The sequence below is a fragment of the Loxodonta africana genome, chromosome 4 (assembly GCF_030014295.1).
Source record: "Loxodonta africana isolate mLoxAfr1 chromosome 4, mLoxAfr1.hap2, whole genome shotgun sequence".
NCBI lineage: Eukaryota > Metazoa > Chordata > Mammalia > Proboscidea > Elephantidae > Loxodonta > Loxodonta africana.
Genome location: NC_087345.1, coordinates 138,680,208 through 138,805,666, shown reverse-complemented (window position 1 = coordinate 138,805,666; position 125,459 = coordinate 138,680,208). Strand labels below are relative to the sequence as shown.

At 44.1% G+C, this 125,459-nt stretch overlaps 2 protein-coding genes across 8 annotated transcripts; both read left to right on the top strand.

Annotated features, from left to right (window-relative positions):
* The first annotated feature begins 18,190 nt into the window (after positions 1-18,190).
* SLC6A13 (solute carrier family 6 member 13) lies at positions 18,191-76,551 on the top strand. 2 transcript variants are annotated; one of them, XM_064284753.1, is made up of 14 exons: positions 18,191-18,392; positions 44,933-45,067; positions 48,584-48,724; positions 57,427-57,511; positions 58,163-58,295; positions 59,169-59,303; positions 66,083-66,186; positions 67,086-67,210; positions 69,822-69,934; positions 70,234-70,371; positions 71,130-71,232; positions 73,896-73,996; positions 75,003-75,173; positions 76,059-76,551. In XM_064284753.1, exons 1-14 carry the CDS (start codon positions 18,191-18,193, stop codon positions 76,179-76,181), a joined length of 1,809 nt encoding a protein of 602 aa, XP_064140823.1. In that variant the 3' UTR covers positions 76,182-76,551. The 2 variants fall into 2 exon arrangements, with proteins under 2 accessions (XP_064140823.1, XP_064140824.1); XM_064284754.1 differs by lacking the exons at positions 44,933-45,067; positions 48,584-48,724.
* Positions 76,552-80,003: 3,452 nt separating this feature from the next.
* On the top strand, positions 80,004-118,168 carry SLC6A12 (solute carrier family 6 member 12). 6 transcript variants are annotated; one of them, XM_064284748.1, is made up of 17 exons: positions 80,004-81,481; positions 82,014-82,130; positions 84,239-84,323; positions 86,248-86,526; positions 91,972-92,106; positions 99,584-99,724; positions 100,724-100,811; positions 101,964-102,096; positions 103,386-103,520; positions 106,946-107,049; positions 107,319-107,443; positions 108,043-108,155; positions 108,693-108,830; positions 109,898-110,000; positions 112,182-112,282; positions 112,764-112,934; positions 114,396-118,166. In XM_064284748.1, exons 4-17 carry the CDS (start codon positions 86,307-86,309, stop codon positions 114,537-114,539), a joined length of 1,851 nt encoding a protein of 616 aa, XP_064140818.1. In that variant the 5' UTR covers positions 80,004-81,481; positions 82,014-82,130; positions 84,239-84,323; positions 86,248-86,306; the 3' UTR covers positions 114,540-118,166. The 6 variants fall into 6 exon arrangements, with proteins under 6 accessions (XP_064140818.1, XP_064140817.1, XP_064140822.1 ...); XM_064284747.1 differs by having other exon boundaries at positions 80,004-81,504; XM_064284752.1 differs by lacking the exon at positions 80,004-81,481 and having other exon boundaries at positions 81,757-82,130; positions 107,349-107,443; positions 114,396-118,168.
* Positions 118,169-125,459: the final 7,291 nt, after the last annotated feature.

Below are 125,459 nucleotides of genomic sequence, written 5' to 3'. Positions count from 1 at the left end.
GATGGAAAACTAAAAGGGAAGAACACGCTTGGCATTTCTCAAACTGAAAGAACTGAAGAAAAAGTTCAAGCCTCGAGTTGCAATAGTCAAGGATTCTATGGGGAAAATATTAAACAACGCAGGAAGCATCAAAAGAAGATGGAAGGAATACACAGAGTCATTATACCAAAAAGAATTAGTCGATGTTCAACCATTTCAAGAGGTGGCATATGATCAGGAACTGATGGTACTGAAGGAAGAAGTCCAAGCTGCTCTGAAGGCATTGGTGAAAAACAAGGCTCCAGGAATTGATGGAATATCAATTGAGATGTTTCAACAAACAGATGCAGTGCTGGAGGTGCTCACTCATCTATGCCAAGAAATATGGAAGACAGCTTCCTGGCCAACTGACTGGAAGAGATCCATATTTATGCCTATTCCCAAGAAAGGTGATCCAACTGAATGTGGAAATTATAGAACAATATCATTAACATCACATGCAAGCAAGATTTTGCTGAAGATCATTCAAAAATGGCTGCAGCAGTATATCAACAGGGAACTGCCAGAAATTCAGGCTGGTTTCAGAAGAGGACGTGGAATCAGGGATATCACTGCTGATGTCAGATGGATCCTGGCTGAAAGCAGAGAATACCAGAAGGATGTTTACCTGTGTTTTATTGATTATGCAAAGGCATTCGACTGTGTGGATCATAACAAATTACGGATAACATGGCAAAGAATGGGATTTGCAGAACACTTAATTGTGCTCATGAGGAACCTTTACATAGATCAAGAGGCAGTTGTTCTGACAGAACAAGGGGATACTGATTGGTGTAAAGTCAGGAAAGGTGTGCGTCAGGGTTGTATTCTTTCACCATACCTATTTAATCTGTATGCTGAACAAATAATACGAGAAGCTGGACTATATGAAGAAGAACAGGGCATCACGATTGGAGGAAGACTCGTTAACAACCTGCATTATGCAGATGACACAACCTTGCTTGCTAAAAGTGAAGAGGACTTGAAACACTAACTAATGAAGATCAAAGACCACAGCCTTCGGTATGGATTGCACCTCAACATAAAGGAAACAATAATCCTCACAACTGGACCAATGAGCAAAATCATGATAAACTGAGAAAAGATTGAAGTTGTCAAGGATTTCATTTTACTTGGATCCACAATCAACAGCCATGGAAGCAGCAGTCAAGAAATCAAAAGACGCATTGCATTGGGTAAATCTGCTGCAAAGGACCTCTCAAGTGTTGAAGAGCAAAGATGTCACCCTGAAGACTAAGGTGCGCCTCACCCAAGCCATGGTATTTTCAATTACATCATATGCATGTGAAAGCTGAACAATGAATAAGGATGATTGAAGAAGAATTGATGCCTTTGAATTGTGGTGCTGGCGAAGAATACTGTATATTCCATGGACTGCCAAAAGAACAAACAAATCTGTCTTAGAAGAAGTACAGCCAGAATGCTCCTTAGAGGCAAGGATGGCGAGACTGCGTCTTACATAATTTGGACGTGTTGTCAGGAGGCATCAGTTCCTGGAGAAGGGCATCATGCTTTGCAGAGTACAGGGTCAGAGGAAAAGAGAAGACCCTCAAGGAGGTGGATTGACACAGTGGCTGCAACAATGAGCTCAAGCATAGTAACAATTGTAAGGATGGCTCAGGACCGGGCGGTGTTTCGTTCTGTTGTGCATAGGGTTGCTATGAGTCGGAACTGACTCGATGGCACCTAACAAAAACAACAACAACAATATACTAAGACAGACATTTGACTAACTGATGTTAGATATGAACTGTACCTAATTGTTCTGACATACGTACAAATTCGATTAGGACTGGAACTCATTTGTAATCCAGGACTGCCTGTACAATTAGTTTTCTGGAGTTAAAGAGAAAAGGTATGATTTTCTTCCTTTGATACTAGGGGAAAGGGCAGAGTAGTGGAGGAGGATTTTAGAACATATTAGGATAAAAAAGAGAGCTTTCTAATTAGCTTTTAAAAATATTCTTCAGGCCTGATGAAATTTTCAGGGAAAACAACGTTTTTCTTGTCATTTTCATTCCTTATCGCTTTCCTGAGAAAGTTATGTTTAATCCCATGGTCCAGCAATAGCTGAAACAAACACAGTACTAGAGTTGTACTTTTATTTTTTCTTTCTGGAGTTAAAGTGTGGAATGGTGATTATAAATAATGGACTTTAGAATGGTTGTCACTAGGACAAAATGAGACAGTGCATGTATAATATTTAGCACAGTGACTAGCAAATTTTAAGTGTTCAATAAATGTTAATTGTTGATGGTATTAATATTCATTGCCATCAGTTTTATTTCTTCAGACTTTTGGCTTATAGAATTTAGGCTAATTATCCTATCTCGAGTCAAGCTCAACACAAGAGAAGAGTCACCAAAGATTTCAGTGGCACCTAAGAGAAGAGTCACCAAAGATTTCAGTGGCACCTTTGGTTCCTGGGTGTAAACATCTTACAGTTTTTCACAGCAAGGTCAAGCAGTTGAACTGGAATAGTCAAGGAGAAAACCATAATTTTATTTAAAACTTTTTATTTTAAACTAATTTTAGACTTACAGAAAAGTTGCAAAAATAATATAGCTTCCATATATCCCTCACCCAGCCTCCCCTAATGTTAACATCTTACATAACCATAGTACAGATGTCAGAACCAGGAATTTAACATTGGTGTAGTACTATTAATCCAAAGACCTTATTCAAATAAGTACTTATTCAAATAGTAGTATAAATCCCTGGTTTTTATGTTAATGTTCTTCTTCTGTTCTAGTTTCCTATCCAGCGTTCCATGTTGTATTTAGTTGTTATTTTTCCTTAGTCTTCTAAAATAGTTGCTATGTCTTTCCTTATCTTTCATGATTTTGACAATTTTGAAGAGTAATGATCAGTTATTTGGTCAAATGTTCCTCATTTTGGGATTGTCTGATATTTTCTCCATGAGTGAATTGCATTTTTGGCAAAAAAAAAAAAGAGAAAAATTATGTTGTGTCCTTCTTACTGCATCATATCACAGGGTTCATGATATGGGTATAAACATGTCTTATTACTGGTAAGGTCTTATTACTATCTTAGTACTGGTGATGTTGACCTCGATCACTTGGTTAAGGTGGTGTTATGGATTGAATTGCATCTCCCAAAAATGTGTGTCAATTTGGCTAGGCTATGATTCCTAGTATCATGTGATTGTCCACCATTTTATCATCTGATGTGATTTTCCTATGTGTTGTATAAGTCTGACCTGTATGATGTTAATGAAGCAGGATTGGAGGCAGTTGTGTTAATGAGAAAGGACTCAATCTACAACATTCGGCTATGTCTTAAATTAATCTCTTTTGAGATATAAAAGAGAGAAGTGAGCAGAGAGACAGGGGACCTCATACCATGAGAAACAAGAGCCAGGAGAATATCGTGTACTTTCGACCTGGTGTCTCTGTGCTGAGAAGCTCCTCAACTGGGGAATGTTGATGAAAAGGACCTTCCCCCAGAACCGAGAGAGAAAGCCTTCACCTGGAGCTGGCACCCTGAATTCGGACTTCTAGCCTCCTAGACTGTGAGAGGATAAATCTTTTTGTTAAAGCCATTCACTTTGGTATTCTGTTATAGTAGCACTAGATAACTAAGACAGGTGGTTTCTTCCTGGTTTCTCTACTGCAAAGTTATTATCTTTACCTCCGTAGTAGATTTTTCTAAAGTTAATATCTTTTTAAAAAAAAATTTTATTGTGCTTTAAGTGAAAGTTTACACATCAAGTCAATCCCTCATACAAAACCTTATATACGCCTTGCTATATGCTCAATGGCAGTTGGTTTATATGCTCCTAGTTGCTCTCCCCATAATGAGAGAGCACATTCCTTCTCTCCACGCGGTTTCCATGTCCATTCAGCCAGCTTCCGTCCCCCTCAGCCTTCACATCTCCCCTCCAGACAGGTGCTGCCCAGATAGTCTCCTATTTCTACTTGATCAAAGAAGCTGACTCCTCACCAGTATCAATTTCTGTCTTGTAGTCCAGTCCAATTCTTATCTGGAGAGTTGACTTCAAGAATGGTTCCTGTCTTGGGCTAACAGAAGGTCTGGGGACCACAGCCTCGGGGATCTCTCTGGTCTAAAGTTAATATCTTTTGAGAGATACTTCAAGACTATATAAATTCTGTTCCCCCTCAAACTTTTATCCACGAATTTTAGCACTCGCTATTGGATCTTGTCTGTAGCAATTATTACCATTATTTTCAATTGATGATTTTCTATTTTTCTCTTTCCTTCTACATTTATCAGTTGAAATTACTGTAAGGAAAAGCTGTCCTTTCTCCCTGTATATTTATTTAATTGCTAATTTATGTATATCAGCATAGACTCAAGAATGTATTTTATTTTTTAGATTATAGTCAAATATTATCATTATTTATTTTGTTGCTGATATTATCCCAGCTTTAGTAAGTCATCATTTGTTGTTTAATTTATACCATTTGCTCATTCTTCCCTTACAAAGTGATGCTTAAAAAGGGACAGGACTCCGCCTATTGATTTAAAGATTTCCAGAGGAGAAGAACTAACCATTTCCTTTACCAACCCATTCCTGTGTTGAAACTGATGTTGCTCACAAATGTTCTTTTTGAAATGAATCATGGTGTTTTTAAAATTTGTTTGTTCTTGTTCTACCCCTAGTAGAAACAAAAATTGTTGGGAGAGTGTATCATGGCATCCTGGCATTTTAAAAACTCCAGAGTCAATTTATACCAAGACCTCCTAGGTTCTTGGTGCTTCTCCATGATTCACTTTGTTGCATACATCCTGTATAGGGGAGCGAAGTCTCCAGTTATCCTCACTAACTGTCTCTTGTGAGCCTTAAAACTTATGCAGCCTCTTGAGTAAAAACTCTTGAATACTGATTCTGGTATTACCTGTTTCCAGGTTTCTTGACATTGCACCCAAAGACCAAAGGATAATGACAACAAGAATAGATGTAAGGCTGGTCCTGTCTGAATTGTTCTGAATCTGACAGGAAATGTGAGGACTGTCACCAACACCCATTTACTAGTGGTTTTCAAATTTTTTTTGTGTGTGTGTGTGTTTTTTTTTTCCAAACCTTGGCCAAACTAGGCAGGGCAAAAGATCCACCGTATCCATTCCCACCTTATACAGAAAAAAGAAATTAAGGATAACAAGGATTTGCAGAGGAATAAAATAACAACTAAAATGGTAATGTTGCAGCATTTGTGTAAACTAGAAGGACTAACAAATAACACCAAACATTCCTTAATACAAGAGCACCAACTCAAAAGATCGACTCAGACATATAGTAAATCCTAAAGAATTCATAAGAAAGCTACTAGAGCTAGTAAATGAATTCGGCAAAGTTTTAGGGTACGTGGTCAACACACAAAAATCATTTGGGGTTTTACATACCAGCAATGAGCAGTCTGACAAGGAAATTAAGAAAACAATCCCATTTACAATAGCATCTAAAATAATAAAATACCTAGGAATAAATTTAACCAGGGAGGTGAAAAACTTATACACTGAAAAATATAAAACACTACTGAAAGAAAGTTAAGGAAGATCTAAATAAATGGAAAGATATTCAGTGTTCATTGATTGGAAGGCTTAATATTGTTTACATGCCAATATGATTTAAAGCAATCTTTAGGTTCAAGGCAATCTCCATAAATAAATTCCAACAACCTTCTTTACAGAAATGGGAAAGACAATTCTCAAATTTATATGGAATTGCAAGGGGGCCCTGAGTAGTCAGAGCAAACTTGAAAAAGAAGAACAAAGTAGGCAGATTCACTCTTCTTGATTTCAAAACATACTATAAAACTACAATAATCAGAACAATCTGGTACTGGCATAATGATAGACATATCCTGTTGCCATCAGGTTGATTCCAACTCATAGTGACCCTGTAAAATAGACTAGAACTGTCCCCTAAGGTTTCCAAGGCTGTAAATCTTTTACGGAAGCTGACTACCACATCTTTTTCCCACAGAGCTGCCAGTGGGTATGAACCTTCAACCTTTCTGTTAGCAGCCGAGTACTTAACCATTGCACAGCCTGGGCTCCTTGATAGGCATATAGAGCAATGGAATAGAATTTAGAGTCTAGAAATAAACCCATGCCTCTATGGTCAATTGATTTTCAACATGGATGCTAAATCCATTCAACGAGGAAAGAATTGTCTCTTCAATAAATGGTGCTTGGACAACTCACTCTCCATGTGGAAAAAAAATGAAGCTGGACTCATACTTCATATCATATACAGAAATTAACTCACAATGGATCAATGGCCTAAATGTAAGAAATAAAACGGAAACCCTGGTGGCGTAGTGGTTAAGAGCTATGGCTGCTAACCCAAAGGTTTGCAGTTCAAATCCACCAGGCGCTCCTTGGAAACCCTGTGGGGCAGTTCTACTCTGTCCTACAAGGCCGCTATGAGTCGAAATCGACTCGATGGCAGTGGGCTTTTTTTTTTTTAAGAAATAAAACTGTAAAATTCTTAGAACAAAACATAGGGGTAATGCTTTGGGACCTAATTTTCAACAAAGGATTTTTAGATATGACATCAAAAACATGAGCAACAAAAGACAAAATAGATAAATTGGACTTCATAGAAATTAAAAACTTTTGTGCATCAAAGGACTTTATCAACAAAGTGATACAGAATGGGATAAAATATTTGGGAGCCATGTATCTGATAAAGGTTTAATATCTAGAATATATATAGAACTCCTACAACTCAACAACAAAAAGATAATCAACCTAATCAAAACATAGGCAAAAGACTTGGATAGAAATTTCACCAAAGTGGATATATAAATGACCAATAAGCCCGTGAAAAGATGCTCGACATCATTGGTTATTAGGGAAATGCAAATCAAAACTATAGTGAGATATTATTTCACCTCCACTAGGATGACTATTATCAGAAAAATGGAAAACCACAAGTGTTGGAGAAGATGTGGAGAAACCAGAACTGTTATCCATTGCTGGTGGGAATGTAAAATGGTGCAGCCGCTGTGGAAAACTGGCAGTTTCTCAAAAAATGAAACATAGAATTTCCATATAACCCAGAAATTACATTACTAGGTATATACCCAAAAGACTTGAAAGCATGGACTCAACCAGATACCTGTACACCAATGCTCACTATAGCACTATTTGCAATAGTGCACTATTGTAACAATATTTGTAGAAATGGTAGAAACAACCCAAGCGTCCATCAACAGATGAATGGATAAACAAAATATGATGTATCCATAAAATGGAATATTATTCAGCAATAAAGAGAAGTGAAGTTCTGATATGCTATGACATGGATGAACCTTGAAAACATTGTGCTGAGTGAAATAAGTCAGATATAAAAGGACAAAAATTGTATAAATCCCACTTCTATGAAATCTCTAGAATAGGCAAATGGATAGAGACCAAAGTTTATTAGTGGTTACAAGAGATGGTGGGAGAAGGAAAGGGGAATTACTGCTTAAGAGGCACTGAGTATCTGGTAAGGGTGAGGAAAACATTTAGAAATGAATAATGGTAATGGTTGCAAAAGCTGGTGAACCTAATTAATGTCATTGAATTGTACAAGTAAAAATGGTCAAAATGGCCAATGTTTTGTTATGTATATTTTACCACAACTAAAAAAAAAAAAAAAAAGACAATCATAGCTTTAAAACAATAAACTTTAAAAACAAAACAAAAAAACCAACTCAGCATAACCCTGATGATGCCCTGGTAACTGAAAGTCTTTTCTGAAAACTGGGAATTTCAATTGTTTTTGTGTAAAGAACACAGGAGAAGTTGTGCAACATTGCCAAAAGCTGTATGGTGTCCCAACTTCTTACTGTTGTTAGGTGCCTTGGAGTCAGTTCTGACTCATAGCTACCCTAACCAAAAAAGCCAAACCCGTTGGTTGTCAAGTCAGTTCCAACTCACAGCAACCTTATAGGACAGATTAGAGCTGCTCCATCAGATTTCCGAGGAGTGGCTGGTGGATTCAAACTCCCAACCTTTTGGTTAGCAGCTGAGCTCTTAACTACTGTGCCACCAGGGCTCCATAGCAACCCTACGTACGACAAAAGGAAACACTGCCTGGTCCCGTGTCATCCTCATAATCGTCTTTATGCTTGAGCCCATTGTTGGAGCCACTGTGTCAATCCATCTCATTGAGGGTCTTCCTCTTTTTTGCTGACCCTTTACCAAGCATGAAGTCCTTCTCTAAGGACTCCCAACTGTTTAGAATACTGAATTTGAGTCCTCAGTAAACTCCAGTTGTCTGAAAATTTTAGATTACAAATACTGAGGTTTATAATGCTAAGTAGCTCAATTAGTAAGCTGCTAGTAAGCACCACTTGATAAGTAAAATTGGAAATCAATAGCATCACCTTTGAAGATGGACTTTTTTGCATAAGTTATAAACTTCCCAAGGACCCTTTTGGTCTATTGCTTTATGACAGTTAAGCAATCAGACAGATGGATGGTTAGAAGCGGAGAGGCAAAGGTGCAGCCTGAGACATAAGGATAGTAATTTCCATGAAGCTCCCTAGGTATTATTATGGTGTCCTTCCCTGCCCTGCTTCCATGCCCTAGAGGCTGATGAGGGATAACAGAAACAGAAATTACCTTAGAATCTCTGCTCTGTTCCTTTCTCTGAACTTTCAGGCATGTTTCTTTTGCCTCATTCAGTCATCTGACACCCCATCTCTAGCCGGCACTGTGACTCATTCTTATAGTCTGGCTGGAGCCCACCTTTGCTCAGGGGACTCTCAACCCCATCTCCCTTAGAAGACTTCCCTGCTCACTGTGAATAATTCCTTAAGAAACATTAACAGCTACACTTTGAGGGTTTGCTGTGTATTAGGCCCTTTACCCAGATTCATGATCTTCTGAAACCTCCCACAACCTTGCAAGGTAAATAATATTCTCCCCATTTTACAGGTGAGAAAACAAAGACTCAGAGGTTGAACACCTTGCTCAAGGTCACAAGCTAGATAATGATAGAAGCTGGATTAGACCGTGGACTCTCTGGCTCCCAAGCCCCCATTTTCCACTGCACTGCCCTGCACTCCAGGAAGGGGCTGGCTGAGCTGAGCTTCTGCCCAGGTTCTCTGACTCCCGAGAGGAATGAATGAGCTGCTACTCTCCACGGCTGCCTCCTGGGGCTGTTCCTGCCCCAAATTAAAGCTCTCGATATTATCTCTACCTCATCATTGCTACCTCAGCAATTTTTTTTCTTTATTGTTTAAAAAAATTAATACAAGAAATTTTAGCACATTATTTAAAAATTCAAACAATACTGAAGCTTAATAAACAGAAAGCAAAAAATCTCCTTTGCTGCCGTCTCTTAAGCCCAATCCTACTCTCCAAATGTAACTACAATTAGCCATTTGGTGAGTATTCTTTCAGACTTTTTCTATATGTGTATAAATATGTGCGTGCATGTGTGTGTGTTTAGGAAGTTTTTCTGACTTCTCAGAGTTCCGTAATCTTTGTATTTTTATTCTAAATCATTGTCCATTTTGGATCATACACTGCAAGAGTTAGATAAATGAAAGTTTTAAATGAATGTGTGCAGCACCTGACCAGAGAAACTCCTATTCTAAATGAATTTATAGGAGCATTTGAGTTGGAAAAAGGGATGGAAGGAAGGATTCCTCTAGAGAGACCCCAGATCACTAGGAGGGACAAGCAAGTGAACTTCAGAGAAGGGAGCACGCTGTCGATAAGCTCACAAGCAACTGGCCCAACCTGCCAGGGTGTGCACACACCCCAGGCTGTGAAATCACTCATGTGTGGGTTGTCTGGTGGCCGGGTGTGGGGAGGACAGGGGAGGGGGGAGGCAGGAGGGCGGAATGTGGGTTGGGCCAAGTTTAGAATTACAAGTGCAGCAGAGGCGATCTCGGACCACACTTTAAATAGCCAGCACCTTCCCCTTCCTTCCCCCTTAGATAATTCTTCTCCCTCCTGACTGGACTTCTGGCAGCGGCTTCACGAAGGTTTGTAACATTTTCTCGTCTTTTTTTCTGTTTCTGGGTCGCAGACTGCAGGTTGGTGGATCTACAGGACTTACAACCAAAGGATTGCTTGATAGTCTCCTAGGAAATATGTTTCTGACGCTTATGTGTGCATATGAAAATGCTATGTGCTGTTTTCCTGAAATCGTGCTTTCCTTGTCTCTCTGAAACTTTGGTGGCTGTTGACTTAAGAGACAATATGATTTGGAGAAAGAGAACTCCAGATTGAGAGGAAAACCATTTGAGTTTAATTCCAAGAAAATGAGAGCACCCTTCTCTGTGAAATGAGGCAATGAACAACTCTGGACAGGACTGAAAGAAAACAATTTGTGTGCCTCTTATTCTACTAAGTGCTTTCATTTAATCTTTTTTAGCTTATTTAGGTAAAATATGATATATGCTATCACTTTTGCAGATGAACAAACTAAGGCTCAGAGTCATTAATTAACTTGGGTCAAAGCTAACATTTCTACAGCTCCTGTCCTTTACACTGCACCATGCTACTTCTGAGAAGCAGCTAGAATGAGGCTAAGGAATCTAGCAAAGGGTTACTCTTCCTTCTAAGGTCTGAGAGAATGAAGAAGTGAAGGGAGATGACTTGCCTTCACTGAAAGGCATCCTTCAGATGGTAAGGGGAGCCCCAGAACCAGCAAAAGACCTTAGGCAATCTTCTCAAAAGGACCAAAGAAGCTTTTAGGAGGAGTTGCTTGGTGTCTTAGTTATCTAGTGCTACTGTAACAGAAATACCACAAGTGGATGGCTTTAACAAACTGAAATTTGTTTTCTCACAGATTAGGAAGCTAGAAGTCTGAATTCAGAGTGCTGGCTCTAGGGGAAGGCTTTCTTTTTCTATCAGCTCTGGAGGAAGGTCCTTGTCTCTTCAGCTTCTGCTTCCTTGGAGATCTCCATGTGTCTTGATATCTATCTTACCCCATCCTCCTCTGCTTGCTTGTTTAATCTCTTTTATATCTTGAAAGAAATTGACTCAAGATACACCCTACACTAATCCTGTCTCATTAACATAATAAAGACAACCCATTCCTGAATGGAATTATAACAACAAGCATAGAAGCTAGAATTTACAACAAGTATTCTGGGGGGAAAAAATTCAATCCATAACATTCTACTCTTTGGCCCACAAAAATTGATATGCTTGCCACATGCAAAACACATTAACCCCATCACATCATACCAAAAGTCTTAAATCAACAAGTTCAAAAATCTCATTTTCTGAATCATTTAAATCAAATATGGATGAGACTTTAGGTGTATTTCATCCTGGGACAAAATTCTTTATCTGTGAACCTGTGAAATCTAGGAAGCAAGTGATCTGCGTCCAAAGTACAATGGTGGAACAGGCACTAGATAGACAATCCCATTACGAATGGGAGAAATTGGAGGGAAAGAAGGGGTTATTGGCATCAGTCAAGTCCAAAACCCAGCAGAATGATTTATATTAGCTGTGGGAGCCCTGATGGTAAAGTGGTTAAGAGCTCAGACTGCTAACCAAAAGGTCAGCAGTTGAATCCACCAGCCTCTCCTTGGAAACTCTATGGGGCAGTTCTACTCTGTCCTATAGGGTTGCTATGAGTTGAAATCAACTTGACGGCAATGAGTTTTTTGGTTGGGACTTGAAAATAATCCTCTATTTTCTGAGACCATCTGGGCAAGGGCCCCACCCTCCAGACTCTGGGTGCTGGCCATGCCCACTGGATTCTGGGTGGAGGCCCCTTGGTCCTGGGCTTCAGTTCTGCCTTCCAGGCCCACTGGGACAGCAATTCTGCTCCCTTGGCTTTGGGTGGTCCCATTCTCCTAATCCATCTGAGTGGCAACCCCATTCCCTTGACCCTGGTAGACCCCATTCTTCTGCCCCTTGAGCATGCACCCCCTCCCACTCAGCTTTGAGTGACAGCTCCATCCTGCTGGCACACCTTAGAAGCAGCCCCATACTCTGGAACCAAGTTGGCAAAGATCTGACTCTTTGAAACCTAGGAGGCTGTGGCCCCACCTTTTGAGATCCAGGAGACTGTGGCCCCACCCTTTGAAACTGAGAAGACCCTGCTTCCTGTGCTCCTTCAAACAGTTATGCTGATCTCTGAGCTGCTCTGGGGATTGTCCTTTTCTTTTTTTGGTGGACAACAGATGTAGCTCCTTTGGTCTGTTTCCTGCCTGTAGAATTTCAAGAAGCAGACAGCGTTCTTTCCTTTCATTATTCCTCTTTCCCCTTCAGTTTAAGCTGATGAGTTCCTTGCCATAATAGTTGGTTAGATCCATCAGTCACAGAATTAATCTCTTTAAGAAAACATTCTAGGACACGTGTCCTTAGTTTGTACAAAAGAATTTTCCAAATTCATAAGTTCTGTTTTCATGTTGTGTAGTTCATTTTTTTTTTTTAATTAATTTTTATTGTGCTTTAAATGAAAGTTTACAAATCAGGTCAGTCTCTCATACAAAAATTTACATACACCTTGCTATACACTCCTAATTGCTCTCCTTCTAATGAGATAGCACAATTCTTCCCTCCACTCTCTCTACTTATGTCCATTTGGGTAGCTTCTGGTCCCCTCTGCCCTCTCATCTCCCCTCCAGATGCCAACCTAGTCTCATGTGTCTACTTGATTCACGAAGCTAGTTCTTCACCAGTATCATTTTCCACCCCAAATTCCGGTCCAATCCCTGTCTGAAGAGTTGGCTTTGGGAACGGTTCCTGTCTTGGGCTAACAGAAGGTCTGGGGACCATGGCCTCTGGGGTCCTTCTAATCCCAGTCTGACCATTAAGCCTGATCTTTTTATGAGAATTTGGGATCTGCATCCCACTGCTGTCCTGCCCCCTCAGGGGTTCTCTGTTGTGTTCCATGTCAGGGTAGTCATCGGTTGTGGCGGGGCACCATCTAGTTCTTCTGGTGTCAGGCTGACGTAGTCTTTGGTTTATGTGGTCCTTTCTGTCTCTTAGGCTCATAATTACCTTGTGTCTTTAGTGTTCTTCATTCTTCCTTGCTCCAGGTGGGTTGAGACCAATTGTGCATAGTTCATTTTTAAGTCCACCTCTTTCCTCTTGCATTTTACCATAAGTGGCGAGGAGAAACTACATGGCCTCTTTAAGATCTTGCTTAGAAATCTCATCAGCTTTTGATGAAATGAAAAAGTGAATACAAAGGACCAGGAAGAATAAAACGTTCTGGGAGTGCCTGGGGATTTTTCAGGAGTTGCTACCTTGGAGCATTCTGTTATTTTTGGAACATTCAAATATACAGGAACACAAGGAGGTTGCTGACTTACAGAAAAGCTCTAAACAGATATTCTCAAAAACAAAACAAAACAATTAAATTTTCAGGGACTAGTATCAAGGAAGGAAATGCTGGTGGTGTAGTGGTTAAGTGTTACAGCTGCTAACGAAAAGGTCGGCAGTTCGAATCCACCAGGTGCTCCTTGGAAACTGTCCTATAGGGTTGCTACGAGTTGGAATTGACTTGACGGCAACGGGTTTGGTTTAGCACCAGGGAAAGAAAAAAAATTCCTTAGAGCTAAGTTTCCAAAATCTCTTTTTAAAGATTTACACACACACACAAACACACACAAGAGCATAAAACAAAAGTGAAATATCTCAAAGGAGAACTTCACCATAGTCATTGATTGAAATCAGTTTTTCCACATCTCGTAGATAGTGTAGATTCTGGGAGATTCTTTTTTTTTTTTAATTGTACTTTAGATGAAAGTTTAGAGAACATACTAGTTTCTCATTAAACAATTAGTACACATATTGTCTTATGACATTGGTTAACAACCCCACAACATGTCAACCCCCTCCTTTCTCAACCTTCGGTTCCCTATTACCAGCTTTTCTGTCCCCTCCTGCCTTCTGGTCCTTGCCCCTGGGCTGGGGTGTCCCTTTAGTCTTATTTTGTTTTATGGGCCCGCCTAATCTTTGGCTCAAGGGTGAACCTCAGGAGTGACTTCATTACTGAGCTAAAATGGTGTCCGGAGGCCATACTCATAGAGTTTCCCCAGTCTGTGTCAGGCCAGTAAGTCTGGTCTTTTTTTGTGAGTTAGAATTTTGTTCTACATTTGTCTCCAGCTCTGTCCGAGACTCTCTATTGTGATTCCTGTCAGAGCAGTCCGTGGTGGTAGCTGGGCACCTCTAGTTGTATCAGACTCAGACTGGTGGAGGCTGTGGTAGTTGTGGTCCACTGGTCCTTTGGACTAATCTTTCCCTTGTGTCTTTAGTTTTCTTCATTCTTACTTGCTTCCGAAGGGGTGAGACCAGTGGAGTATCTTAGATGGCCGCTCACAGGCTTTTAAGGCCCCACATACTGCTCACCAAAGTAGAATGTAGAGCATTTTCTTTATAAACTGTGTTATGCCAATTGAGCTAGATGTTCCCCGAGACCATGATCCGGGGGGACTCTTATTTAACAAAACACAAAACAAGCAAAAAACATTTTAAAGGTATCAAGAAAAGGAGGTAGTTTTGGGTGTGGTTCACTGGTTGTTGTAAGTCTTGCGTAGTGTTGGGATGATGGTCGTATCTATTTCAAGTTAACATCATCAGTGTTTTACAACAACAAACACTTTAATAGTTCATGGTAGGGAGTAGCTTCGCATCTACAGTTCTTGTTTCTTCGTTATTGACATCTGTTTAACGTTTCTAAACATTAACTTTTCACAACTGAGTAACTCGTGTCTGCAGTGTTTGTGTTAGGAATCTAGATTTTATAACGTTAACTTTTCAACTCAGGTACTCTTGCTTTGGAAACTCTGGTGGTGTAGGGGTTAAGAGTTTGGCTACTAACCAAAAGGTCAGGAGTTTGAATCCACCAGGTGCTCCTTGGAAACCCTATGGGGCAGTTCTACTCTGTCCTGTAGAGTCGCTATGAGGTGGAATTGACTCGACAGCAAAGAGTTTGGTTTTTTTGGTTTACTCTTGCTTTGGGATTTTTTTTTCTCTTTTTTTAAGATTTCAGAAAATGAAATGTAGTGTGTTAGAGGTGTGTACAAAAATATTTTGCATGTTTTGGGGTTTTTTTGTCCATGTGAATTGTACTTTTTAGCAAAATAAAACCAAGGAAAGAATGGTCAAATATAGGAGAAAAAAAAAGTTCATCACTTACAAGTTCACTAGACGTTTACAAGTTTCACTAGACATTTGAACATAATTCAGATGAGTTCTTTGCCACTACAGAAAAATCATCACCCTTCCTCCATTGTCCAATCATGTGTTCATCATTTTCTTTTACAGCCTCACCAGAAGCGCACTTAACATCCACATTTCTAGCAATATTCTGTTGCTGGCACTGTAAGTATTCTGTAAGACAATAGAGATTTTCTCTGTAGCTCTCCTCGCTTCCTTCTGAGCCCTCACCAGAATTGCATTTGACGTCCATGACTCTACCAACAGTCTCTTCAAGGCAATCTAGGATTTTACTATTAAAAAAAAAAAAACCAAACCCACTGCCATCAAGTCAGTTCTGACTCATAGCGACCCTATAGGACAGAGTAGAACTGCCCCATATGGCTTCCAAGGAGTGGCTAGTGTGGATTCGAATTGCTGACCATTTGGTTAGCGGCTGAGCTCTTAAACACTAAGTCGCCATGGTTTCCACTTTTACTATTAGTCATCTTAAAATTCTACCCATTACCCATTACCCAATTCCAAAACTGCTTCCATATTTTCAGGTATCTATTAAATTTTTCTTTTTTTATTAAAGCAGCACCCCGCTCTCCTGGTACCAAATTCTGTCTTAGCTATCTAACCTGTTGCCATCGAGTGGATTCCAACTCATAGTGACCTTCTAAGACAGAGTAGAGTTGTCCCATAGGGTTTCCAAGGAGCAGCTGGTGGATTTGAACTGCTGACCTTTTGGTTAGCAGCCAAGCTCCTAACCAGTGCACTATCAGGGCTAGTGCTACTATAGCAGAAATATCACAAGTGGATGGCTTTACCAAACAGAAATTTATTTTCTTACAGTTTAGGAGGCCAGAAGCTCCAACTCAAAGGGCTGGCTCCAGGGGAAGGCTTTCTCTCTCTCTCGGCTCTGGAGGAACGTCCTTGTCTCTTCAGCTTCTGCTTCCTGGTTCTTTGGAGATCTCCATGTGTCTTGGCATCTCTCTTACCCTATCTTTCCTCTGCTCACTTGTTTCATCTCTTTTCTGTCTCAGTAGAGATTGACTCAAGATACACCCTACACTAATCCTATCTCATTAACATAACAAAGACAACCCATTCCCAAATGGAATTATAACCGCAAGCATAGAGGCCAGGATTTAGAACACGTGTTTTTGGGTGACATAATTCAATCCATAACACCTGGGTTTCTCCTTTAGCCTTCAAGGCATCTTTGGAGTCCATTAGGGACTAATTTACGTAATAAGCAAAGATGCCTACTGTTCCCTGACTTTCTCTCTGACTTCCTGGGTTCCTCCGTGGCCCACCTGGAATCCAGAGAAATGAGTCAAATGAAACTCTGTGGCTAGATGAGGCTGCACTGAGAAAGTTCTGTTAACATGGACTTTTCCTGAGGTAGATAAAAGTCTGTCTGCGCACTTTTCCAGAAAAGGGCCACTATGTAACATCAGAGAAGAGCTGTTAGAAGTTGCTTCTATTAGTCATGCTGGTAAACTTAGACAGCCAATGTAATGAAAATGATGTAATTGAAAAAGCAGAGACAAAGTGGGTTCAGGTTCTGGCTCTGCAACCTACTAGCTATGTGGCAGCAGTCATGTTCTTTAATTGCTCTGAGCAGCAACGTCCTTATTTGTAAAGTGGAAATAATACTGCTTACCTCTCAGGGTTGTTAGGACTAAATGAAACAAATGCATGTAAAGTGCCTGGTATACAGTCGTTGCTCGCCGAATGTGAGCCACATCCATCTTATCCTCACTTCCAGTAGGAGTCTAGAATAGAGTATTTCTGGCAGTGAAGGGTTTGGAACTGTGGCTGTTTATTCATTTTATGTTGTCTTCTTAAACTCTACCACGTTCTTGTATTTGTCATTACAAAAAAAAGAAAAAGAGCCCAGGGTCATCTCTCTCTTAATGATTTCAGAGAGAGAAGAAGGGGCTATCTGGAAAGATTAGTTTGTCTTATCCAGGTTCTCTGCTCCCACTCAACTTCATTCATTCCTTTGGAAAGACTTTTTTTAAACTGACATTTATTTTCATATTACAAATATAAAACACATTCTTTGAAGAACATGTAGCAGATAGGTAAGGAAAAGAGTCTTATAATTCAACCACTGAGAGGGAAATATTTTGGTGGCTATCCTAACCTTTCAATCATATAAAATATTTTACAAGCATGATCACATTTTATATAAGGTTTTTATAACTCACTTCATATATCGTGAACACCTTTTCATTGAATTTTCTCCTGTAGGACAAATTTTATTGATTATATAGTAGACCAGTCTATGCATGTGCCATAAATTATTAGCTTATCTACCATTTTTGAACATTTAACTCTGGTGGCATAGTGGTTAAGTGCTACAGTTGCTAACCAAAGGTCAGCAGTTTGAATCCAGCAGGTGCTCCTTGGTAACTCTATGGGGTAGTTCTACTCTATCTTACAGGGTCACTATGAGTCAGAATCAACTTGATAGCAACAGGTCTTTTTTTTTTTTTAATATTCTTTCTAATTATTTGCTGTTTTCATGAACATCCTAGTGTAAAATATTTACCCACAGTCACAATTATTTCTTTAGGGAAAATTCCTGCAAGGAAAATTATGGATTTTGAGGATATGTGAAAATGCCATCCTTTCAACTGACTTCAGCACACAGAGTGGAGAAACGAAAGCATACGCTAATGCAGACAAGGTTGCAGGATGGCAGGGAGAAGTTAGAGACAACCCAGGGGTTGCGTGAATTCTTCAGTCAGAAGCTCCCATCTAAGAGAATCTGTATAGTGGAAGCAATGTCTGTACTTCAGTATCAATACTTTCCTCCTGAAACAGGAAAGGAATATACATTCTCAGCAGCTGTTGCCCCAGCCTCTACCAATAAGAGATGCTATTGAGCCCATGGACCTGCAGACAAGGGAGTAAGAATTCACCCTCTTCCAGTGCATTTACTCCCTTGGGATTTTTTGTGGTTGAAAGGAGAGGGAGGGCTTTCCTTCCTGGGTTGCCAATACTAACAGAGCTTCTCACTTATTTTCCAGGTGGGATGGATAGCAGGGTCTTGGGCACAACCAGTAATGGAGAGACAAAACCAGTGTACCCAGTCATGGAAAAGGCGGAGGAAGATGGCACCCTGGAGCGAGGGCACTGGAACAACAAGATGGAGTTTGTGCTCTCAGTGGCCGGGGAGATAATCGGCCTAGGCAACGTCTGGAGGTTTCCCTATCTCTGCTACAAAAATGGGGGAGGTGAGAGCTGCTGCACCATCTCACCCATCCCTGGAAGGAGTGCTATCTCTCCATCTCCTGCACTCATTGCACCTTTGAGGAGTCCCATGAACACATAGAATGCTGGAGCTGGAAGGACCCCTAAGATATTAAGGAGACTCTGCAGGAGACTGAGGCCTAGAAAGATTAAGAGGCTTTCCTAGGGTTCTTTGTATTATAGCACAATACCATAGAAATATGAGTTTAGGCCTTGAAAACAGAAGGATCAGGGTTTGCATTCAGGCTGTGATACTTATTCTCTGTATGATTGTGGGCAAGTTACTTAAGTCCTTAGAATCTCAACTGCTGCTCCTGTAAATTGAGATAATAATACCTGCCTTTCAAGGATCTGGTAAGGATTAGAGATAATGTGTGTAAAGTGCTAAATAAATGGTAATGATTTTTTTTTCTTATGTTGATGATGATGTTGATACCAAACTTTTCTGTGGTCTTGAGACTCCTTAGCCGTGGCTTTGTGTCTTACTCCTACTCTGTTGGCATTCCCTAAACTCTCCATTCCCCATCCTACCAGCATAATAACCTTTTTTTTTTTATTGTGATTTAAGTGAAAGTTTACAAATCAAGTCAGACTCTCATACAAAAATTTATAAACACCTTGCTATATACTCCTAATTGCTCTCCCCATAATGAGACAGCTCACTCCTTCCCTCAACTCACTTTTCGTGTCCATTTGGCCAGCTTCTGATCACCTCTACTCTCTCTTCTCCCCTTCAGACAGGAGGTGCCAACGTAGTCTCATGTGTCTACTTGATCCACGAAGCTTATTCTTCACCAGTATAATTTTCTATCCGATAGTCCAGTCCAACCCCTGTCTGAAGAGTTGGCTTTAGGAATGGTTCCTGTCTTGGGCTAACAGAAGGTCTGGGGACCATAAACTTTGGGGTCCTTCCAGTCTCAGTCAGACCATTAAGTCTGGTCTTTTTATGAGAATTTGGGGTCTGCATCCCACTGCTCTCCTGCTCCCTAGGGGCTCTCTGTTGTGTTCCCTGTCAGGGCAGTCATCGGTTATGGCCAGGTACCATCTAGTTCTTCTGGTGTCAGACTGATGTAATCTCTGGTTTATGTGGCCCTTTCTGCCTCTTAGGCTCGTAATTACCTTGTGTCTTTGGTGTTCTTAATTCTCCTTTGGTCCAGGTGGGTTGAGACCAATTGATGCATCTTAGATGGCCCCTTGCTAGCGTTTAAGACCCCAGATGCCACTCTCCAAACTGGGATGCAGAATGTTTTCTTAATAGATTTTATTATGCCAATTGCCTTAGATGTCCCCTGAAACCATGGTCCCCAAACCACTGCCCCTGCTATGCTGGCCTTCCAAGTGTTCCGTTTATTCAGGAAACTTCTTTGCTTTTGGTTTAGTTCAGTTGTGCTGACCTCTCCTGTATTGTGTGCTCTTTCCCTTCACCTAAAATAGTTCTTATCTATTATCTAATCAGTGAAAACCCTCTCCCTCCCTCCCTCCCTCCCTCTGCCCTCTCATAACCATCAAAGAATATTCTCTTTCCTGTTCAAACTAATGCTCGAGTTCTTAAAAAAAAAAAAAAAAGTTTTTTTTTTTATAATAGTGGTCTTATACAATATTTGTCCTTTTGCAACTGACTAATTTCACTCAGCATAATGCCTTCTAGATTCCTCCATGTTATGAAATATTTCATGGATTCATTATTGTTCTTTATTGATGCATAGCATTCCACTGGGTGAATATACCATAATTTATTTATCCATTCATCCATTGATGGGTACCTTGTTTGGTTCCTTTTTTTGCTATTGTAAACAGTGCTGCAATGAACATGGGTGTGCATATATCTGTTCGTGTAAAGGCTCTTATTTCTCTAGGATATATCCCAAGGAGTGGGACTGCTGGATCCTATGGTAGTTCTATTTCTAGTTTTCTAAGGAAGCGCCAAATCGATTTCCAAAATGGTTGTACCATTTTACATTCCCACCAGCAGTGTATAAGAGTTCCAGTCTCTCCACAACCTCTCCAACATTTATTATTTTGTGTTTTTTGGATTAACGCCAGCCATGTTTTTTTATGTTGGGGTGAGATGGAATCTCATTGTAGTTTTGATTTGCATTTCTCTAATGGCTAATGATCGTGAGCATTTCCTCATGTATCTGATAGCTACCTGAATGTCTTCTTTAGTGAAGTGCCTGTTCATATCTTTGCCCATTTTTTAATTAGGTTATTTGTCTTTTTGTAGCTAAGTTTTTGCAGTATCATGTAGATTTTAGAGATCAGGCACTGATCAGAAATGTCATAGCTAAAAACTTCTTCCCAATATGTAGGTAATCTTTTTACTCTTTTGGTGAAGTCTTTGGATGAGCATAGGCGTTTGATTTTTAGGAGCTCCCAGTTATCTGGTTTCTCTTCTGCATTGTTAATAATGTTTTGTATACTCTTTATGTCATGTATTAGGGCTCCTAGCATTGTCCCTATTTTTTCTTCCATGATCTTTTTCATTTCAGATTTTATATTTAGGTCTTTGATCCATTTTCAGTTTGTTTTTGTGCATGGTATGGGTCTTGTTTCACTTTTTTGCAGATGTCTATCCAGTTATGCCAGCACCATTTGTTCAAAAGACTGTCTTTCCCCCATTTAACTGACTTGCATCTTTGTCAAATATCAGCTGCTCATAAGTGGATGGATTTATGTCTGGATTCTCAGTTCTATTCCACTGGTCTATGTATCTGTTGTTTTACAAATACCAGGCTGTTTTAACTACTGTGGTGGTATAATAGGTTCTAAAATCAGGTAGAGTGAGGCCTCCCACTTTGTTCTTTTTTTTTCGGCAATGCTTTACTTATCCGGGACCTCTTTCCCTTCCATATGAAGTTGGTGATTTGTTTCTCCATCTCATTAAAAAATGGCAGTGGAATTTGGATCAGAATTGCATTGTATCTATAGATCGCTTTTGGTGGAATAGACATTTTTACAATGTTAAGTCTTCCTATCCATGAGCGAGGTATGTTTTTTCCACTTATGTAGGTCTCTTTTGGTTTCTTGCAGTAGCGTCTTGTAGTTTTCCATGTATAGGTTTTTTATATCTCTGGTAAGATTTATTCCTAAGTATTTTATCTTCTTGGGGACTACTGTAAATGGTATTGATTTGGTGATTTCCTCTTAGATGTTCTTTTTGTTGGTGTGGAGGAATCCAACTGATTTTTGTATGTTTATCTTGTATCTCGATACTCTGCTGAACTCTTCTATTAGTTTCAGCAGTTTTCTTGAGGGTTTCTTAGGGTTTTCTGTGTATGAGATCATGTCATCTGCAAATAAAGATACTTTTATTTCTTCCTTACCAATCTGGATGCCCTTTATTTATTTAGCCTAATTGCTCTGGCTAGGACCTCCAGCACAATGTTGAATAAGAGTGGTGGTAAAGGGCATCCTTGTCTGGCTCCCAGTCTCAAGAGGAATGCTTTCAGGCTCTCTTCATTTAGGATGATGTTGGCTGTTGGCTTTGAATAAATGTCTTTTATTATGTTGAGGAATTTTCCTTCTATTCCTATTTTGCTGGCAGTTTTTATCATGAATGGGTGTTGAATTTTGTCAAATACCTTTTCTGCGTTGGTTGATAAAATCATGTGGTTGTTGTCCTTTGTTTTATTTATATGATGGATTACATTAATTGTTTTTCTAATGTTGAACCATCCCTGCATACCTGGTATGAATCCCACTTGGCCACGGTGAATTATTTTTTTGATATGCTTTTGAATTGTACTGGCTAGAATTTTGTTGAGGATTTTTGCATCTAAGTTCATGAGGGATATAGGTCTGTAATTTGCTTTTTTTTTGTGGTGTCTTTACCTGATTTTGGTATCACGGATATGGTGGCTTCATAGAATGTGTTTGGCAGTATTCTGTCCTTTTCTATGCTCTGAAATACCTTTAGTAGTAGTGGTGTTAACTCTTCTCTGAAAGTTTGGTAGAACTCTGCAGTGAAGCCATCCAGGCCAGGGCTTTTGTTGTTGTTGTTGTTGGGAGTTTTTTGATTAGTTTTTCAATCTCTTGTTACGGGTTTATTTAGTTGTTCTGCCTCTGTTTGTGTTAGTTTAAGTAGGTAGTGTGTTTCTAGAAATTCATCCATTTCTTCTAGGTTTTCAAAGTTGTTAGAGTACAATTTTTCATAGTAATCTGATATGATTCTTTTAATTTCAGTTAGGTGTGTTGTAATATCACCCATCTCATTTCTTATTTGGGTTATTTGCTTCCTCTCCTGTTTTTCTTTTGTCAGTTTGGCCAATGGTTTATCAGTTTCGTAAATTTTTTCAAAGGAACAGTTTTTGGTCTTGTTAACTCTTTCAATTGTTTTTCTGTTTTCTATTTCTTTTAGTTCTGCTCTAATTTTTATTATTTCATTTCTTCTAGTGCCTGAGAGTTTCTTTTGTTGCTCTCTTTCTATTTGTTGAAGCTATAGGGATAATTCTTTGATTTTAGCCCTTTCTTCTTTTTGTATGTGTGCATTTATTGATATGAATTGACCTCTGAGCACTGCTTTCGCTATGTCCCAAAGGTTCTGATTGGAAGTGTTTACATTCTCATCAGATTCCATGAATTTCTTTATTTCATCCTTAATATCTTCTATAACCCAGTCTTTTATGAGCAGGGTATTGTTCAGTTTCCAAGTGTTTGGTTTCTTTTCCCTGCTTTTTCTGTTATTGATTTCTACTTTTATGGCCTTATGGTCAGAGAAGATGTTTTGTAATATTTCAATGTTTTGGCTTGCTCTATGGCCTTATATGTGGCTTATTCTAGAGAATGTTCCACGTGCACTAGAAAAGAAAGTATACTTGGCTGCTGTTGGGTGGAGTGTTCCGTATATGTCTATGAGGTCAAGTTAGTTGATTGTGGCATTTAGATCTTCCATATCTTTATTGAGCTTCTTTTTGATTGTCCTGTCCTTCACCTAAAGTGTTGTGTTGAAGTCTCCTACTATAATTGTGGAGCTGTCTATCTCACTTTTCAATGCTGTTAGAGTTTGTTTTATGTATCTTGCAGCCCTGTCATTGGGTGCATAAATATTTAATGTGGTTATATCCTCCTGGTATATTGTCCCTTTAATCATTGTGTAGGAAAAAAAAAAAAAAGTAGAGTCCTTCCTTAACCTTTGTGGTGGATTTAACTTTAAGGTCTATTTTGTCAGAAATTAGTATTGCCACTCCTGCTTTTTTGTGATTGTTGTTTGCTTGTTATATTTTTTTCCATCTTTTGAGTTTTAGTTCGTTTGTGTCTCTAAGCCTAAGGTGTGTCTCTTGTAGGCAGCATATAGACAGATAGTATTTTTTTTTTTTATCCTTTCCGCCACTCTCTGTCTCTTTGTTGGGACATTTAGTCCAATTACATTCAGCATAATTGTGGGTAGACATGAGTTTAGTGCTGTCGTTTTGATGTCTTTTTATGTGTTTTGTTGACAGTTTCTTGTTCCCAGTTAATTTTTTGTGCTGAGTAGTTTATCCTTTTATATTGGCATTTCCTCATATTCCTTGTTGTTGATTTTGTTTCTACTGAGTCTCTAATTTTTTCATGTATTTTATTTTTAATGAATAGGATAGTTAGTCTCCTTTGTGGTTACCTTAATACTTATCCCTATATTTCTAAGTTTAAACCTAACTTTTATTTGTTTATGCCTATTCTCAAGAGGGTGATCAAACCGAATGTGGAAACTATAGAACAATGTCATTAATATCACACGCAAGTAAAATTTTGCTGAAGACCATTCAAAAATGGCTGCAGCAGTATATTGACAGGGAACTGCCAGAAATTCAGGTCAGTTTCAGAAGAGGACGTGGAACCAGGGATATCACTGCTGATGTCAGATGGATCCTGGCTGAAAGCAGAGAATACCAGAAGGATGTTTACCTGTGTTTTATTGATTATGCAGAGGCATTCGGCTGTGTGGATCATAACAAATTACGGATAACATTGCAAAGAATGGGAACTGCAGAACACTTAATTGTGCTCATGAGGAAACTTTACATAGATCAAGAAGCAGTTGTTCTGACAGAACAAGGGGATACTGATTGGTTTAAAGTCAGGAAAGGTGTGCGTCAGGGTTGTATTCTTTCACCATACCTATTTAATCTGTATGCTAAGCAAATAATACGAGAAGCTGGACTATATGAAGAATAATGGGGCATCAGGATGGGAGGAAGACTCATTAACAACCTGCGTTATGCAGATGGCACAACTTTCCTTGCTGAAAGTGGAAAGGACTTGAAGCACTTACTAATGAAAATCAAAGACCACAGCCTTCGGTATAGATTGCACCTCAGCATAAAAAAAAAAAAAATCCTCACAACTGGACCAATGAGCAACATCATGATACACTGAGAAAAGATTGACATTGTCGAGGATTTTGTTTTACTTGGATCCACAATCAACAGCCATGGAGGCAGCAGTAGAGAAATCAAAAGACGCATTGCATTGGGTAAATCTGCTGCAAAGGACCTCTTTAAAGTGTTGAAGAGCAAAGATGTCACCCTGAAGACTAAGGTGTGCTTGACCCAAGCCATGGTATTTTCAATCCCATCATATGCATGTGAAAGCTGGACAATGAATAAGGAAGATCGAAGAAGAATTGATGCCTTTGAATTGTGGTGCTGGCGAAGAATATTGAATATACCATGGACTGCCAAAAGAACAAACAAATCTGTCTTGGAAGGAGTATAACCAGAATGTTCCTTAGAAGCAAGGATGGCAAGACTGCATCTTACACACTTTGGACATATTGTCAGGAGGGATCAGTCCCTGGAGAAGGACATCATGCTTGGCAAAGTACAGGGTCAGCGGAAAAGAGGAAGACCCTCAACGAGGTGGATTGAGACAGTGGCTGCAACAATGAGCTCAAGCATAATGATTGTAAGGATGGTGCAGGACTGGGCAGTGCTTTGTTCTGTTGTGCATAGGGTTGCTATAAGTTGGAACTGACTCGGCGGCACCTAATAACAGCAACAACAACATATTTCTAAGTTTAAACCTAACTTTTATTGCTTTATATCACCTTGTCTTCTTCTCTATATGAAAGATCTATGACTTTCTTAGTCCCTCTTTATTATTTTCATGTTGTCTTCTTTTACATAACAACATCGTTGTTTTCCTGTTTCAAGCATTTTTTAATCTTGATTTATTTTTATGGTTTCCCTGTCTGGGTTAACATCTGATTGCTCTGTCCAGGGTTCTAGCCTTGGGTTGATACCTGATATTATTGATTTTCTAACCAAAGAACTCCCTTTAGTATTTCTTGTAGTTTTGGTTTGGTTTTTATGAATTCCCTAAAGGTCTATTTATCTGGAAATGTCCTAATTTCACCTTCACATCTGAGAGACAGTTTTGCTGGATATATGATTCTTGGCTTGTAATTTTTTCCTTTCAATGCTTTATATAAGTCATCCCATTGCCTTCTTGCTTGCATGGTTCCTGCTGAGTAGTTCGAGCTTATTCTTATTGGCTCTCCTTTGTAAGTGACTTTTTGTTTATCCCTAGCGGCTCTTAAAATTCTCTCTTTATCTTTGGTTTTGGCGAGTGTGATTATAATATGTCTTGGTGACTTTCTTTTAACATCTACCTTATGTGGAGTTTGATGAGCATCTTGGATAGATATCTTCTCATCTTTCACGATATCAGGGAAGTTTTCTGCCAACAAATCTTTGACAATTCTCTCTGTATTTTGTGTTATCCCTCCCTGTTCTGTTACTCCAATCACTGTAGGTTATTTCTCTTGATAGAGTCCCATGTGATTCTTAGGGTTTCTTCATTTTTTTTAATTATTTTATCTGAGTTTTCTTCAAATATATTGGTGCCAAGTGCTTTATCTTCAAGGTCCCTAATTCTGCATTCTACTTGCTTGATTCTGCTCCTCTGACCTTCTATTGAGTTGTCTACTTCTAATTTTATTGTTAGTCTTCTGAATTTCTGATTGCTGTCTTTGTATGGATACTTGCAGCTTATTAAATTTTTCCTTATGTTCTTGAATAACCTTTTTAATTTCTTCAACTGTTTTATCCATGTGTTCCTTGGCTTGTTCTGCATGTTGCCTGGTCTCCTTTCTGATGTCTTAAAGAGTTCTGTATATTAACCTTTTGTGTTCTGCATCCGGTAATTCCAGAAAGTCACCTTCATCCAGAAGATCCTTTAATTCTCTGTGTTGAGAGCTTGTTGAAGCGATCATGGTCTGTTTATGTGGTTTGATATTGACTGTTGTCTCTGCACCATCCATAAGTAATTTATATTAGTTTATTTTATTTTTGCTTACTATATCCTAGTTCCTTGGTTTCTTTTGCCTTGATTTGCCCAATTAGGTTGCTTGAGTGAGCTAGCTTGATTATTTTCGTCTTTGGAGCTCTGTCATCCTGTCACCAGATGGCTAGAGCTGTTATCAGGTCTATGATCTTGTGAGCTCATTCACTTTTCTTGTGTGGATTCAGCTCAGGTGTCCAGGTAGCTGGTCATCAAGTGTTTGATACAGTCTCTGTTGTACAGTCTTAGAGGGGCAGGGGTGTTTGGTGTAGGTACCGGTATGTGATTGCAGCAGGGGGTCACGCTCTGAACAAGGCAGGAGGCTGAGAACTGTTCCCTGAGTGTCTCTGAGGAAAGTGCATCCCTGTTCCCTACAGTGTACAGGTGGGTGGGTTCTGCAGACAGACCATGGGCACCCAGTGCTTTTGGTTGTTGGGGCTGGGAGGTATCAGTTATCCTTGGACACCTGTCGTGGGTGGCTTGGTGACCTGAATGGGGTCACCAGGCCTTAGGCCCCTGATGTGGGTAGGTGAAAAAGGACCCTGTTTAATAGACAAAATGGTGCCAAATATCAAAACCCACCTCTCCACCGCACAGCTTAAACAGTTGCAGTCTGCCACCAAGGGCCTATTCTCCTGAAATAGGCCCACGCAGATCCATGCAGGGGGAAAGATATTCAAAGTCCAGGGACCATTCATGCCTGGACAGGAGCTGCTTCTGTCCTGAGCTCCCCTGGTTAGAGGAACTGGCAAATTATCTTTCCCCCCTGTTGTGAATTTATTCCTTCTCCAAGTCTGAGAGCGTGGCTCAGGGTGCTGAACAGGGCCTATCTCAGGCCCAGGGAAATCAAGAGCCACTGAAGCTGGTTTGCGGGTGGCGGGGGGGCACGGTAAAATACGCACCAAGTACTTAGCTTTTGCCGAGAGAGCTGTTCTTCTCTGGTTCCAGAGGTGTGAGTAGGCTGTGCACCTGGCTGCTTCTCCCTGAGGAAATGTGGCCGAATGCTACTACTGGCCGTCTGCAGCCCCTCCTGAGAATGATGCCTGAAGGATCCCAGTGATTCAGATCCGGCAACTCCTCTCCGCTTCTGAACCACTTCTCTCTTCCATGCCGCCCAGTCCGTCTTCTATCTTTTTCTTTGATGTTCAGGGCTCCTGGCTTGTCATAAATACAATTGTTCCACTTGATTTTTTGGGTCTTTGTTGTAAGAGGGATCGCCAGAAGCATCTGGCTATTCCACCATCTTGGCTCTGCCTCTCCAGCATAATAACCTTTGACACTAGTGTCTCTTCCTTTAAAAATTAATGTGTGTGTGTAAACTCTGACTCTAGCTCCTTACTGTGTCTTTACTGGTTTCTCATTGCCCTCCATTCCAGACCCCTGGGCTAACTCTGCTACCCCCACATCAGAGGTAGAGGTTTTGCTACTACCACTCTACTGTCAGAAACCCTGGTGACGTAGTGGTTAAGAGCTACAGCTGCTAACCAAAAAGTTGGCAGTCCAAATCCACCAGACGCTCCTTGGAAACCCTGGTGGTGTAGTGGTTAAGTGCTATGGCTGCTAACAAAAAAATCGGTGGTTCAAAACCAGCAGGTGCCCCTTGGAAACTCTATGGGGCTGTTCTACTCTGTACCCTGGTGGCACAGTGGTTAAGAGCTTAGCTGGTAATCAAAAGGTTGGCAGTTCAAATCTACCAGCTGCTCCTTGGATACCCTTTGGGGCAGTTCTACTTTGTCCTATAGGGTTGCTATGAGTCAGAATTGATTCCAAGGCAATAGATAGTCTCCACTTTCAAGGAGCTCAGGTGGCACAGTGGTTAAAGTCCTCAGCTGCTAACCTAAAGGCTGGTAGTTTGAACCAACCAGCTGCTCCTCAGGGGAAAAATGTTGCAGTCTGCTTTTGTAAAGATTACAGCCTTGGAAACTCTACGGGGCAGTTCTACTCTGTCATATAGGGTTGCTATGAGTTGGAATCAACTCAATGCAGTGGGTTACCCCACTTTCAGAGAATTCCATATCTCTGTGGGAAGCCTCAGAGAGGCTTTCTTGGTACTGGGAAGGGATCTGGCTGACAAGTGGGTTAGGAAGATCTCCTTGTTGCTGGCTGAAGCATATAGGGGTTGGGGCTCCCAGGTCTTGTTTCATAATGAGGCTGCGGTCTGGGTTGGAGGAAGGAGTGTCCAGAGGCAGGCTGCTCTGAAAATGCTGAGAGGAGTGGTCATTTTATAGGCCATGGGGTTTGAATTGTCCTCTAATGCAGCACCGACCTTTTTGCAAGGGAGTGGGAGACCCAAAAACTCATCAAGCTAAAGTCTCACTGTCCTTTGACCAAAGGTTTTGGGAGGGAAGAAGCATACAGTATAAGCGTACAACTAGGGGAGAACGCCAAGAGATGCTCTGGGGCCATGGAGCCTCACTGTCAGTTGTGACAACTGGACATTGAACTTGGGCTTAGAAATTAAATTGTGTTTTTCCAGAGGAATAGGAATGGGCCGATGTGTCCTTCCTCAGGAATTTCTGAACAATGGCCTGAAATCACAGAACTTTGCTGAGTCCGCATTGAGAGCGAAGGAGAGCATTCTTCCCACTTTTTACCTAGCCCTGGAGACTCCACATACTTGTTTTAAAATTTAGGCCTCCACACCCTCCCGTCAGAAAATGAGGTGGAGGGAAAGAGCTGGTCCAGGGCACAAGCAGGAGACAGGCGGACTAAGCTGGGCATTGGGACTCTGTATCTTGAACCTAGTAACCAGCTTAGCTCCTCACATGGCAGAAAGATAAAGAGGTAAGCAGCTTTCCTCAAGTCTCTCTGGAATTGGGTAAAGGCTGGCCTGGGAATTAGTAGGAATGGCACGAAGAGGTGGGAAAGAGGAACTTCCAGGTGTAGTGCAAAACCACTGGGCTGGAGAAGGGCAAGTAGAGGGAGGCGACAGGAGCAGTTGGGAGACGTGAGGTCCACCTTATTTCATTTGTCTGGCAACGTTTCAATTTGAGCTCAGCCTCAGGGCCCTGTGGTCAGTTTGTGTGGACCTGAGAATGTGTCATATAAATGCAGGCCCTAGTACCCATGACTGCTGGGTTTTCACATGAGCGTTTGTGGCGGTATGTGGAGTCAGTAGGTGGCTACTGTGACTTCTTCCTCCCTGTAGAGTCTGCCTTTCCGCAAACTGATCCCGATTGATAGTTGAGACTTTTTTAGGGGTGGTGAGACCCAGTCAAACTCTATTTAACCTTTACACCGTCACACACAGTCTTTTCCCTTGATCAAGCACAGGGCCTTAGGGCTCCTCATCTCTGTTCCCTGACGGATGACAGCAGCTGGAGGGGAGTGTTCTGAGGGGCTTTGAAGCTGGAGACTGATGCGCAGGTTTGCTCTGAAGGGCATGAGTCACTCAGGGCTACCCGGTGAGTTAATGGAAAGTCTCCTTTGACTGATCAAAGGATATGTATGCTTGTTGGAGGAAGCTTGACCTACCTATTTTTCTGTCTTTTGGTGTTTCCAGCAGTTTAACCTTCATCAGTCAACTCGCCTTGCCTCCCAAGTAGAACAAGCTCCTACAGAGAATGGGCCCTAACAGTCCATCTTATCATCTCTATTTCTTTGTCAAAGGAGAGACTGATAATCGCTTTTTGAGATGACACTTTGCTGCTGATGTGGAGAAGGAGGGTAGGAACAACAGAGACTGTTAGTCTATTTTGACCCCTTAGGAGATTTTATTTAAACCTGTGGTTCTCAGATTGGGGCTTGGACGCCTGGGGGATAATGGGAATTTTCCAATTAAGCATTGGAGAAGGATGCTGGGGTCTCCTTGGGTACCAAGCTCAGGTGATGTGCCCCTACTCTATCATCCTGCTTCTGGGCCCCTTTCTCTAACATCATAGCTTCATGCAGCTACTTTTGGGCTTAGGGGGGAGATGAGCTAGGAATTTTGTTATTATTAATGTTTGTTCAATGGTGAGGTCAGGGATGAAAAATTCCCAAGGCATAATTTTAGTTCCAAACTGAAAATATAAATGATGTCTTCTTTGGTCCCTTCCAGCTTTAACATTTGGTGGATTCAATTTGAAGTGAGTTCCAGAGAAGGGAAGGGGCTGAGGCAAGAATATGATAGAAGAACAGGAAGACAGAGAGTTGAAAATGGTGGTTAAAACCAGAGAAGCTGACAAAGTGGTATAAAGAAGTGTATCTAAAGTCAGAAGCGGCAGGTAGGCTTTTTCAGGGAGGTGGATGGGAGGGATGCCTGCCCCAGTTGTCTCTTAGGTATAAACGTTCTCCATGCTGTCTAGGACCTGCCTCATCTTAATAGCTTCACAGTGTCAGTCAGTCTGCCCCAGGGCACAGCCAACCAAGCCGTGCCCTTGACTGCTATTCAACAACAAAGGCAGAGTGCCTACCATATGCATTGTTCTAGGTGGTCAGGGTACATCTATCAACAAAATAGACCCCAGTTCCCTGTCCTTGTGGTGTTTGTATTAAGGAGACAGACAATAAAAAATAAACATAATAAATGATTAAGTTACATAGTATAGCAGAAGTTAATGAATACTGTGGAAAAAGAACAAGTAGAGCTGGGTAAAGGGGATCAGGAGTGTTGCAATTTTAAAAAGGGTGATCATGGTGGACCTCATTGAGAACATTTGAGCAAAGGCTTGATGGGAGTGAGAGAGCTGCTCATGTGGATACTGGGGAGAAGAGCGCTCCAGGCAGAGGAAAGAAATAGCCTAATGGCCCTAAGTGCAAATAAACCAATGGGCCTGAAGCAGAGTGAGTGAATTGAAGGTGGGAGCAGAAAAGGAAATGGGATGGGAGGTGGCAGATCATTTAAGGCCTTGTTGGCCATTGTAAGACTGGCTTTTACCGTAGTGACATGGGGAGTCATGGTGGGACTTTGATCAGAGGAGTGGCATGATTTTATGTTTTTAAAGCATCTCTCTGGCTGCTGTGTTGAGAAGGGGAGTAAGGGCAGAAATCTAGGCAAGAGGTGATGGTTGCTTAGACCAGGGTGACAGCATTGGAGGTATGAGAAATGGTCAGATGCTGCATATATTTTGCAAGTACAGCCACCAGTTATTAAAGAAAGAAGGGAGTCAAGGGTGTCTCCAAGATTTTTAGTCTGAACAACTGGAAGGAAGCAGTTGTCGCTTACTGAGATAAGGGAGGCTGTGGGAGGAGCAGTTTTGGAGAGGAAAATCAGCAGTTGAGTTTTAGGAATGTCGAATTTGAGATATCTATTTGGAATCAACTCGACAGCAGCAGGTTTAGTTTGTTTGGTTTATTCAATATTCAAGTGGAGATATCTACTAGATGGTAGAATATATGAGTCTGGAGTTTGTGAGAAAGATGGGGTGGAGATAAAAATTTGGAAATCATTAGCATTTTGATGGTATAAGAAAATAGACCAAGGACATTGAAGGGTCTGGGAGAAGAGGAGGAACCAGCAAAGGAGACAGAGAAGAAGAAACTAGTAAAGTAAGACAAAAATCAAGAGAATAGGATGTCTTGGAAGCCAAGTAAAGAAATTATATCAGGGAGGAGAGAGAGCTTAACAAATTAAATGCTTCAGATAGGTTAAGAAAGATGAGGAATGAGAATTGATTATTGGATTTAGCAACATAGAGATCATTGGTGACCTTTATGAGTAGTATAGTGGAGTTCTGGGGACAAAGACTGATTGGAGTGGCTTTAAGATAATGGGGGGCGGGGGAGAAAGAATTGAAAATAGTAAATATGGGTGATTTGGAAAAAACTGGGGAGTGTGTGAAGTTGATCTCTTCTTTGTGCGTTCTCACGTGTGGGTGGAAATAGTGATATGAGTGCTGCGTAGTAGTAATAGTGCACCCAGTGTGTCCAGCAGTGGTGGGGATGGATGAGATGAGCTGGTAATGTTGCCAAAGAAGCTGCGTAGTTGAACTATTTACCTAGCCCCCCACCCTCAGCTCCCTGGAGGATAAAAAGCAAATCTGATCTTCCTCCAGGGCCTATTCAGCTAAAGCTCTGGACATAGGGATCGGGACACTCTGGGTAACCCAAGAGGCATGATATAGGGAAAAGGTGATAAGAGAGGATTTTTGCTATATGATTCAACCCTGCCAGGAGGGAATCTAAACTACTTGCCTCCCAATCTCAGTGCAGGAAAAGACAGATTTTCTGTCAACCATTTTAGACTTAATTTCTAAGTCCAGGTTGCCAAAAACCAGGCAGAGGCCACCTGTACTAAATCTTTGGCTTTTGCTAGTCTCAGAGCACAAGCTGGAAACCACCTTGTGAGAGGACAAGTGTGCCCTCCTTCCCTGCTCCACCTCCCCAACCCGCACCCCAAGGTCTCTTGTCTTCTGATCTTCAGTTCCCAAACACCCAGATTCTGGGAACTTCAGAACCTGGGCCTTTAGCTGGGATCTCTTCAGCTCCCTGGACCCTGGCTACCACCAAACTGAGTTCCTCAGCACCCAGACTAACTGGGACTGGAGTCTCCATGGGAGGCCACAACAGATGTACAACAGCTGGATCTGTCAGAAATAGGGATGTTGGTCTTCTCAAAACCAAACAATAGTTTAGCTAAGCTAGTAAAAAATGTCTGCCTTGAGCTTTGTGCTCTTTTAAGAACCATCTATATGGGTAGCGACAACAACAACTTGAAAGATTAAATAGGAGCCTTAGGGGGCAGTGAGTCTATGCTAATGGAGGAGCAACAACTCGGAAAAGGAAGGTAAAAATGGTTGCATAACTTGAAGAATGTAAGTAATGTCACTGAATTTTACATGTAGAAATGGTTGCATTGGTGTATGTTTTGCTGTGTGTATTCTCAACAACAACAAAATAAATTTTAAGAAAAGAGCAAAAAAAAAAAAAAAGAAGAAGAAATAGGAATCTTGGAGGGGAAGGACTGTGGAGGAAGAGCAGCAACAAAGTAAATCTCAGCTTTAGACTGTAAGAACCCTGGTAGTGTAGTGGTTAAGAGCTGTGGCTGCTAACCAAGAGGTTGGCAGTTTGAATTCACAAGGTGCTCCTTGGAAACTCTATGGGGCAGTTAGACTATAAGAAGAGAGACTATGAGGATATCAGATGCCATGATACTTGGTATCAGGGACAGCTGTTAACATCGATGCTGTTTGTAGATACTAAAGAGAAATGAGAAGCACTTTTCTTTGTATAAAAGTACTAGTTATATTAGTAGTAGTAGTAGTTGTTGTTGTTAGTTGCCATCAAATCGATTCCAACTCATGATGGCCCCATGCACAAGACAAATTTGTTTTCATTTTTTACTTAAATACTCAATGCCCAGTACTGGCCAGGTAATGTTGATTACAGCACATAACTGATTCTGTATGCTCACCCTCCTGTTGCTTACGTGGAACATTATGAGTTTATATCTTGAAGAGTTAGTTGGAATATTACAGGTGATACCATGGAGTGTGTTCCTTTTGAGAGGGCAGCCAGCAGCATTATTCCTTTTTAAGATGGGAGGGTAGTCTCTCCCAGCTCATGGGAAAGAGCGTTAGCACATTTTCTAATCTAGGGAAGGAGACTAGCATGCAGGATACGTGATACCAGGTAGCTGTGATCCTCATCCCACAATCCGGGACTGACTCCATTTCTTGACGGTGGTGACTGGGGCTTGGGTGGGAAAGGAGGTAGGGTTCCCCTACAGAACTCCCTGAACTGCACCTGGGTCCCTCTTCCACTCCACCCACCCCTGACCCCTTCCCTACTTCTAGGGCCAGTGGCTCTGGAGGGTGTGTGTGGACCTTGCCCCTTGTGACAGTCTTCCCAGGTGCCCAAAGAAGCAGAAAAGGAGGGGAGCAAGAGCTGACCACAGGACCCACTGCAGTTAAACATTGGCTTGGTTTATTGGGAAAGAGCCAGCAACATAAAGATGGGGTGGAGCTGAGCTGGGCTGGTAAATCTCACTTTCTGGAATGTTTGGGACTCTAAGCAGTGACTGTTCATATCAGCTACTGGGTTCTCCCTTCTCTAATTTTCTCCTCCTGCCCAATAAGATTTGGATTGATTTGTGGACTTTTTAGGCTGAATTATTTATGATCTTTATTTCTTTACCTTTGGGGTAATCTGGTATTCCCCTCAGTGCCTGAATTATGGATATGTAGGCTAAAAGCTAGAGGTTTGGAAGGTAAAGGACTAAGAACCTGTTCCCCATTAACTTTTATTTTAATACATTTATTAAGATATAAAAACCATTTGCCTTTGAGTCAGTTCTAACTCCTGGCGACTCCGTGTGTGTCAGAGTAGAACTGCGCTCCATAGGGTTTTCAATGGCTGATTTTTCAGAAGCAGATTGCCAGGATTTTCTTTTGAGGTGCCTCTAGGTGGACTGCAATCTCCAAACTTTGAGTCAGCAGCTAAGTGTGTTAACCTTTGGCACCACGGAGGGCTTCCTTATTAAGTTATACTTAAAATGGAATTCCTGGGTAGAGCACAGTTCTACTCTGACAATTTTTTAAAACTTAAAATAAGCACATATTTAAAGTGTTCAATCTGATAAGTTTTGACAAATGTATGCACTCATGAACCATTGCCATAGTCAAGATAATGAACATATCCATCACCCCCAAAAGCTTTCTCCTGCCCCTTCATAATCCCTTCTTCCTGCCCCTGCCACCCTATCCCACGGATAAGGTTTTTTTTAATCACTATACATTAGTTTGCATTTCTCTGAATTTTATATAAAAAGGAAGGGTTCATACAGTATGTTCTCTATCAGGGTTCTTTCACTTGGCATAATTTTTTTGTATTTTTTTTTTCTTTCTTGTGGTAGAATACATGTAACAAGAAAAACTTTCCATTTTAACCATCTTTAAGTGTACAATTCAGTGGCATAAATTACATTCACCGTGTTGTGCTACCATCACCACTACCCATTTCTAAAAGTTTTCCATCAACCTAAACAGAAACTCAGTATCCCTTAAGCAATAACTTCTCATTTCACCCTCCACCCAGCCACTGGTAGCCACTAACAAACTTTTGTCTCTATGCAGTCACCTATTCTAGATATTTCGTGTAAGTGGGGTCATACAATATCTGTCCTTTTGTGTGTGATTCATTTCACTAGGCAGAGTGTTTTCAAGGTTCATCTATGTGGTAGCATATATCAGAACTTCATTTCTCTTTATAATATTCCATTTTACGTATATACCACATTTTGTTTACCCATTTATCAGTTGATGAACTTGGGTTGTTCCCCTTTTGGCTATCGTGAATAATGCTGCAATGAACATTGGTGTACAAGTATCTGTTTGAGTCCCTGCTGTTAAGTCTTTTGGGCATATACCTAGGAGTAGAATTGCTGGGTCATATGGGGGCAATATACTTTTTTCTCTCATTCAAAATATACACACAAATTTTTTTAGTGACATTGGTTGCAATCTCTGCAATGCATCAGCACTCTCCCTCTTTCCCTTTACACCCCCGGTTCCCTGTGTCCATTCGTTCAGTTTTCTTGTCCCTTCCTGCATTCTAGTCTTTGCTTTTGGGTAGGTGTTGCCCATTTCGTCTCATATACTTGATTGAACTAAAAAGCACATTCCCCATGTATGTTATTGTTTGTTTTATAGTCCTGTCCAATCTTTGGCTGAAAGGTGAACTTTGGGAGTGGCTTTGGTTTTGAGTTAGCAGGGTGTCCAGGGGCCATTGTCTCAGGGGTTCCTCTAGTCTCTGTCAGACCAGTAAGTCTGATCCTTTTTTTGTGAATTTGAATTTTGTTCCACATTTTTCTTTTGCTCTGCCCGGGACCTTCTGTTGAGATCCCTGTCTAAGCAGTTGATGGTGGTAGCCAGGCACCATCTAGTTCTTTTGGGTTCAAGCTGGTGGAGGCTGTGGTTCATGTGGTCCATTAGTCCTTTGGATTAATATTTTCCTTGTGTCTTTGGTTTACTTCATTCTCCTTTGCTCAGGATGGGATGGGACCAGTAGATGTATCTTAGATGGCCGCTCACGAGCTTTTAAGACCACAGATGATACTCACCAAAATACAATGTAGAACATTTTCTTTATGAACTATGTTTTGCCAATTGACCTAGATGTCCCCTGAGACAATGGGCCCCAGTCCTTAGACCCAGTAACTCAGCCCCTCAAGATGTTTGGGGGTATCTAGGAAGCTTCTATGACATTGTCTTGGTCAAGTTGTACTGACGTACCCTGTATCATGTGTTGTCGTTCCCTTCGCCAAAGTTACCACTTGTCTCCTCTCCAGTTAGTGATTTCCTTTGTCCACCCCTCCCCTCCATCATAACCATCAAAGATTATTTTTTCCTGTGTGTAAACCTTTTCTTGAGTTTTTATAATACTGGTCTCCTACAATATTTGTCCTTTTGTGATTGACTTATTTCACTTAGCATAATGTCCTCCAGATTCATCCATGTTATGAGATGTTTCATGGATTCATCATTGTTCTTTAATGTTGAGTAATTTCGCATTGTGTGTATGTACCACAATTTGTCCATTCATTTGATGAGGGACACTTAGATTGTTTCTATCATTTTACTATTTTGAGTAATGCTACAATGTACATGGGTGTGCATATGTCTACTCGTGTGATGGCTCTTATTTCTCTAGGATGTATTCCTAGGAGTGGGATTACTGAATGGTGTGATATTTCTATTTCTAGCTTTTTAAAGAGATTCCATATCGTTTTTCACAGTGGTCACGCCATTTTACACTCCCACCAGCAGTGCATCAGTGTTGCAATCTCCCTACAACCTCTTCAACATTTGTTATTTCTGTGTTTTTGATTAGTGCCAGTAATGTCGTGGCCAGCATAATTATTCTGAGATTCGTCCATGTGTTTGCGTGTGTCAGTAGTTCATTTGTCTTTATTGCTGTGTAGTAATCCATTTATGTGATTATACCATAGTTTATCCATTAACCTGTTCATAGACATTTGGGTTGTTTCCAGCTTTTAACTATTACAGGTAAAACTGCTATGAACATTTTTTGTACAAATCTGTCTATAAACATATGCTTTCGATTCCCGTGGGTAAACACCTAGAAGTGGAATGACTAGATTATATGATAGTGTGCTTTTAACTTTGTAAGAAGCTGCCGAACACGTTTCCGAAGTGGTTATACCATTTTACATTCCTGCCAGCAATCTATAAGAGTTCCAGTTCCTCTACATCTTTGCCAATACTTGGTCAGTCATTTTAAGTATTAACTTTTCTAATAGGTGTGTAGTATTATCTCATTGTTGCTTTTGTTTGAACCACCTAATGATTAACGATGTTGAGCACCTTTTCATGCACTTGTTTGAAATCCATGTATCTTCTTTGGTGAAATGTCTGTTCAAATTTTTTGCCCATTTTTAAACTTGAGTTGTTTGTTTTCTTACTATTCAGTTTTGAAGGTTCTTTATATATTCCAGATACAAGTCCTTTATCACATATGCATTTTGCAGATATTTTCCCCAGTCTGTCTTGTCCTTTTCTTAACAGCATCTTTTGAAGAGTAGAAATTTTAAGTTTTGAAGAAGTCTAGTTTATCAATTGGTACTTTTGTGAATTGTGCTTTTTCTGTCATGTGTAAGAAATCTTTGCTTAATGCTATAGGGTCACTGTGAGTTGCAATCGACTTTACGGCAATGAGTTTTTTAAATGGGTTTAATGCAAAGTCACAAAGGTTTTTGCCAACATTTTCTTCCAGAAGTTTCAGGTTTTGCATTTAGGTCTATGACCCATTTTGAGTTAATTTTTATATATAGTATAATATTCATTGTTTTGCATATAAGTATCCACTTGTTATAGCATTATTTTTTGAAAAGTTTATCTGCTCTCTGATAATTTGTCTCTACACCTTTGTAAAAAGTCAGTTGTCCATATGCACATAGGCCTATTGCAGGGCTCTAGTCTGCTCCATTTATGTATTTTGGCAACTATTAATGCCACATTGTCTTGATTACTATAGCTTTTTTAATAAGTCTTGAAACCAGGGAGTGTTGAGCCTAAAACTTAGTTCTTTTTCCAAGCTATTTTGGATATTTTCAGTCCTCTGCATTTTCGTATAAATTTTAAAATCAGTTTGTCAATTTCTACCAAAAATTCTGCTGAGATTTTGATCGAGATTGCATTGAATCTGTAGATCAGTTTGGGAAGAATTGACATCTTAATAGTGAGTCTTTTGACTCATGAACATGGAATGTCTCTGCATTTATTTAGGTCTTCTTTAATTTCTCTCAGCATTGTTTTGTAATTGTGTGTGAACATGTATCTCACATCTTTTGTCAGATTTATTCATAAATATTTCATATTTTTGATATTATTGTGAATGGTATTGATTTTTAAATTTCAATTTCTGATAGTTTGTTGCTAGTATTTAGAAATACAGTTGATTTTGTATGTTGACCTTGTATCCTGCAATCTTACTAAACCTACTTATTAATTCTAACAGCTTTTTGTACATTCCAAAGGATTTTCTACATAGACTGGCAGGTCATCTGTGAATAAAGCAGTTTTTATTTCCTAATTTCCACTCTAGATAACTTTTTCTTTTTTAGTTTTATTTACCTGGCTAGAATCTCTAGTACAATTGAATAAAAGTGATGAAAGCAGACATCCTTGTCTTGTTCTTCATATTAGGAGCAAAACAATTTTTTACCACTAAATATGATGTTAGCTATAGGTTTTTTATAGATGCCCTTTATCAGGTTGAGGAAGTTCCCTTTTAGTCATCATTTACTGAGAGTTTTTATCAGGCATAGCTGTTGGATTTGATTAAATGCTTTTTTGAATCTATTGAAATGATCATATGGTTTTTCTTTTTAATATGTCAGTATAATGAATTACATTGATTTTTAAAAATTTTTTATTGTGTATATTTTATATGTGTAAAGTTTACAGAGTAAATCAGTTTCTTGTTTGAAAATTTATACACAATTTTTTTTGTGTGACATTGGTTGCAATCCCCTCGATGTGCCAGCACTTCCCCCCTTTCCACCTTAGGTTCCCTGTGTTATTTCATCCATTTTTCCTGTCCCTTCTTGTCTTTGCTTTTGCGCAGGTGTTGCCCATTTGGTTTTTTTAATACTTGATTGATCTAAGAGGCACATTCCTCACATGTGTTATTGTTGTTTTATAGCACTGTCTAATCTTTGGCTGAAAGGTGAACTTTGGGAGTGGTTTAATTTCTGAGTTAGCAGGGTGTCCGGGGCCATAGTCTCAGGGACTTCTCCAGTCTTTCTCAGACCAGCAAGTCTGTTTTTGTGTGTGTGCGAGTCGGAATTTTGTTCACATTTTTCTTCTACTCTGCCTGGGACCCTCTATTGTGATTCTTGTCAGGGTGGTCGGTAGTGGTAGCTGGGCATAATCTAGTTCTCCTGGGCTCAGGCTGGTGGAGGCTGTGGTTCATGTGGTCTGTTAGTCCTTTGGACTAATATTTTCCTTGTGTCTTTGGTTTTCTTCATTCTCCTTTGATCTGGACGGGATGGAATCAATAGATGTATCTTAGATGGCCGCTTGGAAGCCTTTAAGACCCCAGACGCTACTCATCCAAATAGGATGTACAGCATTTTCTTTATGAACTATGTTAGGATTGCGTTGATTTTTGAACGTTAAACCAACTCAGCATTCCTGGGATAAGCCCCATTTGCATAATATATTATCCTTTTCATATGGTGGTAGATTGGGTTTGCTAAAATTTTGTTTAGAATTTTACAGCTATGTTTGTGAGAGATATTGTTCTGTAGTATCCTTTTCTTGTAATGTCTTTGTCTGCTTTTGTTATTAGGATAATACTGACCTGGTAGAATGAATTGAGAAGCATTCCCTCCTTTTCAATTTTCTGGAAGAATTTGTGTAAGAATTAGTATTATTTCTTCCTTAAATGTTCAGTAGAATTCACTAGCAAAGTCATTTGGAACTGGAGTTTTCTTTTAACTAAAACCATCAATTTTTAAAATAGATATAGGGCTATTCTGGTTATTTATTTCTCCTTGAGTGAGCTCTGGTAGTTTGTGTTTTTCAAGAAATTTGTCTGTTCCATCTAGTTCATTGCATTGGCATAAAGTTGTTCATACTATTTCCATATTATCCTATTATATTTCTAGAACCTGCACTGATGATACCCCTCTCATTGTAATATTGGTAATTTGTATCCTCTCCTTTTTTCTGATCAGTCTGGCTAGAAGTTTGTCAATTTTATTCATTGTCTCCAAGAACCAGCTTTTGTTTTTATGGATTTTCTCTTTAATATTTCATTGATTTCTACTCTGATCTTTACTTTTTCCTTTGACTTACTTTTGGTTTAATTTGTCCTTCTTTTTCTCGTTCCTTAAGGTAGAGGTTAAGACATTTCTTCTTTTATAATAATAGGCATTTAGTGCTTTACATCTCCACCTAAGTACTGTTTTAACAGCATCCTACAAATTTTGCTATGTTGTTTTCATTTTTGTTCATTCAATATACTAATATTTCTAATTTTCTTTTTGATTTCTTCTTTGATTCATGGTTATTTAGAAGTGTGTTACCTAGTTTTCAAATATTTGGGAATTTTCCAAATATCTATTACTGATTTCTAATTTTGTCAGAGAACATAGTTTGTATGACTTGTATTATTTTGAACTTATTGAGAATTGTTTTATGGCCCATAATATGGTCTATCTTGGTAAATATTCCATATGTACTTGAAAAGAGTGTGTATTCTGCTGTTACTGAATATGCTATAAGTGTCAAATAGGTCAAGTTGGTTGATATAATTGTTCAAATCTTTTATATTCTTACTGATTTTTCTGTCTACTCATTAGATCAATTATTGAGAGAGGACTATTGATACCTTTGACTTTAAGAATTTATCTATTTGTCCTTGCAGTTCTATCAGTTTTTGCTTCGTATATTTTGTAGCTTTGTTATTATGTACATAAACATTTAGGATTGTTATGTCCTCTTGAAGAATTGACTTCTTTATCATTATGAAATGATCTTCTTTATCCCTGATAATATTCATTGCTGTGAAGTCTACTTTGTCTGATATTAATATAGCCACTCCAGCTTTCTTTTGATCAGTGTTAGCATGGCATATCTTTTTCCACCCTTTTACTTTTAACTTATTTGTGTGTTTATATTTGAAGTGCATTTCTTTTAGGCAGCATATAGTTGCTTTTTTATTTTGTTTTGTTTTAAGCCAATCTGACAATCTCTGCCTTTTAATTGGGATATTTAAATCATTTACATTCAGTGCAATCATCTATACTGTTAGGTTTAAATCTATCATCCTATTATTTGTTTTCTATTTGCCCTACCAGTTCTTTGTTTCCCCTTTTCTAGCTTCTCGTGGATTAATTGGATTTTTTTAATTGATTCCATTTTTGGGACTGTTGGCTTATTAATTATAACTCTTTGTTGTGTTATTTTAGGTTTTATAGTATACATCTTTAACTTATTACAGTTTACCTTCAAGTAATACATCATTTCACATATAAGAGTCTTAAAATAAACCAAAACCCAGTGCCGTTGAGTCCATTCCGACTCATAGCGACCCTATAAGACAGAGTAGAACTGCCCCACAGAATTCGCAAGAAGCGCCTGGTGGATTCGAACTGCCGACACTTTGGTTAGCAGCCATAACACTTAACCACTACGCCACCAGGGTTTCCGTGAGTCTCACAATAGGAAAAAAAAATTTTTTTTTAGTATACTTTAATTTCTTTTCTCCTTACTTTTGTGCTTTATACATTTTACTGTTTCATATGTTATAAACCTCACATTACATTGTTATTATTTTTGTTTAACCAGTCAGTTATCCCTTAAAGAGATTTGAATAATAAATAATCTTGTATATTTACCTATGTAGTTGTCATTTCTAGTGCTCTTTATTCCTTTATGTAGATTGCTATCTGCTATCATTTCCTTCTGCTTGAAGAGCTTCTTTTAACATTTTTTGTAGTGAGGACCTGCTGGTGATGATTTCTTTCAGGTTTTGCATGTCTTAAAAAGTATTTATTTTACGTTCATTTTTGAACAATATTTTTATTAGAATTCTAACAAATTAGGTATAGAATTCTTAGTGGACCATTTTTTCCCTTCAATGCTTTAATGAACGAGTTTCATTGTCACTGTCTTCTCACTTTAATAGTTTCCAATGAAAAATTTGATTTCATCATTATTTTTGTTCTACTGTTTTTTTTTACTGTACATAATGTCTTGCTTTTAAGATTTTCTCTTAAAAATTCTTTATCACTAGCTTTTTTATGATATAAATTTTATTATGATATGCCTTGGTTTAGTCTTCTTTATTTGTTATCTTGGGGCTTGTGGGTTTATAGTTTTCATCAAATTTGGAAAGTTTTTAGCCATTATTTTTTAGAATACTTTTTTTCTGACCCCTTCTGCCACATTTTTCTCTCCTTCAAGTGTTCCAATTACACATATATTAGGCTGGTTGATGTTGTTTCACAGTTTACTGATGGTCACTTCTTTTTTAAAAATTATCCTTTCTCTCTGTGTTTTATTTTAGATAGTTTCTGCAGCTATGGATCAAGCTCATTAATCTTTTCTTTTGCTATGTCTGATCTGCCATTAATCCCATCCAATGTATTTTTTATCTCACACATTGTAATTTTTTTACCATAGAAGTTTGATTTGGGCCTTTTTAAAGTATCTTCCATGTCTCTACCTAACTTTTTGAATATGCAGAATACAGTTATAATAATGATTTTTAACACATAGGGTTGCTATGAGTCAGAATCAACTGAATGGCAATGTTTTTTAGTATGTCAACTCTAAAATCTATGTCAGTTTCAATTGATTGGTTTATCTACTCATTATGGGTCATGTTTTCCTGCATCTCTGCTTGCCTGGTAATTTTTGATTGGATGCCAGACATTGTGATTTTTGCCTTATTGGTTGCTGATATTTTTGTATTTCTATAAATATTCTTGAGCTTTGTTCTGGGACTAGTGAAGTTACTTGATTGTTTTGGGTCTCTCTTTTAAGAGTTGTTAAGCAAGACTGGAGTAGGGCTCAGCCTGAAGCTAATTATCCTCCACAACCGAGGCAACACTCTGGGTATTCTACCCAATGCCTTGGCCCTGTGAATTTTGAGGTTAATCAGTCTTGGTGGTAGGAATAGTCACTCTTCCTAGCCCTGTGTGAGCACTGTACACCATTACTCTTTCTCTTTTGGGATGGTTCTTTTCCTTGCCCTAGGTAGTTTCCTCACACGTATACACTAACCAGTACTCAGGTGAATGCTTGAGAGGGATCCTCTTCAGATATTGAGAATCCCATCTTGGTGCAACTCTCCCCTCTCTGGTGCTCTATCCTAGGAACTCCCCTGTCCTCTTAGCCAGTAGATGGAGGTACATGGTGGAGAAGATACCAGCACTTCTGGCTTTGGTAGACTTGTCTCAGCCAATGATTGTGAAAACAAAAGCAGAAAAGATTTATAATGGGAAGTTTGATTTCAGCCTGATAGAATTTCCTAACTGACATTAGAGCAATCACTTCCTTGAAAAGAATTACAGACTGTGGACTGTTAATGCCCTTTGATATCCATTATTCAAGGAGCTCTTTGCTACTGGCACAAGTTATGTGTTATTTAGGCAGTGTTGTGGATTGAATTGTGTCCCCCCAGAATATGTGTTGGAATCCTAATCCCTATACCTGTGGATTAATCCTATTTGGGAATAGGGCTTTCTCTGTTATGTCAATGAGGGCATTAACAGTGTTGAGCGTGCCCTCAATGTAATCACTTCTGAGTGATACAAAGAACAGCATAGACACAGAGACAAAACCCATTGCCATCCAGTTGATTCTGACTCAGAGTCAAGGAAGCACAAACAGGAGAAAGATAGATATCATGTGGAGATCACCAAGGAAACGAGGAATGCTGGCGCTAAAGAAGCTGAGACAAGGATTTTTTTCCCCTAGAGTGGACAGAGAGAGAGATTTCCCCTACAGCCAGTGCTGAATTCACATTTCTGACCTTCTAAAGTATGAGAAAATAAATTTCTGATCATTAAAGCTACCCACTTGTGGTATTTCTGTTTCAGCAGCACTAAGAAACTAAGACAGGCAGTAATTGATGTTTGAAGGTAAGCAAACCTTGGTAGGTATAGACTGAAATTTTACAGTGGAAAAGACACGGAACTGACTAGATCTTAGATAACTTGGTAACTCTCGATCCTTGCTACAGCTCCAGACATCCAGACAGATGTCCCCCTCCAAGATCCTGACAGACAGCATAGGGTGGTAATGGGAGGAGGTGAAAGTGGACTATGAGGAGGATAGTACCAGGTAATGGACAACCTGTTTCCCATCTACAGGTGCATTCTTCATCCCCTACCTCATCTTCCTCTTTACCTGCGGCATTCCTGTCTTCCTCTTGGAGACAGCACTGGGTCAGTACACTAGCCAGGGAGGTGTCACAGCCTGGAGGAAGATCTGCCCCATCTTTGAGGGTGAGTAACTCTGTACCTCATTCCAGGGTATGAACACTGGCAGCTATAAACCTTATTTGGAATGGCTGGCTTATTAGTAGCAGTGCTGAGATTGAGACAAGATCCTGTGTCTTTATGTTGAACCCTTCTCTTATGAGTCACATACTTAGCTAATAAACTGGTCATGAAGAGATGGGTAGATGGGTGGAGGTAGAGACATGGGCAAAGGCTTTAGGTTAAATAAGTAGTGTGCAAAGATATTTTAGCTATATATATTATATATGCATATATATACTTATGGGGTTTATATACATATATATATATATATATATATGGAGCCCTGGTGGCACAGTAGTTAAGCATTCAGCTGCTAACTAAAAAGTTCAGCAGTTCAAATCCACCAGCTGCTCCTTGGAATCCTTATGGGGCAGTTCTACTCTGTCCTGTAGGGTCACTATGAGTCAAAATCAACTCAACAGCAATGGGTTTTTATATATACATATATATATAGCATATTTATTTTTAAAAAATATATTTAATCAGTTATGAAACACTTTAAAAGAGTATTTATTTATTATTGTACTTTAGATGAAGGTTTACAGAACAAACTAGTTTCTCCTAAAAAAATTAGTACACATATTGTTTTATGACTTTGGTTAACAACCCACGACATGTCAACACTCTCTCTTCTCAACCTTGTGTTCCCTATTACCAGCTTTCCTGTCCCCTCCTGCCTTTCATTCCTTGCTCCTGGCCTGTTGTGCCCCTTTAGTCTCGATTTGTTTTATGGGCCTGTCTAATCTTTGGCTGAAGGGTGAACCTGGGGAGTGATTTCATTGCCGAGCTAAAAGGGTGTCTGGGGCCATACTCTCAGGATTTCTTCAGTCTCGGTTAGGCCACTAAGTCTGGTCTTTTTTTTTGTGATTTAGAATTTTGTTCTTCATTTTTCTGCAGCTCTCTCTGGGACCCTCTATTGTGAGCTCTGTCAGAGCAGTCGGTGGTGGTAGCTGGGCACCATCTAGTAGTACTGGATTCAGTCTGCTGGAGGTTGGGGTAGAAGTGGTCCATTAGTCCTTTGGACTAATCTTTCCCTTGTATCTTTAGTTTTCTTCATTCTCCCTTGCTCCCAAAGGGGTGAAACCAGTGGAATATCTTAGATGGCCACTCACAGGCTTTTAAGATCCCAGACGCTACTCACCCAAGTAGAATGTAGAACATTTTCTTTATAAACTATGTTATGCCAATTGAGCTAGATGTTCCCTGAGACCTTGGTTCCCATAGCCTTTAGCCCTCAGCCCAGCAATTTAGTCCCTTAGGGAGTTTGGATGTGTCTATGGAGCTTCCATGACCTTGCCTTGTACAAGTTGTACTGCCTTCCCCAGTATTGTGTACTGTCTTACCCTTCACCAAAGTTACCGCTTATCTATTATCTATTTAGTGTTAAAAGAGAATTTTGAACGAAAAATATTCCATTGATAGTGCTACCATTTTAACACAATAACTATTTAAAATTTAGGGTGTTTTATTTCAATATTTCTCTCTTTATATATAGGGCTTTCTTTAAGTTTTTGTTTTGAAATAATAATTCATAGGAAGTTTCAAAAATAGTACAGAGGGGTCCTGTGCACCCTTCGCCCAGTTTTCCCCAATGATAACATCTTACATAACTGTAAGACAATATCAAAACTTGGAAGCTGGCTTTGGTACAATCTACAGACCTTCTCCAGATTTCATCAGTTTTCCATACACTCATTTTCGTGTGTGTCTCCCTTTTTGTAATTTTATCGTGTGTATAGATTTGTGTGACCACCACCACCACAGGCAAGATATAGAACTGTCCCATAACCACGAAGACCTCCCTCATGTTGCCCCATTATAGTCATACTCACCCTCTTCCCCTTCTGCCCTCCCTAACCCCAGGCAAGCACTAATCTCTTCTCTATAATTTTGTAATTTTGAGAATGTTATATAAATGGAATCGAATCATACAGTATGTAACCTTTTTAGATTGGCTTTTTTCACTAAAATGCCCTTGAGATCAATCCTTTTTCATTGTTGAGTAGTATTCCATGATATGAATGTACCACAGTTTGTTTAACCATTCACCCACTGAAGGACATTTGGGTTGTTTCCAGTTTTTGTTGTTTTATTTCAACATTTCTTTCTCTATATATAGAGTTTATATATCTATTAATATAGAATATGCACAGTTTCTGTTCTCTGTTTCTCAGTTAGTGTTATTTTTCCATTTTCTACAAAATGATCAGGGATCCCCGGGTGGAACAGTTAAGCACTCAACTACTAGCCAAAAGTTTGGCAGTTCAGACCCACCCAGATGTGCTTCAGAAGGCGGGCCTGGCGACCTGCTTTCGAAAGGTCACAGCCTTGAAATCCCTATGGAGCAGTTTTACTCTGCACACCTGGGGTCATCAAGAGTTGGAATTAACTCAATGGCAACTAACAACAACAACAATAATCATCTAATGATTGCATAAAATTCTATCAAGTGTCTATATATTAATCTACTTAGCAGTGCTTTGCTATCAGACTTTTTTGCTTATATCCAATTACTGTTTGTAAATCACAAATTCTCAATTCTGCTGTAATGTATATTTGTTCAGATAGCTTTTCCCCTCCTTTTTTTTGGAATTATCTGTTCGAGATAAATTCCCAGGGTTAGGATAACAAGATCAAATGGGTAATCAAGTTGAAGTCTCTCGATTTGGTTTATTAAATTGTCCTATGGAAATGTTATACTGACTTACCACGTCACTAGACATGAGTAGATGTCTTTTCTCTCTATCTTTAACCACTCTGGGTTCTATCGGTGTTTCCCAAAATTGTTTGCACATTGAAATCACCTGGAGATTTTCAAAACATACTGATGCCAGAGATTATGGTTTAATTGATCTGGAGTCTGGCCTAGATATTGAAAATTTTTAAGTATCCCCAGGTAGTTCTAATATGCAGGCAAATTTGGAAACCACCGAGTTATATCATTTGTCAACATTTGCTGGGGCTGTAGATCAGAATGGTACCTCGTTATCATCTCATTTTTCACGCCTATAATTGCTAGGAGGATGAATATTTTTTAAGGACGTTTCTTCACTATTCGTATTTTCTTTTTGTGAATTCTCTGTTCCTGATCTTAACTTGTTTTTATACATTTCAGAAATATATCAGACTAATTCCAGGACACATCTTGGAGTTAAAACCCAGCCCCAGTGCCGTCGAGTCGATTCCGAGTTAGCCGTACAAATTCCTAAAAAATTTTGGATCAGTGAACTTTCAGAACCTAGTGAAAATGAAAGTGCAGCAGAAGACAGAGGGAGAAAAGTCCCTGGGAAGGGTTGCTGGGGCTCGGGCAGCACACTTCTGGGTGCTGGGGTGGGAGAGGAGAGAGCCAGGAGCCTGGACCCAGCACTTCCTGTTTGAGGACACTGACAGAGAGCTCAAACCCTCTCCTAAACAAGGACAGACAGTGTGTGAGAAATCTGCCCACTATTCCTAGTCCAATTCTGCAGTTTTCTCCCACAGGCATCGGCTATGCCTCCCAGGTGATTGTCATCCTCCTCAACGTCTACTACATCATTGTCCTGGCCTGGGCCCTCTTCTACCTCTTTAGCAGTTTCACCGTTGACCTTCCCTGGGGAAGCTGCCACCACGAGTGGAATACAGGTAAGTCCATCTCCAGAGAGTCCATTTCCTCCTCCTGCTCGCCACATTAACCAGAAGTCAGATTGTGCTTGTATCCCAGGCAACCCAACACCCAGGCTTACCTCAGTACACTCTAGAAACCTGTGGAATAAATCATGGAGAGATGATTGTCATAAACTTATGTCAAGGTTAAGAGCCAGAATTTACCAGCATCATGGATAAAGTGTCAGTCTCTTTAAAAACCATGTTCAACTCTTGTATTATGCCAATAGAACTGACTTCTTTTTATGTAGGTTAGCCATTTGCTTATTTCAATTTACAATTTGTTTTGTTTGCTATATGTGTATGTTGTTTGCTTATTTGTTTCTCATGTCTTCTTACTATTTTAGGTCTTTTTAAATCACGATCCATCTGTACTTAACCAGGGAATAAGCAGCTTTGTGTGTCAGCAGTATAATTCATAATAGCAATTAATTTTTTCCTTTGCTTGTGTCTTAGTTTCTTAGTGTTGCTTTAACTGAAATATCATAAGTGGGTGGCTTTAAAGAACAGAAGTTTGTTTTCTCACAGCTCAGGGAGCTAGAAGTCCAAATTCAGGGCACTGGCTGTAGGGGAAGGCTCTCTGTCGGCTCTGGGAAAAGATCTTTCTCTCTTTCAGCTTCTGTAGCCCCAGTGTTTCTCGGTTCCTTGGCGATCCTCATGTAGCATCTGTCTTCTCCCATTTGTGCTTGCTTGTGTGTCTAATCTGCTCTTCTTATAACTCAGAAGTGATTAGGCTTAGGATGCACTCTACACTGATATGGTCCCATTTAACACAGCAAAGAAAATCCTATTCCCAAATGGGATCGTAGCCACCGGTATAGGGGTTAGGATTCCAACATATATTTTGGGAGAACACAATTCAATCCACAACAGTTTGTAAGACTCATATGAGTCTCTTAAGAGCCACTTATGGCAATAGAACCACCGAGCCTAATGTATTGAAAATAACAATAAAATAAAAATATGTAGGGTAGCGCTGTCCAAAAGAACTTTCTGTGGTGATGGAAATGTTTTCTGCCCTATACCATATGGTAGCCACTAGCCACGACATAGCTATCGAGCACCTGCAATGTGGCTAGTTCATCTGAGGAACAGAATTTTTTATTTTATTTAATTTCAATTAATTTAAATTTAAATAGCCATATGTGGCTAGTGGCTACCCTACAGGACAGTGCAGAGGGAAAGCATATTGGATGTGTTTGTTTGGATTCTCAGCGCTACATCTTACTCCCATTATCCAAGTATCTCCCTGTTAATGAGGCCCTATCCTTTTGAACTTGGGTGTAAACTCATTGCCATTGAGTTGATTCTGACTCATAGTGACCCTGTAGGACAGAGTAGAACCGCCTTATAGGGATTCCAAGGCTGTGATCTTTACGGAAGGAGGTTGCCATGTCTTTCTCCAGTGGAGTGCCTGGTGGGTTCAAATCGCCGACCTTTGTTAGCAGCTGAGTGCTTAACCACTGTGCCACCAGGGCTTCTAAACTTGAATGTAGCCATGATTAACTTTTTCTTGCTCAGGTAAGTTATTCGGTTCTGAAGTGGAGTCTCAATTCTTTACTTGCCAGCAAAAAACAGTTACTCAGTCTATGGCGTGCTATTCCAGCCCCTTTGTGGCCTGGTTCCAGCTTATTCCTCACACTTGTCTTTTATCACTCTCCCATCTTACCTTCTGCTCCCTTTCCAGGCATTCCCTTGCCAATCTCTGCCACCACTTCCGTCTTGCCACCATTTTTCAAGTGAAAAGTTAAATCTTGGGAAGCTCCCCTGATACCTTAAGCTTGCACTAGGTTCTTCTCAACTGTCTCTGGTAGTATCTGCACTGACCCCTCGCCCTGTTGTGGCACTGACTTTACATTTTGTCTGTTCATTGGTCTGGTTTGCCCACTAGTCAGTAAGTTCCTGAGGCAGGAAAGGTATCTTTATCTCTATAGTCTTTGTGTCTAGCACTGTATTGGCTACATCATAAGCAATATTTTTTGAGTGAATCAAGCTTCAAAATCTGTTTTATTTTATTATTTTCTTTATTATATATATGAAATCACCCTTGACAACCAACATATCAGATGGTGAAAATTTTATCTAGATCTCAGTGGGGTTTCTCTTCTAAAAACTTTTGCTTAAGGCCTAGGGCTTTTTCTTCAGGACATTCTTAGGCCTGCCATGGTGAGAGAATGCTTTTCTGGGTGTGCTGAAGCAACGCTTGACTAGTATTCAGTCACTCAACAGATATTTACTGAGCTTCTACTACATGCCAGCCTCTGTTCTAGGCACTGAGGATATGGTTGTTGTTGTTAGTTGCTGTCAGGTCAATTCTGACTCATGGTGACCCCATGTGTGTGAAATAGAACAGCTCCATAGGGTCGCTACGAGTTGGAATCGACTTGACAGCAACAGGTTTCAGTCTTATAGGATTTTCAAGGCTGTGACGTTTCAGAAGCAGATCTCCAGACCTGTCCTCCAAGTTTCCTCTGAGTGGGTTTGAACCGCCAGACTTTTAGCTAGTAGTAGAGCACTTAACCATTTGTACCACCCAGGGACTCCTAAGGATATGATAACATATAGAAACAAAGATCCTTGCCCTCATGGAGCTTACAGACTATAAACCAAATATATAAGTAAAATGGGTTATGTTAGAAGGTGATAAATGCTATGAAGAAAATAAAACAGGGGGTGGGGTGGGTATTGGGAGTCTTAAAGATTGGGGATTGTAATTTTAAATAGGGTCTTAATAAGATGACCTTTGAGCAATGATCTGAAGGAGGTGAGGGAATGAGGAATTAAGATGTCAGGGGGAAGAACACTCTAGGTAGAAGGAATATCAAGTGCAAAGACTCTTGGTGGGACAAAGAGTGTTCACATTTCTTTTGCATTTCATGTAAAATAAAGGTGGGGCCTTTATTTTAGGTTCATGGGCAGGCGTTTTAGGTAGAGGTGGAATTGTGTTTAAAGTGGTTAAGGGACTGCAAGTGGGCTGGCCAGCGAGGAGCAAGGTGAGTCGGTGAGAAGCAGGAGATGAAGCTAGAGGCCATGGGGGATAGATTACACAGAGTGTTGGAAGAGATTATAGGGGCTTTGGCTTTTTCTGTGAGTGGGATGGGAAACATATTGGAGGGTTTCGAGCTGGGCGTGACTTAAATTTTGACGAAATCACCTGGGCTATTGTGTCAAAATAGACTAGGGAGGCAAGGGTAGAAACTGGAGGCTAGCTAGGAGCCATGAGATGAAGATGACCTGCACCAGGGGGGTTGTTGTTGCTATGTGCCACGGAGTCAATTCTGACTCAGAGAGACCCCATGTGACAGGGTAGAATTGCCGCATAGGATTTTCTAGGTATTTTCTAATCTTTCTCCAGCTCTTTCTCCCACGATGGAGGAGAAAGCTAGTATTCTAGGAATTTTGAAGGTAAAATCTACACGATTTGCTGACCTGGATTCTAGCCCTCACTTTCATTTATGAGCTGTAACAGGACATTTCTAAGAAGCTTCGTTTTCTTCATGTGTACAATGGGGAAAACACTATTTATTTTAATACTTTCCAGGATTATTGTACAAATAAAATGTAAAAAAGAATGTGAACACCCTTTGTGAAACTCCAAAATGATATAGAAATAATTATGAGCCACCATTTATACCCTTGCCTACCTAGTCTATTTTGACACAACAGCCCAGGTGATTTTGTTAAAATTTAAGTCACGCCCAGCTCGAAACCCTCCAATATGTCTCCCATCCCACTCACTCCTGTTTGTTTGTTTTTTGGACTTGGGGATAGGTTTTTATTTCACACTTTTAAATCCAGGTTACTAACTCAATAAAACATGGAAAACATTTCATTGTTTTTGACCCCAGCAACACTTTTTGTCTTTAATTTCTTTCTTTTTTTTTGTCTTGTTTTGTTCTTTTTTATTTTGGTAAAAATATATGTAACAAAACATCTGCCAATTGAATGGTTGTTTTTTTTTTTAATTTTTATTGTTCTTTAAGTGCAAGTTTACAAATCAAGTCAGTCTCTTATATAAAAATTTATATATACCTTGCTATATACTCCTAATTGCTCTCCCCCTAATGAGACAGCACACTTCTTCCCTCCACTCTCTCTTTTTGAGTCCATTCTGCCAGTTTCTGACCCCCTCTGCCCTCCCAGCTCCCCTCCAGATAGGAGATGCCAACATAGTCTCAAGTGTCTACTTTGTCCAAGAAGCTCATTCTTCACCAGTATCATTTTCTATCCCATTGTCCAGTCCAATCCCTGTCTGAAGAATTGGCTTTGAGAATGGTTCCTGTATTGGGCTAACAGAAAGTCTGGGGACCATGACCACCGGGGTCCCTCTAGTCTCAGTCAGACCATTAAGCCTGGTCTTTTTATGAGACTTTGGGGTCTGCATCCCACTGCTCTCCTGCTCCCTCAGGGGATCTCTGTTGTGTTCCCTGTCAGGGCAGTCATCAGTTGTAGCCGGGCACCATCTAGTTCTTCTGGTCTCAGGCTGATGTCTCTGGTTCATGTGGCCCTTTCTGTCTCTTGGGCTTGTAATTACCTTGTGTCCTTGGTGTTTTTCATTCTCCTTTGGTCCAGGTGGGTTGAGACCAATTGATGCATCTTAGATGGCCGTTTGCTAGCGTTTAAGACTGCAGATACCAGTCTCCAAAGTGGGATGCATGATGTTTTCTTAATAGATTTTATTATGCCCCTGCTACGCTGGCCTTTGAAGTGTTTAGTTTATTCAGGAAACTTCTTTGCTTTTGGTTTAGTCCAATTGTGCTGACCTCTCCTGTATTGTGTGTTGTCTTTCGCTTCACCTAAAGTAGTTCTTACCTACTATTTAATTAGTGAAAACTCTTCTCCCTTCCTCCCTCCCTCCCCCCTTTTGTAACCATCAAAGAATATTTTCTTCCCTGTTTAAATTATTTCTCGAGTTCTTATGATAGTGGTCTTGTACAATATTTTTCCTTTTGCAACTGACTAAACAACTCAGCATAATGCCTTCCAGATTCCTCCATGTTATGAAACATTTCAGAGATTCGTCACTGTTCTTTATTGATGCATAATATTCCATCACATGAATATACCATAGTTTATTGATCCATTCATCCACTGACAGGCACCTTGGTCACTTCCATTTTTTTGCTATTGTAAACAGAGCTGCAGTGAACATGGGTGTGCATGTATCTGTTCGTGTAAAGGCTCTTATTTCTTATTCCAAGGAGTGGAATTCCTCAAATGGTAATTCTATTTCTAGTTTTTTAAGGAAGCGCCAAATTGATTTCCAAAGTGGTTGTACCATTTTACATTCCCACCAGCAGTGTATAAGTATTCCAGTCTCTCCACAACCTCTCTAACATTTATTATTTTGTGTTTTTTGGATTAATGCCAGCCTTGTTGGAGTGAGATGGAATCTCATTGTGGTTTTGATTTGCATTTCTCTAATGGCTAATGATCATAAGCATTTCCTCATGTATCTGTTAGCTACCTAAATGTCTTCTTTAGTGAAGTGCCTATTCATATCCTTTGCCCACTTTTTAACTGGGTTATTCGTCTTTTTGTAGTTGAGCTTTTGCAGTATCATGTAGAGTTTAGAGATCAGATGCTGATCAGAAATGTCATAGCTAAAAACTTTTTTCCAGTCTGTAGGTAATCTTTTTATTCTTTTGGTGAAGTCTATGGATGAGCATAGGTGTTTCATTTTTAGGAGCTCCCGGTTATCTAGTTTCTCTTCTGCATTGTCAATAATGTTTTGTATACTGTTTATGCCATGTATTAGGCCTCCTAGCATTGTCCCTATTTTTTCTTCCATAATCTTTATCGTTTTAGTTTTATATTTAGGTCTTTGATCCATTTTGAGTTCGTTTTTGTGCATGGTGTGAGGTATGGATCTTGTTTCATTTTTTTGCAGATGGATATCCAGTTATGCCAGCACCATTTGTTAAAGAGATTGTCTTTTCCCCATTTAACTGACTTTAGGCCTTTGTCAAATATCAGCTGCTCATAAGTGGATGGATTTACATCTGGGTTCTCAGTTCTGTTCCATTGGTCTATGTATCTGTTCTTGTATCAGTGCCAGGCTGTTTTGACTACCGTGGTGGTATAATACGTTCTAAAATCAGGTAGTGTGAGGCCTCTCACTTTGTTCTTTTTCAGTAATGCTCTACATATCCAGGGCCTCTTTCCCTTCCATATGAAGTTGGTGATTTGTTTCTCCATCTCATTAAAAAATGCCATTGGATTTTGGATGGGAATTGCATTGCATCTACAGATCACTTTTGGTAGAATAGACAGTTTTACGATGTTAAGTATTCCTATCCTTGAGCAAGGTATGTTTTTCCACTTACGTAGTTCTCTTTTAGTTTCTTGCAGTAGTGTTTTGTAGTTTTCTATGTACAGGTCTTTTACATCTCTGGTAATATTTATTCCTAAGCATTTTATCTTCTTGGGGGCTACTGTAAATGGTATTGATTTGGTGATTTCCTCTTAGATGTTCTTTTTGTTGGTGTAGAGGAATCCAACTGATTTTTGTATGTTTACCTTGTATCCTGATACTCTGCTGAACTCTTCTATTAGTTTCAGTAGTTTTCTTCAGGATTTCTTAGGGTTTTCTGTGTATAAGATCATGTCATCTGCAAATAGAGATACTTTTACTTCTTCCTTGCCAATCTGGATGCCCTTTATTTCTTTATCCAGCCTAATTGCTCTGGCTAGGATCTACAGCACAATGTTGAATAAGAGTGGTGATAAGGGGCTTCCTTGTCTGACTCCCGTTCACGAGGGGAATGCTTTCAGAATCTCTCCATTTAGGAAGATGTTGGCTGTTGGCTTTTGTATAAATATCCTTTATTATGTTGAGGAATTTTCCTTCTATTCCTATTTTGCTGAGAGTTTTTATCATGATGGGTGTTGAACTTTGTCAAATGCCTTTTCTGCATCAATTGATAAAATCATGTGATTCTTGTCTTTTGTTTTATTTATATGATGGATTACATTAATTGTTTTTCTAATGTTGAACCATCCCTGCATACCTGGTATGAATCCCACTTGGTCATGGTGAATTATTGTTTTGATATGTTGTTGAATTCTATTGGCTAGAATTTTGTTGAGGATTTTTGCATCTAAGTTCATGAGGGGTATAGGTCTGCAATATCCTTTTTTTGTGGTGTCTTTACCTAATTTTGGTATCAGGGATATGGTGGCTTCATAGAATGAGTTTGGGAGTATTCTGTCCTTTTCTGTGCTCTGAAATACCTTTAGTAGTAGTGGTGTTAACTCTTCTCTGAAAGTTTGGTAGAACTCTGCAGTGAAGCTGTCCAGCCCAGGATATTTTTTTGTTGGGAGTTTTTTGATTACCTTTTCAATTTCTTCTTTTGTTATGAATCTATTTAGTTGTTCTACCTCTGTTTGTGTTAGTTTAGGTAAGTAGTGTGTTTCTAGGAATTCATCCCAATTGATCAGTTTTTACTGATTACATTACGTATAATGTAACGATGTTGATTGCCTTCATCATTTTGTGTAACCATTACCACTATATTTTTTTCCAAATTACTCTGCCACCATTAATAGAAACTCAGTGCCCCCTGAGCAATAACTCTCTTACATTCATTTTTTTTCTTTCATTTAATCCTCCTATTAGTCCTACATGGCCCTGGTGGTGCAGTGGTTCAGAGTCTGGCTGCTGAACAAAAGGTCAGCAGTTCAAATCCACCAGCTGCTCCTTGGAAACCCTATGGGGCAGTTCTACCCTGTCCTACAGGGTTCCTATGAGTCGGAATTGACTCAACGGCGACAGATTTGGTTTTTTTTTTTTTTTTTAATTTTTTCAGTCCTATCAGAGGGATATTATTCTCTACATTTTAGAGATGAAGGAAGTGAAGCTTAGAGAGCCGAGATGTAACTTACCCGAGGCCACACAGTTAGTAACTGAGGAGTCAGGATTCACACCAGAGCTTTCGGACACTGTACCTGTGCTCTTAGCCGTCTGCTGTATTACTTCCCTAGACAGCACTCTTACTATTCCTCAAGGATTGCGGCTTTATACAGGACTGTTACCTAGAAATGTGTGTATTCTTTGAAGCAGATGACATGTACAGCCTCTTTCCAAATGCCATCTGATCAAGCTTAAATAAGAATATGTACTTAAACATTTATAAAACCAGTTGTCGTCAAGTCAACCCCGACTCATGGCAACCCCATGTGTGTCAGAGTAGAACTGTGCTCTAAAGGGTTTTCAATGGCTGATTTTTCTGTTTTACCTTTTTTTTTTAATTGTATTTTAGACAAAGGCTTACAGAGCAAATTAGGTTCTCATTAAACAATCAATACATATATTGTTTTGTGACATTGGTTGCCAACGATGGCTGAGTTTTTGGAAGTAAATCGCTAGGGCTTTCTTATGAGGTGCCTCTGGGTGGACTAGAACAAACCTCCAACCTTTCAGTTACCTGCTGAGCGCATTGACCATTTGCAGCCCCTAGGGACTCCAAAGCATTTATAAACCTGTATGTAAAAGTTTGGGGTAAGGTGGGATTGCTGAGGTTATTATATATGTGAGGATCTTTGGTACAGACAACTTCAGCTTTGTTCCTTCCAGATATCTTACTTCCCATTCTCCTATATTTTCATCCCACTCACTCAAGCTGTGCCATATGTTGGCTAATGATCTTTCTCTTTCTTCCTTGCCTGGGACCCATGGGTAGAACACTGTATGGAGTTCCAGAGGACCAATGCCTCCCTGAATGTGACCTCTGAGAATGCCACCTCCCCTGTCATCGAGTTCTGGGAGTAAGTGAGGCCATTTCCCCATCCCAGTATGGGCCGTGTGTTTGAAAGAAGGGCGCGGGGATGGGTTCATACGATGGTGACTGTCAGTGGACAGCAATGGGAGAATTTCCATTTCCTTCTTTGGTGGTCCTGTCACCTAAGAGGATTTTTTTTTTCTGGTATGCCTGTATTTGTGGTCAATGAAGGACCAGTTTCAGAGGTGAGAATTTTTCTTTTCTCCTCAGGCTGTGCCTTTCTGACCCATGTGCCCATGCTTGTGGATCCGCGCTCCAGCTACCCTCCTCTTTTCAGCTACATATGCGTTGCCACTTACTCCCAAAATATCAATACTCACTCAGGGCAGGATTCCTGATATCAAAACATCCAAGATCTTGGTTGAGAAAATATGTTTTTTTTTACCTTCTTCCCAAGGTTAAATTAATACACAATCTCCTGGAGCAAACTTACCTGGGTAAAGTTTTTATTTGCTGCTTTTTATATCTGCCCCCATATCTGGGCAAAGGAAAGCCTCATGGATCTGGATGAAAAGAGCTGAAAAGAGCCTGAGGTTTGCTCCTCTGCTAGAGGCATGACTCCACTGCCTTAGACATGTGGCTACAAAGCTGAGGCTGGCAGCAAAAGTCGAGCCAGGCTCAACCCTTCTCTCTCCAGGAGGCGGGTCCTGAAGATCTCCGATGGCATCCAGCATCTGGGGGCCCTGCGCTGGGAGCTGGCCCTCTGCCTCCTGCTTGCCTGGGTCATCTGCTACTTCTGCATCTGGAAGGGAGTCAAGTCCACAGGCAAGGTCTGTGTTAGAGAATTCCTGCCACCTCCCATGCCAGAACTCCCTGCCCTGACTGGAGACTCTGTCACCTAGGAGTTCCCCAATGTGTGGCCTAGTTGGGGTGGGAGATGACCCAGCAAAGATTATATGTGGCTCCCTTCCTTGATTCTGTGCATCTCTTGGATTCAATCGATGTACTTATGGTATGTGGGCAACTGAAATGGAAGAAAGAGAGAAAGTCAGGAAGGACACCTCCAGAAGAATTTAATTTTGGAATTTGCCACATGTCTGAGCGCATTGCAGATTGAACACAGTCATGGCTCCCTACTTCATACAACTGAGTATTTTCTTTGGAAAGGGAACCTTGAAGACCATTAATCTCAAAATGATTCTCAACCAACTGGAGAGTTTTGGAAGGGCTCTTTACTCCAAAGTGCAGGAGGTGTTAGAGGTCATTCTGAGCTCTCCTGGACTTTTGCCCTGGAGGCCTCTGACAAGGTTTCTTTCCTGATCTGGCTGCCTGATTGTGCTAAGCTCCTAAGCTCTGTGAGGACAAGGATCATGTGTTGTAGATCTTTGCATACCTGACAACTCGTGTCATAACTCTAGGCATACTTGTTGGGAGAATTGCCTAAGGTCATTCGATCACCCAACAAATATTCACTGAATATGGGTCAGGGGTGGGAGGTGGGGTGCAGTAAGCTGGGAGCAAGGGAAAGGGCAAGTTGTGGTTACAAGGTATAGGGGAGATGGAACTGAGCAGCTGGGGGCAGGGGGAGAGCTTCCTTGGCCTTTTCTGTGGGGTAGGAGCTCCTGCCTTCTCTGCTCCCTGAAATCTAGAGCCACTCCTTCCTAACTCACAAGTTCCTTGTCTCTCCTCTGCCCCTTGATCAGGTGGTATACTTCACAGCCACATTCCCTTACCTCATGCTGGTGGTGCTGTTAATTCGAGGGGTGACTCTGCCTGGGGCAGCCCAAGGAATTCAGTTTTACCTGTACCCAAACCTCACACGGCTGTGGGATCCCCAGGTAAGAAGACCCAGACGGGGTATCACTTGGCTCCAGCAGGTGCTTGAGCTACAGGCCTACCTGTCCTCTGTCCTGCTCCAGGTCCAACCCTAGGGCAGCCACAGGGGTGGGGGAACACCCTTCCTTCTCCAGACATCTGTGAGAAGTTGCTTTTGGTCATAAGGTGTCTGAGACTGTCCCCTCCTTGCTGCCAGGGAGCCCAGGGGGCCTGAGGTCCGGTATTATTTCTTGCATAATACTACAAATATGTTGCTAACAGCCTTTACTCACCAGCTGTACTCCTTTCCCCACCAGGTATCCATTCCCTCTTTGCATTTTTTCTTAGCCACCTCATTTCCTACAGAACTTCCTTTTCATTTCTTACCCCTTAACCTGCCATCCTCTGGTTCTGTCCCCCTGTCCATGTGACCCATTCTTAGGCCCCAGTTCCCACCCCTCCCGTGCATCAGCTGGGCTGGTGTTAAGTTTCCTGTCAGTTGTCAAGAGGCTCCCCTCTCTTTCCCTCCCTTCCTGGCCCTTCCTTCAAGCCCCACACTCCCTCTGCTACAGCTGGCTTCTTTACAGCCAGGGCCAGCAGAGGGCGGCGCTGCTTGCTGACTGAAGGGGTTTGTAGAGCAAGGCCTGAAATAAGAAGCCATTGCCTCTGATAAGTTTCTTATTTTCTCCTCTTTGGCAGCCGTTTTGAAAGCTGGCAAAGCCAGGAAGTGTCGAGGGCCAGAGGGGAGGGTGGGTAAGCGCCACCCAGAGCCTCTAAAATTTAGTTACCCAGTTATGTTCCTGCCTCTGCTTCCTTGGCATAGAGGTCACCCTCCATGGGGACTATGTGTACAGCTTAGGGACCCTCCTCTGAGTTGTTGGAAGAGGCTTTCTGTGTCTGTGAAAGGGACCCTGAGGAGACTTAAGGGCAGGAGTGTCCTAACACACAGAGGACCGACAATTGTGTGGATTTTCAAATATTTGAAAATAACAAGGCAGTAGCACAGTCACTGAAATTGCTGAGAGGGAGCATGAGAAATGAGAGTGACACACAGTTCCACAGTTCAGTCCAAGACCTGAAACTCAGCACACGCAGAGGCAATGGCTCCCCCTTGTGCAGAACTTGGGGTGATCCAGAAGTTGCGTTGCTCTGAAGTCTCCCAGCTACCCTTGGCTGAGTTACAAGTCCTTCTATTCTAAGCTCTGCTGGGGCTGCCATGGCTCCCAGAAGCAACCAGACCAGACCTACCCAGAAAGTTCCTTGTAGCCTCAGCTAGACTCAGGTCCTGGGAATCTCTTCTGGTAAGATATAAATTTACCCTTCCCCTTCCCATTTCTTAGACATCATAAAAATACAGATTGCTGCTGCCTCTTTTCCACATGGGAACACAAGGGCTGCAGTCGGGTTTGGAGCCGAACTGTAGAGCCACAGCTGTTGAAGCTGGAAGGAGCTCAGAGATTGTCTAGTGCAACCTCCTCATTGCACTGAGGTGCAAACTGAGACCCAGGGTCACACAGCAAGTAAATGGCAGGCCAAACTGGGTGTCTTTTTATTTTGTGAATCATAAGCTCTTTGACTTATCTGGATCCAAAGGGCTGTGCTGGAGAGTAGGTGGCAGGGGCCAGGGTGAAGAGATTGCTTGGATCCCCCATGCAGGAGGGAGCCATTGTGGTTCTGGAGCAGCAGAGGTATGAAATGGTGGCTAAACAACAAAGCTCCCCTTTGTTTGGAGGTAGGACTGAGAAGCAGGGGACATGTTCAGAAGGGAGATGGGCAGGAAGAGATAAAGGAAAGAGGGGTCTCATATTCCCAGAACAGATTTATGGCTTCTGTGATCAGTGCCTTTTTTGTCCCAATAAGCTCTTTATAGCTAACAAGTATTGCGTGCTTACTACATGCCTGGCATTGTTAAAAGGTTTACATGCATTGTTACAGCTAAGTCTCAAAGCAGATCCCCATTTTACAGATAAGGAAATTAAGGCCTGGAAAACTTAAAGAATTTTCCGTCTTCATACCTGGAACCCAGGTTCGAATGATGTTAAATTTCACACACTTTATGATCTCCTCTTGAAGGCAAGATCTGCTCATCTTTGTTTCGCTCCCAGTTGAGTCATTTCGGCAGAAAATTCTGGAGTATCTATTATGTGCCAGGCCTGTTCTAGGTACAGCGTTTGGTACATGATAGCTACCCAGTAAATACAAAGAAGGTGGACCAGATAACCTCCTTGAACTCTGAGCATTAATGAGCCCATAATTCTGTGTCCAAGCTGCAACTCTTGCCATAACTCTAAGCACACTCGTTGGGAGAATGCCTGAGTTCATCCAATTACTCAACAAATATTTACTGAATGTGGGTCAGGGAATCAAGATAAGACTTCTGTTTTTTTTACACTCCAGGATACCATTCTTTGAGCCTTGACCAGCTGTAAGCTTTGCAGGGAGCATATATCTTCCAAGTGCTTTGAGGCCACAGGGAAGGACATGCTTTAAGAGCCAGACCTGGTCCTCAGCTTCAGAGTAGCCTTATTAACTGCCTGGTCCTGGTTCCCTGCTAAAGCAAGGCCTTTGTTGTCAGTGAACAGAGCAGCACCTGCAGGGTAGATGCCCCTGCCAGAGCCCTAATTGAATCCAGTTGGCACTCCCCAGGAAGTGTGATAATTCCAACTGGCATTTGCCTGGCTCTTGAGAAAGGTGCAAAAGTCCTGCTAGACATCTCTTTGCCAAGTGTGCAGACTTGAAGCTGGGGAGCTGGGCAGAGACGGTGCTGCCTTATCTGGTCGCTCCTCCTCCTCTGCCGGGCTTGCTATGTGTTGGGCAGGTTGCTGCCTTCCCTGGGGTTCCCCAAGGTTCATCTGTTTCGCAGTGAGAAATGGCCGCTGGAGACTCTCGGCACGCCACTGTGTAGCCTGAGCTTTATTCAGGGCACTTGTTCCTTTCCCTGCCCTGCCACTGCTAGCTCTTTATCTGTTCTATTGCCCTTGGTAGATCGATAAGGGCAGGGGAGTTGGGGTGGGGCTGCGGTGTCCAGAGCCCTTGTGGAATCTTAGTTAAGCAATTCTAATGAAGGGTTTGTTTAGAACGAAGTTGAACCCTTGCTTCAAATGTGGTATTTGTTGCTGTTGTTAGGTGGCGCTGTGTTGATTCCGACTTATGGCCACCCAATGCAATAGAGCAGAACTGTCCCATGGGGTTTCCTAGCCCTGGTGACACAATGGTTAAGAGCTATGGCAGTAACCAAAAGGTCAGCAGTTCAAATCCACCAGCCACTTGGAAACCCTATGGGGCAGTTCTACTCTGTCCTATAGGGTCATTATGAGTTGGAATTGACTTGACAGCAATGGGTTAATTTTTACAGAAGCAGATTGCCAGGTCTTTTCTCCTGTGGACCAGATGGGTGGGTTCGAACTGCCAAACTTCTGGTTAGCATCCAAGTGCTTAACCATTGCACTACCAGGTCTCCTTTGTTTTGGTATTATGAATTGAAACCTATGTCACCTCATTACCATTGAAAAGTGAGTTATCTTTTCAAATAGTAACAACAAACAATAACAATAGCTAACATTGATAATGTACTTTTTATTTGCCAGGGGCTTTACTGAGTGCCTCACGTGGTTTAACCCTGTGAGTCCTGTGTTATCCTCATCTTACAGATGAAGAAACTAAAGCTCAGAAATTTGCCCAAAGCCACAAAACTTGCATGTGGAGAAGCTTGGGTCTCATTCCAAGAAATCTTTTGGAGCTGACTGTCTTAGTCACTATGCTATACTTTTTCCAAAGGATATGAATTATATGAAAGTTTTAAGGGCTGCTTTTTATTGTTCCAGAATTATTCCAGAAGATAGAGCAGGAAATGAATGTTTTTTTCACATACATGACTTTATTTATTATACACCTTTTTTAGATGTGGAAAGTGAGGTTCATAGAGGTTAAGGGACTTTCCTAAGATCACACAGCTAGGAGTTAGGAATTGAACCCAGATCAGTTTGATCTTTTTCTTTTTCACATCACTGCCTTCCTAAAAATGGTAGGTATTAATAATCCTAGGGGTTGGACTCAAGGTTGAAAATGTTTTCCAGAGGCCTCTCTGTTCCCCTGTCCCCCAGAAGACTTCTCTTTTTACCCCACACTCCACCAAGTGTTTTTTATACTTGGTTCATTCTTGGTCAGTTTTCTGTCCCAGGCAAAGGCACGTTGGAGCTTTGCTCTAGAAACTCAGACTCCTGGAATGGGTAGGGAGCGGGTCGCCTGTGGTGGGAAACAGAACAGCTTGTTCCGTGGTCCCTTCAGCCTTCCTCCTGACCCCATTACTTTTTCCCAGCCCAGCAGGCTTGACGTGCAGCAGCTGTACAGAGGGCTGGGGCTTGCCAAGCTCACGGTGAGGGGCCTTTGGTCAAAGGCACTGCATCTGACTCTTGAACTCAAAACTCTCAGCCCTCCTGCTGTGTTTTTCTCTGTTTTCATTAACTTGTCCTCCCAACTCAGTCTTAGTCTGTCCCCACTTGGGGTGAGGTGAGCAGCCAAGTCACAATTTCTTTTATGATTTTCTTCGAGGCCTGAGCTCACAAAACTTCATAGTCACAGGATTTGCGCCCCCCACCTGCATGTGGGCAGCCACGCAGTGTCTCTGAGGGCACCCGGGGGTATCCTTGGTAACTTACGGGGCAGCCCGTGCCCTGTGCACTGTTAGGCATGGGAGGAAAACAACTAAGGCTCGAGGCCAAGCAGGCTCTTGAGCCCTATCCTGGGACCTGACCTCCATGAGGGGAGGTACCTGTGAACCCCAAGCTCTGACCCTGGGAAAATCCTTTCTGTGTGAGCTCAGAGCCTTTTGCTGCAGGTAGCTTACTGAGGGAGGCAGGAATGAAATAGAAGAGAATGGCCTCCATACTGGCCTCCATACTGGAGGCCATTGAGTTTTCCTGAGATGACTATCCTCACAATATCTGTGGGGCCATTTTAGAAAAGGATTTTAAACATCTTGAAGGAGCAAACAGACTCCCAATGCGTCTCCGCAGATGTGGCCCACTCCCACTCTGTGGCAGCACACTGGATTCTGGAAACACTTACCTTTCCTGTCCTCAGGTACTGTTCATTCATCTCAACCCTTCCCTTTTCTAGCTTCTGAAATGAATCCCCAACCCCCCTTTTGTTTCTCCATTATAAATTCTCCTCAAGTTTAAAAAAATATCCCAAGTGTTTCCGTTCTTCCATGCTACTTGCTTGATAGCCTCAGCCTCTTCCAAATACTCCTCTGTGCTTCCTGCCTCTGACCTCTTTTCCTGGTGGCAACTCCTGCTTGTAGAACATCTGGAGGATGGGATTCACGATGAACAGAAGGGACAAGAGGCTCGAGACATTCTCCCCTTTTCATCACCATCATTCCCTGCTCGTCCCCATTCCCGCAGGATGGAAATACAGCAAGAGGAGTGAGTGCCCTGGGCATATCCCTGATGCCAGTTCCCAGGGGCTATGACTTCCACACCTGGATGGTCATTAGGATTCCCCCAGGAGCTGTGAAAATAATGCAGATTCTTGAGTTCTCCCTCAGGCCTAGAGGGAGGCCCAGTGTGTCAGCTGGGGATGCTGGCTGAAGAATCAAGGTGATTTTGAGGTAGTCAGCCTGCCAATGGGCCAATGATGCTGAGGAAAATGGGCACTTTGTAGGGGTGAGTGTGATAAGAGAGAGCAAGGTGTAGAGAGGTTGAGAGTGGTGGTGATGGTTAGTGAGGCAGGGAAAGACAGGTAAGGCGCCGAGGACCTCTGGACAGAAGGAAGCCAAGGCTTTGGTATGTGGGGGAATTGGAGGCCAGATACTAGTAGACAGAAAAGATTAAAGATAGAGGGTTTTGTGGGAAGCAGGAGCCCATTTGGGAGCTGCTTGAACAAGGGGTGGGGTCTTTCAGTGCCCTTTCTATTAGGAACCAGCACACAAGAACTATCTCCTCGGCAATGTCTGCATCCACAGCTTGGTGCCCCCTGGTAGTTCTCCCATCCTCTGAAGGCTGAAGGGCCTGGGGGAGGGTCTGTAGCCACAGGACCCGGCCTCCAGCAGATCTGCAGGATTGCTTTGTCCTGTTTGTCTAGATGTTCTCTCTCTCTGGGATGTTATTCTAGCTGTTAAATCTAAATCATAACATGCACAGGCTGGGTCAGCCAGCTGAGATAATAACAGTAACATCAATACCCTGTGTTCAGCTGGAGAGTTATTTTCCCCCCGAGAGGCACAAAGCCCCTTACAGAAGCATTTCTGTTCATCCTCTCGGCTTTTTTTTGTGTGTGTGTGAATGAGGATTACTCTTCCTCTTTCTCAGGCAGAAGGTTCTGTGGTGTGAGGGGCAAAGCTACATGCTGGTGCTGGTGTTGGTATTAAGGACCCATATCCCTGGATATCCTTCCCTAGATTCCTTCTGAACTGATCCTGCTGCCATGACAGCCTAGGATAGGAGAAAGGAACTTTGGGCACAATGCAGGGCTTTGCTTCCATGATCACAAGCCAGACCCAGATACAGATCGTTCTAGAAAACCTTGCCACCCTCCTCCACCATGGGTCCCTTCAGTCTTTTTGAATGTGCAATGTCTTTTTGAATGTCTTTTTGAATGTGCAATGTCTGTTCCACTCTGGTTGTGCCCAAGACGCTTCATCTGAGGGCCAGGGACTAGAGCACCCCGGGGATGGCAGGGGTACGAGGGGCCTGCATTGACTGAGAACAGGTTCCTCAGCCCATGCCTGCATTCCTCCCATGGAGGCTCACATGGCCTGGGCTTTGCCAGAGTTCAGCTTTCTTGCCTCTTCCCTATGTAGGTGTGGATGGACGCAGGCACCCAGATCTTCTTCTCCTTCGCCATCTGTCTGGGGTGCTTGACAGCCCTGGGCAGCTACAACAAGTACCACAACAACTGCTACAGGTGACTGGGGAGTGGGGTCTGAGCCACAAACCTGCATGTCTCTGCTGGCCCTCCGCCAAGTGCCAGACCAGGGGTGATTGGGACGAGTGTACCAGCTCATGGAGTTTGTTCCCCTTCCTTCAGGCACTTTCCAATCCCCCAGCCCCACCAGGAGCTGTGCAGGGTGGGCAGAAGGACCACTTCTGAAAGGGTGGCAGAGTTGTGATTGGCTGCGAAACCACAGCAGGGGCCTAGCCAGCCCGGTGATTTAAAGGTTAGCAGGCTTAGGGGCACTCAGTAAGCAAGTCTGAGAAATAAATTAGTAATGTTATGCTGCTGAGCCGCATTCACGCCTGCTTTGTAAATCTGCCCCAGCAAACATCGAATCCTTACCCATTTTTACTTCACCTCCCCTCCCCATCATCCCCTCCTGCTTTCCTGATTCCATTTTAATACTAGCTGAAATATAGCTGAAACGAATCATCGCATGCATTTCAAAATGAAATTTAAGTAACTAAGAATTCTACGTTGTTTGAGATTATCCATGCCCAAACCCTCCTACATTAGCCTGACACATTGAATTAGGTCAGAGAGGCGGTATCCCGAAAGGTGTGGTAGGAATATGGCAGGGAGGGGAGGCTGGAGAGCGTGTGTGATTTTTAGATCAGTGTTTTACTTCCTCACAGCCGCCTTCTTTCAGGTCTACCTTGATTTATTCCAGAACCAACACTTTGAATGGTCATATTAATTCTGCCAGGTAGCCCCATCTCTGGCCCTGTGCAGGTATCTGCTGTGAGGACGTGTCTTCCCTAGGGGCCCCCACTGGCTCCCAGACAGAAAGCCTGGCACGTTGATTGGCAGCCCCTGTCTGACGACTCCTGTTTCCACCCCATCCTTGCTTCCCCCTCCCACCCGCACAGGGACTGCATCGCCCTCTGCTTCCTCAACAGCGGCACCAGCTTTGTGGCCGGGTTTGCCATCTTCTCCATCCTGGGCTTCATGTCTCAGGAGCAGGGGGTGCCCATTTCTGAGGTGGCCGAGTCAGGTGAGCACTTCTGGGGAGGCCTGAGGGCAGAGACTTCTGTAAGCCCGGTGCCAGCCAGGATCCAGAGCCATTTCTGTTGTCTCCTGTGCTGTGGGTGGGCCTTTCACTGTGGCTACCTTTCTTTTTCTTTTTAATTTAATTTGGTTGTTGGTGGTGAGAATATACACAGTAAAACGTACACCAATTCTACAATTTCTACACGTGCAATTTAGCAACATGGATTACATTCTTTGAGTTTTGCAACCAGTCTCTCCCTCCTCTGCTGAGTTGTTCTTCCCCCATTAATGTAAATTCACTGCCCGCTAAGGTTTCTATCTAATCTTTTGACTTTCTGTTGTCACTTTGGTCCCACATAGATAGTTCTTAAAAGAGCATAATGCTCAAGGCCAACTATTGTTTGAAAAAGACTTCAGGAGATATTTTTGGTTTCAGTTGTAAACATTATCTCAGGGCAATAGTTTCAGAGATCACTGTGGCTACCTTTCAAAGGAGGCATGCTGGGAAGACTTGGGGTAAGATTTAAATAGAACCAGAGAATACACAAGTGTACAGTGAAGGTTTCCTTTCCAACTCCGGCCTCCAGTTCCTTACCTGGAGGTACTCAACGCTATCGGTTTCTTATATAACCCAAGGTTTCTTATATAACCTCCTAGAAATAGCTTAGATGTATATGAGAAATTCTTATTTACATACATAGGAGTCCTTGCATTGTGCAAACAGTTAACGTGCTTGGCTGTTAACCGAAAGGTTGGAGGTTTGAGTTTACCCAGAGGAGGAAAGGTGTGGTGATCTACTTCCAAAAAATCAGCCATTGAAAACCCTATGGAGCACCGTTCTACTCCGACACACATGGGGTCACCATGAGTTGGGGTCAACTTAATGGCAACTGGTTTTTATATAATACAATATTTCTATTTCTTTTAACTCCTTTTTAACCAAATGATAACACATTATATATACTGTGTTCTGTACCTCATCTTGTTTTGTTCACTTTAAAATGTATTTCAGAGATAGGCTCCTATCAGTACACAAAGAGTCTCCCTTTTTAAAAAGACTTTCTTTCCACCATGCTATGGTTTTAATTGTAGTTGTTGTTTTACAATAAAGTCTAGGAAGGACTGGTCCCCCACCTTGATAAACTGGGAAATGTTTCTCTGGCTTGTCCCCTGTTTCTGTGGACCGCCAACTTTCACTCTGTAACCATAAGACCATTTTTAATCAAAGCGTTCACAACCTCATCCTTGTTGCACAGAATGCCAAGCACCAGGCAGCTGACATCACTGGTTCTTACTAAAAATGATAATATCTAACTTTTATTAAGCACTTACTATACATTTTTTTTTTTTTTATATATGCCAGGCAGAAACCCTGGTGGCAGAGTGGTTAAGAGCCATGCCTGCTAACCAAAAGGTCAGCAGTTCAAATCCACCAGGCACTCCTTGGAAATGCTATGGGGCAGTTCTACTCTGTCCTATAGGGTCGCTATGAGTCAGAATCAACTCAACAGCAATGGGTTTTGGGTTATACGCCAGGCACTGTGCAAAGCATTTGCCTGTATTAAACAACGTAAGGCGAGGCAGGTATTACTATTACCCCCAACAACCAGTGAAGGAACTGGTACTCGAGACTTAAACAGCCTGCCCAAGGTCATGCAGTGATACCCTTTAGTTTCCAAAGGAAGATTCCTGTGGGCGAACCCAGGCTTTGGCACATAAATTTGAGTCATTTGAGTCAGCTGAGGTGAACACTAATTCATTCAAGAGGACCTGTGTCAATGGTACTCTGGAATTAATACCAGTTCACTCATTGTAGGGTGACCAAAAAACTCCAGTGCAGACAGAGGCAGCAAAGTGGTGGCCCTGAGCCTAATCTGGCCTTACAGGGATTTTCTTTGGTACCAGCTACTGTATAAGAACAGCAAAGTAATTATCCTTAGCTGGGACGTGATTGTTCCTGTTTTCATAAGGCACCACCACTTCCCCTGTTTCACACTGGGTCAGCTTTACAAATTTATGTGACCTGCCTGAGCTCTTTTTAAGTTTGAAACCTCTAGTTTGGAGCAATAGATCTGGAGAGTGAGACCTGAGGATTCGGGGGTAGAACTTAGAGAAATGAGGACGGAAATATCCCCTTTCTGTTTTCCAAAGCCCTTTCACATCCACAATCTCCAGGTTCCAAGCATGCCAGTGACAATACAGTGGGTAGTGCCTTGGAAGTTTGGGGGCCAGACAGAGGTTTGGGTGTCTTTTCCCAGGCGAGAATGCTAGTGGCAATGGTAACTGTGGGATGAAGTTCTGTCTAACCCATTGCCGTTGAGTCGATTCTGACTAATAGCGACTCTATAGGACAAAGTAGAACTGCCTCATACAGTTTCCAAGGCAGTAATCTTTATGCAAGCAGACTGCCACATCTTTCTCCTGTGGAGCATCTGGGGGGTTTGAACTGCCAACCTTTTGGTTAGTGGCTGAGTGCTTAACCACTGTGCCACCAGGGACCCTTGAGTTCCCTCTAGCTCCTGTTATTCCACGGCCCTATACTGGGGTCCTTGGGATTGCACATGGCCTAGATCTGGCCCAGGCACTGGGCTGTGTTTCTCTACTCCCTACTGTAGGCCCTGGCTTGGCTTTCATCGCCTACCCCCGGGCTGTGGTGATGCTACCCTTCTCTCCACTATGGGCCTGCTGCTTCTTCTTCATGGTCGTTCTCCTGGGACTGGATAGCCAGGTACCAATAGGTGGTATACTCAGAGACTGAGAGGAGTGCGTCAGTGTGTGGGCTGGGGGAGGGGGAGCGGTGGGCACCAGGTTGAGCTTGACACCCTGAAACACTCCGAAAAAGCTGTGGGCTAGGCGAACGTCAAAAGTTGGTGCCCTTCTGAGAAGCAAGAAGAGCCTTGACCTAACCATGCAAGGATGGGCAAGGAGGCCAGGAAGGCTGATCCTGGAAGAAAGAAGCCATAGCTAGTTGATGGAGCTTATTTTGGGAGCTCTCTTTCCCTCCAATTCTCTCGCCCTCTCATCCAGTTTGTGTGCGTAGAAAGCCTGGTGACAGCACTAGTGGACATGTACCCCCGCGTGTTCCGCAAGAAGAACCGGAGGGAGATCCTCATCCTTGCTGTGTCTGTCATTTCCTTCCTTGTCGGGCTGATCATGCTCACAGAGGTGAGGGTCTGGGAGGCTGCGAGGTGGGGACCCAGTAAGGAAGAGGAGCCGAGGTGGACAGCTTCCACCTGTCAGGTGGAGCAGACTGCTATGGGTTCAGGACACTGGGATGCCCTCTTTTCCCAACTCAAAAAGGCACAAAGTAGGCAAGCCCTCCCTTGGCCTTTAGGCATCAGCCACCTACCTCTGGGGGTGAGTGGAAGGGAAATTGGCTCCACATTGAGCTAAGAGCTATGGAAAGGATGGTCAGGGAAGTTTTGAGTTGGGAAAAACAGCCTATCCACCAAGCTCCCATGATTTCCCAGGCAGCTGAGTCAAGTTCCATGGTCAAACTTCAAGGGAGAAAGGGACCCCTGGGGATGGGTGACAGTCTGTGTGATGTCTCCAGGGAAAAGCGTGCAGATGGAGCTTGTCATCTTGATATGACAGCCCCTATTTTATCCTGATACCTTGCCAAAAAAAATACACACTGTGTCTTGGGCTTCTGAGGTCAACCCCTAAATGTTCTCAGGGATAATCTAGCAATAGCTGTCTGATTTCATCTCTCTTCTATCCAAAAACAATAAAAAAAATATATTGTATCTTACATCTGTCTAGTGTTTTATAGCTTACAAACTACATTCTCTAATATTATCTGTCTCCTGTGATTCTCACCAAGTTTGTTCTGTGGCCCAAAGGTGTGAGGCTGGAGGGGGTGGGCGTAAGTCTGATTCCTCTGGATAAACGTTTTTTTTTTTTAAACAAAATCTTCCTGGCAGGGTGGCATGTACGTGTTTCAGCTCTTTGACTACTATGCAGCCAGTGGCATGTGCCTTCTGTTTGTGGCCATCTTTGAGTCCTTCTGTGTGGCTTGGGTTTATGGTGAGTGACTCCTTCCTCAGCCCTAACCCCAGTTCTCTCCCACACCCCAGGGCTCTTAGACAAAAGAGGAACATCCATTGCTCACACCTACCTTTTCCTGGGACTCTCTCTTTTACCCAACCTCAAAAATCTTTTTTTTTTTTAATATGATTTTTATTGTGCTTTAAGTGAAAGTTTACAAACCAAGTCAGCCTCTCATACAAAAATTTATATACACCTTGCTATAGACTCCTGGTAGTTGCTCTCCCCCTAATGAGACAGCACACTCCTCTCCACCCTGAATTTCCATGTCCATTCAGCCAGCTTCTGTCCCCCTCTGCCTTCACATTTCCCCACCAGATGGGAGTTGCCCACATAGTCTCATGTGTCTACTTGAGCCAAGGAGCTCACTCCTCACCAGTATCATTTTCTATCTTATAGTTCAGTCCAGTCCCTGTCTGAAGAGCTGGCTTTGGGAATGTTTCCAGTCTTGGGCTAACAAAAGGTCAGGGGACCATGACTTCCGGGGTCCCTCCAGTCTCAGTCAGACCATTAAGTCTGGTCTTTTTACGAGAATTTGAGGTCCGCATCCCACTGCTCTCTTGCACCTTCAGGGGTTCTCTGTTGTGTTTGCTGTCAGGGCAGTCATTGCCAACCTCAAAACTCTAAAAAAAAAAAAATAAAAAGCAGTCATTGCCAACCTCAAAACTCTAGAGAATCCTAAATTGCTCCATTGGAAGATCCCTACAGAGGTTGTCTTGCCCACCTTCCTAGTTATTTTTTTTTCAATAATTTATTTTATTTCGTTGGAGAATATACACAGCAAAACACACCAATTCAACAGTGTCTATATGTACAATTAAGTGACATTGATTATATTCTTCCAGTGTGCAGCCATTTTTACCCTCCTTTTCTGAGTTATTCCTCCCCCATTAATATAAACTCACTCCCCCCTAAGGTTCCTATCTAATCCTTTGATTTGCTGTTGTCCATTTGATCCCATATAGATAGATCTTAGAAGAGCATAAGGCTCAAAGCAGACGTTCTTTACTAGTTAAACTAAACTATTGTTTGGTTTTTCACTGGGCAATTTTTTCAGAAGGAGACCACCAGGTCCTTCTTCTTAGTCTTAGTCTGGAAGCTCCGCTGAAATCTGTCCACCATGCATGACCCTGCTGGTATTTGAAATACTGGTGGCATAGCTTCCAGCCTCAGAGCAACACATAAGCCACTGAAGTACAACAAACTGACAGAACAAGGGGACACTGCATGGTTTACAGTCAGGAAAGGTGCATGCCAGGATTGTATCCTTTCACCGTACTTATTCAATCTGTACGCTGAGCAAATAATCTGAGACACTGGACTATATGAAGAAGAATGCAGCATCAGGATTGGTGGAAGACTCATTAACAACTTGCAATATACAGATGACACAACCTCGCTTGCTGAAAGTGAAGAGAACTTGAAGCACTTACTGATGAAGAGCAAAGATTACAGCCTTCAGTAGGTATTACACCTCAACATAAGGAAAACAAAAATCCTCACAATTGGACCAATAAGCAATAGACAGAGAAAAGACTGTCATTGTCAAGTGTTTCATTTTACTTGGATTCACAGTCAATGCCCACCGAAGCAACAGTCAAGAAATCAAATGATGTACTGCATTGGGCAAATCTGCTGCAAAAGGCCTCCTTAAAGTGTTGAAAAGCATAGATTTCACTTTGAAGACTAAGGTGCACCTGACCCAAGCTGTAATACTTTCAGTCACCTCATATGCATGTGAAAGCTGGACAATAAATAAGGACGACCAAAGAAGAGCTGATGCCTTTGAATTAAGGTGTTGGCAAAGAATACTGAATATACCATTGACTGCCAGAAAAATGAACAAATCTGTCTTGGAAGAAGTACAGCCAGAGTGCTCCTTGAAAGAGAGGATGGTGAGACTTTGTCTCATGTACTTATAGGTACTTTGGATATGTAATCAGGAGAGACCAGTCCCTGGAGAAGGACATCATGCTTGGTAAGGTAGAGGGTCAGTGAGAAAGACCCTCAGTGAGATGGATTGACGCAGTGGCTGCAACAATGGGCTCAAACATAGCAGCGATCTTCAGAATGGTGCATGACCAGGCAGTGTTTCATTCTGTTGTACACAGGGTCACTATGAGTCCGAACCGACTGGATGCACCTAACAACAATAATATTGTTTGGTTTTAAGGATGCTTCAGGGGATATTTTTGATTTAAGGTTTAATGGTTATCTCAGGGTAATAGTTTCAGGGGTATTTCCATTGTCCATAGATCCAGAAAGTCTGGATTCCAGGAGAATTGAAATTCTGTTCTGGATTTTCTCCCTTTTGATTAGAATTCATCTATAGAATCTATGATCAAAACCACCTTCCTGGCTTTGACTGCACCTAAACCACCCCAGGTGGGCCCAAACCTTTCCAACCTTTAGCAGATTGATAATCAAGAAGTTATTATGTTTGCCTAAGCCAAGGTCTGCCCACTGCTGTTTCTGCCTATTAATTCAGGGAAGGGTCCTCTTCCAGCAGTGATTTGAAAAGATGACTGTGGTATCTTCTCTTTATTGCTCCTCACCAATGCTGGTCTGATGGCCCCCATCCTGATACTTTGGACACTAAAGAATGTCCCTTCTCCCCTTCTTCCTTCTCTTCTTCATGGTAGGAGCTGGGCGCTTCTATGACAACATTGAAGACATGATTGGGTACAGGCCATGGCCTCTTATCAAATATTGTTGGATCTTCCTCACACCAGCTGTGTGCACAGTAAGATAATCCTCAGGGGGTAAAGTCAGATGGAAGGAGAGAGAGATGGTGGTGGTAGTGGGGTAGATAGGCCATTAGACCTAAAAGGGACTTCTCCCTAGAGATTGAAAATCATTTTAGATTTTCATTCATTCTCCTGCTGGATTTTAGAAAATGCCAGCAAGACAGATATTTCCTTTTCATTTCACAGAAGGATAAACTGAGGTCCAGAACTGTCAGATGATCTGACCAACACCACAGTGTGAGTCTACTGGGATAGCGAGGCTAAAGCCCGAGTACATGAGGCTGCTCATAATAATACTAATAATCACAGCGATAATAATAGCAACAGCTATAGAGTACTTACTTTGTGCCAGCCACAAAGTGCTTCATGTGTATTAACTAATTTAATCCTTACGAGAACCCCATGAGCTAAGGATTGCCATTATACTCATTTGACAGATGAAACAAAAGCCAAAGAGGTTAAGCAACTTACTCAAGCTGGAAAGTGGCAGAAAGCTAGGATTCAAACCCAGACAACCTGGCTCCAGAATCTGAGCCTGTAACCACTGTGTGCTACTTCCTGTTGCTTTATCTGTTTATGTCAGCCCATCCCCTGAGCCCCCACTGTATAGGACATAAATGAGGGACAGAGGGGAAAGGAGGCATGGCTCCTGCCCTTGAGGTCCTCATAGCCCAAACTGACTATGCAGGAGTCTTAAGCACCCACCACTACCAGCCCCTCCCACCAAGCACATAATCATGTCCAGATTGGGGGGGTCAGTCATGTATAGTGGTACCCAGGGAGATGAGGGCCTGGAGAGACACTGTATGTGCCCTGAAGATACCTACTGGGGAATGTGAACTTTGAGTAGAATGTGGGTGGAGATTTGATTGACCCAGAAAAGCCCAGAGGCAAATCCAGCCTTGGAGTGTGACCTCTGCTAGGCCAGCTCTTCCAGGTGGGGGACTGAGGACACAGGGCTCCTACCCCCTGTGACCCCTTCCTCTTCTGTTCTCACCTCAGGCCACCTTCCTCTTCTCCCTGGTCAAGTACACGCCGTTGACTTACAACAAGAAGTACACGTACCCGTGGTGGGGTGATGCCCTGGGCTGGCTCCTAGCTCTGTCCTCCATGGTTTGCATTCCTGCGTGGAGCTTCTACAAACTCAGTACCCTCAATGGCTCCTTCAGAGAGGTAGGGAGTTAGTAGGGAGGAAAGCAGTCAAAAGGGGAAGGAACCCTATCAGAAGAGGTAAGATCCCTTGATGGTAGGTGGGCTGCCTACCAAGGGTAGAAGCTGGTACAGAGAGGGGCCGTTGAACCTTGTGTGGGTGTTAGGGGGGATAGAGTCCTCAACCATCAACTATCTGTCAGTTTGTCATACTGTGGTGGCTTGCATGTTGCTGGGAGCTATGCCACTGGTATTTCAAATACCAGCAGGTTCACCCATGATGGACAGGTTCCGGAGGAGCTTCTAGACTAAGACAGATTAAGAGGAAAGGCCTGGCTATCTACTTCTGAAAATTAGTCAATGAAAAACTTATGGATCACGACAGAGTATTGTTCAATATAGTGCTGGAAGATGAGTGCTTTAGACTGGAAGGCACTCAAAATACACAGCGACCACAACAGATTCATGCTCAATGATCACGAAGATGGCATGAAACCAGGCAGTGTTTCATTCTGTTGTACAGGGGGTCACCATGAGTTGGAGCTGATTCGATGGCAACTAACAACAATAGCAGAGTGCTCGGAAGTCACAGAAAGAGACTGAGCAGCTCCAAGAATATAGGTGCTCTGGTGGCACAGTGTTTAAGAGCTATGGCTGCTATCCGAAAGGATGGCAGTTCGAATCCACCAGCCACTCCTTGGAAACCGTATGGGGCAGTCCTACTCTGCCCTTTAGAGTCGCTATGAGTCAAATCAACAGGTTCGGTTTGTTTTTTTTGGGTGTGATTATAGGGTTTGCTCTTGGGGGGTATGTTTGTGCAGGGGGAGGCAGGCAGACACTGGAGATGAAGGAAGCTGGCATTCCTGCCCCCATTCCACCTCATAACAGCCACCTGCACTCTCCTTCCAGAGAATACGCCAGCTCGTGTGCCCAGCTGAGGACCTACACCAAAAGAACCAAGCAGGACCCCCTGCTCCTGCCTCACCCAGGACATCACTTCTCAGACTCACAGAACTAGAGCCCCAGTGCTAGGAGGGCAGAGCGTGGTACCCGTGAGCCTGGCTGTGGGCACAGCCGCAGTGGGGAGAGGGTAGAAAAAGCCCCGCTGTGCTTTTCTGCCCCTTACCTGAGATAGCCAAGACAAAAGGGGATACTTTGGAATCTGCCTTCTGAGCTAGAACCTTCCACCCCAACTTCCCTGCTCCAGGGGTGGTTTGAACAGATATGAAACTCCAGTACCAAGAGCATCTCTTTGAGATGGGCCTTCAGAATCCGGGTGAGGGCTGGTGGGTAGGTGAGAGCTTTGTCAGCCTCGGGGCCCTCCTACCCTTCATTCCATTAAATCCACATTCTTCTCACAACTGCTAACAGGTCTGCCTGGTTTCTGCCTCTCTGCCCTGCTTCCTCGACCACCTCCCCACTTTAAAGCTGTGACTTCAGGACCCTGTCTCCTTCCCGCCTTTCCTTCCCTCACAGAGTTCTCCTTGTCAACCATGTAGGAGAAGTGATTGCAATGGGGAGATGGGTGATGGGGCCAAGCTGGGATCCTCCACCACCAGACACTTGTACCAGAGAAGGCTACCCCATCTCTCTCCCGGCTTCCCCCAAAGCCCCTTCCCTGCCTCTTTGCTCTGTGGAATAAGAAAGGAAATTGGGGGAAAAATAAGGAGGAGACCTGAGCCCTAGCTAGAGGAAAAGAAGAGGAAAGACTGGTTGTGGCTTTTTCCTGTCACATTTCCCTTGCCGTGTCATTGCCTGCCTGCCCCCCTTACCAAGACTGTGCCTGTGTGTGCCCACCTAGGGCAGGTTGCTGGGTGCACCAGAGAGGGCTGGGTAGGTGTGATGCCTTGGGAGAGCAGAGTACTACCTGAATTTGGCCAGCAGAGGGACCCTGCTTCCTCAGGATCACCTCACTGGTTTTTGTCTGCTTTTTTTCAAGAGGCTAGGGGAAATTTTTTTTTTTTTTTTTTTTTAGGGGAAACCCTGGTGGTGTAGTGGTTAAGTGCTATGGCTGCTAACCAAAAGCTCAGCAGTATGATTCGACCGCAGCGGGGTCCAGGGTTTAAGAGGCTAGGAGACACCGGATGCTGTCACTACCGACCATGGCCACAAGGGGGTGGCACTGCTGCGGCCATGGTTCATCACAGCCATGGCCTGAGATGCAGATGTGAGCTCTTAAGGTTGGGTTGCACCAGGATCCAGGTGGAAGGCAGACCCTGTCCCATCTTGGGGTCAACGGGCATGGCCTTGGTCCCAGAGGACCTCACTGGTGTGCCTCCACAGCCTTTCATCTGAGCTGGGGTGTGGAACTGGGGCACATAGATCTTGGTATGTTTATGTGTGTGTTTGTGTAAGTTACTGAACACAGACACAGCTGCATTTCTCCCTGACTGAGTCCCTGGGTGGTGCACTCAGCTGTTAACCAAAGGGTTGGAGGGTTGAGTCCACTCAGAGGTACCTCAGAAGAAAGGCCTGGCAACCTACTTTAAAGATTCAGCCATTGAAAGCCCTATGGAGCACAGCTCTACTCTGACACACATGGGGTTGCCATGAGTCAGAATCAACACAATGACAACTGGTTGTCTGTGTCCCCACCTCTCTCCAGATGGCTCTTCCAGGGCCAGTCTGGATGAGAGAGCGTTCTGTGATTCTTAGGGCTGGGGCAAGAGCTGCAGTATTTATTTTTTGTTCCTCTTGGGAAAGTTTATAAAAATTAATGACATCAGCCCTACTGTGTGTTGACCTCGGCCACCCCTTCTTGGAGAATGACTGGCTGGCCATTCCCCAAGTGTGCCAGGCACAATTAACAGGAGATATAAATCTGCCAGAGAAACATACTGAAACTCGAGATATCACATAACTGGCACCTCCATGCATCCGTCAATATTTCCAGAACACTGACTATGTGGTACTGTGCTGTGTTCCTGACACAGTGATGAGTAAAAACAGATCCACTTAAACAAGAAATTGTGACAAGTGATATGAAAGAAAAGAGCGAAGTGCCATGAGAAACAGTAACTAGAGCTTGAGAAGGAACTGGATGATTTAGGTTAGATGGTCTAGAAGGCTTTCTGAGGATACCTGTCTCTCTATCCATCCATCTGATCACAGTTGCAAAAATTGGCTGATTCCAGGAAAATTCAGTAGGCAATTCAATAATGATAATTCAGTTGCTACTAGGAGATTCACTCACAGTGGAATATAGTGGGAAAATAACCTACTGACATAAGGATCAGGAGGTATGGGTTCTAGTCCTGACCTGCCTCTAACTTCTAACTTGCTGGGTGTCCTATGGGAGTTACCTGGAATTCAGGTTCTTCATTTTTCAGATGGAGATAATAGCATGCACCCCACCTACTACACAGGTTTGCTATAGGGTTTAGATGAGGTGATGGGTGTGAGAGCCCTTTCAGATACTTGGTGCCAAACAGTATGAGGTCATTGAGCCACTTGGGGAGACGATGAGGGGGGTTGTTCTAACAATCTAGATGGGGCTGACACACCAAGATGTGGAAAATACCACTTGCCCAGGTCAGGGCCAGGAAGGGGAGCAGGGGTACCTGGACTTCGCTTTAGCCAAGAGAGTTGAAAGTCTGGGTGTGTTGAGGGGATACCTGTCCCCTCTGTTTTCCCTGCTTGGAAGGGCAGATACCGAATCCTGCCACTGTCTGGGAAAAACACAAAAGGAAGAGGAGCCTCTCTTGTCTGCAGCCACACCTATTGGAGAAGAAAGGCAGTGGAAGAAAGGCGGGTGGGGAGAGCCTTGGGGCAAGTGAGAGCTGAACAGAGAGAGCAAGTGCACAGTTAACTGTGGGGAGTTAAAAGCTGCAGCCCATGGTGGTGGGGAAGCACTGATAGGCACTGAGGCTACTAGGCTGCCTTGGGACCTCAGACCTCAGACCTTGCATACTTGGACATACACCCAGGCCTCAGATCTGTACATGTGCACACACATACGTACATGCACCCATATACGCACGTGTACACACATGTGTGCACATACTCACACATAGTCCCTCATTTATCTGAGCACATGTGCACAAATTCAGAGACACCACAGCCAGCCAAGCACACTCCTTTACAAAGATTTGCAGACCTAGCTTTGATCCTGGCCCCCTTACTGGCTGTGTGACCTTGGGCAAGTTAGCTTCTCTGATCCTTAGTGTTCTCCTCTATAAAATGGGAATGATAATGCTTACACCACAGTGCTGTTGGAGACCAGTAAAGGGTTTAGGGAGAGCTGCCCTGGGGACAAATCCAAGCAAATTCATCCTATTTCCATGGCCCCAGCCCCACCACCTTGGGTTGTCAGTGAAGCAGAAAAGCCCAGGCGGAATTTAGAGACATCCTTGCTGTCCCCTGGCTTTCCCAGCCCCAGGCATTAGGTTGCAGTAGAGAGGCTGGCAGCTCCTTTTGGGGAACTCAAACTCCACTCTCTGGGTCTCTTCCTGGAGTCTCCTATAGGAGTCTCCGGGTGGTACAAACGGTTAATGCCCTTGGCTGCTAACTGAAAGGCTGGAGGTTGAGTCTACCCAGAGATGCCTCGGAAGAAAGCCCTGACGGCCTGCTTCCAAAAAGTCAGCCACTGAAAACCCTGTGGAGCACAGTTCTACTCTGGCGCACGTGGAGTTGCCGTTAGTTGGAATCAACTCAATGGCAATCGGTATCCTCCTACAAGGTGAAGGAGAGGTGACAGGTCTTGCTGGACCATGTGCAACTTGAGGACAAGGTCTGTGTGTTGTTCACCACTGTTTCCCCAGGTCCTAGCATAAAGTCTGACATATTGTCAGCACTAAGCAAATGCTTCTGGAATGAATGAATGAACAAGGAAATCTACCCTCTTGCCCAGCCTGATTCTCTCCCTCCCCCTCACCTTTATGGAGAAGCTGACCATACCGTATTGTTCTGGAATAGCTGCAGCTGATTAAGCTCATGGACTTTGGTGTCCACTCTGAAATAAGGTCTACGGGTGACACAGGGTGGACTGACATATAGGGACAGGGCAGACACTGCAATGCAGCTTCCCACAGTCCCAGTCAAGCACAAGGGTAACGGCTGTGAATCCTGGCTGTGGCCATGCCCTGCTCTGACAGAACTGCTCCCCAGCCTGGCTTCTGGTTTCATGGAGGCAAAGGGTCAGAGAACTGAGACTCGGCCTGGATTTCTCTTGATGGGGAACCTCACAGGAGATGCTGAGAGAGGCCCTACAGACGTTGGGTGAGGGTGCTTGATGGAAAACTACAGACTGAGATTCTCACTTCACACCCCAGTCCTGCTGGGGAAGTCCTAAAACCCAGAGGGGATGCACACGTAAAGGGGAATTTCCCTTTCTCTCCACAACTTCCTCTCCTTCCACACCACCTGAAACTGACAAGGCTTCTTCACCGTTTAGAAGGCGATGCTGGCTAGTCTGAATGAATGGCTGAGGGACAGCCCTGTGCCCAGCACCATGAAGGTGTGTTCAGGAACGGTGACAAGGACCCTGTTCTGTAGAAATCCACTGGCATGTGGCCCGTGGCACACACATTTATTTAGCAAATACCAGCTCACCACTGGTAGCTGCACGACTATTACAGACGAGACGCAAAGAATCATGAGACTTTCGTGGTCTGGGAAACAGTATGCTGCAGTGGGACAAGCAAAGATTTTTGGAACCAGAAGGCCCCGGTTCAAGTCCTAGCCCTGACATTTACCAGCTATATGGCCTTGGGACAAACCACTTAGCTTCTCTTCACCCCAGTTATCTATTTGTAACTAGCTATGTGCCTTTTTTTTTTTATGTGCCTTAGTGCTGAGAGGGGACCAGAGCATTGTTACTGCTGCCTGGGACCACTCACTCCACCATCCCAACCTCTGTTCAAAGGACTTATCACAAATACAGTGACTCTCCCTTAAAAACAAACAAACAAAAAAAAAACTGAGCCCCTACAATATCCTAAGCAATTTACCTTATTGCCTTTTACCCTCAACAGCAATCCTACAAAGTAGGTATTGTTATCTACCTTTTACAAGTTGGGAAATGGAAGCTCAGACTCTTGCCTGGGTTACACAACCAGTAAACGACAACAGGAGAGTGGTTCAAATTCAGGTCTGTCTGACTGCAAACCTTCATCCTTTCTAGATTATGCCTCTTGAGATATGCTCTGGGTGACTTCTATAGGAAAATCCCAAGAAAGAGTAGCAGTTGTGAAGGTCCCAGAGTCTTGCCTTGAAGCCACAGAGGGCAGGTACTTGGTGGAAAACTCCAGGGCATGAATCACCCTCCTCCCATGCCCTCGTCAGTGGGGCCAGCTCCCCCTCCCCGAGGTTCTCAGATTCCAGCCTGGGAGTTGGTGAGTCCCACCCTGCTGCTCTGGTAAGAGGGCTGTACCCGTACATCCCATCTGTTCTTTCCTCAGAAGGAGATGGTACTGGGAGGGGGCAAGGTGAGGAGGGGAGAGAGGGAATGGACAAGGAATAAGAGGTGGGAGATGAGGTTGGCATGTGAGTCTCTGAGCCCGCTCCCCTGCCCGAGACAGCAGCTCAGCCCAGCTCTGGAGGGGTAACCTTGGGACAGGGAGGGGGAGTACCAGCCTGGAGGGAGGTGGAGGCCACAGTAGGGGCAGGATGGGGGTTGGGGGAATTAGGGACCCAGGACTTGACTTCCTGAGGCTTGATGTTGTAATCTTGGTTCATAAACTTTTGGCCTCAGTCCCTCCTGTTGCTTGTGGCATTCCTCTGCCCTTTCACTTCCCAACATGCCGGCCTGGCAGGAGTACACACAAACATACATAGAGCCAGGTTCCCTCTGTTCATCCCAGGACAATGACTCCAATGGGATTCTGAGCTGGGAAGAACAGGAGGAGGTGTGAAGGTGGAGAACAGTTTCCTTTTCAGGTCCCGTCCCTCTTGACATTCTCGAAGCAGCTTCCCCAGGGCTCTCCTGAGGACCTGATGCTTGGAGCTGAGGGGCTGACCCCAGGAGCCGGACTCAGAACTGAGGTGAGCCAGCAGTGGAGGAGCTGCCTCAGAGGCGTTGGAGGAGTTGAATCTGGTAGGAAATGCTTGGTAGAAATGTGTGTGGTCTGGTGGGAAGCAGAGCTAGGCAAACAGAGGCCAGAGGAAAATTCTGATGTTCGGGAATCGTAGGACAAGGGATGTCAGCCCAGCTCGTGCCTTACCATCCATAGGATTGGAGTTGCTCAGGGACAAGCCTGTGTGCCAGAAAAGTCCAGAGAGGGGGAGTTGGCCACAAGGAGTGGGTAAAAGGGGTGGTGATAGGCTGAGAAGGGAGGAAGCAGACAGTTCTCAGTGAGGTGGGCAGGAAGAGTGGACAGGAGAAACCTCAGGGCATTCCTGAAGGCTGGTGATGTGCCACTAATGATCCCAGGTGAGGGGCTCCTGCCTGCCCCTGCCAGGCGTGTGCAGAGGACTGGGAGCCAGGGTCTCCCAGAAAGAGGAGGCTGCCCTGGCTGGGGCGTGGCGGGGAGGCCTGGGTATTGTGCTGAGGAGTCAATGAGGGAGCTGAGGGGAGGCTCCAGAGGCCACCATCCAAGCCAAGCGGGCCACGGGGTGTGAGGGACTGGGGACAACAGTCAGGTTTCAGTGCCATGCACACAGGTATGTGTGTGCAAAGGGACGTGACGGGGAATGGCACCAGTGTGTGTGCGGGAATGGGAATTGGTATGTGGGTGGGGGCTGAGCAAGGGCTGGGATGCCCTGTCCTCCCCGTGTCCAAGGGTAGGCCATTCCTGTGCTGGATCGGGAAGTTAAAGGGGGACCGAGGTGGGATCCCTGCAGCTGTGGGGAGCCGTATTTCTACACTTTTCTGCTCCTCTGCTAGAGTCTGGCCAGCTCCTGCAAACAGAGTTAACTATGGACTTTCCGGTCTCTTGAGGATTTCCTTAATGGGCAGACCAAACCCAGTGTGGGTACTGGTGTCTTTGCTTCTGAAGGGCACTGATTTATGGTGAAGGCCACCCCATGTCCCCATAACCTGCCCCAGCTTAGCACAGCAGGTGGGCAGCCTGGGGAGGTGATGCTAGAGGCTAGAAAGGCGACAAAGCTGTGGTGGACCCCTGGGCAGGAGGTGGACCGTTGGGCAGGAGGAGATCGCCAGAAGCTGTCTTGACTGTGGACAAGAATGTTGTTCAACTATTCCTAGTAAATGGGTTAGAGGGGAGGAGAACATGGGGGGGGGGGTAGAGTGAGGGTGGCAGGAGGGTGGGGAGCTGTTCTTTTTGGCTTTTAAAAGTAACCCCCAAAAGAGAGCTCTATACGTCTGATGTCCTCCAGAACATCTCTTTCCTGAGTCTAACTTAAATCTCCCTTGCTGCATCTTCAGGCTGCTTCCCCTTGGCCTGCCATGGCTCCAGGCCAGCTTTTCTTTTCTCTTCTCTTACTCTTGCTTTTCTTCTGCCATTCTGGTTTTTCATTCTTATTGGTAGATTATGCTCCTCCCAACTAGGCTTTTTTTTTTTTTTTCCAACGTATCACATCAGTTCATCAGTTCATGTTCTCTTTTCTCTCCTCCCCCATCCCTGATACAACCTAAATCCTGAGCCCAAACCAGGTTCTATGATTCACTTCCACATCCCCACTCTCCTCTGATTTTCCTCCCTGAGCCTCTCTCTTCCTCCTTCATTGACTTCTTTTCCTCACCAGGTCTCTCCTCCCCCAACTGTTGAGAATACCTTAGCCCTGAAATAGTTGCCTCTGGTCTGGGAACAGAAAGGCTTGTATCCTGACCACCCTCTCTGGGACCCTGGGTTTGGGGCTTGGCCTGAGCTGAGCTACCCTCTGGCTTGGCAAAAAAAAAAAGGCAAGCAAGGGCAATAATCTCTCTTTGTACTTAATGGACCTTGTTTTTATTCCCCCAATGCCCTTGTTAAGGAGCTGTGGTGACACAATGGTTAAAGGTCCATGATTTGAACCCACCAGCAGCTCCGTGAGGGGGAAAAGACCTGGCAATTAGTTTCTGTAGAGATCGCAGCCTTGGAAACCCTATGGGCAGTCCTACTTTGTCCTATATGGTTGCTATGAGTCAGAATTGACTTGAAGGCACACAACGACAAATCCCCTTGTTGAGCAGGGGTCGTTCTCTCTTCCAGGAAGACTTAAAGCCCAGAGTGGAAGTGTGATTTGCCTAAGGTCGCACAGCAAGTTAGAGACCTCACTCCACCATTTACTGTCTTGGTAAGTTTATTCAAACCATTCAAAAATAGTTTTACTGAGCACCTGCTAAGTGCCACTGTTCCTTAATCTCTCTGAGCTTCATTTTTATAACATGGGGCTAAAAAAGAATGAAATTTAATAATGTATGTAAAGATTTGTATGCTTTCAGCACATACAAATGCTAACTTATGCTTATTGGCTAGGTCTGGTCTAGAAACTTGGGTTTCCCATCTAGTACTTCTTCATCTATGGTTTTTAGTTCATTTATTCATTCAGTTATTTATTTGATAATGATTCAGGGGCCATTCCTCAGGGTGCCCTGACTCCAATTCTGTGGCAACATCAACTTTTGGGTTCAGGTATCACCAACTTTTCTCCTGAGTCCAAGCTCCCCTTTTCTTTCAATCTGTGGCTCCGGTTCTTCAAACCCCACGGGGCCTGGTAGCTCACTACTGACCTGGAGCTCTCTGCCCTTCCCTTCTTCCCCCTCCTTCTCCCTTAAATCTGATGCCCCTGGCTTTTGCCCCCCACTGGGTGCCTCTCTCCTTAGCTCCCTTCTGGGCTGAGCTCACAGTGAAGCCTCTGAGTAAGTCCCAGTATGAGAATTTCACCCTGACATGCTTTCCCATTCCTGGGATAACCTGTACCCTCCAAGTCACCTTCAAAAATTTCCATAACCTCAGATGGCTCCTGCCCACGCCTTTCTAACGGACTTGGGCTGTTGCCTGGGCTAAAAGGACCAACAAATAAACATAGGCTCTTCCTTAATAAAAAGAATCCCTTGTGTTTCTCTAGAGCCTCGGAGGAGCATGGAGTACTTGGTAGACTCTGGTCACTTTGGTTCACCCAATATCCCCCGGAGGTGAGGGGCGGTGAGATGGGTGCTTCCCTCTATCGCCTGGGGCACCTCCTCCTGTCAGCTCACTGGACATAAAGGCAGAGGTGGTCTAGCGGTGTGTTGTTTGTGCGTGTGTGGGAGACGAGGGAAGGCAAACATGGCTAGAGGTATGTGACTGCTGGAATTTATCCCTCGGCAGCTGACAAACAGACAATGAGGCTCTGCTTCTGAGAGGGAGAGTAAAACTGAAAGTAACCCCTGACTTTTCTGGAAGTCCAGGGAGCTTCGGGCTCTTTAGGAGGGCTGAGAGTTGGGAAAGGCAGTGGCTTACTGAGATGGGCCTCCCTCCTCTGCGGGGACCACTCTGACTTGGAGATGACCACCACCCAAATGAGACACTCTCTAGTGACCCCTTCTGCCACCAGGGTCCTCCACCTGTTCTCAGGGCAAAGGCAGGCCTGAGAGAAAAAGAACCTGGGTTTCCTTGTAGGCCTGCACTTGACCCTGGTGCCAATCCCTGTCCTAATCTGGCCTTGCTCAGAGGTCGCACCTCCTCCTTCCCTGCCAATCAGATGCCCAGAGCTAGCTGGCTCCCATGTTTACCCTCAGGAAACTGATCATGCAACTGGCCAGGGGAAGACCATGCAGTCACCTCAGCCACACCTGCCCTTTGACCCCCTGTCACTCCTGGAAGCCTTTGATCTCTTCTGCCCCAGAGGCCAGAGGTTGGGCTGGTGCCTCTCACCAGAATGCTGAGGAGCTGGGGCTGACAGGCCGGGTGGGGATGGTGGCTGGCTGGAAGGATAGGAAAGGACTTGAAATAAAAGCCCCAAGCCTAGATTTTAATCCCATTTCTGCTCCTGAATGGCCTTGGCAAGTCACTTCATCCATCAAGCCCTGGATTTTCCCATCCACAAAATGAGGAGACTAAGAGTTGTTCCCTATTTGCTCACAGGGTCCTGAGGCAAAGTGTAACTTTGGATGCAAGTGTCTTTGAGAGCTTGGGAAGAAGAGCAACATTCCAATAGCAACAATCCAAGTAAAGCAAGCAGGGATGGTGGGGGCATGAGCTGGTGTTTTACAGCTCGTTCATTCTCCTCCCACCAGACTTTGCCTCTCTCGCCATCCTGCCCCACCCCCAGCTCTGCGGCCTTCCAGCTCATTGCATGGCTATGGATGGAAAAGTGGCAGCTCATGAGGATGGGGCTCTCATGGACTCCTGGGTCCCTGAGGAGGGACAGAAGTTGGACCACGAAGGGGAGGACCAGGTGAAGGATCGGGGCCAATGGACCAACAAGATGGAGTTTGTGCTCTCGGTGGCCGGGGAGATCATTGGGCTGGGGAATGTCTGGAGGTTTCCCTATCTCTGCTACAAAAATGGAGGTGGTGAGTTCACTTTGAGGTAGGCGTGGTGGGGAGACCTCTGCCCTGACAGTGGGCAGTGCCTACCTGGGCCCTCCTGCCTAAGCAGTGTGGTAAAATGGAAGGAAGTTTGGAGTGGAATTAGAAGACTTAAGTCTGAGTTCCAGCTTCACCATTAGCCTCAGTCTTCCCATCTGTGAAACGGGGATGATATCTCACAGGGCTATGGTGAAGATTAAATGAGGCCACAGGTAGAACCAAGGAGTGTGCATTTTTAATAAGCTCATCTGTTACTTTACACAAATGTCAGTTGTTGATAAAATTTATTCTCTCATTGCACTAATATTGCAGGCCTATTATTGTTTTTATTATGTACCACTGTTTTAGGTATAAAACAGAACATATTCTGTGTGTTGTATTATTGGAGGGTGAAAGATTACAGACAAGTAAGTAAAACATGTGGTTATGAGTAGAGTGTCGAGAAGTAAAGCTGGGAAGAGGTGGACGGATTGAAGGGAGAGGAGTTTGAAACGTGAAACAGGGTGACCAGGAAAGGTCTCACTGAGAAGGTGACATTTGAGCATGGACCTGAAGGAGATGAAGAAGGATCGAGTTTTGTGGATGGCTATCAGGGAGGAAAGCATTCCAAACAGAGAAGAGCAAGTGCGAAGGCTCTGGGGTGAAAGAGCAATAGGCATGTCTGAGGAACAGTGAGGAGGCAGGTGTGTCCGGAGTGGGATGAGCAAGGGGGAGAAAAGTAGGAGATGAGATCACAGAAGCAATGGCGTCAGATCTCTAGGCTTTCACTCTGAGTGAGATGTAAGCCACTGAAGGATTTTGATTAGAGGAATTGTAAAAATGGTGAGGGGGCAGAGTCTGGCCTCCTCTACTTCACAAGGGGGAAGGAGAATCACGATCAACAGCCCAAGGCTGATGCCTATGAGGCAAAGGTCAGACATGCCTCCTCTCTCTGCTGTCTTTATCAATTCTGACACCAACCACCCCTCCCACAGCACTGTAGACATCTCTACTGGGTTTGATAATTCATTGCAATGGCCACACAGAACTCAGACAATACTCATGATTACAGGGCTTATTAGGGAAATAACAGGTTACAATTCAGGTTCGGGAATGCTCAGGATATAGTTCTCCCATCAGGACAGCCTCTTTTCAGCTGTGCTCGTAGGCACGCCTCTCACTGGCCCCTCAGCCTCTGCCTGCTCCAGCAGGTGTTACAAAGCTCTTTTAACTCTGATGATAAACAGCAGGAGGCACCCTACTCTGCCAGCAAGTATCCTGCCCAAATGTACTTAGCCTTCTTGCTCTGTGGGCTGGGAAGCCCACTACACCATCTCCTGCTGGTCTCTCCTGCCGCTGTCTCTCTGCCACTGCTTCTCACCACCTTCAGTGTTACAGCTCTCTATCTCTCTCTTTCTCTCTCTCCCCTCTCTATCTCTCAGCCTCCTGGTTCCAGGAGCTTCTCAGCCCAGGGATCCCAGGTCCAAAGGACGTGTTCCAATCTTAGCTGTTCTTCTCTGGCGGTGGTGGGATCCTCTCTTTCCCACCTCCGGGATGGCTCATTTCAAGCCCAGTGGGATGGCAAAACTGACCAATCAATCCCCTTGGTGGGCCACAATTACCCTGTTTGCACAGTTACAAGACCATGGCAAGAAAGGCCACACAAAAGCGATCCATCGCATCACAGGAATGATATTATCTTGTCTATAGATATGATTTTAATTTAAAGAAGCATACTTTTATTATTTTTAAGCACTGGTAGTAAAAATTAGCAGTCATGGTGTGAGGGCCAGATTCATTTTAAAAATCATTTTCAATGTTTTTTGGTATACACACAGGGTTGTACAACTATCACCACGGTCTATTTTAGAAAATTTTCACCACTCCAAAAAAGAAACCCTGTACAGTTTAGCAGCCTTTCCCCATTCCACCCACTCCCCCAGCTCCTGGAAACTACTGATCTACTTTCTGTCTCTATAGATTTGCCTATTATGGACATTTCATTAAAATGAAATCATACGATATAGTCTCTTTTGAATGGCCAGGTTCATTTTTGCCTTTTGAATGTACCTTTAGTCTTTTTGCGGAAATGCTGTGTGTATTGAAGATATTAGAAACATCCTAGAAAGGTAAAAAGAAGAAACAGTCCTATCTAGAGATAATCATTGCTTAGAAAAATCCTTCTAAGCATTATTTATATTTAATTTGATGAGTATTTATTAAGCATCATTAGATATTTTGCTATGTGTTTTAAAACTTATAGCTATTATTTCAAATGGCTTGAACTGACAACTCCAAAGAGTAAGAAATGGAGTTTCGTTGGGGTGGGGTTGGGGAGCAGGGCTGTGGAGCTGAGACTGGGAGTGGGAGACTGACCCTGGGTCAGTGGATGGGCGGGGGGCAGGGAGCAGTGGTAGAGCTCTTTGTCCTGGGGCCACAATTTCATGGATGTATAGAATGTCAGAGCTGGAGCTAAAGATTACCTCGTCCAACCCTTACTTTCATAGAAGAGGGCAAAGAGGCTCAAAGAGGTCAGTGACTTGCTCAAGACCACAAAGCTAGTTAGAAACAGGTTCTCCGGCTGCCACATTCCCACATCCCTCTCCCTTTCTCATCTGAAAAGGGACTGGAGCAGGGTGAGGGCCCAGGAAACAGGGTATCTTAGTTATCTAGTGCGAGTATAACAGAAATACCACAAGTGGATGGCTTTAACAAACAGAAGTTTATTCTCTCACAGTCTAGGAGGCTAGACATCCAAATTCAGGACGCTAGCTCCAGGGGAAGTCTTTCTCTATCTGTCAGTTCTGGGGAAAGGTCCTTGTCATCAATTTTTCCCTGGTCTAGGAGCTTCCCAGTGCAGGGACTTGAGTCCAAGGACACGCTCTGCTCCTGGCTTTTCTTGCCTAGTAGTAATGAGGTCCCTCTCCTCTCTACTTGATTCTCTCTTTTATGTCCTATAAGAGACTGACTCAAGATAAAACCTAATCCTGTAGATTGAGTCCTGCCTCATTAACGTAACAGTCTCTAACCCTGCCTCATTAACATCATAGAGGTTAGAGTTTACAACACATAGGATAATCACATCAGACACAAAATGGTAGACAATCAAACAATACTAGGAATTGTGGCCTAGCCAAGTTGGCATACATTTTGGGGTGATACAACTCAATTCATAATACAAGGTTTCAGGTTCCAGTGCCTACCATGCCTCTGTGCTGCCCAATGGCTTCAGTTACAGCTGTGCCGTCTCTACTGGGGTGAGACAAGCACCTATGATGAAGTGAGATGAACACTGGGCTGAGCCTGGTCATCTGAGAAAGGTGGTGGAAGAGCAGGTGGCATTACACCTATGGTGTAGGGTCTGGACTCATCTCTCTGTGTGTTTCTACCTCTGTCACTTGTGTTCTCACTTTAGCTCTGTCCTAACCTAACTATGTCTTTTCTTCATCTTTAACACAGTGGTGCAGGAGAGGCGGCTAAATAAGGTCAGGCATCCCAGTCTGGGGTCACTGGTCCCTGGGGGTCTAGGAAGGTAGTTATTAAGGTCTAGGAGTTGGTTGCATTATTTCAAACAACCCTGGTGGATTCAAACTGCTCACCTCTTGGTTAGCAGCCAAGCTCTTAACCACTGTGCCACCAGGGCTCCGTACAGGAAAATTCAGAGTTAAAAAGGATGTTAGGGAATTGGCTGAGAGTTACTGACTTGCTGTGGTTCCCTAGGCTCAGAGGACTCACAGATCCTTCTTTACTCACATTGTTATTGGGAGTGCAAATTGGTCTAAGAGTTTTGGAGGGCAATGTGGAAATGCATGTCAAAGACCTTAAAAAACGAACATACTCTTTGGAGAGTAATTTCTTTCCTGGAAGTTTATACTGAGAACCAGATCAGACAAGGGTACAAGGATGTGGATAAAGATCTTCAATATAGCAATGTTTTTAATGAAATAACAAAAAGTCCAACAGTAAAGTATGGGAGAAATAAGTTAGAATAAATACATGCAATGGTTTACTATGCAGCCTTAAAATGATATAGATATATAATTATTGATATGAAGAGTTCATGATATAAATTTTAAGAAAATGGTTATCAAATAATATATACTAGGTTCTTGGTTTTGTAAAAAAGGAATATATGTGTGTATATAAAAAATGTGGAAGGATATACAACGTTTTCCTTCCTTTCCCTCTGTACTTTTTATTTTCTCCACAAAATAATATGGATTACTTGAGGGGCATGCAATGTTCAAGAGCACAGACTCAGGATCAGATCATCAGGGTTTGTACCTCAGTTTCCTCATCTGCACCTCAGTTTTCACATCTTTAATCTGGCCTCAGTTTTCTTATCTGTAAAATGGGGGTAATAATAGTACCTACCCCATGGGAGGTTGTTTTGTGAGGATTTTGACATTGGAAAGCATTTAGAAGAGTTCCTGGGGCTGAGTACGCACCAAATAAGTGTTAAGCGCTATTAATAAAAAATATATATATATATATTTTTTATTACTGTGTAATAAATAATCCTCCTGATCCATACGTAAACTTCTGAAGTGAGGTGTATGCTCTAGTGACACCTACTGAAGTGGGCACCCAAGCTTAGAGTTGTCTTCAAATTCCATTTTCATGTAGTTTGCTCGATATCTGTTAAGCCTGGTCTCTGGTTGGGGCCTGTAGGTCAGTGCCTGATCACATGGCTGTCTGAAACCCCAGCCCCCGAGAATCTGCCTTGAGCAAAGGGAATGATCTTCTCTGCTGGTAGCCCAATTCAGAAAAGAGCCTGCTGGAGGGAAAAAACCCTCTGGGAAAAAACAAAAACCATGTGCTGCTGAGTCATCTCTAATTCACGGCAACTCCATGTGTATCAGAGTAGAACACTGTTCCACAGGGTTTTCAGTGGCTGGTTTTCAGAAGTAGAGCGCCAGGCCCTTCTTCCAAGGTGCCTCTGGGTGGACTTCCAGTTAGCAGCTGAACTAACTGAGCCACACAGAAGCTCCCTCTGAAAATTATTAGAGGAAAAAGAATTTTTCCAAGGAGGTTTTGTTTGTTTGTTTTTCTCTAAAATGTGCCAAACATGATGATTTAAGTGTATCAACTTATACATAACACATATTTTTGTTCCAAAAATTATAAATTGACTAGACTTGTAAAGCACATTTAGAAAATAAATAGTGCATATACTAAGATTTTCACTCATTTCCCTTCAAAGGTCCGTTCCATCCTGAGTAGGGTTCAGAAACTTTCCACCTCTACTTGTCTAGCCCCCTAACAGTTCACAGATAGGAGGAAGGCTGACTCAGGTCCTTGGGAGGTGTGAGGAAGGAAATTAAAGGTGGTGGGCGGTGGAGGACAGGTCTCTGTGAGAGAGACCCCGGGGCTGAATTGGGAAAGGCTGAAGAAGAGGCTGCGATGTGGCTAAGCTCCTGCCTTACCTGCTGCCTCTCCCTTCTTCCACAGGAGCCTTCTTCATCCCCTACTTCATCTTCTTCTTCTCCTGCGGTATCCCCGTGTTCTTCCTGGAGGTGGCGCTGGGCCAATACACCAGCCAAGGGAGCGTCACAGCCTGGAGGAAGATCTGCCCCCTCTTCCAAGGTGGGCATTCTCCCACATCCTTCCTTGCCTAGGTCTTTGCTCCATGCATGGGGCCATCACCTTACCTACACCCCTCCATTGTACCTCATACTCCCTAAGCAACCATGGCCTCATTCATTCATCTACACTCATCAGCTACCGAGTGGGGGTGGGGGGCAGTATAAAGAAGTATAATCAGGGCAGATCCGGGTTTTTTTTTTTTCATTGTGCTTTAAATGTAAGTTTACAAATCAAGTCAGTCTCTCATATCAAAAAAAAAAAAAAAAAACCTTTCTGTATACTCCTAATTGCTTTCCCCCTAATGAGATAGCACACTCCTTCCCTCCACTCTATTTTCGTGTCCATTCGGCCAGCTTCTGATCCCCTCTGCCTTCTCATTTTCCCTCCAGGCAGGAGTTGCCCATATAGTCTCATGCATCTACTTGATCCCAGATGCTCATTCTTCACCACTATCATTTTCTATCCCATTGTCCAGCCCAATCCTTGTCTGAAGAGTTGGCTTCGGGAATGGTTTCTGTCCTGGGCCAACAGAAGGTCTGGGGGCCATGACCACCGGGGTCCTTCTAGTCTCAATCAGACCATTAAGTCTGGTCTTTTTATGAGAATTTGGGGTCTGCATTTTTTATCCCACTGCTGTCCTGCTCCCTCAGGGGTTCTCTGTTGTGTTCCCTGTCAGGGCAGTCATTGGTTGTAGCCAGGCACCATCTAGTTCTTCTGGTGTCAGACTAATGTAATCTCTAGTTTATGTGGCCCTTTCTGCCTCTTAGGCTCATAATTACCTTGTGTCTTTGGTGCTCTTCATTCTCCTTTGGTCCAGGTGGGTTGAGACCAATTGATGCATCTTAGATGGCCGCTTGCTAGCGTTTAAGACCCCAGGTGCCACTCGTGGGATGCATAATGTTTTCTTAATAGATTTTATTATGCCAATTGACTTAGATGTCACCTGAAACCATGGTCCCCAAACCCCCGCCCTGCTACGCTGGCCTTCGAAGCATTCAGTTTATTCAGGAAACTTCTTTGCTTTTGGTTCAGTCCAGTTGTGCTGACCTCGCCTGTCCTGTGTGTTGTCTTTCCCTCCACCTAAACTAGTTCTTATCTACGATCTCATTAGTGAATACCCCTCTCCCCTCTTGTAACCATCAAAGAATATTTTCGTCTCTGTTTAAACTATTTCACAAGTTCTTGTAATAGTGGTCTTATACAATATTTGCCTAATTGACTAATTTCACTCAGCATAATGCCTTCCAGATTCCTCCATGTTATGAAATGTTTCACAGATTCACCACTGTGCCTAGTATTCCATTGTGTGAATATACCATAATTTATTTATCCATTATCTGTTGATGGGTATCTTGGTTGCTTCCATCTTTTTGCTATCGTAAACAGTGCTGCAATGAACATGGGCATGCATATACCTGTTCTCTTAAAGGCTCTTATTTCTCTAGGACATATTCCAAGCAGTGGGACTGCTGGATCATATGGTAGTTCTATTTCTAGTTTTTCAAGGAAGCACCAAATTGATTTCGAAAGTGGTCGCACCATTTTATATTCCCACCAGCAAGGTATAAGTGTTCCAGTCTCTCCACAATCTCTCCAACATTTATTATTTTGTGTTTTTTGGATTAATGCCAGCCTTGTTGGAGTGAGATGGAATCTCATTGTAGTTTTGGTTTGCATTTCTCTAATGGCTAATGATCATGAGCATTTCCTCATGTATCTGTGAGCCACCTGAATGTCTTCTTTAGTGAAGTACCTGTTCGTATCTTTTTGCCCATTTTTTAATTGGGTTATTTGTCTTTTTGTAGTTGAGTTTTTGCAGTATCATGTAGATTTTAGAGATCAAGTGCTGATCAGAAATGTCATAGCTAAAAACTTTTTCCTATTCTGTGGGTAATCTTTTTACTGTTTTGGTGAAGTCTTTGGATGACCATAGGTGTTTGATTTTTAGGAGGTCCCAGTTTTCTAGTTTCTCTTCTGCATTGTTAGTAATGTTTGGTATGTTGTTTATGCCATGTATTAGGGCTCCTAATGTTTTTCCTATTTTTTCTTCCATGATCTTTATTGTTTTAGATTTTATATTTAGGTTTTTGATCCATTTTGAGTTAGTTTTTGTGCATGGTGTGAGATATGGGTCTTGCTTCATTTTTTTGCAAATGGATATCTAGTTATGCCAGCACCATTTGTAAAAAAGACTGTCTTTTCCCCATTTAGCTGACTTTGGGCCTTTATCAAATATCAGCTGCTCATATATGGATGGATTTATGTCTGGATTCTCAATTCTGTTCCATTGGTCTATGTATCTGTTGTTACACCAGTACCAGGCTATTTTGACTACTTTCGTGGTATAATAGGTTCTAAAATCAGATAGAGTGAGGCCTCCCACTTTGTTCTTCTTTTTCAGTAATGCTTTACTTATCTGGGACCTCCTTCCTTTCCATATGATGTTGGTGATTTGTTTCTCCAGCTCATTAAAAAATGTCAGTGGAATCTGGATCAGAATTGCATTGTATCTATAGATCACTTTTGATAGAATAGACATTTTACAATGTTAAGTCTTCCTATCCATGAGCAAGGTATGTTTTTTCCACTTATGTAGGTCTCTTTTGGTTTCTTACAATACTGTTTTATAGTTTTCTTTGTATAGGGCTTTTACATCTCTGGTAAGATTTATTCCTAAGTATTTTTATCTTCTTGGGGGCTACCGTTAATGGTATTGATTTGGTGATTTCCTCTTAGATGTTCTTTTTGTTGGTGTAGTGGAATCCAACTGATTTTTATATGTTTATCTCGTATCCTGATACTCTGCTGAACTCTTCTACTAGTTTCAGTAGTTTTCTTGAGGATTCTTTAGGGTTTTCTGTGTATAAGATCATGTCATCTGCAAATAGAGATACTTTTACTTCTTCCTTGCCAATCTGGATGCCCTTTATTTCTTTATCTAGCCTAATTGCTCTGGCTAGGATCTCCAGCACAATGTTGAATAAGAGTGGTGATAAAGGGCATCCTTGTCTGGTTCCTGATCTCAAGGGGAATGTTTTCAGACTCTCTCCATTTAGGGTGATGTTCGCTGTTGGCTTTGTATAAATGCCCTTTATTATGTTGGGGAATTTTCCTACTATTCCTATTTTGCTGAGAGTTTTTATCATGAATGGGTGTTGAACTTTGTCAAATGCCTTTTCTGTATCAATTGATAAAATCATGTGGTTCTTGTCTTTTGTTTTATTTATATGATGGATTACATTAATTGTTTTTCTAATGTTGAACCATCCCTGCATACCTGAATCCCACTTGGTCATGGTAAATCATTTTTTTTGATATGTTGTTGAATTCTATTGGCTAGAATTTTGTTGTGGATTTTTGCATCTAAGTTCATGAGGGATATAGGTCTGTAATTTGCTTTTTTTGTGGTGTCTTTACCTGATTTTGGTATCAGGGATATGCTGACTTCATAGAATGAGTTTGGGAGTATTCCATCCTTTTCTGTGCTCTGAAATACCTTTAGCAGTAGTGGTGTTAACTCTTCTCTGAAAGTTTGGTAGAATTCTTCAGTGAAGCCATCCAGGCCAAGGCTTTTTTTTGTTGTCGTTGGGAGTTTTTTGATTACCTTTTCAATCTCTTCTTTTGTTATGGGTCTATTTAGTTGTTCTACCTCTGTGTTAGTTTAGGTAGGTAGCGTGTTTCTAGGAATTCATCCATTTCTTCTAGGTTTTCAAATTTGTTAGAATACAATTTTCATAGTAATCTGATATGATTCTTTTAATTTCAGTTGGGTCTGTTGTAATATTGCCCATCTCATTTCTAATTCGCGTTATTTGCTTCCTGTTTTTCTTTTCTCAGTTTGGCCAGTGGTTTATCAATTTTGTTAATTTTTTCAAAGAAGCAGCTTTTGGTCTTGTTAATTCAGATCCAGGTTTTGAGGGACCCAAAGTTATAAAACTTGGAGAGGAGGGCACTCTTGAAGAAAAACAATACAAAACTACAAATACAAAATTAGGTGTGGATCCTTGGAAGGAGTCCCTGCAAGTGAGGAGTCCTGAAGCTTACTTTTCATCAGCTCCTTGGAAAATCTACTGAGTAGATGGCAGTGTCCCAGAGGAGCCTCCAAGGTGTAGGATAATAGTAATGATGATGTTAATGATTAACATCTGTGAAGCCCTTACTATATGCCAGGGCTTATGCTAAGCAATTTACATGTATTTCTTCATCTAATGCTCCAATAACCCCATTTTCTTCACTTCATAGATGAGGAAAATAAGGTCATTTACCAGGATTTGAACCCAGATCTACCTGCGCGGAAAGCTCTTTACCTTTCTATTAGGGACAGCTCCTGCCTCTCTTTTTATGGATTTGTTGCCAGTAATGAGAGCAGCTTGGGGTAGCCTTCCCCCAACCACCCCTCTAGGTTGTTACCAGTTTTCTAGGGGCCAGTGGGTCTCCTTGTCCCTGAGGTGTTTCTTGCAGATTTGAAATGGAGAGAGGACTCTTCCCTCATGCCAGTCCCTGAGGAACCCTCTTGGGTTCCCCCAGACAGGGGGCCAAACTGAGCAGGTTGGATAGAGCTGGGCATGGTGGGGGCAACAGCGGCTCCTGCAGAGGATGGGAACACGGCCACTGACTGGAGACAGGGCAAGGCTAGGCTGGTGCTGATGCCTGGAGCCCTGGGGCTCAGCTGACCTCTTAGGGTATCCATGGGACCCCTGTAGGGGCTGCAGTGAGGGGCTAGGCAGTGTGAAGCTTGGCCCACCCATGTTTGCACTCAGAGCTGTGGGGAGCTCTGCAGCCTTAGCCGGAGTACTGAAGAGCTTCCCCGCCTTCTGTTCTGGACCCCAGCCTAATGTCCTACCTGGCTGGGCCCAGTTGCCAAGTCCAAGCAAGCAGTGGGCAGGCACACAAGCAGGCACTGTCCTCTCTGGGCCACATGCACTATCTGATGGGGCTGCCATGGACAGGCTGAGAAGATGGGCATTTCATAGGGACCTAGGGAGGGACTGAAAGAGGATTGCTGCTCCTTCCCTCTTTTCCAAGTTGCAGAGCACCCCATGGCCTGGGATCTCAGGGAGAAGCTCACTCAGGCTGTGCGCACTCATGTCCGTCCAGCAGCCCAGAGGGCTTACTACTTGCTCTCCGCCTTCCCCCAACCCACTTCCACCCACCCAGTGAGCCTATGCGCACAGTCACCTGCAAGAAACACACCCTGGAGGGCGCCCACAGCCTCCCTCCTCAACCTATCTACAGTCACAGGCTTCCTTCCTACTCTCCAAAACGTGGCTGAGTGGTGGGCAGTGGTGTTGAGAATAGGTGTAGGGGTTGGGGGGACTGCCCCCTCCCCTCCCCCAGCTATCACTACCACAGACGGTAGCTCAGGCCCTGGCTCCTTCCCTCCTCCCGGGGCCCCGGTGTTTACAGGGGCTGATACCCCCCACACTCCCCGCCTCTGTGCCGGCTGCTCCCCGCCTCCCACCTTGTATGGTCGGGAGCACAGCGCGTTCTGGGCGGCGGGTACAGTGGGCGCTTGTTCGTGTTTGTGTGTCTGTGTGCGCGCTCTAAATATCCGGCCTGGCGCGGCCGCCAGCTCCCCAGAGACCCTCCCCGCCATCCCAGCCCCAACGAACTTCCCTCCTGAGGCCCAAACCCAAGGCTGCGCCACCATCCTGCCAACCACCGCCTGCCCTCGGTCACCGCAGACTCTTGGGGGCTCCGGTCCCTCAAAGGCCTAGACGCTGAGCAGGGAAACCCTTCCTTTCCCAGTCGAGGAGTGTGGGTTTGCCAGGTCCATCAGAAAAGACAATTAGGGAGGGCTCGCCCTGCAAAGGGGTGGTTTTGTTTATAGTCAGCATTGATTTTTCGACAAACCCTCAGGCTGACTGGTTGTTCTCGAACAGTCCATTAAATAGTTATTGAGTATCGACTTCACAGGACAGAGGAAGGAAAAGGACTGGGCCTCTGCGCTCGCTCCCGGACTCTACCCGTGGTGGTGGGCGCGCCCGCACCTTCTCACCGCCTTGCTTTCACACCGCGGGAGTAAAAACCGACCTGGCAGCATACAGCTTTTAAAATAACTGCCGAAAAGATTGCACTTTTGTAAAACATTGGCGGGGGCGGGAGGGGGGCCTTGCTCCTCTCTTTGCTCTCTCCCACCCCAAATACGTTTCCGCTGAGGAAACAGCATACACAGCTAACCATGAGACTTCGTGATAAGTGTTAAAATAGAAGAGCAAATTTTACACCTCTTGGCATTCTTGCTCCTTTTTCTCCTGGCGAGATGTCATTCGATGCTGAATCAGGCTCCTTTCTTGTCAGCAGGGACCACATCCTCCTCCTGGTTGGTTTCGTCTTGGTTTTTTTTCTGTTATACTACTGATTCCTTCCAATTTATCCCTACTCACTCCTTTATTCTTTCTGGCCCTTTTTATCATACAAGTAATGATGTTGTTGTTGTCAGGTGCTATTGAGTCGGCTTTGACTCATAACCACCCTGTGTGCAACAGAACAAAACACTGCCTGGTCCTAGGCCATCCTCACAATAGTTGCTGTGTTTGAACCCAGTGTTGCAGCAACTGTGTCAATTTATCTCCTTGAGGGTCTTCCTCTTTTTCACTGACCCTCTCTACCTTATCAAGCATGATACCCTTCTCCAAGGACTGCTCCCACCTGATAATACGTCCAAAGTATGTGAGACGAAGCCCTGCCATCCTTGCTTCTAAGAAGCACTCTGGCTGTACTTCTTCCAAGACAGATTTGTTTGTTCTTCTGAAAGTTCACGGTATATTCGGTATTCTTTGCCAACACCATAATTCAAAGGCATCAATTCCTCTTAGGTCTTCTCATTTATTGTCTAACTTTTGCATGCATATGAGGCGATTGAAAATACCATGGCTTGGATCAGGTGCACCTCAGTCCTCAAAGTGACATCTTTGCTTTTTAACACTTTAAAGAGGTCTTTTGCAGCAGATTTGCCCAATGCAATACGTCGTTTGATGTCTTGACTATTGCTTCCATGGGCATTGATTGTAGATCCAAGTAAAATGATATCCTTGACAGCTTCAATCTTTTCTCCATATTACATTTTCTCATGTATTACAAGTAATACATGATTGTGATAGAAAAACTAGAAAATACAGATAGGCAAAGAGAAGAAGAACTTTAAAAATCCACTGGAATTTCATCACTTAGACAACCACTGTTAACTTCCTGGTGAATATGTAATATCCTTCCAGAGTTTTTCTCATGAAAAAAAAAATGCATGCAAATGTGTATTATAAAAAAGGAATAATATATAAAATAATATTCCGTAACCTGTTCTTACTTAGAAACATGCTGTGAATGGCTTCTCACACCAGTAAATAAACACTTGTGGTTCTCTTTGTGTAGCACCCAACACCCTCCCAGGCCACTTCTGTGTGACTTTCGTTGTTGTTACCACTAACACTGATCGCTTGTCTCTCCTCCTCCACCCCCCCCCGCCATCCTTCGGAAGGCATTGGTCTGGCGTCTGTGGTCATTGAATCCTATTTGAACATCTACTACATCATTATCCTTGCCTGGGCCCTTTTCTACCTGTTCAGCTCCTTCACCTCTGAGCTGCCCTGGACGACCTGCACCAATTCCTGGAATACAGGTATCCGTTGTTTCAGCCCCGTGGGGCTCGGCCTATGGTGGCTGGCAATGACAAAACAATGAAGGAGCACACAACAGAACTTGCCCCAAAGCCAAACTATGTGGGCTCTGGTGCCAGCTTTGCTGGCTGACTTTTCTGTGGGGCCTGAGACCAGCCACTAGCAGGAGGTGGTTGTGAAACCCAGTGGAACTGTGAATGTGTTACACAGCCACTCATTCATTCATTTAACAAATGTTTACTGAGCACTTACTACGTGCCAAGTGCTGTGCTGGAGATCCAAGGGTAAGCAAGGGCAACATGGGCCCTACCCTGACGGAGCGTACAGTCTAGTGGTAGAAATAGACAAATAGGCCAAACAATTACAAATTGTGATGAGTTCAAGAAATGAGAATGCAGTAATTATAAAACAATGGGAGGGAGAAATAATTTAGATAGGTTGTGGGAGATGGCTGCTCAGGGAAGGTGCTATATGAGGGCTGAAGGATGGATGAGAAGGCGCTCGCTATGTGAACAGCATTCCAGGCAGGGGAAGAGCAGGCACAAAGCCTTAGTCACTTGTCTGTAGGATAGAGAGACAGGGATGGATGGGAAATTAGGCCAGTGTCTAGCAATCTGCGAGGGGGCGATTGGATCTGAGGTTTGAATTGTGTCAGAGGCTGGATGGGTGGTCAGAAGAGCAGCCAGGTTAGGGCGACCAAGAGCAGTGCAAGCCACATGGGAGGTGAGGCTGGTTGCATGAACTCCTGAAGCTGCCAACTCCGGATACTCTGGAAAGTGGGGGCTCTAAAGGAAGCTCCTGTGGGTAAGTGTGAGGGTACAGGTAGACTTGTGTGAGAGTACAGGTGGATGTGTGGGTGTGGGTGGATGTGAAGGTATAAGGAGTTGTGTGGGATATGGGGGATGTGGAAACCACCAGGTTGCAAGACCAGAGGGTTGGGGGCCACTAGGATGGCCTTGCTCCTAGCCAATACACGCCTTGCTTCATCTTGTCCCTGACAGAGCACTGCATGGACTTTCTGAACCACTCAGGAGCCAGCACAATGACACCCTCTGAGAATTTCACCTCGCCTGTCATGGAATTCTGGGAGTAAGTGCTGGGCCTGGTTGCCAAATACCAGGGTGCCCGAAACAGAAGGACTGTGGATGTCTGAGCCCTGGGACTTGGGGTGCAAGTTTAAGATTTTTTATGCATGCTTTTCAGCACCTACCCACCACCCACGCCCATGCCCACATATATCACTGAGGGGTGAGTGAACACTCACATATCCACTCCCACTTCCTACACTTAGACTCACACATTTATCCATCCATGTCCACTTACATTCATTCTCACAGGTGTCTACCCTCACCCTAATATCCACCCCATCCCACACTTATCCACCCACATCCACCTCATCTACCCATAAATGTCCAGTGGTGTTCAGAAATCAGCCTGTACAGGCTCAAGAGAGCCAATTATGCATATTTCTTCCCAGCTCTGTGCTCAGTGATATCATGTTGGTAGCTTGAACTCAGCCAAAGTGGGAGTATTTACACTACAGAAATTGGCAAACTTTATACTCACACACCCCCCACATGACCACTTACACCTTCGTATCCGCCCACACTCACACATGTCTACCTGTATTGTCACACAAGTCTACCTGTATCCTTACACTTACCTAAAACCCACACACATTCACCTGCATTGACACATGTCTACTACACCTTCCCTTCCACACCCACCCATATACATGTGTCCACCTACACTCACATACATACACCCTCAGAGGTACCCACCCACAAACATGCCCATCTACAGTCTTACACACACACATTTCTATTGCCTCCATACATATCTTTAGATACTAACACACATTCAACCTCCCTATTTGATGCCCATGTATTTGCTTATCAACCTGCACATGTAAATATCCATTCTCCATACATTCATTCATACATTCCCACCACCCTCATCTTCTCTTTCTTTATCTCTCTGTGCAACAGAGAAATCTGAATGAGTTAGAAAGACAAATTACCTGTGGGATTACTGTGATTTGGTCTTCTAACAGCCAGGAGCGTTCAGACCACAGGCGGGAACATGGCATAGCCACGGGGGAGGTGAGGTAGGGATGGGGGAAAGGAAAGCCATGGAGTATGAGATCTGTGGGGTCAGCTCTAAAAATAAGGTGACCTGGTAACCAAGGCAAGCTGTCCTCTTTAGCCTCTCACTGGTTACTCAGTTTTTTCAACCCCTTAGGAGACGGGTCCTGGGTATCACCTCGGGCATCCACGATCTGGGGGCCCTGCGCTGGGAGCTGGCCCTCTGCCTCCTGCTCGCCTGGGTCATCTGCTACTTCTGCATCTGGAAGGGGGTCAAGTCCACGGGCAAGGTGAGGTATTCTGGCTCCTCGTAAGCTTTCTGTGGCCCCCAGAGTCCATGGCAACATTTGCAGAGTCCCTCTGGAGAACTGAAAAAGAGAGCAGTCTGGGGAGACATACAGTGAGGACCAGGGAGTCATGAAGGGCAGAGTTTAGCTCAATACAAGGAAGTGCTTTCTTCTCAATGTGACTTTTAAAAACCTATTTACATAAGTAGTATACAGAGCAAATGATAAACATAAAAGTCACACACATTCCTACTTGTCAGAGCTGATCATTGTACAAGCCATCTGCGTGGCGGCACGTCAAATCTGTCATCCCTGTTAATTTTTGCTGTATTGTCTTCTAGTTTCTTTGATATATGTGTCTGTCTGTCTATATCTGAATCTGTATCTGTATACACATCAAGACCATTTTTAGTACAAACTACCAAACAGAACTGTCTTTGAGGTAGCGAGTTCCCTGTCATTGAAGGGATTCTCACCAAGGATAGACAACAGTTGGCTTGTTTGGTATAGAGAGAATTCAGATTTGAACATTGTTTCCAACCAGGCAATCTGAGACTGATGCTTCTTACTTTTGAAAGCCGGGGATGGGCAGGGTGCTGACTTCTGTGATTAGCCATACATCTAGGGTGTCCCTGCAGCAGCCTCTCCCTTCCCTGGATTGTGCTAATAATAATAGTAACACTCACAATAAAAATAGTGATAGTAATAATAATAACAACAGATAGTGCTTCTAACTCCGGTAAGGACAGAGGCAGAGTGGGACACCCTTCCTGTGCCCAGGAGGCCAGGGCACCCGTGTTTGCCAGAGTTCAGGCTGCTGCTGCTCCCCAAGCCCTAAGCCTGGAAAAGTACTGTCTGAATTTCCCCACAGATCACAGTACCAATGTGGTTACCCTCGGGGAAGTCCCACCCTCACTGTGGCCATGGGGAGCACGGCCAGGGTAAGAGATTAAGGCAGACCAGGCTCTAGATTTAAAAATAGGCTTTGAAATGTTATGGACTGGCAACTCATACCCTTCCCTGTCCTTCCTTCTCCTCCCGCCTCCCCTGCTGATGAGTATCTCATACTTGGCTCTGCTGGGGAGCATGAGACCCACTGGAATGTGTAAAGGAAGGTGTGGAAAGTTTCACGTGCCCACCCCCTCTCAGCGTCTCTGAGATGTTGGATGCCCTGAGCTAGGTGTGACTCATGCTGCCTGAGGAGGGGTGACAGGATGACGGCGGGAGACTCCCCGTCAGCTCCTGGCTGCTGTGCCCCCACCAGGAGTGACCTTGGCTGGCTTCCTCCCCAGGTTGTTTATTTCACGGCCACGTTTCCTTACCTGATGCTGATTATCCTACTGATCCGAGCTATCACCCTTCCCGGAGCCTATCAGGGCATCGTCTATTATCTGAAGCCAGATTTGTTTCGCCTCAAGGACCCCCAGGTTGGTACTGTGCCAGGGATCGTTTCCCCAGATGTCTTCTGCCCAAAACCAGACCCAGACTTTTTGGAACTCTTTTATTGCTTTTCTCTTGGTTTAAAAGCAATAGATGCCCACTGTAGGAAAATTAGATAACATAGAAGAACATTGTGAAAAAGGAACTAAAAATCTCTTATAATCACATCACTCAGATATAATCCCTGTCAGAACTTCAGTATCTTTCCTTCCAACTTTTTTTCCAGGTGGTGTGTGTGCATTTTAACATAGTTGAGATAATCACATATAGAGAGATACAGAGTTTTGTATCCTTTTTTCACTTAAATATTACCCTAAGCATTTTCTATGTTATTAAGTTTATTTGTAAACATCAGGTTTAACACTTGCATAATATTTCTTCTATTCATCATTCATTCTTTCCACAAAAATGGATCAAGGACCCCTTAAGTGCCAGGTATTGTTCTAGTGGAAGTCTCTGGGTGGTCCAAACTGTTAACCTGCTTGGCTGCTAACCAAAATATTGGTGGTTCAAGTCCACTCGGAGGTCCCTCAGGTCTACCCAGAGGTGCGTCAGCCATTGGAAAACCTATGGAGCACAGTTCTACTCCGACACACATGGGGTCACCATGAGTTGGCATCAACTCCATGGCAACTGGTAAATGTACTATTCTAGTGCCAGAGGTGGGGGAGTGAACAAAATAGACCCCGGGGCTTGCCCTCTTGGAGCTTACACCGTAGTGGATGTGTTATCCTGTAATTTCCCCCTGTTCTTGGACATTTAGGTGGTGTATGTCTTTCCACTATTGTAAATACAGCTGCAACGAACATCTTGTACATGTCTTTGACCACATCTCTGATTATTTCCTGGTGGTAGTTAGATCTGGAGTTACTAAGTCCAAGAGCGTGCACAGTTTCACGTTCTTGATATGTACTGACTTTCGAGAAATGTAGACTTTCATCATCAGTGTTTGAGAGGATACCTTTCTTTCTGCAGGAGCCCCGGTGGCTTAGTGGTTAAGTGTTCAGCAGTTAACCAAAAGGACCAGCTGCTCCTTGGAAACCCTATGGGGCAATTCTACTCTGCCATATAGGGTCGTTATGAGTCAGAATCAACTCCATGATAATGCGTTTTTTTTTTTTTTTTCTGCAAGGCCCTTGCTAGATTCAATTATAATTTATTTTAATCTTTGATAATGGAATAGGCCAAAGTGGTATCATTTTGTTATTTTAATTCTATTGTTTTGACTCCTGGTGAGGTTGGGCATTTTCCCATAGATTTATGGACCAGTTGTATTTCCTTTTCTAGGACTTCACTGATCACATTCTTTGTTCTTTTGGAGTTGTTGTGCTTTTTTCCCTGTATTTTAATGAAGTCGCCTCTTAGCCCCCAGGTCCTAGCTGCCTGCGGTACACTGTGCTAGTTGGATGAGTGGTGGTGACTGTCTTAGCTTGCCCTGCAGACAGATCTTGGACACCTCTGGGTGCCTGTATTTGGTGCTTACTAAATGTTTACAAGGAGCCTTGGTGGCACAGTGGTTAAGCGCTCAGCTGTAAACCGAAAGGTTGGCGATTGGAACCCATCAGCCACCCTGTGGGAGAAAAGGCCTGGAGATTTACTCCCATAAAGATTATAGCCTAGGAAACCCTATGGGGCAGTTCTACTCTGTCATATAGGGTCACTATGAGTTGGAATCGACTCCATGGCACACAACGAGGGCCGGATTAAGGCACGTGAGGGCCCTAAACACTGATAATCTGTGGTGTCCCCTCCTCTGTTTACTCACTCATTTGGATGGGATATGTGAGTTTTATATATATATAAATATTAAACGCACTGCCGTCAAGTCAATTCTGACTCATAGCGACCATATATATATATATATATATACATATATACATATATACATATATACATATATACACATATATGTGTGTGTATATATATATGTGCATGGGACCCTGGTGGCACAGTTGTTAAGTGTTTGGATGCTAACCAAAAGGTCAGCAGTTCGAATCTACCAGCCGCTCCTTGAAAACCTTGTGGAGCAATTCTAGTCTATCCTGTAGGGTTATTATGAGTCCGAATTGACTTGACAGCAACGGGTTTAGTTCTTGGTTTATTTATATATATATATATATATATATATATATATATGCATGTGTGTGTGTGTCTTAGCTATCCACGATGTAACGTCTTTTTAAATGCGACTATTTTTTATGATATTAGCAATTGAACACAAAAGTGGCGTATGCCATTTTAGAGGAATGAGATGAACTGGATTATAAAATTTTTAGTGGGCGAAAGCAGCAAGAGTTAAGCTGAACAGTCCACCTCCACCTCTAGTTTATTAGAAAGAAATAGTATTCTCCCAAGAGACTCACCAAGATAGGGAGTTTCAATTACACAGGAGGGGACTGTAGGAGACAGATGTCAATGAAGGTGTTGAAGTGGTGGGGGCCTTGTGCATGGACACCCTCGTGACCCTGCATGAAGTTTATTTCCAGCCAGCACATTCTCACACAGTGGAGCTGGTATCAATTTCATTTAATGCCTTGACAGTTCCTTTCCACTGCGGCACTTGTTTTTCCCTGTGTCTTGTTTGCTTGGCATCTGTGGGTCTTTGCTTGGGACAACTGTTGCCCATTTTGTTGATTCCCGAAGCACGTGCTTACCTTGCTTATTGGGTAATCCATCCCTGCACACAATAACAACAAAAACAAAAACAAAAACAAAGTGGCTTCAGGAGTCCCTGGGTGGTGCAAATGTTTAATGTGCTTGGCTGCTAACAGAAAAAGCTCGAGATTCAAGTCCACCCACATGTACCTGGGAAGAAAGGCCTGGTGATCTACTTCCAAAACATCAGCCATTAGACACCCTGTGGAGGACAGTTCTACTCTGACACACATCGGGTCACCACAAGGCAGAATCTGCTCGACTCAACTCAATGGGTGACTGGTTAACTGCCTACAGAAACAAAGTTAAGGGGTGAGCTGTTGCTGGGCGGCCTACAGGCTGGCCTCCAGGGTGAGGGAGCCATGAGGACACAGCCCCATGTCACTGAGGCCCTGATCTGAGCCCCCACACTGACCATAGAGCCACAGTTTCCTCATCTGCTAAATGAGCGTGTTGACATCTGCCTGTCTCCCTCACAGCAAAGTTATAGGGACTACCTAATGAAATAGACTTGTATTGATTAGGTCTCTTTTGATTGTAAGTGATCTCCTTCTTGTGAGGTCACTGTCTAGGCAGGAGTATGACAAGTTAATGGGGAGTTGGGGTATAGGCGTGAAGCCATAAGGGAACCCCAAGGGGACCAGGTCGGTACTGTGGAGTGATGTGTCCGAATCTCTGTTCACCCCTTCCCTGGGGCTCCAGGCCTCTGTGGGCTCTCTTTCACCTTCTTGTTACCATTTCTTGGGGTCTTATGTAGGTGTGGATGGATGCTGGTACCCAGATCTTCTTTTCCTTTGCTATCTGCCAAGGGTGCCTGACAGCCCTGGGCAGCTACAACAAGTACCACAACAACTGCTACAGGTAAGAGCTGGGCAGCTGGGGTGGGAGGGGTGAACCTGGCCTCTATGATCTAAGCAGGAAGTCACAAGTTGTGTCAAACTTTCATCATCTATTTCTTCCCATTCAATCTCCCATTTCTTTTTTGTGCTTCTCCTTTTACCTTCCCCCCATCTCTCTTTACCCTCTTACTGTCTTTTGGCCTCTTCTCCTGTGATTGATTTCTTTCTCTTTTCCTCTTTTCTCTTTTTCCCTTCTTTTCCGTTTTATCTACTTGCACCCCACCTCCACAGGGACTGCATCGCTCTCTGCTTCCTCAACAGTGGCACCAGCTTTGTGGCGGGATTTGTCGTCTTCTCCATCCTGGGCTTTATGTCTCAGGAGCAGGGGGTGCCCATTTCTGAAGTGGCTGAGTCAGGTAGGTGCCACCTTGCTGTCTGGAACCTTGGGAGGGAGGAGGGAGGAGAACTTAAGTCCTTCCTACAGGAAGGCAGGAGGCCCAGAAGGTGGGTAATTGAACCTTCTAGTATGGGCCCTGTGGCATAGTGGTTAAGTGCTATGGCTGCTAACCAAAAAGTTGGCAGTTCGAATCTACCAGGCACTCCTTGGAAGCTCTATGAGGCAGTTCTACTGTGTCCTATAGGGTCGCTCTGAGTCAGAATCAACTCAATAGCAATGGTTTTTTTGTTGTTGTTGTTTAGCATGGGAGCCATGTCTGGCACCAAACAGGGGCTCCATGAATGTGGGAGGGAGTGAGGAGAGAAGGGAGAGCAGGATGGATGACTGACAGCTCTGTGCACAGATGCATGGATAGGTAGATGAAGAGATAAACCAATAGTATGTTCCCCAGAACCTGGGAAGAGCAGGATAATGGATGGAATCCCTATGACCTCTTGAATCCTACACACATACACACACAGACACACACGCACACACACAGAGTGTTTGCGGGGGAGGGCTCTTACCTGAGGGCAGGAGTGCCCTGGAGCTCACCTGATTGTGCTGTGTGCCTGGCAGGTCCTGGTCTGGCCTTCATTGCGTTCCCCAAGGCTGTGACTATGATGCCCTTATCCCAACTCTGGTCTTGTCTTTTCTTCATCATGCTCATATTCCTAGGGCTGGACAGCCAGGTACGTCACCTTGCCCCACCTGCTCTATCCTATACCTGCCCTGGTGACCCTCTTGCCAGTGTCTGCATTTCCTGGCATTACTTCCTTTTCCATTCCATTTTCCCTGTTTGTTAGTTCCAAGGTCCTCTTTGCTGTCCAGGCTATTCTTGGGGTTGGTTGGATGACCCCAGGCCTCGAGACCCTCTTCTGGGGGGAGCTACTACCTTTGCTTCTACAGTCTTGACCCTTCCCCATGTACCGATGCCCCTCCCAAAGTCTTCACCAGCCTCCTTCCATGCCTTCCGCTGCTCGGCTCAAGCCAACCCTGACCCGGCACCCTCTGTCACCCCTTGGTGACAGAACATTATCTCCTCTGCAGTCACTGTGAAGATGTGGCCACTAGTGGTCTGGCCTCACACCAGACCTTCTCCCCCCACCCCCAGTTTCGGCCCTCTGTGCCCTCCCTGCACTCCTGTGCATCAGTAGGTGAATCTGAGTGAGAAGGGGCGAACACTTGTCCTCACATCCCTCTTACCCCCCCGCCCCTCCTGCCCACAGTTTGTCTGTGTGGAGTGCCTGGTGACGGCCTCCGTGGACATGTTCCCCAGGCAGCTCCGGAAAAGCGGGCGGCGAGAGCTCCTCATCCTGGGCATTGCGGTGGCGTGCTACCTGATGGGGCTCTTCCTAGTCACTGAGGTGAGCTGCTGGGTGGCCTGCAGATGGTCTCCAGGGTGAGGGAGCCATGGGGACAGGACCCCACATCACTGTGGCTCTGACCTGAGCCCTGACACTGACCCACAAAGCTACGGTTTCCTCATCTGCTAAATGGGCATGTTGACATCTGCCTGTCTCCCTCACAGCAAGGTTGTAGGGACCACCCAATGAAATAGACCTGCATTAATTAGATCTTTTTTGATTGTAAGTGACAGAAACGAAATGCAAGTTGGCTTAATCAGAAAGGGGAATTTACTGGGCCAGGTAACTGAAAAGCCTAGAGATATTTTGGTTTCAGGCGTGATTGGATCCAGTTGCTCCAATGACTTAGTCAGGAATGCTCCTCTCTATCTTCTTTCTTTCCTCTGGGAACTTCGTTCTTGGGCAGGTTTGCCTCCTGCGGTAGAGAAGGCTGATACAGTACCAAGCCTACTTCTGCCATGTAACCAACCCCACAGGAAAGAGAAGGCCTTTTCTCAAGAGCTCAGGCAAGTGTCAGGCCTGGAGCAGGGACATAAAAGAAACACATTGAGAGTGAGGTGGTGCCAATTTCCAAGAGACGAGATGCTGGGCACGCAGAACAATCCGTGCACCACAGCCCCCGATTTCCATGCAGGCGTCAGAAACTGTTGACATGATGCTGAATGAAGGGCCTGGGGGCAAGGACAGGCCTTTTAGAGGCAAGAAATGGGCTGCTTCACATATACCCATGTTACAATAAAACCTGCGAAAGCTGGAATCTGTGTAAGGTGGAAACTTGTCAGAGAAGGGAAACGCAAATATTTTCCACTAAAACGAGCAATAGAAAAGTGGTAAGACTGTACCCTGTGAAAGGCGGAAAACTTATGAGACCTGGAAAGACAAGGCAGTTCCATCGAGTTTGGGCTCTCACAGATTTCACTGTATATTCAGAACTGTAGAAGTTACCATTCATTCATGGGCTGGGCAGGACGGCACTCCAGTGGGTGTTTTGCCATCTCCTGAGGGTGGGAGCGTGTCCTCTGCCCCCGCTGGCCAAGGCCTCAGCTTCCCCCTCTCCCCGTCCACAGGGCGGGATGTACATCTTCCAGCTGTTTGATTACTACGCTTCCAGTGGCATGTGCCTGCTCTTCCTGGCGGTGTTTGAGGTGATCTGCATCAGCTGGGTGTATGGTAAGTGGGGTGGGAAAGCAGGATGAGGGGGTGGAGGGGGTGGGAGAAGAACCTCTGAGGCCCAGCAAGTGGCAGGATTTTTCAGGATGAGAGGTGGGTGCCCTGCCCTCTGGTATCTTCGTATTGCTGTTTTGGGTCTCGCTGCTGGGAATTTTGTCTATCGCTGGGAACGGCAGGTAGAATGCTGTAATGATCAAATGATCAAAGTTGGGATAGCGAAAAACTGATTTCCTTGACTAAGGGTGATAATAAGATGCGAAAGGCCCTTCATCAGTGAGAAGCTTGATCAGAGGGGATCTTCAGGACTCCTTAGTCTGGTCCTCTACAAGTTCCCACATCCCCTTTCCAACAACTAGGTTATCCCTCACACTTTGAATACCTCCACTGACAGGAAGTTCATTCCTGCGGTTTTGAGGTAGCCTTTTCCATTGTCACTGTCATGCATTTCTTTCTTATACTGAGCTGAACCAGCACTTCCACCAACATCAGATCTACAGCCTTGTCACCTTTGGTGCTGAATAACCAATCACTGATGCTTGAGATCCCTGGTGGCACAGTGGTTAAGAGCTCGGCTGCTAACCATAAGGTCGGCAGCTCAAATCTACCAGGCGCTCCTTGGAAACCCTGTGGGGCAGTTTCCTCTGTCCTGTAGGGTCACTATGAGTCGGAATCGACTTGACAGCAGTGGATTTTTGGTTTGGTGCTGAATGCCATAATATCTGTGATATTATTATGCCTGATAACAGTAAAACCAGTCACCGTTGAGTCGACTCCGACTCGTGGCCACCCCATATGTGTCAGAGTAGAACTATGCTCCATAAGGTTTTCAGTGGCTGATTTTTCAAAAGTACCTCACCAGGCCTTTCTTCCTAGATACTGCTGGGTGGACTGGAACCTCCAACCTTTTGTTTCGCAACCGAGCACACTAACTATTTGCACCGCCCAGGGACTTCCTTGATAATGACAGAGGGGGAGAAACCTTTATTTACTGAGCGTCTACTACGTGTCAAGCACTGTGCTGGTTGTGTCGCAAGCCATTTCACAATCCACACAACAGGCCTTTACAGGGAGGAGAATGAGGCTCAGAGAGGTTAGGTCACTTTCCTAAGCTCACACAGCTAGTAAGTGGAGGAGCTGTCATTGTCCCCCAGGTCTGTCTGGCTCCACTGCACCAAGGTAGGAGAACACAATGCCAATGTCACAAGGAGCAAGGCAGAGAGGATAAGTGGGTACCACGTCACAGGGCTCAGGAGAAGCCATGAACAGGAATCTTCTTATTTGGCGTCCTTTCCCTTCCTTGAAGATGTCTCCTACCTTCTCCCTTCAAGCATCTGATGCCTTTCTGATTCCCCCTACTCTTTTTGAAAGCTTCTTCTTAGAGAGGATCTGATAAACTCAATCACAGTAAGGTGTATGTGTCTGATAAGCCTTAAGGTGTTATACAGGTACTCACTCAGCAGTAGCTGGGTTTTAACTGAGGCTGAATTAGAAGAAAGGAGTGACTCTCTAATGGTGGGATTTCATGCACCAGTGACCAGTGGGAAGGTATTTGGTGGGGGTAAGAGGGGCCTTCGAAGCGTCTTTACTACTTAGAATGCTGGCTCTGCCTGGAATTAGAGCAAATGTGGAAACCTAAGGACATTAAACAAAACAAAACCTGCCAATGTTTTTATGAACACAAATCAATTCTCTTACCACACTTCGTTGGAAACTCAGAGGTGGTTCTTCTGGAGCCTAGAATCGAGACCTTTGTTCCATTCCCAGTAGCTTTCTAGCCGTGTTTGAGCTAAGTGTGATATGTTTAAGTAGTGAGACCCTCACTGCTTTGCTGTCTTGACTTGAAACTGAATCTCTGCTGTACAGATAAACAATGAGCATTTGTGTAGCTTTAGAATCTTATTTTTTATTCACACCACTTCTCTGTGTTTGGGGCAGTTGTGGTCTTATCGTTAGACAGGGAGACAGGAAGTCTTACAGGAGGGACACAGGGCTCAATGGTGGCCCCATTCCCTCCCACTCCCTACCCTGTGGCTGGGGTGCCAGGGATCCATTTCAGTCATTGTGCCCTGTTCCAGTTTCCCATTGCAGAATTGGGGGTGTGGGGAAGAGTCCAAAGCCATATGAATCCTTCCCAAATACCCGTGAAGCTGTTCTCACCCTCCTCCCCCCTTGCCTTGTCAGGGGCAGACCGTTTCTACGACAACATTGAGGACATGATTGGCTACCGGCCATGGCCTGCAGTGAAGATCTCCTGGCTCTACCTGACCCCTGGACTTTGCCTGGTATGTGCCCATCCACCTATGCCTCCATTCCCTCCTGCCTCCAGAAGATTCAGTGAGGTGCAGGAAAGGATGCCTGTATTATGGGACTGGTCTCTTCCCTCTTCTGGGCTTGTCCTGCCGGTCTCCTCTGGGGCCATCTAATCCATCTGTTTGCTTTACTATCATTATCATTTATTCTGGTTCCTGCTCCATTCCCTTCTCACAGTACCTCATCCCATCTGCCTGAGTTCCCAATTATTGGTCTCTTCCTGTCTGTCTTCGTTAAGCTCTCCCCTTCCACCCCCTTCCTTTATATCTCCTCCTGTCTCCATCCTTGACGTGAGTGATACCTTGGCCCGTGATTTACAATGGCTTTTGTCAATCCATCTTATAGATGTACCACAGTGTATTTAACTTGTCCTCTGTCACTGGATATTAAGTAATTCAGGAGAGGGTGTTACAGATCTTTATCTCATCCACATCTACCCCTTCTCCATTCCAGGCCACATTCCTCTTCTCCTTGAGCAAATACACACCTCTCAAATACAACAACATCTACGTGTACCCCTCTTGGGGATACTTCATTGGCTGGTTCTTGGCTCTCTCCTCCATGGTCTGTGTCCCAGTCTTCATCCTCATCGCCCTCCTGAAGACCCAGGGCTCCTTCAAGAAGGTAGGTGGCTAGGAGAGGTGACTACTGAGAAAGGTTGGACTTGGGGCAAGACCCACAGCTGGGGCCCAGGGAGCAAACACATACTCTGAGTGTGGGGCAGCCCTTTGGTCTCATGGACTCTTAAAGGAGAATTGTCTTGACGACATGGCCAATGGCTTTGTTTTTAGGAAGGTTCAAAATCCTAGTGTCTCAGACCTTCAGAACTAGAAGGGACCCACCAGATTATCTGGGCAGGCTAAACAGATTAACATGTCAAAGGGTTAAGGGGAAAACTAAATTACAAACAAGAACATCAAGGACCCAGACATGTATCACTTGCTCTTGGGAGACTGATAACCAACCATTATAGTTTATCCTATATTCAGGCTCCTGACTTCTTATCTTAACCCTGGTTTGTAAACCACATGCAAAGGGTTCCCTGTTCAAAGTTTGGAACATTCCTTCTTGGAAGGAGCTATAGCCAGCACCCCATAAAGACATTATATCTGTAGAATCTGTCTGGCCACAAGTAACAGAAAACCCAATCTATAATGGTTTAAGCAAATAGGTTTTTCTTCCCCCTCCCCCCTCATATATCAAGAAGGCCAGAGATGGGGACTGCTGCCATTTAGTTCAGATGCTTATAGAGGTCATCAAGAACTAGACTCTTCCTATATTTCTGCACCTCCAACCCTGAGTATGTTGGCTTTTCACCATCATGCTTATCACCTCCTGGTTACAAGATAGCTGTCATCATTCCAGTAATCACATTTGTATTCAAAGCAGGAAAAGGAGGCTGGGTGGGGGGGTGGCACCAGACATATCTTCCCTTTTGTCATAAAAGCTTTCCTGAGAGTCTCTAGCAGAATTCTGTTTATGTCTCATTGCCCAGGAGAAGCTGGGAAAAGTGAAAGTTCAGACTTTGCAGCCTCTGTCGTGGAAGGTAACGAGGGAGAAGGGAGTTGAGAATGGATCGTGCATTGATTAAGTGGCAATGTCTGCTACATACCCATTTGAATAATAACAACAACAACAGTAATGGTATTACTACTAATAACAAGAAAAATGATAGATAATTATAAAACATATAATAATGGTAATAGTAATAATAATAACAAAAATAGACACTGACTGAGCACTTACCCCATGTTAGGCACTGTTCTAAGTGTTTGACATAACTAATTTAATATTCACAACAAGGTACTATTATTATCCTCATTTTGCAGATGAGGGAATTGAGGCACAGAGGGGTTAAATGAATTGCCTAAGATCACACAGGTAGTCAGTAGCAGAACCAGGACTGAAACCTAGGCAGTTCATACTCTTAACTATATTATTTCTTCTTCTCTCTTAAAGTATTTATTCATGTATTCATTCATATTGTATCAAGCTGCCCCATGTTGGGCCCTGGGGATACAGATCTGGGGAGATGTCTTTGCCTCTTTGCCCATAGCACCCACTCACTGCCTCTTCTCCCCACAGCGCCTGCAACAGCTCATTGCCCCTGATCCGAGCCTGCCACAGCCCAAGCAACATCTGTATCTGGATGGTGGTGCCAGCCAGGACTGCAGGCCCTCCTCAACCAAGGAGGGCCTAATAGCTGGGGAGAAGGAGACCTACTTGTAGGATGTGGCCAGAGGTTGGATGGCTACTGAGCCAGGAACCTGGGTCAGGACTGCCATCCCTCCTCCATGAACAGCCCCACTTTCAGTGGACAGTCCTGCTGAAAACCTCCAGGATGCTTGTGGGCACCCCCCAGCCCAAGGCTGGACTCCTCTCCTCAGCTGGAGCAGCTTCTTCTGGTGGACCAAAGACACCACCACTTGCAAATGCCATGCTGTGAAGCAATTCCCTGTTGGAACACACCATCTTATTTATAAAGGAAGGTGGTTTTTTTGGAGTCCACCATTTGATTATACAACATTACACTGTGAGGGAACTCCCATTGTGGGGATGTTTCCTATTAAGCTTACTATATTTGTGCATTGGGAAGGTACCCCAACATACACCATGATTAATTCAGAGATCTCCATGGAATACACCATATTGGATGTGACAACTGAACACACCACATTGGATTCTCAAGTTCCTTTACAGTAGGCCATCTCTGTTGATGGAAGCCCTTCACTAGGCCTGATATTCTGAAGACTCCCTGAAAAAGGAGGTAGGGAAACAGCCAGGAGGCAAACCTTCACTTGCTGTGCTCAGCTTGTGTTGGAGGCAGTCGCTAAAGCCATCTAACTCTAGTTCCACACTTTGCTTCTTGCAGTGTTGTCATCAACTCTTAGAGCACTGGAATAGAGGAGACTTAGAGATAATTCCTAGACTTTACAAATACACGGCATACTTACCCCTACTCTTCATTCCTATGCCAGAGGCAGACATTGCTAATCAATCACAGATCCTTCCCCACTTCCCCATTCTTCCAAACACAGTGCTCCAGGTAGCTCCACTTGCTATCCCTGCTTCTAGGCCAAACCCCTCATTTTCAGGATGAGTAAATCAAGGACCAAAGAGACAAAGTGACTTTTTTCAAGTTCACAAATTTCATAGCGCCAGAGATGAGACTAAAACCTAGTCTCCTTCCTCTCTGGCCAGAATTCTTCCCATTACACCCTCCTGTTTCAGTTAACAAGCATGTATGGATTTCCTGCCACCGTGTGCTTCTTTCATTTGTTTCATTTCCATTCAGCTACTCTGACTTGGGGTGGGAGAGAGAGAGGTCCCCTCGGTGGATGGGTGAGTACCTCTCCATAGATTGGTGCCCCCATCTTGGTGTTTTTTCTCAACTAGCTCATACACCTCTGAGCAGGTTTCTATTCTGAACCCTTTTGTTTTTTCCACTTTCCATCTTTCCACCCCCAGTGGGTTCCTTGGAGCCTGTGAGAGCCTGGTCTCCACAGAGAGACACGTATATGTGTGGGGTTCTCTTCTTTGCTGCCACAATGCCGCCTTTCCTTCCTCAGCCGCTCCTGTTCCCCTTCTCCACATAATCCCTCCTATCCCTGCCCTCCTACCCAGTATACCAGATCCTTCCCTGGCTGGGGAAGGCTTCCTGGAGGAGGAAGGCAGGGTTTGGATATATTCAAGGTTCCTGTGTTTAGAAGAGAATGGAAGAGTGGGAGTGGGGTGGGAACCCCCTTTACGGGGGTTCTTCTTAACTTCAGGACAGTTTCCTGGAGCAGAACTTGGTGGTCTGAGCAGAAAGGAGGCTGTCTGAGGGGAATAGGGTCTAGATGTCATCCTAAAGCCATTGCCCAGCAGCTGAGGTAAAAATCTGTGATCTGGCCAGGGTGAGTCCTGTCGCCAATAGCCCCAAGGCCATCCTCAGCGCATCCACCATCCTGCTTCCAGATCTGTAGGGGGCTTTCAGCCTGTGAGAACAAGGACCTTGGCATACTGGGCACCAGCACAAGTTCAGACTCCTGGGTTCTCGAGGTCCCTTCTGCCTCCCTCTGGACTGCTCTGTGAACCTGTGCTCACCCTTCTTGAGCTAGTTAGTGGGTAAAGAAGGATGCCCAGGAAGAAGGGATGTTGAGAAACTGCTTCAGCCAGGCTGCTCTCACTTATGTGAGCAAGGGGAGGTGGGCATGGTGCTCTCTTCTGCCACCTGGTGGCAGGTCGGAGCAGTACTACATCCCCTGGCCCCACACCCTCAGACCTCCAGGGCAGACTACCAGCAGGAGGAAAGAGCCCTGACCCTCTGCACTCACCAGACAGACGAACAGGCTGAGGGAGGAAGGTATGGGCTCTCTCCTTCCATGTCTAAGATCTGGCCTTCTGGAAGTCAAGAACCTCCCACATCCTTCTCCCCATGCCCAGGTGGGGATGAGTGGTGGTGGAGGGCTCCCGGGGAGAGCCTGTGCTTGCTGTGGGGCAGCCTCAGCTGCAGGGGACACAAGGGCTGAGGCCTCTCTGGCTTCCCAGCTCTCTGCCACTTCCGCAGAGGTCACCATGCTTTCTAAGCCTTGGTACTTCCAGCCTGGAAGATAGCATTTTCCTTTTTTTTTTAATTGTACTTTATATGAGGGTTTACAGAACAAACTAGTTTCTCATCAGTTAGTACACACATTGTTCTATGACATTAGTTAACAACCCCACGACATGTCAACTCTCTCCCTTTTCAACCCTGGGTTTCCTTGTTACCAGCTTTCCTGTTCCCTCCTGCCTTCCAGTTCCTGCTCCAGGGCTGGTGAGCTTCTTTAGTCTTGTTTTGTTCCATGGGCCTGTTCAATCTTTGGCTGAAGTGTGAACCTCAGGAGTGGCCTCATTACTGAGCTGAAAGAGTGTCCGGGGGCCATACTCTGAGGGTTTCTCCAGTCTCTGTTAGGCCAGCAAGTTTGGTCTTTCTTTTAGAGTTAGAGTTTTCTTCTACATTTTTCTCCAGCTCTGTCCAGGACCCTCTGTTGTGATCTCTGTCAGAGCAGTCAGTGGTGGTAGCCGGGCACCATCTCGTTGTTCTGGACTCAGTCTGGTGGAGGCCGTGGTAGATGTGGTCCATTAGTCCTTTGGACTAACCTTTCCCTGGTATCTTTAGTTTTCTTCATTCTTCCTTCTTCCTGAAGGGGTGAGACCAGTGGAGTATTCTAGATGGCCACTCCCAGGCTTTTATGACCCCAAGACAGCATTTCCTATTGTAGGCCAGGTGGGCAGTTCTACACAAGGGTGGGCACAAGCTCTCTCCGGCTCATGGCCCCGAGTCTCACAGTCTCTGTAGCTGCTGTCTCTTCTCAGTCACCCATGGTCTCTCCCCTCTCCCCACACAAATCCACCTAGTACTCTCAGCCGCCCCAGATGCCCCTGGCTTTAAATTCACAGCCTGACTAAGAAGGTCTCTGATCTGGCACAGGGGACTGTTAGAGGCAGTCCTTCCCTCTAACCATGTCTTCATTCACTGGGACTCAGTATGGAGCCTCTAGGGCCAGTGAGTCCAAAGGGGTCTGGGTGGGAGGTGTTTGGGCCTGGAGGGAACAGGGAGGGGAAATGTACTTGAGGCCAACTTCACAGCTCATGGGAATCCATTCGTATTGGGTCCGCTACCTGTGCAAGGAGCAACAATTTTACTCTTTAATGTGCCCAGAGTGCTAATACAGGTATGTGTGTGCGCGCGTGTGTGTGTACACACGCATGTATGCATGGAATCCACGTGGGTGGTTTTGATTTGGTGTCTGTTTTCATCTCATCTCTTAGGCTATTTGAGTTTCAAACTGGTGACCAGAGGCCTAAGCTAGCAGATTTGATTTGTTTGGCCAGTAAGGTATTTAAAAAAATTTTTTTTGTTTTTCTCAGTGAATACCTTTAGGCACTCTCTAGTTTGCCACAGGCTCCACCACACCCTATTGCTCACACATTCATGTCTGAAGGCATTTGGATTCAAAACCTTTGCCCTGGCAGAAGAAGTGAGAATCTTTGGACAGAAGAGAGGGCCCAGAACCAGAATCCTTGCTTGAGCAGGAGGAGAAAACCAGAGGGCCATGGTCTCAGGAGTCCCAGTGCCTCAGGTGGCCACAGCACAGCCGCCAACTCTGGCTTGTCATGTGTGGACTTCCCACTTTGTAGACCTTCTGATGCTATTTATTAATACTGAATCAATTTCCCCTTCCACACAGACTCTTCTCTTTCAAAGCTAATTCTGAAAATGTCAGGCCACAGCAGACCCCGAATGACAGAGTGGACTCCAAAACCAAATAGACTGCAGTTGGATTTTCTGACGTTTGGGATCACTCCTGCCTCCCAGGATTGCTTAGCAATCATTCCCCCATCCCCTTATTTTAGGCAAAGGCATTTTATTTGGCAGTGGCACCCCTATCTGTAAGGCTAAGTCTGTCCCCTCCTTCCTGACACCTTGAGCTCCTCCTTGGGACTCCCCTCACACTCCCAGGCTGGGCTCCCAGCAGAGCTGGCTCTCTGTGGCTGCTGGTATGTTGGGGTCTGCTATTCCCTAACTGCTCACCTTTGTTCTCCCATAAGGCCCTTTTCCTGAGGCTGGGCCTGGTGTGAGGACCTGGCCTTGGACTCTCTCCCTCCCCATCTCACCCCAGAAGTACCTCTCACTGCCCAGCCCTGGAGGGAGGCCAGCATGCTAGTGTGGGTTGCCCTGCGCATGCACAAGCTAAGGTGTGCTCTAAGGTGTGTGTGGTTACCCCACCCCCAGGCTGGGAGGGCTCTGGGTGCTGAGGAGGGCCCTGAACTCCTGCCGAGATTGGAGCCACCAATCCCCTGTGAGTGGAATTGCCATGCATGTGGCTATAGCTATACGTGTTAGGTTAGAAAGGCAGCTGACCAGGAGAAATTGGTCCCCCACCGGGCCCTGCATTCCACGTTTAACAGTTTTCCGCACCCCACCCCATGCAGAGCCCCATAAAAGAGGCCAGGGTCTGGTTTGGGGCTTCCAGAAACTGTCCAAGCTTCACCTCCAGCTCCCCTCCCTAACCCATCTGTCAGGTTCAACCCAACCCCTCTGTTGCCCCTGTTGACAGGTGTCTCCTGTGCCCCTCAGTTCCTTCCCGGTGACACCCTGGGATGCCGTCTCTCAGTCCGGGGTCAGATCTCCCCCACTCCACCCCCAACTACCAGAACCCTGACTAAGGCCCAGCCTTAAGTGGGTCCCCCATGAGCCCCACCTGGAGACAACTTTTCCCTCTCACGCAGGACCCTTCCTGGTCAGTACTCACCACCTCTGGACATATCAAAATAGCATTCGAGTAAGGGCTGAGAACATGACCCTCCCCAGAGGGGAGGAGGAGACAGGCAGACTTCATGTCAAGCTGGGCTGGCTCTCCCAGGGAGAGAGAGAGAGAGAGAGAGAGAGTGTGTGTGTGTGTGTGTGTGTGTGTGTGCGCGTGTGTCAGCGAGAGAGAGAGTGAGCCACCCAGCTACCTGTCAGATAAGCCTTTAGCTGCCAAGGTGAGGGAACAGGACTATGGGAATGGCTTCTGGGGAAAGGAGAAAGGAACAGAATCGGGTATCAGATGGGAGGTGATAGGGACATAGATGAAGAGTCCGGGAGAAGAAGGTATGGAGTTTAGGAGGAAAGATCCAGGTCTGGGGTTTTGGCGGGTCTATCATAACCATGGAAACCCTGGTGGTGTAGTGGTTAAGTGCTACGGCTATTAACCAAAGGGTCAGCAGTTCAAATCCGCCAGGTGCTTCTCTTGGAAATTCTATGGGGCAGTTCTACTCTGTCCTGTAGGGTCACTATGAGTCAGAATCAACTCAACGGCACTGGGTTTGGTTTTTTGTTTTGGTTATCATAACCATGAACCCTAGTGGCACAATGGTTAAGAGGTATGATTGCTGAACAAAATGTCAGCAGTTCAAATCCATCAGCCATTCTTGGATACCCTATGGGGCAGTTCTACTCTATCCTCTAGGGTCGCTATGAGCTGGGATCAACTTGACAGCAACAGGTTTGGGCTTTATTTTTTATTTTTATCATAACCACAGAGCCCTGGTGGCACAGTGTTAAGAACCCGGCTGTTAACTCAGAAGTTGGTAGTTTAAAAATCCACCAGCTGCTCCTTGAAGACCCTATGGGGCAATTCTACTCTGTCCTATAGGATTGCTATAAGTCGGAATCATCTTGACAGCAATGGGTTTGGTTTGGCTTTATTATAACCATGGAGCCCTGGTGGTGCAGTGGTTAAGTTCTTGGCTGCTAACGGAAAGGCTGGCGGTTCGAACCCATTAGCCACTCCACAGGAGAAAGATGTGGCACTCTGCTTTCATAAAAAATGTGTCAGTCTGCTTTTGTAAAAATTACAGCCTTGGAAACCCTATGGGGCAGTTCTACTCTGTCCTATAGGGTTGCTATGAGTTGGAATCAGCTCATCAGGTAGGGGTACCATTACCACATGACTGAATCTTGGCTCACTGGAAAAGCCAACACTTTGACCTGAAATGACCAGGGACATAAGAGGAGCTCCTGGGATAAACCCTTCAGCCCACCTCCTATATCCTTCCCTCTAAGGGCCCTGTGATAGCCGGCCTCCAAGATGGCCCTCAATGATTCTTCCCTCCTGATAGCCACACCCTTGGTCCACATAGGATATGGTGGAAGTGATGGTGAGTGACCTCTCCAGCTAGGTCTTAAAAAGCACTGTGGCTTCCACCTTGACCTCTTGAAGAGGTATCCTATGCTCTGGGAGAAGCCAGCCGCCATGACATGTGGATGCTCAAGCAGTCCAACAGAGAGAGGGCTATGCGGAAGGGACTGAGGCCTCCCACCAACGGCCAGCACCAACTTTGTCAGCTGTGTGAATAATCCACCTCAGGAATGGATCCTCCAGCCCCAGGCAAGCCTTCAGATGACTGCGACCCTTTGTGAGTGAGATTTTTGAGCCAGAAATGTCCAGTCAAGCCACTATGTTTTGGAGTAAGTTATTAAGGGGCAGTAGATAACTAATAGAGAATTGCCCTTTGAGGATCAGGTGTGGGCTTCATCAGAGGCATCCCTCAGCACTCTGGGAGGGAAGCACTCCCTGGCCTTTTCCTGTCCAAGTTCTTTGCCTCTCCTCCGCATCGTCACCACTCCTGACCACTCCAAACATCTCCTCAATCCTGGGCTTTGCCCTCTGCTCCTAGCTCTGAGGCAAGTGAGGCCCGCCTTCCTCTTTCCCTGCCAACCTCAGTCCTCACACGCCCAGTTCCCTGATGACTGTGCCCACGTGTCTTCCCTGCTGGTTTCGTGGCTCAGTGAAGTAACAAGGGCTGATTGGATCTGACAGGGATGAAAAGCTTGTTAACCACCCATCAATACAGTGAGGCCATCCAAGGATGGGTGAGCTGGGGGGAGGCTGGGAGAGACACTGATGAGAGCCAAGCCTGGCGGGTCACTGGGGATTGAGATGGGTTGGTGTCCGGGGGTCCTTGTGCCTCCATCCAGCACCCTCTACCTCCAGTCTAATGACCAGCAGGTCAGGCCACTCCGCTGGTCTGAGGAGCCCTCCTGGCACACGATGGGTGGGCGAGGTGAGCACAGGATTGACAGGTGAGACATAGAGGGAGGAGGCTCACTCTCTGCCGAGGCCTACCTGAGTCCGAGTCCTCAAGGACCTGGCTCTCTCCAAAGGGTCAGTGCCCAACCCCTCTGCTGTAACAAGAAATCAGCAAGACCTCAGACGCAATCATTCCGAGGCTTTCTCTGCTCACGCCCATCTCACCTATACGCAGAAGGCTGCTGCAGGAGAACCCCACCCTCAACCCACATCAGCAATGCCGTTACTAAAAAAACAAAAACAAAAATGTTACTATTGAGTCGATTCCAACTCATAGCGACCCCATGTGTTACAGAGTAAAACTGCTTCATAGAGTTTTCTTAGCTGGAATCTTTACAGAAGCAGATCACCAGGCCTTTCTTCCACGGTGCCGCTGGGTGGGTTTGAACCACCAGCCTTTAGGTTTGTAGACAAGCGCAAACAGTTTGAGCCTCCCAGGGATCTAAAGCCATCACTAGCTGTGGACAAACCTCCCCCACTCCCCACCCAGAAAGACTCTGGTCTCTTCATCTCCAGCTAGACTCCTGTCCCCCTCCCCCTAGGAATGTTAGCAGGAGTCAGTGAAAGTAGCCCACACACCATCTCCGGCCAGAGTTTGGCCTCAGTATGTGCAGTTGGAATTTGGATCTGCTGCTAAGAGAAAGGTCTAAGGAGGGAGGAGAGTAGGAATGAGGACAGGCAGCTGCCAGAGCCAGCTAGTGGGCAGAGGAAAAACAGCCCTTACCCAGGCCTTAGCCAGGAGAACCGGTGCCAACGCCAGCCTGCTACTACTGCATAGCTTTGGGCAAGCCACTTCCCCTCTGGCCACAGCCTTTTCTTCTGTCCTAATTTTTTTTTTTCTCTCTCTCTCTCTCTATTGATTCTTTAGGCTTTCTTTGTAAGTAGACAATCATACTGTCTGGAAGTAATGACAGTTTTAGTTCTCCAATCATTATTCTTTTTACTTATTTTTTCTTATCTTTCTCCCTTGGTAACTAGAAGTGATGGTAGCAGGCAAACTTGCCTCCCTCCTCGTTTTAAAAGGAATTCTAAACCTTATTATTAAGTAGGATAGCTGTTGTAGATTTTTTCCCCCTAGTTGCCACTGAGTTGACTCTGACTCGTGGACACCCCTTGTATGCTAGAGTAAAACTGTGCTTCATAGGGTTTTCAGTGGCTGATTTTTCAGAAGTAGATCACTAGGCCTTTCTTCCAAGGCTTCTCTGGGTGGATTCGAACCTCCAACTTTTTAGTTAGCAGCCAAGTGTGTTAACCATTTGAACCACCCAAGGATTCTCCCACTGGGGGAAGATTTTTTTGATATCATTTATTTGGTTATAGTTTTCTTCCGTTCCAAGTTTGCTGTTGTTGTTTTGTTTTTTGTTTTTTAATCAAGAATAAGTGAATTTTATCAAATGCTTCTTCTGCATATATTCAGACGATTGTATTATTTTTCTCCTTTAATCTGTTAATGTGTCGAATTATATTAACAGATTTTAGAATTATTTAACCACCTTTTCATCCCTGGGACCAATCCAGCTTGGTCTGGGTGAATCTTTTTTTGTTATAGCTGCCAGATTTACTGTGTTAACATTTTGTTTAGAATGCTTTGCATTTATGTTCATAAGCAAGATCAGTCTAGAGTTTTCTTTTTCTTTTCTTTGCAAGAGTTTATAGAGGATTAGAACTCTCTGTTCCCTGAATGTGTAATAGAATTTTGTAAAAACTCTGGCCTGGTGGTGCAGTTTTTTTTTTTTTGGCGCAGGCGAGGTCGGGGGAAACGAGAGGGGTGGGCAGAGAGGGGAGGATAGATTTTAAACTGCACATTCAAGTTTCTTTATTGAGTTACATAACTCCAATTTTCTATTTCTCCTTCAGCCAATTTTGGTAAGATATTTTTCTAGGAGAGTGTTCACTTTGTGAGGGTTTTCAAAATTGATGCCATAAAGTTTATAGTTTATTCATAGGATTTTCTCTCTTTTAAAAAAGAAATTCTGCATATTGGTAGTCGTGTCCCCTTTATTTGCCCTCAAGTTATTTATTTATGCTGACTTTCTTTTTCATGATCAATGTTATCAGAGGTTTGTCATCTCTTAGAACTAACTTTTGGCTCAATTAATTCTCTTTATTATATGTTTGTTTTCTTTTTCATTATTTCTGTTCGTGTCTTTATGATCTCCGTCTTTCTACTTGGGGATTGTTCTATTGTTCTTTTTCTAGCTTCTTAAATTAAATAGTCACCTGATCCATAAAAGGAAGCAGTTGGACTAACTAACCAGTGAGGCTGCTCCAGGCCTGACAGTGGGATTCGGAGGCTCTCTGGGAAGGTGGACCAGGCTCCCTCGCCCTCTGCTTTCTAGTCCCCAGTGGGGGTTAGGGAGGAAGGATGGCGCCTAGCCTGGTTGTCTTAGAAGGAAAGGAGATTGAGGGGCTCCCGAGGGGCAAGGAAGAGGAGAGTGAGACAGGCCTAGGGGCGTCAGAAAGAGGGGAACAACAGCCAGGTCTCCTGGGTGGTTTCCTGCCTCCCCTGAGGCTATTTCCCACAGTTTTCCCAGAGCCAGGCTCAAGGTTATTCCTTAGGGTCCTTAGGGTCATGGGAGCAGGGAGCACTGAGATCCTAGGGACTGGTTAGTGGGGCTAAGTCGCCTGGTTCCCTGGGGAAAGAAGCTACCCAGACCTGCAGGGGGATGAGAAGGAGAGAGGAAGGAAAAGGTTCCCACCCCTCCACCCTGCCTCCTGAGGTCCAATTGCCTCACTCTTCAGCCTCATCCAAAATGGAATTTTCCTGGTGGGATCATTCCTGGATCTGCCTCTCCCCACCCCCTCCCCAACTCCTGTCCCCTCATTTAATCTCCCTGACTCCAAGCTAGGCTTGGGGTCTGTTCCTGAGCTGGGCTGTCCCTGAAGCAGGAAGCCAACAAGAAGGAAGCCTGTAACTTCACCACTGGCTCTGGCTGGGCCTTCCCTGCTCCTGAAGGGGCACCTCCCTGTGCCCTCCAAAAGGTCTGCCTGGAGTGAGGACAGAGCCCACTTTGCTCCAGCCACCACTGCCTGGCTGTGCCTTTCCAAGCTGTGTTTTGCCCAGGGTTGGAGCATGCTTCTGAGTGCCTTTCTCCCCAGCACTCCTGATCTTTGTCGTCAACCTCAGCGGAGAGGAAAGGGATTGGGTGAGAGGTGGATGGAGTACGTGGGGGACGCAACGGCCAGGGGAGTTGACAGGTGGCCAGAGTAGTGTGGACTCCTAAAAGAAGGCAGCCCTGAGCTGTCTGAGGGGCGGAGCATTGGTGAGCTAAGGACAGAAACCAGGGGATCCCTCTTAGAGCTGTTTTCCATAGGAGCAATTCCAGGAGAGTGAACACTGAAAGGGGTCCTTATCAGACCTTCTCCTCAGGCCCCGCCATGTTCCAGAGAACCTACAGCTTCAGCTCTCTGCTGCTCTGAAATGACCTCCCATCCAAAATGTCATCCTTCAACATGGTTGCAAGGGACACCAACTCAATTGGCATAACATAATTTATAAAGAATATGTTCTATAACCTACGTTGATGAGTAGCATCTGGCGTCTTAAAAG

Excerpts from the sequence above, each read along its gene's own strand:
- SLC6A13 (XM_064284753.1), top strand. The coding sequence starts at position 18,191 with ATGGATAGCAGGGTCTTGGGCACAACCAGTAATGGAGAGACAAAACCA. Across the intron at positions 69,935-70,233 it reads TCCTGGGACTGGATAGCCAG|TTTGTGTGCGTAGAAAGCCT; the intron begins GTACCAATAGGT and ends CCTCTCATCCAG. Across the intron at positions 71,233-73,895 it reads CTGTGTGGCTTGGGTTTATG|GAGCTGGGCGCTTCTATGAC; the intron begins GTGAGTGACTCC and ends TCTTCATGGTAG.
- SLC6A12 (XM_064284748.1), top strand. The coding sequence starts at position 86,307 with ATGGCTATGGATGGAAAAGTGGCAGCTCATGAGGATGGGGCTCTCATG. Across the intron at positions 99,725-100,723 it reads CACCAATTCCTGGAATACAG|AGCACTGCATGGACTTTCTG; the intron begins GTATCCGTTGTT and ends TGTCCCTGACAG. Across the intron at positions 112,935-114,395 it reads CCCAGGGCTCCTTCAAGAAG|CGCCTGCAACAGCTCATTGC; the intron begins GTAGGTGGCTAG and ends TTCTCCCCACAG.